The sequence below is a fragment of the Heptranchias perlo genome, chromosome 6, assembly GCF_035084215.1.
Source record: "Heptranchias perlo isolate sHepPer1 chromosome 6, sHepPer1.hap1, whole genome shotgun sequence".
Lineage (NCBI taxonomy): Eukaryota > Metazoa > Chordata > Chondrichthyes > Hexanchiformes > Hexanchidae > Heptranchias > Heptranchias perlo.
This window is the reverse complement of record NC_090330.1, coordinates 35,693,896-35,838,074: the sequence shown is the minus strand read 5'-3', so window position 1 is coordinate 35,838,074 and position 144,179 is coordinate 35,693,896. Positions and strand designations below refer to the sequence as shown.

At 42.7% G+C, this 144,179-nt stretch overlaps 1 protein-coding gene across 2 annotated transcripts; it reads right to left on the bottom strand.

Moving 5' to 3' along the window:
• Nucleotides 1-29,968: 29,968 nt before the first annotated feature.
• Nucleotides 29,969-139,287, bottom strand: arhgap20 (Rho GTPase activating protein 20). 2 transcript variants are annotated; one of them, XM_067986109.1, is made up of 15 exons: nucleotides 138,935-139,287; nucleotides 119,640-119,725; nucleotides 91,927-92,097; nucleotides 85,393-85,542; nucleotides 80,324-80,365; nucleotides 74,999-75,083; nucleotides 72,461-72,538; nucleotides 69,631-69,697; nucleotides 61,628-61,816; nucleotides 50,746-50,924; nucleotides 48,027-48,188; nucleotides 43,321-43,430; nucleotides 40,676-40,865; nucleotides 37,228-37,345; nucleotides 29,969-35,634 (listed from the first exon to the last, which is right to left on the bottom strand). In XM_067986109.1, the coding sequence occupies exons 1-15, from the start codon at nucleotides 139,028-139,030 to the stop codon at nucleotides 33,776-33,778; spliced, it is 3,582 nt and encodes a 1,193-aa protein (XP_067842210.1). In that variant the 5' UTR covers nucleotides 139,031-139,287; the 3' UTR covers nucleotides 29,969-33,775. The 2 variants fall into 2 exon arrangements, with proteins under 2 accessions (XP_067842210.1, XP_067842211.1); XM_067986110.1 differs by lacking the exon at nucleotides 138,935-139,287 and adding an exon at nucleotides 123,544-123,657.
• Nucleotides 139,288-144,179: the final 4,892 nt, after the last annotated feature.

Sequence of the window (144,179 nt, the reverse complement as noted above, 5' to 3'; positions counted from 1 at the left end):
ATCAGGATAGGGATAGGGCCACTATGGGATACACATGATAAACTCACAGGGAATAACAGCGAAATGGCAGAAATATTAAATAATTACATTACTTCAGTATTTACCAGGGAGACTAACATGGTGGGTATGACATTAGAAGAAGAGTTCAAAAAAGACAAAGACATAAAGACACTTAAGATAGAAAGAGGGAAGATAATTGATAAACTAATCAAATTTAGAGAGGATAAAATCCCTGGTCCGAATGCATTGCATCCATGCATACTAAAATAAGTTAAGGAAGAGATAGCAAAGGCACTATTACATATATATAAAAATTCATTAGAAAAGGGGATTGTGCCAGAGGACTGGCGGACAGCTAATGTGATTCCTATATTTAAAAAGTGAGCTAGGACAAGTCCAGGGAACTATAGACCAATTAGCTTAACGTTAGTGATAGGAAAGATAATGGAATCTTTACTCAAGGATGTAATGGAAAAACATTTAGAAACCAAAAATATAATAAAGAAAAGTCAGCACGGATTTCAAAAGAGAAGGTCTTGCTTGACCAACCTTATTGAATTCTTTGAAGAAGTAACAGAAAGGGAAGGCAAGGGTAATGCAGTAGATGTAATATATTTGTATTTTCAAAAGGCCTCCAATAAGGTACTGCATAGTAGACTCATGACTAAGGTCAGTGGATGTGGAGTCAGGGGACAAGTAGCAGAATGGATAGCCAGCTGGCTACAAACAGAAAAGAGAGTCGGGGTTAAAGGTAATTACTCAGACTGGCAAAAGGTGGGAAGTGGTGTTCCACAAGGATTGGTGCTGGGACCACTGTTGTTCACAATTTACATAAACGATTTGGATTCGGGAATCGGAAGTACAATTTCAAAATTTGTGGACGTCACCAAATTGGCGGGTATAGTTAATACTGAGGAGGACTGTGACAAAATACAGGAAGACATTAATAAACTTGCAGAATGGACGTGTAATTGGCAAATGAATTTCAATATAGGTAAGTGTGAGGTGGTACGTTTTGGTAGGATGAATAAGGAGGCCACATACTCCTTGGAAAATAAGAGTCTAATTGAAGTAGAGGAGCAGAGGAATCTGGAGGTATAGATACACAAATCACTAAAAGTAGCAACGCAGGTTAATAAGGCCATTTTAAAAAAGCAAGCAAAGCACTGGTTCATCTCTGGAGGGATAGAATAGAGAGGAAATAGAGGCATTGGAGAAGGTACAAAAACGTTTTACTAGGATGATACAAGAACTGAGAGGTTGTACCTATCAAGAAAGATTGAACAAGCTGAGACTCTTTTCTCTAGAAAACAGAAGACTGATAGAAGTATTTAAGATTATGAAAGGGTTTGATAGGGTAGACATGGATAAGGTGTTTCCACTTGCAGGGGAGACCAGAACTAGGGGCCATAAATATAAGATAGTCAGTAATAAATCCAATAGGAAATTCAGGAGAAACTTCTTTACACAGAGAGTGGTTAGAATGTGGAACTTGCTACCACAAGGAGTTGTTGAGCCAACTGGCATAAATGCATTTAAGGGGATACCAGATAAACACGAGGGAGAAAGGAATAGAAGGATATGTTGATGGGGTTATATGAAGAAGGGTGGGAGGAGGCGTGTGTGGAGCATAAACACTGGCTTGGACCTGTTGGGCTGAATGGTCTGTTTCTGTGCTGTACATTCTATGTAATTCTGTGATTAGTTTATCAATTATGTCCCCCCTTTCTATGTTAAATATCTTTATACCTTTTTTGAACTCTTCTTCTAATGTCATACCCACCCTGTTAGTCTCCCTGGTAAATACTGAAGCAAAGTAATAATTCAATATCTTTGCCATTTCCCTGTCATTACCTGAGAGTTTATATTGTACATCCCTTAGTGGCCCTATCCCTACCCTGATTTTTCTTTTGTTATTTATGTGTCTGTAGAATACTATTTCTTTTTATATTCCTTGCTAATCTAATTTCGTAGTTCCTCTTTGCTTTCCAATTTTTTTTGGACATCCTTCCTAACCTCTTCATATTCCCTTTTGTCCTCCTCTCCTTGATTGTGTACTTAGAGTATGCTTTTCTTCTAGTTTCAATTTTGCCCTTAACTCTTTATTCATCCATGGTGTTTCATTATTGGCTAGTTTGTTTTTGTTTTTTAGAGGAATATCTTTCTCCTGAACTCTATTGATCATCATTTTAAATATTTCCCACCGCTGTTCTATCTCTTTGTCAATTTTTTTTTTCCCGCTTACCTTCCCTAGTTCCATTCTCATCCCCTCAAAGTTATCTTTTTCCAATATATTACTATGGTCTTCGCCTTACTTATGTCCTTCTCAATCATTATTTTTAACCTTATTATGTTATGATCTCTATTGCCTCGATGTTCCCCTATGCTTACTTCTTTTATCTGTTCTGGTTCATTTCCCATTTCTGGATCCAGCAGTGATCCTCTCGTGTTGGGCTTCTCACATACTGGATAAGAAAGGAGTCATGTACACACTGTTTTAAAAAAAACTCATCCACCTTTCCCTTTCCCTACCTCTTGCCCATTTATTTGGGGTTGTTTAAATCTCCCATGATTATTATTCAAAGTTTTTTACTCATTTCATAGATTTGCCTACATGTTTCTTCCTCCACGTCCACAATTATGTGGTCTGTAGAATATATTTATTAACGTGATCGATCCAGTCTTATCCTTTGTCTCAATCCATATTGATCTTATTACTTATGTCCCTTTTTTCTATTGCCATTATGTTGTCTCTAATTAGTACAGCTACTCCAGCGCCCCCCCCCCCCCCCCCCCCCCCCGGCTTCTTCCTTCCCTATCCTCTCTAAATGCGTTATATCCTGCAATATTTAAGTGCCAGTCCTGTTCTTTACATAGCCATATTTCAGTTATCCCTACTACATCTGGTTCCCTGCTAAGAATTATTGCCTCCAGTTCAAGCATTCATAATAAGATAGACGAATTAGTTGCACAAATAGAGATAAATGGGTTTGATCTAATAGCCATTACAGAGAAATGGTTGCAAGGTGACCAAGGTTGGAAACTAAATATTCCAGGGTACTTGACATTCCGAAAAGACAGGCAGAGTGGGAAAGGAGGGGGTGTAGCCCTGATAATAAAGGATGACATAAGGACAGTGGTGAGAAAAGATCTTGACCCAGAAGATCAGGAAGTAGAATCAGTATGGGTGGAAATAAGAAATAACAAGGGGCAGAAAACACTGGTGGGAGTAGTTTATAGGCTCCCTAATAGTAGCTATACCATTGGACAGAGTATTAATAAAGAAATAATAGAAGCTTGTAACAAAGGTAATGCAACAATTGTGGGAGACTTTAATCTACATACAGACTGGACAAATCAAATTGGCAAAGGTAGTCTGGAGGACGAGTTTATGGAATGCATTCAAGACAGTTTCCTAGAACAATACATCATGGAACCAAGCAAGGAACAGGCTATTTTAGATCTTGTACTGTGTAATGAGACAGAGTTAATTAGTAATCTCACAGTAAAGTATCCTCTGAGGAAGAGTGATCATAATATGATAGAATTTTGCATTGAGTTTGAGAGTAACGTACTTAAGTCAGAAACTAGAGTCTTAAACTTAAATAAAGCCAATTACATAGGTAAGAGGGGCGAGTTGGCAAAGGTAGACTGGGAAATTAGATAAAGGGTATGACGGTAGATAAGCAATGGCAAACATTTAAAGAAATATTTCAACATTCTCAACGAATATACATTCCATTGAGAAATAAAAACTCCATGGGAAAAGTGATCCACCCTTGGCTAACTAAAGAAGTTAAGGATAGCATTAGATTGAAAAAAGAAGCCTATAATGTTGCCAAGAAGAGTAGTAAGTCTGAGGATTGGGAGAGTTTTAGAAGCCAACAAAGGATGACCAAAAAATTGATGATCAGGGAGAAAATAGAATATGAAAGTAAACTAGAAAGAAATATAACAACGGATTGTAAGAGCTTCCAGAAGTATGTAAAAAGGAAGACAGTAGCAAAAATAAACATTGGTCCCTTAGCGACTGAGACAGGAGAAATTATAATGGAGAATAAGGAAATGGCAGAGATGTTAAGCTAATATTTTGTATCCATCTTCATAGTAGAAGACACAAAAAGCATACCAGAAATAATGGGGAACGATGGGGCTAATGAGAGTGAGGAACTTAAAGTAATTAATATCAGTAGAGAAAAAGTACTGGAGAAACTAATGGGACTAAAAGCCAATAAATCCCCTGGACCTGATGGCCTACATCCTAGGGTTCTAAAAGAGGTGGCTGCAGAGATAGTGAATGCATTGGTTGTAATCTTCCAAAATTCCCTAGAGTCTAGAACAGTCCCAGTGAATTGGAAGGTAGCAAATGTAACTCCACTATTCAAAAAAGGAGGGAGAGAAAAAACAGGGAACTACAGACCAGTTCGCCTGAAATCAATCATCAGGAAAATGCTGGAATCCAATATTAAGGAAGTGGAAACAGGGCATTTAGAAAATCATAATATGATTAGGCAGGGTCAACATGGTTTTATGAAAGGGAAATTGTGTTTGACAAATTTATTAAAGTTTTTTGAAGGTGTAACTAGCAGGTTGGATAAAGGTGAACCAGTGGATGTAGTATATTTGGATTTTCAAAAGGCATTGAATAAGGTGCCACATGAAAAGTTGCTACACAAGATTAGGGTTCATGGGGTTGGGGGTAATATTTTTTTCGCATGGATAGAGGATTCGTTAACAGACAATACAGAGAGTAGGGATAAACGGGTCATTTTCAGGTTGGCAAGCTGTAATTAGTGGGGTGCTGCAAGGATCGGTGCTTGGGCCTCAGCTATTTACAATCTATATTAATGACTTAGATGAAGGGACCCAGTGCAATGTATCCAAGTTTGCTAACGATACAAAGCTAGGTGGGAAAGTAAGTTGTGAGGAGGACACAAAAAGTTTGCAAAGGGATATAGACAGGTTAAGTGAGTGGGCAAGAAGGTGGCAGATGGAGTACAATGTGGGGAAATGTGAGGTTATTCACTTTGGTAGGAAGAATTGAAAAACAGAATATTCTTAAAATGATGAGAAACTATTAAATGTTGGTGTTCAGAGAGATTTGGGTGTCCTCGCACAAGAAACACAAAAAGTTAACATGAAGGTACAGCAAGCAATTAGGAAGGCAAATGGTATGTTGGCCTTTATTGCAAGGGGGTTGGAGAACAAGAATAAGGAAGTCTTACTACAATTGGTGAGGCCTCACCTGGAGTACTGTGTACAGTTTGGGTCTCCTTATCTAAGGAAGGATTTATTTGCCTTAGAGGCAGTGCATCGAAGGTTCACTAGATTGATTCCTGGGATGAGAGGGTTGTTCTGTGAGGAGAGATTGAGTAGAATGGGTCTATACCCTCTGGAGTTTAGAAGAATGAGAGGTGATCTAATTGAAACATATAAGATTCTGAGGGGACTTAACAGGGTAGATGCTGAGAGGTTGTTTCCCTTGGCTGGCGAGTCTAGAACTAGGGGGCATAGTTGCAGCATAAGGGCTTGGCCATTTAAGACTGAGATGAGAAGGAATTTATTCACTCAGAGGGTGGTGAATCTTTGGAATTCTCTACCCAAAGGCCTGTGGATGTTGAGTCGTTGAGTATATTCAAGGCTGAGATAGATAGATTTTTGGACTCTACGGGAATCAAGGGGCATGGGGATCGGGCAGGAATGTGGAGTTGAGGTCGAAGATCAGCCATGATCTTATTGAATGGCAGAGCAGGCTCGAGGGGCCGTATGGCCTACTCCTGCTATTTCTTATGTTCTTATATTCTCCTGTTTTGTTTTGGATGGTGTGCACATTGCAATTTAATTTGTTTTTAATAATTGTTCCCCTCACTTCATTTTTATGTCGTTTTGTACTTGTATAACTGTATTTGTTCCATGACCGTTTATGTTACCCTTGTCCCTTACCTTGGTCTGATCATCACTCTTATCTCCTATTTCTTTTATCTTCAGACGTATGTTATTGACACCAGATCCCTGCCCCTGTCTTACTAGTTTGAAGTCCTATCGACAGCCCTATTTATCATTTCCACAAGGACACTGATCCCAATCCAGTTCAGGTGGAGACTGCCCTAGCGGTACAGCTCCTTCCTATCCCAGTACTTGTACCAGTGTCCTATGAAATGGAACCCCTCCTTCCCGCACCAAACTTTCAGCCATGCATTCACCTTCCTGATCTTCCTATCCCTATGCCAATTAGCATGTGGCTCGGGTAGTAATCCCAAAATTACCACCCGGGAGGTCCTGTTTTTTTAATTTAGTTCTTAACTTCTGATATTCCCTTAGGGAAGAAAAGGGAGGCGGTCCTGCTATGACATAGGTCCCAACATGGACCATGATAACTGGATCTTTCCGCCCCCCCCCCCCCACCCCACCTCTTTCCAAGTTCCTCTCCAGTGGCTCTGAGATATCCTTTACCTTTGCACCAGTTGGCAAAACACCTTTCTGGACTCTCAGCGTCCTCTGCTGTCATGACTATCTACCCCCCCTAATTATTGAATCCCCGATGACTACAATCTTTCTATTCTGCACCCCCTCCCCTTCCTTTGTCTGCCTCCTGCTCCACAGTGCCATGGTTAGCATTCTGGCTGTCCACCCTGCATCCTTAACCAAACAGATAGCAAGTACATTGTACCTGTTGGTACACGTTAGAAGCTTCTGGGTTCAAGTCCCACTACAGATTTGAGCATACAATCTAGCCTGACACTTCAGTGCTGAGGTAGTGCTACATTAACTGCTGGCTTTAATTTAGAATCATTAAAGCAAAGCTTTGTCTGCATGTTCAGGTGGAGTTAATAGATCCTATGACAAGTAGTTCTCTCAGGGACCTGGCCAACATTTCTTCTTCAACGAGCACGACGAAAGCACAGTAACTTTAATCTTGTTGCTATTTAAGGGAGCTTGCGATGTGCAAATTGGCTGCCATATTTGCCTACAAAAAAAAATAATAGTGACTGCACTCCACAATTGTACAGGACTTTGGTGAGACCTCACCTGGAGAACTGTGTACAGTTTGGTCTCCTTATCTAAGGAAGGATATACTTGCCTTAGAGGCGGTGCAGCGAAGGTTCACTAGATTGATTCCTGGGATGAGAGGGTTGTCCTATGAGGCGATGTTGAATAGAATGGGCCTATATTCTCTGGAGTTTAGAAGAATGAGAGGTGATCTAATTGAAACATATAAGATTCTGAGGGGGCTTGACAGGGTAGATGCTGAGAGGATGTTTCGCATGGCTGGAGAGTCTAGAACTAGGGGATGTAGTCGCAGGCTAAGGCGTCAGCCATTTAAGACTGAGATAAGGAGACATTTCTTCACTCAGGAGGCTGTGAATCTTTGGAATTCTCTACCCCAGAGAGCTATGGATGCTGAGTCATTGAATATATTCAAGACTGAGGTCGATAGATTTTTGGACTCTAGAGGAATCAAGGGATATGGGGATCGGGCAGGAAAGTGGAGTTGAGGTCGAAGATAAGCCATGATCTGGTTGAATGGCGGAGCAGGCTCGAGGGGCCATGTGGCCCACTCCTGCTCCTATTTCTTATGTTCTTACAAAGTAATTCATTGGCTGTGAAGCCCTTTGCGATGATCTGTGAGCATGAAAGGAACTCTATAAATGCTTTTTTTTCTTTTACCGTTGTTCCTCAACCCCGACTTCTGCCAATCCTAGAATTAACAGAGCAGCAGCCATTGCTTTATATTAAAAAAAGGTTCTTCTGGGTCTCAGTCATCCAAAATTAATCACATTAGAAACTGCTAATGGGAAGCTGGTGGTGCAGTGGGTTAGATACTGGCCTTTCATCTGCGCCCTGAGTTCAAATCTAGCCCAGACTGATGGAATGAGTATCTCTAACTGTAAGGATTCAATGTGGAATGAGCCTCCATAAAAGAAAGACTTGCATTTATAGAGTGCCTTTCATGGCCTCAGCCTGTTCCAAAGTTCTTTGCAGCCAATTGAGTACTTTTGAAGTGTAGTCACTGTTGTAATGTAGGTTACACGGCAACACAGCAAGGTCCCACAAACAGCAATGAGATAAATGACCCAATAATCTGTTTTAGTGATCCAGTTCATAGTGGGCATTGGCCCACAGCACTAAATTGATAATCTCATTAACAGAGGCCACAGAATGGCTAGTGTGGGAAGTAGTAAAATGCCACTTAATAGATTTGTTGAGGTTGGTACTGATTATTAATGCTGATTGTGATGTTGGGTGCACAAAATAGGAAGCATTCCATTCCCCAGCACCAATATCCCACATCTTGATGAGCAGAAAGTTCACAGAAAAAGTTTTAAGAATTGCAATAACATATTAAAATCATCACGGTATTTAGTGTTTTCGCTGAAATTCAATTTTATCATCACTTCTTGTAATGTTAAAAAAAATGCAAACAAAAAAAAGAACTGTTGTGCATAACTTACTTACAGTCTGTTAATTCCTTGTATGACCTGGAGGATATCATATTCGGGCAGTACTATGATCAAAACTGCAATGCTGAATCTTGGGAATTTTCCTTCTACAAAAAGGGGCTTCAGCTGAAGGGTTCTAGTCCATCACTTACAGCCAATTTTACCCCATAAAGAGTCTGCCTCATTATTTTTGTTAGTTGTATCTTGTACAAACAAGTCAGATGATAACCAGTTTTATCCAAACTGAATTTTAAAAGTATTTTTTAAATCCTTTCAACACTGAATATGGCATATAACATAAAACCATGTTCTGTCACGACTACTCCATGCAATTTAGATGCAATATTGTAGAATCAGCAGTGACATTCCCTATAGTAAAATTTATTCTGACTCCACCTACTCATGAGTGGAAAGTTGTAATTTAGGTTTAAATAAAATGTTATCTGGACATCAGATACTTTACTTCTCATGTTACAAATTTTGCTTGTATGAGGATAGTAACATTTTGTATTGATGTGATGTTCCACATGTTAAGTTGTGAAACAGCAATTCAATAAAACCTTAATAATAGAATTTTAAAAATCCGTTATGTTCAGTGGTGCTCAGCATTGGAACACTGGCGCATAGCACCATAGTGGAGGGATACAGACTCCTGTTCCCACGCCACTTAGTTCCCAATCTTAGCTGTGCTGCATTGGGTGGGGACTAGACTAGAAACCAAATGTATTAAATTTGATGGAGCTTAGGTATAATACAAGGATCATGGCAAAGAATTTTGTTTCACTCTGGAATTAATTTTAATTTCAGAATAAACCTGTCTTAGTCCTTATGCATCCTCGCACTATAACTTACTGTGATAAGTCATGACCTCTGATACAACATATATTGCTTGTGGCTCCCACTCTATTATAGACACCACATGAGACGCTGTCTATGAATGACCCTCATTATAAATCTTTTGTGTGATTCCTGAATAGTGGATTGCATTTTTCAATTTAGTTTTTCATTGCTTAGTGATTGCTTCCCAGTAACTTCTGTTGTACATGTCAACATAGTTCTCTCAGTGCAAATGGAATTTCGTTTCCTATTTTTGTTGCCTTTTGTTCCCCCCCACCACCGTCCTGTTTATTTAAAACTCTACCAGTAGAAATGGACTTTCAGCCTACAGCATTAAAGTGAATATCAATTTTGACTGTTATTTGAGTACACCCTACCCTCACTGCAAACGACTAAATGGTTTGAAGTTGAGCTTTTATGGATAGAAAATAATAGTACAATTGTAATTTTGAGATTTAAAATAAAGGAAAGATCTATAGTTTAGGTTAATTTTGTGTCCCAAGGGCTCTGTGGGTAAAGACATAGTCCAATGTGGTACTGAGTTACCTAGATCAGGAAGACCTCAGGTTCAATCCTTGATTGGTGCTGAGTTAATTGATCTCAAAGGCTGGCAGCAAGGGTGCTATAATTGGTCGCATTGCTCCTGGGCTAGGGAAGAAAAAGGCAATCATGCTTTCTGCTTCTGACACTATCCATTAACCTCACTTGAAATGCACTTGTGTAAAATTCAAGTGATAATTGGATTGTACCTGGATGTAATGCCACCCACTGAAGAATAGCCTGTTGACAATGTCTGAAATCACTTGGGTAAGGTATTAGAGGGCAGCTGTCACCAATGTACCAGTACTATATCCTCGACGAGTCACTGCCTTTTATAAAGGAAAAAGAATTCAGAGATTGGAAATCTGATGTGCTGTGCCATGGAGTCATGCCCGATGTTAGCAGGGCTGTGGATTCTCGGCGTGGGGGGCTATCGGGCGCGTGGGTAATGCGCCCGGTGAAATTAGTGGGTTTCCCGCGCGATCGTAGCAGAGAAACCACTAATTGGATCCACTTACCTGTTCCTCTGGGTTCCCCACTGCTGATCTGCGCGTCGGGCGGGCTGCGCATGCGCAGTAAGATTTGTCAGCTGGAGGCGCTCTATTTAAAGGGGCAGTCCTCCACTGACTGATGCTGCAACAAATAGCAAAAATGACAGCATGGAGCAGCCCAGGGGGAAGGCTGCTCCCAGTTTAATGATGCCTCACTCCAGGTATCAATACATGGGGTGAGGAGGAGCGGGAGGACAGAGATCTTCCACCCGGCGGGCGGGAGGAAGCGGCCCGCCTCTGCCACCAGGAAGGCCTGGCTCAAGGTGGCAGAGGAGGTCACCAGCACCACCAACATATCGCCCATCTGCATACAGTGCAGGAGGCGCTCCAATGACCTTAGTAGGTCAGCCAAAGTGAGTACACGTAGTCTTTCCCCTACACTCCGTCTGCCACAGCACTGCCCCCACCCCACATCTCCTTCGGCACTGCCAACACTACTCTGTCACATCACCCCTCACACCCACACAAACCTCATCCTCATCTTACCTGCACCTACTCACCTCGCCAGTACTCACCCCGCCTCTACCACGCAACCCAATCCTCATACAATCTCATGGCTCTATCTCATAACCACCCTCTCGTGCATCTCTTTCACGGCCAGCCTCACTCAACCTGCCACTACCTGTGCTGCAGCCACAGGGCATGCATCACATATGTGCAGTAGGCAGCGTAAGGCAAACGTGTCATGAGCATGAAGGGGATGCACAAGGGTGTTTGAGGGTTCGTCATTGGTGTTACTTATATTGAATTTCAGAACAACACACATTACACATTATATTGGCACCACTACGGCCATGTCTTCGCGAATCCTGTCTGGTTTGTGCAATAATGCCCGCTCCTGAGGATCACTATGAGGACCCACCACTGATGCCACCCATTGTGTCACTGCAGAGTGGGTGTAGGTGTATTTGCAGGGCTCTTCTGCGCAAACGACTGAGAGACATCGGCGATGTCCCCGGTTGCACCCTGGAAGGATGCGGAGAAGAAGTTGTGGAGGGCAGTGGTGACTGTGACAGCGACAGGTAAGAAGATGGTGCTCGGGCCAGCCAGGAGCAGCTCGGCCTGAAAGAGGCTGCAGATGTCCATGGCTACATGCCGAGTGACACTGAGCCTCCATGTGCACTGCTGCTCAGAGAGGTCCATGAGGCTGAGCCTCAGTCTGTGGACCCTGTGGCGAGGGTAGTGCCCTCTGCGACGCATCTCTCTTTGTGGTAGCCCTCCCTTCTGCTGTACAGGTGGATGTGTCACAGCACTCTGTTGTGGAGCTCCACGTGTCAGAGGTGGACGGCGTGGATGGCGAGGCTGGTGAGGCTGTTCGCCCTCCGAGGGGGTCATGACTGCAGCTACTGCGGCCCCCATCCGCAAGATGTACATCTGAGGGGGTCCGCAAGGTAGGTACATGTCTCCGGACCCCGGGGTAAGCGTGCAGGTTGGTGACTTTGACTGTCAGGAGGAGGGTGGTGGAGGCCAAACTTTGTCCCAAGTGACGGAGTGGCCTCCTGCAATGGGTGAGGGTCTCCCCCCCCACCCCCCTCCCCACCTGTCAAATGGACCTTTGCAGCTGCCACAGGCTGACAGCTGCAACACGTCCATTCGACCTGGGAGTGTTTCCCCCAGTGTGGGAAACAGTCCCATTTTGTTCTAAAATCCCACATAGTCCCTTAATCAGGTCAGTTAATGACCTGAAATACCTAACTAAATACTGTCAAGTGGCATCCCGCTGGCTTTAATTGCCTGCGGGATTCCCACCAGCGGGGGATGCGCGCGCACGCCGGCGCGTCAGAGGGGAACCCGGAAGTGCGCGGGTTCGGGGCGGGCTCCGGTACCGCGCCGGGATTCTCCGATTTTCGGAGCCCCCCCGCGGGAAACGCACCCGATAGCGGGTGCTTTTCTAGCTATGGCATCCTGTGCAGTGAGTTTATAGTGTTGGTGGTGTTGTGAAGGAGATGGAGGCACTCGGTGGTTAAAGTGGAATTTGTTATAAAGGGCTGATCAGACTTTATGTTCCCTGCCAAAATTATTGTAACCTTTGAATCAGGGCTTTCCCACTATCTCTGCTGTCTATTGCGAGAGTCTTGGGGAAGCGGGCTGTTGTGGTGAGAAATTCAAAGGGCAGGTCTGCAGTGCCCGGGAGATTCAAGTCCCATTTCAGAAGACTCCTGGGCAAATGGAAGGGTTGGCAACCCTAATTATGAGTAAAATCATCTCTATTAACATGGTAACCTGTAGTAGTAGGAGGGAGACATGAACATGATTGAAGCTACCAGCCTGAATTCTGTCCTGAACATTCTGGGTCACTTTGACCATTGGAGGTAGACTAACTCCCTTGGTCACAACTTCCAATGTAAGAGACCTTCGCGCTTTGCTAAAGTTACACTCACCATAAATTGTGTAAGCACATTGCCACCATCTTCCTCACTACAGCATGGACACACCATACCATACTGAATGGTGATTCCATCAATTGGACATGCATAGCTTCAGCAGAAATTGCTTGCATCACTGCAAGTCAATCATGGTAGGTACTGGATGCAAGAACCCACATTCTCATATCTCCCTCCAGCCAACACCGTCCAGTAATTTTCGTCCAAAGCATCAAATTTTCTTCCTTAGCTACATGATGGACATCTGCCTTCAATTCAGTGGAGGTACCATGCTCAACAGCTTGCCAATATAGCTCCTTAATGTTCTGATATCCAAGTCTAATGCCACATATTAGGTTTACTTACCTGTAACTGCTTCAAGTCAGGTCTTAATGTGGAGGGCTTTGGAGTTCCACCATTTAGAGGCACTGGCACCAATTCATTTATATGATGCTCCTGTTGGTGGCAGTGCTATACCATAAAGGGGGCATAAAAGTTTAATTAACTTCTCTCTTCCCCACCCCCCCCCAACAAAAAAACACGCACACTTTGAATAAATAAAGAATTGCAGCACAGGCAATATTACTGCTGTTTCTATTATTTATATGAAAGACTCTCATAACTCTCACATGATGCAAAATACAAAAGTATGGGGTTATAAATTAGGCATTGCGCAGCCTTTTAAAGACCTAAAATGGCATCCGGAATGCACATGCACACTTCTAGCATGATATGCGCTATCTTGGACGCCATCTTGGTAAAGGCGTTTGCTCATTCGCGCAGATATCGAACGCTGGCAGTATGTAAAGTAGGGAGAATATGCGGGAGATCAGTGTGTAACGCTGATTTAAAGGGACAGATGCAATTTTGGAAATCAACGCTCCAGCCAACCTCGCACAGCTGAACAGGTCATAAACAGCATGGAGGATCCCCCACCAGCGCTATTTAAAGGGATCATGCAGGAGTTACAGGTTAGTTGCTGGATTATTGCTTCTGGCTGCTGATGCCTTTGTACCTGTTTTTGGAGGTCTCCTATATTGAATACTAGGACTAGGGGACATAGCCTAAAAATTAGATCCAGGACTTGCAGGAGTGAAGTTAGGAAACACTTCTACACGCGAAGGGTGGTAGAAGTTTGGAACTCTCTTCTGCAAATGCCAGTTGATGCTAGCTCAATTGTTAATTTTAAATCTGAGATTGATAGATTTTTGTTAACCAAAGGTATTAAGGGATATGGAGCTAAGGCGGGTATATGGAGTTAGGTCACAGATCAACCATGATCTCATTGAATGGCGGAACAGGCTCGAGGGGCTGAATGGCCTACTCCTGTTCCTATAATAAAGTTTCAATACTCTACAGGGAGTGGGCTGGCTAGCTGACAGGCAACAGCAACAGCACTGGCAGATTGGCAGGAGTGGGATAGGAATGCTGTCATCCTGAAAGAGGACAGCAGATTCATGTTCCATGGAGCCACTGCCACTTGCTGCATCCTGTTATGCGCCACCTTCTGCAAGAAAGCGGGGTGTGTGTCGGTGAGTGTCCTGCAAGATTTTTGGGTGATGTGCTTGTCATGGTTGAATAGCTGCCACTGTGTGTGACCTGTGAGTTGTGGATATGCGGCTTGCAACAGTGGTAATGTGTGAGGGTGAAAGGAAACATCTGATTGGAAGAGTTGAGTACTGATTGAAAGAGTTTGTTGGTAGATGGGTGATGGGGGGTGTAGTGCGTGGAGCAGTGGATGCGGCTAGTGGTGCAGTTGGTGGGAGATGCCACTTGACAGTTGATCTCACTCACCTTGACCACTCGTGAACTGCTTCTTACACTCCATCCATGTTCGTGGTGCAATGCGCCTGGCATTGACTTTGTCCCCTACTGCCTCTCACTGCCTCGGGAGCATATGTCTGGAGGGCCTCTTGCCCCTCTGCAGATATAGAATGCCCCTCCTTCTGTCCACCTCTTGCACCAAGGCCTCTGATGATGCACCAGAGAACCTTGGTGCACGCTCTCTCGCAGGCCTGATACAAATTCAGATCAGCAGATTGAGGTCTGGCATGCAGATTGGAGGACATAGGATTTAGTAGTGCGCAACCTTTATTTAATGTTTTTACACAACTCATCAGTTTGTAAACAGGGACGGGACCTGCATCTGTGTGTGATGTCTGATCTCAGTTCAGACTCCGTGCGGACCCGGATCTTATATTTTACAAATAAGAGGTGCAGGCTGCCTTTAAGTGGTGCCAGCCATTCGCTATATTGGGGCCCCCTGCTGGTGAGCAGCCTCTCAACAGCGCAGCTCGGCCTGGCTGCTTGCAGCTATCGGGTAAATCACCAGGCAGCATGAATGTTATGTGCTGCCTGCATCTCGACGACCAGGCGCGGGTTAATCGTGCACCGTGACCCCCGCGCCCACTTTCAGGGGTTATCCAGTATAACTCCCATGGTCTTCAAGGTCAGGAAAGAATTATCATGAGGTTCTACTACTAGTGCAGGATTCCTCCTCTGTGCAATGCTTGGCACTCTGGTGACAAATGTACTTATGGTAATACAGAATGCAGAGCTGTTCTATCCTAGTTGACATAAAACAACTTCATTTGCTGTAAAATGCAAAATATATGTACGGCGGATAAAATTACAGAATGAATTTCAGTGTTGGCATTTGTTATTTATGAGGCAGCCAGCCTGGCTGACATAACCACTGAAGTGTAGCACAAGAACCTTTGATCAGTTTAAAGGTCAGTCCCTACATTTTATTCATCAATTCATTTGTAGCCTTGGCCTGGCAGCCCAGAAATCAGAGTTCAGTTTTAGGAGCCAACTTGATTCTAACTTTCAAATTGCAGATAGTGTCCCTTTTGATGGTTTACACACACATTGATTTTTTTTATCTCTTAAAGATATGTTGTATAAAGTCTAGCCTAACTAAAACTCAGTCTATTTGATAAATAGGTTAAGCACTTTTTGACATTCTCAGCTCATTTCATTATGTTCAGCAGCCATCTTGTGGTTTCAAATTGCTCAATACATTTAACATTGTCATCACAAATGCAGGGAGATTTACTTTGCAGCAAGGATTATATATGATTGGCATAACCATAATGGAAGCTTTCATTTTCATACTTTTTAATGGAGACTACAGAAGCTTAGCAAAAAAGGGATAATGTGTCATTAATTGAATTATATGAATCACGAAACTCTTTAACATTCATGAGGATTATGCTCTCATCTATATGTGCAGACTGCAGAAAGCAACTGTTCCTCTCAAATTGTTTCCCTGTTATTCTTCAAGGTGCTTACTCATGTGGGAACACAGTCCCATGGGTGTCTGACAAGCACAGAAACCTTTTACTGTGATGAATAGTCTCCAAGCCAAGATATTGAGAAATCCACACAGCCATAAAGTTTGTGCAGAGGTACGTGGAGTTTAACCAGTTAAAATTACATAGCTTAGAAAAGCAGAGCACTGATAAGCTGCCCATTGCTTGTCCAGCTAGGACCCTATCCCTTAGGGCATTGGCTTGCAGGGTTATCTGGAGCTGAGTAAGAAGAATCCCAGCTCCCCATTAATGAGCCAGTCTGACTGATCAGCCATGAACGGGGGAGTGGGACTAGCTGGATTGCTCTTGCAGAGAGCTGGCACAGACTCGATGGGCCGAATGGCCTCCTTCTCTGCTGTAGTAACCAATCTTTGAGTCCATGAACGTGCCCTGGAGTATAATGAGCCAGCCTGTTTCAGGTACTGGACTACAGAATCTGCCATTATCGGATGTCATCCTGGCGCCACTCAATCTCAAAGAGCCCCTAGTTACTTCCCTGCGTGAAAGATAGTCACTAACTGACTGGCAAGTGCAGTTTTGAACCCTCGCTATAAGGCCCAACTATACCAGGAACTTCTAAGCAGTATGGTGAACAGCACAACTCACCTTAAAATGTGTGAGTGCATTGCTACCATCCTCCTGACAATAAGTTACCATACCACACCGAACAATAGTTTCACCAGTTGTCTCATTATGTTGTTAGCCTTTTTCATTCTGAAAACAGCAGGAGCTGGTTGCTAGAGACCTCCTCCCAGGGGATCAGTGGTTGGTTTAACTGGCAGCTTTTCTGACCAAATCCTGGACAGGGAAGGAGTTGGACGTCAAGCCCTTAATTTCCTTTCCAGAGACGAAACAAAAGAACAGGGAAACAAACGTTTGAAGTCAGCTGTAAGTTCTGCTGAGGGGACAAGTAAGGGCCTAAACCAATCTACCTTACGAGAGCCAACCAGGCCCAGAGCAGTGATAGGAGCTGACCAAAAGAAAGGGTTACTTAGTCCACTAATTGGGACTGTGTGGCATAGTTTAATATTTTCCTTATTACAAGGAGGGAATCAAGTTAAAATAAGTACAACTTGCTATAACTGTTCTCTGTATGTTCACTCACTTACTGTCAAATAAAGCACCTTAACAATTTATATCTGGCTTTGCATTGGAGATTAATTGTTATGGGGAAGTATGATGTCAGAGCTTTGATGAAAACTGAGCTTCAGCCAAGGTAGGAATAGGAACTATGGGGTGAATTTCCACAGGGTTCTCCTGTACGTTTGCTGTACCTTGGATGGAAGGGCCATGAAACGCCCAAAAAAGTGGTGTAAATGCTATTTACACCTTTTTTCCAGGATTTTCACGGCTCTTCCATTAAAGTTATGGCAGACCTGTGGGAGAACCCCCGTGGACATACACCACCTAAATGTTCCTGGTTTAAAATTTTCTTTAGCGATTCAAAAAGTTCAGAAGTAGATGGCCCTCCAAGGGGGCAGGCCATATTAGATTTAATAATGAGTAATGAGCCAAATTTAATTAACAGCCTAATGGTGTGTGAATATTTATCTAATAGCGATCATATGATCGAGTTCAACATTGTATTTGAAAGGGAGAAACCCATATCAGCTACTAAGATCCTAAATTAAGGTAAGGCTGACTTCAATGGGATGAGACAGAGACCGTCCACAGTAAACTGGGCAATGGATAAAACGACAGAAGATCAGAGGGAGGTGTTCAAAAAAGAGTTTAACATGATACAGAACCTGTTTATACCCCTAAGGGGCAAGAGCTCCACTTGCCGAAACAAAACAGCCATGGATGACAAAAGAGGTAAGGGACAACATAAAACTAAAAGAAAAAGCATGCAAAAGTGCAAAAAATCGCACAGATCCTGGCGACTGGGAGAGATTCAAAGAACAACAAAGGGTGACAAATCAGCTAGTAAGAGCTACAAAAAGGGAATATGAAAAGAAACTCGCAAGGTATATCAAAATCAACACAAAAAATCTTTACAATTATTTTAGGAAAAAGAGGGAGGTCAAGAGCAATGTGGGCCCCTTAAAAACTGATAATGGTGTTTTGTAAATGAAAATAAGGAAATGGCAGACATGTTAAATAATTACTTGGCGTCAGTATTTACAGTAGAGGAAGAAGATAGCATAGAAAGGAAACTAATTTTGAATCAGGGACGGGGATTCACTACAATTAACGTAAGCAAATTAACAGTAATGAAGAAAATAATGGCACTAAAGAGTGACAAATCCCCAGGACCAGATGATTTCCATCCCTGGGTTTAAAGGAAGCAGGTGAGAACATTGCAGAAGCCCTAATTATAATCTTCCAGAGTTCTGTCAATTCAGCAACTGTTCTTTTAGATTGGAAAATTTCACATGTCACTCCGTTATTTAAGAAAGGTTAGAGAGGGAAACCAGGGAATTATAGACCAGATAGCCTGACATCTGTTGTCGGGAAATTACTAGAGTCTATGATTAAGGATAGAGTGACTGAACACCTTGAAAATTTTCTGCTGATCAGAGAGAGTTAGCATGGATTTGTAAAGGGTAGGTCATGCCTGACGAACCCGATTGAATTTTTAGAAGAGGTCACTAAAGTAGTGGACAGGGGAATGTCTATGGATGTTGTTTATATGGACTTCCAGAAGGCATTTGATAAAGTCCCTCATAAGAGACTGTTAGCCAAAGTCCAAGCTCATTCAATTGAGGGCAAATTATTTACCTGGTTAGGAAATTGGCTGAGCAGCAGGAGACAGAGAGTAGGGATAATGGGCAGGTACTCAAATTGACAGGATGTGACTAGTGGTGTCCTACAGGGATCTGTGTTGGGGCCTCAACTATTCACTGTATTTATTAACGACTTAGATGAAGGGATAGAGAGCCACATATCCAAGTTTACCAATGACACAAAGAAAGGCAACATTGTAAGCAGTGTAGATAGAAGCACAAAATTACAGAGAGATAGTAATAGATTAAGTGAATGGACAAAACTGTGGCAAATGGATTTCAATGTAGGCAAGTGTGAGGTCATCCACTTTGGACCTAAAAAGGATAGATCAGAGTAATTTCTAAATGGTGAAAAGCTCGAAACAGTGGAGGTCCAAAAAGACTTAGGGGTCTATGTTTTTTTTTATTCGTTCAAGGGATGTGGGCGTTGTTGGCAAGGCCAGCATTTATTGCCCATCCCTTATTGCCCTTGAGAAGGTGGTGGTGAGCCGCCTTCTTGAACCGCTGCAGTCCGTGTGGTGAAGGTTCTCCCACAGTACTGTTAGGAAGGGAGTTCCACGATTTTGACTCAGCGACAATGAAGGAACGGCGATATATTTCCAAGTTGGGATGGTGTGTGACTTGGAGGGGAACATGCAGGTGGTGTTGTTCCCATGTGCCTGCTGCCCTTGTCCTTCTAGGTGGTAGAGGTCGTGGGTTTGGGAGGGACTGTCGAAGAAGCCTTGGTGAGTTGCTGAAGTGTATCCTGTGGATGGTACACACTGCAGCCACAGTGCACCGGTGGTGAAGAGAGAGAATGTTTAGGGTGGTGTATGGGGTGCCAATCAAGTGGGCTGCTTTGTCCTGGATGTTGTCGAGCTTCTTGAGTGTTGTTGGAGTTGCACTCATCCACGCAAGTGGAGAGCATTCCATCACACTCCTGACTTGTGCCTTGTAGGTGGTGGAAAGGCTTTGGGGAGTCAGGAGGTGAGTCACTCACTGCAGAATACCCAGCCTCTGACCTGCTCTTGTAGCCACAGTATTTATATGGCTGGTCCAGTTAAGTCAATGGTGACCCCCAGGATGTAGATGGTGGGGGATTCGGCGATGGTAATGCCGTTGAATGTCAAGGGGAGGTGGTTAGACTCTCTCTTGTTGGAGATGGTCATTGCCTGGCACTTGTCTGGCACAAATGTTACTTGCCACTTATGAGCCCAAGCCTGGATGTTGTCCAGGTCTTGCTGCATGCGGGCACGGACTGCTTCATTATCTGAGGGGTTGCGAATGGAACTGAACACTGTGCAATCATCAGCGAACATCCCCATTTCTGACCTTATGATGGAGGGAAGGTCATTGATGCAGCTGAAGATGGTTGGGCCTAGGACACTGCCCTGAGGAATTCCTGCAGCAATGTCCTGGGGCTGAGATGATTGGCCTCCAACCAACACTACCACCTTCCTTTGTGCTCGTTATGACTCCAGCCACTGGAGAGTTTTCCCCCTGATTCCCATTGACTTCAATTTTACTAGGGCTCCTTGGTGCCACACTCGGTCAAATGCTGCCTTGATGTCAAGGGCAGTCACTCTCACCTCACCTCTGGAATTCAGCTCTTTTGTCCATGTTTGGACCAAGGCTGTAATGAGGTCTGGGGCTGAGTGGTCCTGGCGGAACCCAAACTGAGCATCGGTGAGCAGGTTATTGGTGAGTAAGTGCCGCTTGATAACACTGTCGACGACACCTTCCATCACTTTGCTGATGATTGAGAGTAGACTGATTGGGGCGGTAATCAGGCAGATTGGATTTGTCCTGCTTTATGTACATAGATCATTAAAATGTCATGGACAGGTACAGAAAATAAGCAAAAAGGCTAATGGAATGCTGGCCTTTACCACCATACAAAGCCCTGGTTGGACCACACCTGGAGTACTGTTCAGTTCTGGGCACTGCACCTTAGGAAGGATATATTGGCCTTGAAGGGAGTGCAGCATAGATTTACTAGAATGATACCTGGACTCTAAGGGTTAAATTATGAGGAGAGATTACACAAACTAGGGTTGTATTCCCTGGAATTTATAAGATTAAGGGGTGATTTGATTGAAGTTTTCATGATATTAAGGGGAACTGATAAGGTAGATGGAGAGAAACTATTTCAGCTGGTTGGGGAGTCTAGGACTAGGGGACATAGCCTAAAAATTAGAGCCAAGATGTTCAGGAGTGAAGTTAGGAAACACTTCCACATGCAAAGGGTGGTAGAAGTTTGGAACTCTCTTCCACAAACGGCAGTTGATGCGAGCTCAATTGTTAATTTTAAATCTGAGATTGATAGATTTTTGTTAACCAAAGGTGTTAAGGGATATGGGGCTAAGGCGGGTATATGGAGTTGGATCACAGATCAACCATGATCTCAATGAATGGCGGAACAGGCTCGAGGGGCTAAATGGCCTACTCCTGTTCCTATGTTCCCTGAAGAAGCCTTGACAGCACTTTTTCCTTATACCTCACCTTGGGTGTTTTACTACGTTAAAGGCAATATATAAATGCAAGATGTTGTTGTTAAGAAAGACAACGTCCATTTGTTACTGACATTGGTCAACACTCCTGGCATGGGCTTTGCTTGACTGGTGGACAGACCAGGCAAAGAGACCAATGTATCCGATTTTTTGGTCATTTGTAACTTGTAAAATTTACCCTCCATTCTCCTAACTAGCTTTCTTAAAGGTCACTCACCTGACGAAGGAGCAAAGCTCCGAAAGCTTGTGATTTCAAATAAAGCTGTTGGACTATAACCTGGTGTTGTGCGACTCCTGGTTGGGAAGATAAAGAGCAAATCAAACACATCATAGATTTTGCCCCATGGTTGTAAAAATGAATTCCGAACTGAACACTCATCTATAGTTTTGATCTAACAGTTTGTACCTTTTTTTCTTTGAACAGAAATAGTTCCTGGCTTTTGCATAATCATGGCCATTCCATTCATTTCTAAGCTACTGAGTTGCAAAAGTAAATATTAGGTGACTTGACATTAATGTTTTTAAAATTCAAGCCTGGATGTTACCAAAATACAATTGATGTGCCTGAAAATCTGAACTGTAGTGATTTCAGTTGCTTGCATCCTGTTGTGTTGCAGTCTCTACTCCCTCCACAAACCCATGTCTGCCTTAAGAACCAGTGTATGAAATAATCTACAATATAGGATTGAATATATGAAAACAAAATAAGCTGTGTTATTGGAATGAATGCATCAACCTAAGAGAAATAAGCAGTTTTGAGTCTTGCAGACAGCTTATGGTCCAGAGCCTGCAGTCTGGCTCTGGACATTGGCAAAGGGTACATGCTGCCAGGAAGAGCTCCCTAACCCACTGCCAAATGTGCATTGCTTGCCTGGCTGCACATTGATTTCAATTCAAAAAGTAGCTCCAGGATGTGCACAGTTGGAGCAGAGCTCTGGCCTGCAGTAATTTTAGATGTTATTTAGTTGTGAACGCACTCAATGTATTCAGTGATTATAACACCAAAATATATACACACACCAATCTTATTTCTGTATCCTCTTTCTACAAAGTGTATACTCAAAAAGTAAGGTACACACTTCACACTCCCTAAAAAGACTCAAACAATAGAGAGCATTCAGTTACCTGCTTATCAGTCAGACCTTTGTTATACTCTCAACTGAAACATTTGTACTTCATTCTTCTACAAGAAAATCAAATACAGTTTTAAATTGAACATCATTAGAATATCTGTTTATGAGACATTCTTTGTTTTTCCGTCTCCTTGCAGTTAGGAAAATATACCTCTAAGTTTTCTTATATTTTCCCACAGGTATGTCAAAACAAGTTCTTGTACTGCTGTGTTTCAGCTGTGTATCCAGAATGAACCTGGGTACATAGAAATTTGCACAGTCTAGTGTTTCCAGTGTTGTTCTGGTTCTCCGGATTAATAATTTGTTTGTTGAAATTTATTTTTCAATGAACTTCATTCACACACAATGCATATATCAAATTGATTATCACGTCATAGAAAAGCAGCTTTAAGGTTATCAAAACCAATTTGGTGGGTCAAATCTGCCATCTTGGTGCAAATTTACAACCTCAATAGTTTCTGTAAATTTATGAATCTGCCTCAAGCACGTAAACTGATCTGTAACAATTGCAGTTGATGTACTATAAACTAGTACAGGAAACCACTTTCTCTTCCCTTTTTTGCTTTGTGTCTGTAGGGTCGATTTTAACACATCTCCGCTCCCCCCCCACCTCCCCACCCACACCCACACCCACATCCACACCCACCCCCGTCACTGCTGATCCCAACACGTTCCCAACCCCTGTACCATTTTAACTTGCCTGAATTAAGGAACTGTGACTAATTTCAATGGCAAAGTTGCATCCTGATGATGTCAACGGAACATGCACTTTAACCTCAGGCCCATCTAAGAACCTCACAGTCTCCAACCTGACAGCAAAAGCTGATAGCAGCAAGAATCCTGGCCACAGGAGGCCCAGGTACATGATTTTTAAACTTTTTTAAAGCTTCCTTGCGGACCAGAAAAGCAGGAGTGTTCCACCTGGCCCCACAAAATACCTTGGACTTCCCCTGCCAAAAGGCTTCTCCCCCCCCCCCACCCCGATCACAGACGTACCAAACCCCACCCCAAAACCTTATTTACCATGCCGGACCATTTCTGTGGGTTCCCGCCAGGAGCCTGACCCCAACCAGCCCCCGAATCTGACTTCCGATGACGTCATTGACATAATTCCAGCCGGCTTTGGGCGAAAGTCAGTGTCGGGGCACGCAAATGAGGCCTGGGAGTTAAAATTTCCCAGGACTCACTCTCCGGTAGCATTGTATACTCCCTGTACACTGAAGGAACAGAAGTGCTTATATTTGATGAATGCCATTGGATTGACTGACGACATCTGTATCTCCATGTGCATACAATAAACCACACCAAGACTGCAGGAGAGCCAGCAAAGCATAAACCTTTTGCAACCTGGCCAACTATCATTCAGGAATTCCTGGAAAAGTTAACTAGCTTAGGCAGCCTTCCGGAACAGTGTCATCTCCTGGTTTTACCTTCCAGCCCCAGGTGCTGTAAATGGCATGGATCCGCAATGAAATCCCTGCTGAGCCTAAATCTTTATAGACTCTGCAGCTTTAATCATGCTGGTAATTGATTCAATGTTCCAGAGTAACATTGGCTTATAGGTTCTTCTCTTGCATTGAGGCATCTCCTTTTCAGGTGTCAGTCTTGGCTCAGTGGTAGCACTCTTGCTTCAGAGTTAGAAGGTGGTGGGTTCAAGCCTCACCCATGAGACTTGAGCACACAATCTAAACTGGCACTTCACTCCACCATTGAGGGAGTGATGTAGTGTTGGAGGTGCTGTCTTTCTAATGGGACATTAAACTGAGGTCCCATCTGTCCTCTCATGAAGAAAACATGCTTGGAGCAAGCTTGAATCACAACAATTTTAAGCCATGTCAGCTATTTTCCAATTGGTGTTAAGTCAGAGTAAAAATTCCAAACTTTGGGAAATAACTTTGTCACATTTTGAGATCTTTTGACCACTTTTCAATAGAAAAGTTTTTTTGGGGGGAGGGGGAGGTTGGTGGGGGAGGGGGGAAGGTTACCTTTAAAGCATAAGACCAAGACCATAAGATAAAGGAGCAGGAGTAGGCCATTCGGCCCCTCGAGCCTGCTCCACCATTTAATGAGATCATGGCTGATCTGATTTTTACCTCAACTCCACTTTCCTGCCCTTTTCCCCATATCCTTTGACTCCCTTGCTGATCAAAAATTTGTCTAACTCAGCCTTGAATGTATTCAATGACTCAGCCTCCACAGCTTTTTAGGATAAAGAATTCCAAAGATTCATGACTCTCTGGGAGAAGAAATTCCTCCTCATTTCTGTCTTAAACGGGCGACCCCTTATCCTGAGACTATGCCCCCTAGTTTTAGATTCCCCAATGAGGGGTAACCATCCTCTCAGCATCTACCCTATCGAGTCCCCTCAGAATCTTGAATGTTACAATAAGATCTCCTCTCATTCTTCTAAACTCCAATGAGTATAGACCCAACCTGTTCAATCTTTCCTCATAAGACAACCCTTCCATACCCGGAATCAACCTAGTGAACCGCCTCCAATGCAAATATGTTCTTCCTTAAATAAGTGCACCAGAACTGTACACAGTACTCCAGGTGTGGTCTCACCAGCACCCTGTACAGTTGTAGCATGACATCCCTGCTTTTACACTCCATCCCCCTAGAAATAAAGCCCAATAGTCCGTTTGCCTTCCGGATTACCTTCTGCACCTGTATGTTGACTTTTTGTGTTTCATGTATGAGGACAACCAGATCCCTCTGTACCACAGCATTTTGTAGTATTTCTCCATTCAAATAATATTTTGCTTTTTTATTTTTCCTCTCAAAGTGGGTGACTTCACATTTTCCCACATTATATTCCATCTGCCAAATTTTTGCCCATTCGCTTAACCTGTCAATATCCCTTTGCAGACACTTTGTGTCCTCATCGCAACTTGCTGAAGCAAAGTGTATTCATGCACGTTTTTTAAAAAATGCTAATGAGCTAGTTTTGATGTTATTTGCTCATAGAATCTAGGTAATAAGCAATTCGTCAACTGCCTCAGCAATTGAAAAAATATCTCACATCCATTGTGTTGAAACACCTCTTTCTGACTATGAACAGAGGGAGATAAAACACAGGGACAGAGATATAGGCAGCTAGTCAGTCGGGGTTTTAAAAAGAACATAAGCTAGGACTTAAAGGCTAGAAATACAGGAAAACAGATAGGAGTCATTTTGTTTAAGTCAATTAAAATGTGGGGAAATGTAGCGAGCTCATTATTTTGTATTATTATGCAAACACAAGTTGTACTGATCGAAATAAGTGAACTCGAGCATAACTATTATTATGTTTGTTCACGTGCTGTGAAATAAAGCAACTTAATGATTCGTATCTGGCCTCATCTCACCAAGTGTTTACTTGTCTGCCTTCAGAGAGATTGAAGAAGTACATGTATGAAAGAAATGAATATGCAGTTCAGATCACAAGGAGATATTAATGTTAAACAACTGGGTTATACTATTGTATAGTTAGATATTGGGCAGTAGGGGCACATCCCAAAATGTAAGATGCCCAGACCGCTTTTGGAAGTGGCTAGCATCGCTGTAACTGAGAATATCTAAGGCAAAACTTTAACCTTGTAACAAACAGTAATGAAAATATTTCTCATTCCTAATAGTACCTCCAATGGTAACATAGAGAGAACATGTACAAAATATATGCAATGGTATCTATCTTTCCACAGATTGCTGATAATTCACTGGTTCAGTTAGTGGAGTTCAGTTAGAGTACAGTACATCCTGTGCAAACTTTGTAATTTATTGCCTCAGAGATTCCCCCCCCCACCCCATCCCCAGGAGTGATACCCTCACATCTGTAATTTAAATAATTTCATTAAATGTTTATCAGTCTTTTCCACTCAGGACAGTAACTCTCTACAATAGTAGCAGGTATGGTCAGGTGGTGGTGATATGTTAATCTTTTAGCATTAATATAGTCACCAGGTAGTCATGGTGCCTACAATTAAAGCCTAACCTCTCTGTTTTCTTGTAACTCTTAACTGATGAGAGCACCTTGGGTCCAAATGAAACTTTTATCAGCAATAAGTCATGGAATGTAGAAAAATATCTCTTGAGATACTATAAATTTCCTTAGTATATAGAACCTATAATTATTTGCTCAGGAAAGGATAGAGAACAATTTGGCGATGAAGCTGTGCTACACAATAATAGGGTGCTTTTGATTGCCCAATGTAAGCCAATGTTTACAGGGGCAGGCACTGAGAAGAGGCTTAGGGATTCACCAACAACTGGAGGAAAAAAATGTCAGTATACGGAGAAGCTGAAGGATGGATAACGAGAGAAAGAATGGAAAAGGAACGGAGATTGAAATGAAAAGAACCCGAGAAAGTAGGAATGAGAAAACTGTATTCATTTGTGTGTTGTAGGTGCAGGGTGTCTATATTCAGCCCATGATGCAGAGTGTGTGTACACATCCCATGATGCAGAGTGTGTGTACACAGCCCATGATGCAGAGTGTGTGTACACAGCCCATGATACAGGGTGTGTGTACTCAGCCCATGATGCAAAGTGTGTGTCCATAGCCCATGATGCAGAATGTGTGTACACAGCCCATGATGCAGGGTGTGTGTACTCAGCCCATGATGCAGAGTGTGTGTACACAGCCCATGATGCAGAGTGTGTGTACACAGCCCATGGTGCAGGATGTGTGTACTCAGCCCAAGATGCAGAATGTGTGTACACAGCCCATGATGCAGGGTATGTGTACTCAGCCCAAGATGCAGAATGTATGTACTCAGCCCATCACGTAGTAACAGGGCACTTAGAAAATCATAATATGATTAGGCAGCGTCAACATGTTTTTTGAAAGGGAAATCGTGTTTGACAAACCTATTAGGATTTTTTGAGGGTGTAACTAGCTGGATATATAAGGGGGAACCAGTGGATGTAGTATATTTGGATTTTCAAAAGGCATTAAATAAAGTGCCACACAAGAAGTTGTTACACAAGATTAGGGCTCATGGGATTGGAGGTCAGATATTAGCATGGATTGAGGATTGGTTAACCGACAGAAAAGAGAGAGTAGGAATAAACAGGTCATTTTCGGGTTGGCAGGTTGTAACTAGTGAGGTGCCGCAAGGATCAGTGCTTGGACCTCAGCTGTTTACAATATATATCAATGACTTAGATGAGGGGACTGAGTGTAATGTAGCCAAATTTGCTGACGATACAAAGCTAGGTGGGAAAGTAAGCTGTGAGGACGATGCAAAGAGGCTATAAAGGGATATAGGCAGGTTAAGTGAGTGTGCGAGAAGGTGGCAGATGGAGTATAATGTGGGGAAATATGAAATTATCCACTTCGGTAGGAAGAATAGAAAAGCAGAATATTTTTTAAAAGGTGAGAGACTAAGAAATGTTGGTAGTCGAAGGGATTTAGGTGTCCTTGTACGCGAATCACAAAAAGTTAACACGCAGGGACAGCAAGCAATTAGGAAGGCAAATGGTATGTTAGCCTTTATTGCAAGGGGTTTGGAGTATAAGAGTACAGAGGGGGTGCAACGAAGGTTCACTAGATTGATTCCAGGGATGAGAGGGTTGTCCTTTGAGGAGAAATTGAGTAGAATAGACCTATATTCTCTGGAGTTTAGAAGAATGAGCGGTGATCTCATTGAAACGTATAAACTTCTTAGAGGGGTTGACAGGGTAAGATGCTGAGAGGCTGTTTCCCATGGCTGGAGAGTCTAGAACTAGGGGTCATAGTCTCAAGATAAGGGGTCGGACATTTAGGTCCGAAATGAGGAAAAATTTCTTCACTCAGAGGGTTGTGAATCTTTGGAATTCTCTATCCCAGAGAGCTGTGGATGCTCAGTCGTTGAGTATATTCAAGACTGAGATCGATAGATTTTTGGACACTAAGGGAATCAAGGGATATGGGGAAAGGACGGGAAAGTGGAGTTGAGGTAAAAGATCAGCCATGACCTTATTGAATGATGGAGCAGGTTCGAGGGGCCATATGGCCTATACCTGTTCCTATTTCTTGTGTTCTTACCATGCAGGTTGTATATATTCAACCCATAATGCAGGTTCTATATGTTCAGCCCATAATGCAGATTGTATATGTTCAGCCCATAATGCAGGTTATATATGTTCAGCCTATAGTGTGAGTTATATAGGTTCAGCCCATAATGCAGGTTCTATATGTTCAGCCCATAATGCAGATTGTATATATTCAGTCCATAATGCAGGCTGTATATGTTCAGCCTATAGTGTGGATTATATAGGTTCAGTCCATAATGCAGGTTATATATATTCAGTCCATAATGCAGGTTGTATATGTTCAGCCCATAATGCAGGTTATATATGTTCAGCCCGTAATGCAGGTTGTATAGATTCAGCCTTTAATGCAGGTTGTATATATTCAGCCCATAATGCAGATTGTATATATTCAGCCCATAATGCAGGTTATATATGTTCAGCCCATAATGCAGGTTATATATGTTCAGCCTATAGGGTGGGTTATATAGGTTCAGCCCATAATGCAGGTTCTATATCTTCAACCCATAATGCAGGTTATATATATTCAGTCCATAATGCAGGTTGTATATATTCAGCCCATAATGCAGGTTGTATATATTCAGCCCATAATGCAGGTTGTATATATTCAGCCCATAATGCAGATTGTATATATTCAACCTCTGGTGCAAAGAGTTTGCAAAAGGATAGAAATTATACAAACTGAAAAGTGAATAAAATAATTCACAAAAATTCTACTCTAAGCTCGAATGCCTCCAACATGCAATAATTATATCGAGCCATAATTTGCTATCAAAATAACGGTGAGACTAACGATGCACACAGTTCTTTATGCGCAAATGGTATAGCAACTTCACGAAAGGGGCAGATGCGTGGTTAAACGCAGATATGTAAAAGTTGTTGTCTGAGTTGCGCCGCTCCACCATTAGCTTCGCGAAAACGGCATCTCGCTGTCTGCCTCACCATTGAAATGCATTGAACGGTGTGAAGTTGCTGTAGTTGCGTGATAGATACAAACTAAACTCACGACAGAAAGTTAAGTTTTGCCATTACAAGTGGAAGTACCCTTTTAACGACATGATAATTGTTAATTACTGCCAACAACCTCTGGCACTGAAAATTAACTATTACAAGTACATGTTTAAATTATTTTTTGTTTCTTTTCCTTTTTGTCTCCCTTTTCTCTCTCTCTTAATCCAATCTTTCCCTCTCTTTATTTCTCTTTCTGTACCTGATTTGACATTGAATTCACCCACTCTAATTTACACTTCTCAGTCCTTGCGCTGATAATTTCACAATTCTTCAATATGATTAGTTAAAGAGATACACAGTTGCTTGCCCTGTTTACTCAGGTCCCAGATAGCCTGTTTCCCTCATTGCGACATTATCAGCAAACACTTCCAGCAACTTGCCACTCAAAAAATTTAAAAACCTGAACGTGCAAGGGCATGTCTAACTATAGATTGATGCCATTAGATGCCCTGCTACAGCAAATTATGGTCTATTAATACAATTTACTTGAAAAGTTGAAGAAATAAACATGAACTGTTTTCAGAAAGTTCAGACTCACTTTATTATATAAATAAAATTACATACATACACTTAAGAAAGAGTATATTTGTCACTAAACATTTCAAATAAGGGGAAAGTGCCTTTTCTATTTATTGGTTTCTATATATATTGAATACATACAGTATACTAATGGCATGAAGACACATCATTCCTAGTGTTGTTGCTTTTAATGCAATAATAAAAGCAAACAGTGTTGTGTGACATCACATTTAATCATTAGCCACAGAACCATTTCATAACAGAATAAACAGAGGTGGCTTTGTGTCACAAATCCACAAATATACATTTATCCATTTAAAACCACACCATGAAAATCTCAATGTTGTATTCTTAAAAAAATTACTTGCAGTTCTGTAAGCTGGCTGTGAATTATTTTAATGTTTACTAAAACGCAACAATATCATACAAAACACCACTGGAACACTACCAAATGCCACAACTATAGATCTGGCGGCAGTTAAAGGCATTCGTCTGGCAGATTCTTGTTTTCGAAAAGCCTTTATATCTGCTGAAAGTGATGTATAAACTAAAATGGAGTTTTGTCCAGTCAAGCTATGTATTGTTGCCACCACAACCAAATGGAACAGAGGTAGAAATCATTGCAAGTGAATGTCACACTTATGTGACTTGAGAGAACAATTCTTACAGAATATAATGGGGGATAGGGATCCCAGTGATTATAGTGCACCTGTCAAAAAAAAAATTATTTTGCTTGGGGGGGTTGGGGGTTGAGACGGATGGCAGCGCGAGGCCCAGGAGATTTTAACTCCTGTCAGCCTCCCACCTGAAAGCAGCAAAGCGACAGCTGGCCGTTTGGCAGGATTGGGACGTTGGGTAGTAGGATCCAAAAGAACGGTTCTCGGAACTCAGGTAAGTGGTTGGGAGAAGGTTCGGGAGGGCCCTGTGGTTGGGGGAGGGAGGAGGCCCAGAGCAGGGGAGGCCTAAACTTTCCTTGTGGAATGACCCTGCTGGCTTCCAACGGGTATACCTCTCACCTGCTCAGATAAGCAGGTTACGATCAGAACCCCCTAGAAGGCAACAGGATCGGTGCGGGTAAGTCCCATTGGCTATTTTGAGTGTCCGCCCACCCGTGCTGGTTCTCCTTTGAGCTTTGGAGCTGCCAGTACTTTTTCTAGCATTGATTTCAGGACAGCATCATGTGTAATCTCAATATTCAAGTACTCATCTAAAATAAGAGCTGCCAATTGCACCATCTGCTGGGTAGCACATTAATCGGGAATCAGTGGAATAAATTGGATTCATTAACTTTATCTAATCAAAGGATCTTTACTCGTTATCTAATAATCCTTGTTGAGAATTTAAAAAAATCATCTTATATACTAAATTATAAAAAATCATCTTATATACTAAATTATAAAAAATCATCTTATATACTAAATTATAAAAAATTCTTAAGAGTGGACACATACTAAGATCGACTGAGAATAATTGGATTTTGTTCATGGAATGTTCAACTAGCAAGTTACTTCCCTTTTTCAATGGCATAAATAAGTAAAAGCTCCTCTCCCCATCACCTGCCATTTCGTTCATTTTGTGAGGTGTAAGTTGTACCCTAGTTTTTCTTCTTTTCAACATTTTTCTCTTTCCCGCCTGCCTTCCTCTCCTGAAGGCACCAATTGGTGTTGGGTACAGTTACACATGTATTGGTCAACCTCTAATACCTTCCCTATTCATGTGTGCGTCTTGACAGTGATTTTTGGCAGGCTATTTGACTGTAGGGAGCATCACAGCCAGTTCTGTCCTCAAATGTGCATTTCAAGCAGAGGGTCATTGCGTAGCGATTTGGAAAAGGAACAGGCTGATTTACCCCCTTTGTACCCCAGGGACACCGAGGCCAATTGTAGCTCCCTTATCAATACTCCAACTAAGATCAGTTAACTCAGCACAGTCTGGGAATTATGGGGTACATTTTCAGGGACTCCACTCCAGGTATGGAATCTCGCTCAATGAAAGCATGAATTGGAGAATTGAGCATGGAGTTCAGGTCACTTGACTGGAAAATCGGGACTGCCATGAATTCAGCGCACTGACTGCTGTGCTCAATTCTCCGGTCAGTATTCCTCTTGAGTGAGGCTCAACGTCAGGAAACGAGCTTTTTTAACTGAGAATTATCATCTTCAATTTACAATAAAACTAGCACTAACAGACTACAGGAGCAAAAAATTAAACAACAATTTCACTATTAATGTAATGCTCAGTCCATTCTACGCAGATAACATAATCAGCAGCTCTGACTTTTATGTACTTTAGTCTATTATAGTTAGTAGGTTTTCTTAAAACGGAAATAAATATTAATTTTTATGCACCTCAAGATTGTGTACTTTTAAGCTATGATATTTAACTTTAAAAAACAAAAAAAACTCATTGTCTACTCTGAAATTCTTTTATCGTTTTTCCTAATTACTTTAAACATATTTACATTGTATTGCAGCAGTTCATTGACTAAGGACCTCTGCTTCTAAGCCAGTCCCAGGGCACAGGCTCACTGGTGCAGGGACTCTGATTGAGTAGGACTGATGAGCAGATAAATTGTACGGTACAGCTGTGTCCGTCCAACAGAATGATGGAATTCTCTGGGAAAAGAAACAGTGCAATCACACACTGGCTTCCCATTACAAAAAGTGCTTCAATAATAGAGGGAAAAGAGAAAGCAAAAAGTGCTCAAAATCTGTAATAAATAGACAGATACAAAGCAAAATTTCAGTCAAATGGGTTCAAGGAAAATACAAATGTGAATCTGACATCCAGGTAACCTCATTGTACAACATGTCTAAACCTTGGGCAGCAGGGATATGCTAAGAAGTGAAATCATTATGGTATCAGCGTGGATTCAAACTTTGATATAAATGAGGAACTAACACTGCAAACATGTAGAGTACAACACAAATCTGATCGATACTCCATTTTATTATTTTTTTCAAATGATGTTGTTTTCCTTATGACTACATGGAAATAGATGTAATTGTTGCATTTTTATGCAGAATATACGTTTGGTTAAATATAGATTGTACTTTTTTATTTTCTATTTACTATCTGTCTCTAAGCTCTCTCCTTATCAGTCACCGCTCCTTGTCCAACTGGTCAGGCAGGGGGCAACCAGCTGCCGGCCTTTCCGAATGACTCCGTAAGTTGTGTGACAGGGTACAAGGGTGAATTGTCATCCGATTTCCCCCTTCCCTGTAAGGAGAACCACCTGACCTGGTCTCACAGCACCTTCTCTAACGCAGCAGCCAAGATTGCAAGTTTACCAATTGTGTGGAACTGTAAGGTGGAAACTCATGCCCAATTAGTCCACGCCTGGCGCATGGAATATCAACGTAATTACACTGCTACGTCTCTACTTATTAATTTTACTATACCCAAGGAGATGGATGTTATTTGACTTGGTGTGGGTCTGGGAGGCAATATTGATAATTCATTTATACCCACTCTAATATCATCATATAGTTTCAGGGCAGGACAGAAGTGTCAGAACAGTTCTTTGCATATCCCCGCTTAGCAGCCTTTATTTTTAGAATATAATAGTTATTTTTAAACAACTTAATTTTTTGAAAAGTTTTTCAAAAGTAAATACTTTTTTGTTTTACAGAGGACAAGCAGATTACTTCAGACCTGCAAATATCAAAGCATATGTGAAAATTTAACATTATATCAAAAAATGTATTTACAGTTATTTAGGCTAAGTATTAAGAGCTATGCTGCAATAATGTTACACGGCAGCTTGAATTGAACCAGAGTTAACTTATCTTCAAATAGGTTTTTAAGGAAATAATATGACGCTATTTACAAACAGGTTTTTACACATAAGACTCCTCTGAGAAAAACACCTGTTCAAAGTCTTCAAATTTTGGGTCACTGCAGCGCTTCTTCTGCCATTCCTTCTTGCTCTGGATCACAGCGTCAGTCACTTCCTGTGTTTTTATCAAACAGTTCTCAGCATCTATCTGAAAAAAATAATCCTTAACTGCTTTAGCTGCACTATGAGAAAGGGCAACAGAGCGCCTACTACTCAACTTCTGCTCTGCTGTGTGTGGTCTACTCGTTGATGAAAACAGTTTCTTCTCCTGGAACGTCCCGCTCCTTTCTTCAGATAGATCTGTAGTAGCTTCACTCTCACAGTTGTCCCCATGGCTCTGAGAATCCCGGTGAGCAGGAGTTACCAATTCAGAAGAACCTCGATCAGCGGCTCTTTGGGCAAACCTTTCCCCCAGCATGAATGAGCATGACTGTTGGCGTGGTGTGGACTGAAGACATAACGACGAATTCTGCCCGTAAAAGACAGTCCGAGGAATTTGATTAAGTCCACTCTGTCTTGGAAACGTCTCAATAGCTGTACTCAACAGAGGAGATCTGCACGCAACGGAGCTGCCCATGAATTCCTCTGAATCAGAAGGGTCCTGCTGGAGTAAAAGCCTGACAGATTCGACCATCAATCCATTTTCCTTTGCAGCTGCACTATACAGCGGTGACCTGCTTACCTCCCGATAGGAAGGTGGTTTAACAGATTGGGTTCTCTCCACACTTTGAGTCTCACCTTCTGCTGCCACTGCAGAAACAGTTAACTTGCCACATGACATTTCTTTATCTTCTTCAAAGAGCGGACCACGTTTGCTTTCAAGCTTATTTCCTTTCTCCTTTTTTCTAAATGTCCAGCTTCCACTTTTCTTCAGCCAGCTGTTGGGGTGCAGTGTGACCGGGCTCTTCTCAGTGACGCTTTTACAGCTTTCCTCTGTCATGCTAGTAGTTCTCTTGTGTTTTTCTAGTGTAGTGGAGGAGGAAGCAATAGCTGTGCCAGAACCCTGTCCAGGGGGCAGGAGGCCAGAAAAATGTTTAAAGATACTGGGGCTAGATAGCATAGCTGGTTGGCCTTTCTGAGCCTGCGTGGCAGAACTGGATGGTGAGTAGGTTTCACTTGGGGTGAACACATAGTATTCTGCACTGTGCGAGAAAGCACTATCAAGTGAACTCATCGAGGAGCCTGAGGGAGAAGTGCCAGGAGAAGACAAACTGGAGCTGCTTGTTGTCGAGGAGATATTAAGTTTGAGGGGTGGAGGTGGTTGAAGTCGGTGACCGCTCTGTGACCCCTTCTGTGCAACTTTATGACTGTCATTGCTGGATTTGTCCAGATCAATGCCCATGTTTAGACTGCGGTTTATGAGTTTCTGGCCCTCAATCTGTAACATTTGCAATTGCACAAGGTAGTTCTCGTCTGACTGAGTCATGACAGCATCACAACTAGTTTTACGGATCACAGTCTCATGATCCTGGCAAATTTGAGCAAACTGTGAAGCGGGAGGAACTATATTGGGCTCTGAACACCGCCTGTGCCTTCTGGGGACTGTGAGCCTCTCGCAAGTGGAGTAACCAGAAATGTTGGAGCCCAGGAGGTTATTTTTAGGAAACTGGCAGCTCACACTTTTATTCTGGGAAGCTGAAGAAATTAGCCAGGGCTTCATTTTCAATGGAACCTTTACATGAATTCCTTCATCTTCAGGTTGGTCAAGATCACAGTCGCTCCAGGTCAGAACAGAGTCCCTGCTTCTGTTGTCTTGGCTTCTTTTTGCCATTAGGTCAGACAATGGAGAATCCACATCATCGTTGAGCTCATTTTCCAGACTATCATAAGAGGAGTCATGCATCTGAAATGAAGAGAGATCTGCAAGAGGAAGTAGAAAGCATAAATTTGTTGTCTGGCCATGTTGTAACACACGAACTATTATGAACAGGAAAAGACCATTTGGCCCAAAAAGGCCGTCTTTTTTTAATGGATCAGCCCCATCTTTCCATTTTCACATCATGGCCTAAATTTTAACCCCACGGAACGGGTGGGTTGGGGGCGGGTGGGATGGTAAATATTGTAAAAATCTAAAACCCAACCCCAACCTGCCAACTTCCGGTTTTAACAGAGGCAGGACGAGGGGCAGGTGTCAAACCCGTTCTTAGGAGGCGGATCAGTCACTGAAAGTTTTCAAGCAGGCCTCCATTTTTTGCAGCTTTTTTATTTTTAACTCCTGGGGGCCGGGATTCCTGAGCCTTCTGCTTCACACCACATGAGAGGAGGCGAGAAGGCCCAGAACAGCAGGTAAATGCCTTTATTGCACTGCGTGTGGGCCAGGAGGAGCAGGAGTGTTTCCCCAGGCCCAACAAGCCTACCTGCAGTGACTCCCCCACCCCCCACCAATTCCAACCTTCCCCCCACCCCGATGACACCCAACCCTTCCCGATGACTCCCGACCTCCCCCCCCACCCCGGATGACTCCCAGCACCCCCCATATCTCTGGACCCCCGATGACATCCAATACCCCCCCGATGACTCCCGACCCCCCCCCAGGATGACTCTCGACCCCCACCGTGACTCCCAACCCACCGATCATTCCAGAACATCCCCTGATGACTCCCGACCCCCCCCCCCCACCGATGACTCCCAACCTCCCCCTCCTGCCATTGGCTCCGGACCACCAATGACTCCGGACCCCCAATGACTCCGGACTCTCAGATCACTCCCTACACCCCCGATCATTCCTGATCCCCCCGATGACTTCGGACCCACCCCAATGACTCCGGACCCCCCCAATGACTCTGATCCCCCCCCATGACTCCGGACCCCCTTCCCCGATGACCCCTAACCCCGACCCCCCCCCCATCCATGACCGAACCCCCCCCCTCCCATCTATGGCTTACCTGCTCACATCCACTTCCTGCCTCTTCTCCCGCCCAAGTGACAGCTAGCCTGTCAATCAGGCTGGCCTGTCAGGCTGGAAACCGACAAAAAAAAAGATGTCCTTACGTCAAAATCGTAAGGACGTCCGGGAAACCCGTATTTCAAGGTTTCCTGTCAGGAATTCCACCCCCTCTTCCCGGCTCCAGGTTAAATGTTAGGCCCATATCTCTCAACCTGTTCTAACTTGAGAGATGCTTCTTGAAATAATTTACACTGTTCATTCAATGGCCTTTAATTTATTCTACAAGTCTATTACCCTTTGGGTGAACACATTCCTCCTAACTTCTCTTGCTAATCCTAGTTTCTAACTGTAACCCCTAGTATTTGAATCCTTCACTATATTGAACAGTTTGCTTGGATCAATTTTGTTATTATTCTTCATAATCTTAAAACTCTCAAGTCGCATTGAAATATATTTTTCTAGGCTCATGCTAGAGAAAAAAATTCGGTGATTAGCTAATCCCATGGTCAAAATGTAGATTCATTAAAAAAAAATCAATATAGTTGGCACGATAACAGTTTCTTTACCTGACCCGTCATCTCTACTTTCACACTTCCTTGATGATAATGCTTCAAAAAGGGAAATGAAGACATCGCCAAAGATCCTGCAGCAGTTTTCAATTAGAAACTGCACAAACAAGGCAACCTGCAGAAGGAGAAAGACCAGAAGTGTGAGTTCACTGTTGTAAAATTCTGTTCCAAGAGCTCATGTTGGCTCCACATGCTTCGCATTGTCAGCAAACAGATGATTGCAGCTCACGGAGCATATGCATGGAGTCAAATGTGCAATTGTTTGGCCTTTTCCACAAGTAGGAAGGTAGTGCAGCAGATGTGGCTCGTCCCTTCACAATATGAAGCCTGGAGCAGAGAGAAGCCAAGTGCTGTTAACCCACACATTCCCCACTAGCAGAACTGTACAAAAACAAGTAGAGAATTCTTGGAAAAAATATTTTTGTTGGCATGCTTCAAAAATATAGATATTTGAAATCCCAAAGCAATTTAGAGCTAACTGCACAAACATTAAACTTGCTTCTCACAGTTTTGAGTCTTCAGAATGTGTGAAAAGCTGAAATAAGGAAGGAATTGCATGACATGGATGTTGTTTAGCAATATTCTCCAATCAAATTCTTTTCTTCAAATTCAGCTAATGTAAAGGGGAAAGTCATTGGGGGTAAAACTGAACTTTGGCAGGGGCACAAAATAGGTGCCAGCAGATCGGCCATCTATTATACACCCTGCCCAATTGCTCCAGTAGTTCAGAGCTGCTCCAATGCACTAATAGTGCCTGACTTCAATGGAAAGGAGAATCGGGTGGGGTGTATAATGGGCGACCAATCCGCTACTGCATGTTTTGTGCCCCCACCAAAGTTGAATTTTACTCCTATTATTTCTTTCCAAATATATTTTTTAATTAAAATACTTGATTTAATTAATCTCATGATAGTGAGGTGATCAGGTGATTGTCCATTACTTTTCTTCTGGAGATGCTGAACTTTATTAATTTGCAGTTGCAGTGCTGCCAATGCCTGAATCACAAATGTACACTACAGGAAGAGTCCTGTACAATTGGAGCATTGGAGCAGCATGACATTATTGGAGCGGCTCTGCACTATTGAAGCGTCTCTGCACTATTGGAGCGGCACGACATTATTGGAGCGGCTCTGCACTATTGAAGCATCTCTGCACTATTGGAGCGGCACGACATTATTGGAGCGGCTTCCAGTGTGAGCCTGTCAAGCAGTTCAAGGGATGAAGGAGGGGAAATGCAATCTTGCCCAATCATCTCCTCACCTAGCATACACACACACACACACAAAATCTCTCTCTCCCCCAGCAAGGATCAACAGATGCCGAGAAGGACCAGGAATCCTGGCCAACTTTTCTCATCCCTGGGCTGGGAATGCTGAGGCTAATTGCAGTACCCATTCTAAAACTGCTAACAGCACAGATGGAGATGGAACCTGGGCCCTTATTTAACTACTGAGACATTGGGAAAGCTCTACAAACAAGACTTCTATTCAAAACACAGACCATTCCTTCAATATTTAGCTTGTAGCACAAATTCAATTTTACCTACTCATCTAAACAACAAAAGTAAGCTTCAAAGTGAATATTTCGCACTCTCTGAGAGTAACTATCGATTGCTCTGATGAGATCAGCAATTTGTCTCCATTCTTGATGTCATATTTCAATTACATAAAAACTTTGAAATTTTTTGGTTCTAAATTCAATTTAGTTTTGATCAGTGTACATGACAGCCTTTAACAATTTTACCAAAACTCGCTCCCGACAGAGCTTCACCTTCCAGGACCGCATAGTGGGAATTTGGTTTCACACTCACCACAATTTTCCACCCATTAAAATTAACTGGGGAAACATTCAGAAGGAAAACATAGGAAGTAGAAGACATCTACCGTGCATTTTCACTACGAGGAAGCAGTGGGGCAAAACACACTGAACATATCTGCAAGATACAGTGTAAGGGTTAATAGTTGGGGTGACTTGTACTGTGATGTAGAATTCGACCACTGTGCCTGTGCTGCTGTTAGCAATTTAACTGGAGCTCTCCACTCCAATCCCATTTCCCTACCCTTTCCTCATATCCTTTTATATTCTTCCTTTTCAAATTCTTATCCAATTCCTTTTTAATTGATGTTCTAGTCCCTGCCTCACTAGCCACTTGTGGTAAAGCATTCCAAGTTCTAATAACTCTCTCTGTGAAAAAGTTCTTCTAACCTCCCCCTATGTTCTTTTGATCTTGAGTCGATGTCCTGTTGTTACCAATTTGTCAACCAGTGGAAACAATCTTTCACTATCTACACTAATAGTTCTTTCAGTTTGAGGCAAATTAAGGTAGTTGGTGGAAAATCTGGAGTATTTATAAATTTTGATGTACTATTGTGGCCAATAGAGGTGATGCTTTATTTGGCAAGGATACTGGGCACATGTGCAGACGACTTTTGTCTTGAATGTTTCCTTCTCTTAACTAAATATGCCTTAATGCTGAGAGTTTTCTGGCTGGCGTCACCTTCTGTCACTGATAGCTGCTTGCTCCAAGGTAAGGCCACTTTACAGGGCAATATTATATAAAATGCAGGAGGCAATAATAATTTTAGACATTTTAGCCAGTCTGTAAGGCACGCCTCCTCTAATGCTGTCCGACCTCCTCCAAAACCAGTTAATAGAGAGGGGTAGTCATCAACATACCTATAGGTCCTATTTAGGCAGAGATAAATTTCAATTCCCTTGGCCAACACCTAGAGGAGCTGCAGTGCTGTAGCCTCATTAATGATGTGCTGAACTCAAATGAGCACACTGAATTAAGGCACAAGGGTTAACTGAATGGCTGGATTTCAAACCACGTGAGATGATCCAACATGACACAATTCATGCTGTGTTTTTCCACAAGGAATACTTAGTCACATCTAGTCTTTTATCAGGTTATGTTGAAATAAATAATAGATTGAGAAATATTCCTATAAATTGATGTTAAATTCAATGGAGGCTGTCCAGTGAAGTGAATGGGACTGACTCAAGTATATCTCAAGTTTACATATCAGGGAAAATGAACCAGAGATGAAATTGAATCTACTCATCCTAATCAACACCACAAGATAGAGTGAAGCCATTTATTTGCAATGGCTGTAATCCCTGCTGTAATCAGGTTTCCTCCTCTCCCCTATGTTCTTAACAGTAACATTACTCAACCTCTTATACTCTATGTGACTCAAGTTACATGCAAAAAAATGTCATCTGGCCTCAGTAAAAAATAAAACAGAGTTCCATTGTATATGTGGTAGCAAAATAACTTTGAATGTAAAGGTTGAAAATATGGTAAAATTGTTAAATGATCTTGTACACACAAATCACAGCACGATTTGGAACATTTTACACAATGTTTTCACTGTGAGGTTTGCAGACACTGGTGTCACACCACCTTGTTATCACTTGACTGTTGACAGTAACCACCTCTCACCTTTTTCGTTGACTCGCTCTCTATCTCGGGGCTGCAGGGTGTGGGAGTCCACAAGATGCTGGGCGCTATGCAGACTGCCAAGTTAAAAGCATTCATCTGGTTTTCCTCAGCCTGCTGCTCAATGTTGTGAAGAACTCCAAACACATGATGGAGGAGGAGGATATTGAGTTTTGGAAGCTGCTCCAGCAATCTGGAGAAAATAAGAAGTTAAAACAGAAAATTGAAACACTCTTTGGTTGACACTGTTACTTTGGGGAAGGCGGGAAGGGTCAACTTTGTATTTTTTTAATCAATGCTTTTTCCCCTTCTAGTAGAGACATCATCATTCTCAAGAGTTCTTAAGCCTTAAGTAAATATATGTGTCCACCACCGGGAATCAACTCGGCCTTTGGCTCCCAGTTCCACTGATTTTCATTTTGGTCTCCATCCCCCACAATGAGAAGTACTTTAGCCCAAGCCCCTCCCCCGCACTAAGAAGCTTGATGGTTTTCCCCCCTCCCACCACTCTTAAGCAGCATTTCAGTCTTTGTCCCACTACTGAGAATCATTTCTGTTGTGTGTTTGTCCCCCACTGACCAGCATTGTGCCCATAGCTACAGACTCCAATAAATAGCATTTTGACCCTTTGCCCCCTCTCCCCCTGAGCAGGGAAATCACTGACCCTCTCCTCACAGAGTGTCAAAATGGGCTCTGACAAACTGTTCCCCCACCAGCACTAATCCTCCAAATTTCCCCCATTCCTTCCTCCTCCCTCTTCCCCTATCTTCCTCCTCTTCTCCCTTCCTTCTCTCCATCTTCCCTCTCTGTTCTCTGGTCTACTTCCTCATCCTCCTCCTCATTTCCTCTTCATCCACATTCCCATCTTCATACTCCTTTTTTGCCTCCCCCTCCTCATTACCATCTGCTCTCCATTTCTCCTCTTCCTCCACCGTCTCCTATTCCCCTTTCCCCTCCCTGTCCATCATTCCTGATCAGTCCTTCCTGCTTCCACTTTCCCATCCCTCTTCTCCTCCTGCTCTCGTCTCCTTCCCTCCCCCTTATTCCACTCCCTTTCTCTTTTTCACCCCTCCCCCACTTCCTCCCCTCCCTGATCTGGGTCCAGGTATCCCCCTACTTGCTTGACCTGACACTTGGGGATAAATTTTAACCTCCAGCTAGGAAGGGAGCGGGTGGGGAAGATTTCCAGGTGCAAAACCCAGAAGGTAATGGGCAGGTCGCGATCCAATGAGGCCCATCATTGGCATTTCTGGGTTTTGCGCCCGCCAGTGAAAGGAGCTGCACATCAGAGAGGTGAGGGGGGAGGGAGGGAGAGTTTATCGGGTTGGAAAAAATTCAGAGTTGGGGGGAGTGGGGGGACGTGTATGACATTGGGGGGGTCAGCCATCATCGTGGATCGAGGGGGTCATCCACCATCGTGGATCGGGGGGGGGGTCAACCACCATTGTGGATCGAGGGGGTCAGTCACTATCATAGATTGGTGGGGGGAGGTTCCAGCATTGGTGGGGGGGGTCCAGCATCGGAGTGGGTGGATGGGGGGGTCGGCCGATCGCAGGGGTCCTGTCAGCCAAGTGAGCTTGTTGGGCCTGGATGAAGCACTCCTGCTCCTCCAGGCCCACAAGCAGTGCAATAAAGGCACTCACCTCGTGGATCCAATCCTTCCCGCCTGCTTTCACCTGACGTGATTCGGAGGCGATGGGAAACCCGAACAGGTAAGGTTACATTTTTTCTAATTGTCCAATACACAAAATATTAAGTATCTCAATGAGGTACATTGCCCTTTTAAGCATGGGCCCGCCGGCTTTAAGTGGGAGCGGGACTTGCTGCTGTTAGCTCTCCACACGTAGACAAATCTGCCTGGGTTAAACCCAGAAGTGGGCGTATTGGAGCTGGGATGCGGTCCCGCTCCTAAAACTTAGCATTTTCACTGACCACCCACCCCCAACCCACCCATTCTTGGAGGTTAAAATTTACCCTTGGTCTTGACTCCCTGTGTGCAACAGACACAAATATCAACTAGTTATATATTAAATTTGGTATGTGGGGCATGTGCTTCATCAAAAAAAAATGATGTGAAGCTTCCTCCTATGGGAAAGATCAATTATACTGCCTGTAGTACCTGTTACACCTGTAGGTGGAACTGTGACAGGAGTTTTCAATGTTAAAGATGCCACAGATTCAGCCACACCTTGTGTCATACACAGTAGGTGCAGTTTGTATAGTTATATGACCTGTCTTTTCTAAAAGTTCTTGTTTTAAAATAGTCATTAAAACAATTTTAATATTTCGGACCTTCTCTTTGACTGCTTATGAATTTATATATATAAAAAAATCAGAGTAAAGGAGAAAGTTATCCCTGAGGCTATAACACAGTAACAAGTGTTTTAGGAGTGTTTCAATGAATAAAAAAAGATTTACCGAGCTGGGCTTTAAGTAAATAATTGGCTTTTTCTCTGTGTTTCATGGGTGGGAAAAGAAAGGAGAACATTATTTTTATAGCAATACAGCTTGTGTATAAGACCCCCAGCTCCCGATATCTTGCAGCCATCTCCCCACCTTGTGTCTGCCTTATAGGTTCCAATGTCTACTGGCTTCCCATGCAGCCTTACATCACCGTGATAATGCTCCTATTAAAATGTTTTACCAACCTTTGAATTTCCTTTATCTTCTCCTCGTGATTTCTCCTTTCTATTGCTGCCATCCAACTATCATACAAGTCTGAAGAAAAGATGCTTCCAGGAATATTCCGAAGAAAGTCCTGAATTTGCAATAGATAAAAATAAACTCATGAACCAAAATATTTGAAGGTTAAATATTGCAACCCTTAAAGTTTCATGTTTTGGAACTTTTCAAAGCATCAACCAATCTTTAAAGCAAGTAATAATTTCAAATGGACAGCCCAATAGTACAGTTCTCTTCGCTAATCTAGACAGTCACATATTTGAAGCAAGCACTGCCAAGCTCACTTGCCCCTGCCACTGATACTCTCTAATCTCAGAATTGCCTGTCTCAGCACACTGGGTTACATTCAGCTAGGCTGTTAAGATGAGTGCTGTCTGAAGCAGCTTGTTCCCTCCTGGAGATGGGCAGACAGAGAGACATTGATTCCCTCACCTTACTTAAATCATATTTTCTCTGGTCAATCAGAAAACATTTTAATGTTTGTCATACAGACTTGGTCCTCCCAAAATGGAGATGTCTATACATATTGGCAGGTACTCTGCAAAAGTATACAAAGGTGCTGCAAGTACTCCTGGGCTAGGGAAGGAAACATCAGGTATGGTACCTGCTCCTGACCAGTACAAAGAGAGTCCTATTGGAGAGTGTGCATATGTGAACTTCAGGTGAAAGCAGAATCAGACTCAGCTGTGATGCCCCCACAGTCCAACAGCCTGCCAACTCTCTGTTTGGGTTCATATTTGAAGATTGGCTATTTAATTGAGGTAATGGAGGGCTGCTGTCTGCATAATTTTTTCCAGGGGGAGTTAGCACATTCAAGAGAGGTAGGGGAAAAAATTGAAAAACCAAAACAACATCTGAGGTAGTTGTTCATTTTGTGAAAAAATTAAAACCTTTTCCAGACACCAACATGAGTTATTTTTGTTTATGGACAACATTTCAGAGTTCATCTCGCGCTGTAAATGAAGTTAGCCATACTGCTTCAGAGACTGTTGTAAGAAGGCCATCAAAGTGGATAATGTAAGTGGATTCAAGAGATAATTAGATGTGTTTTGAGTGAGAGGGGGAAGAGATTTAGGGATATGGTGAGATGGATAGGTGGGCCTGATTTATTAAAAAGGGATGGGCTCAATGGTAGTACCTTGCCTCTAAGTCAGAAGGTTGTAGGTTCAAGTCCACCAAAAACTTGAGCATGTAATTTAGGCTGACACTTCAGTGCACTACTGACGGAGTGCTTCATTGTTGGAGGTGTCATCTTTCAGATGAGGTGTTTAATGAAGGCTCTGCCTGCCTGGTGGATGTAAAAATCCCCTGGCACCATTCAACAAAGAACAGAGAATTGTCCAAGCCAAGATTTAGCCCTCACACAAAGCAAATTATCTGCTCATTTCTCTTGTTGCTGTTTATGGGACCTGGCTGAGCACAAATTAGCTGCCGCATTTGCCTACAAGACAATAGCGAGCGCGCTTCAAAAGTAATTAATTGGCTGAGAAGTGCTTTGGGACATCCTGAGGACGCGAAAGGTGCTTTATAAATCCAAGTTCTTCCTGAGTGAAACAGCCTTTCCCTTTTCCTAAAAATTCCTATGTGCTTATTTAACTTTTTCCATTTCAATGGCTGAGTCACAGTTTACAGTTACAGATGTTGCAGACTTAGGGAAGCCATTTGGAAGAAAAACTAAAATTATTTTCTAAACCACTTTGATCAACACCAAACTCACCAAATTTTCTTTTTTATCTCCATTGAAATTTTCCACATCCAATAATTTATTATAATCTTTATGCAACTCAGAAATCTGAAAATTATATCAATTATATTTAAATTTTAAAAAATCTTGATGTATTTAAAATGATTTTACCTCCACCTAATGAACCACACTGGGATTATTCATTTTCTAACAGACACGTCTTTACAAGCAACCTGTGCTGATGAGAGGTGCTTACAATGGTCCTGTGCCAAGAAATGCAAACTAATTTCAATGAACAGTAGCTCTATTCCTAAATTGAAATATCTTTCTTGATATCTATACTGTTTAACTGTAACCATCATTTTAATATGGATTTGAGTTTTTTTCTATTTTCTCTGATATATTGAACGGATTGATAAATGTTTGCTAGATTAATTCCTGGGATGAGAGGGTTGTCCTATGAGGAGAGATTGGGTAGATTGGGCCTGTACTCGTTGGAGTTTAGAAGAATGAGAGGTGATCTCATTGAAACATATAAGATTCCGAGGGGGCTTGACAGGGTAGATGCTGACAGGTTGTTTCCCCTGGCTGGAGAGTCTAGAACTAGGGGCATAGTTGCAGGATAAGGGGTGAGTCATTTAAGACAAAGATGAGGAGGAATTTCTTCACACAGAGGGTTGTGAATCTTTGGAATTCTCTACCCAAGGGGGCTGTGGATGCTGAGTCGTTGAATATGTTCAAGGCCGAGATGGACAGATTTTTGGACTCTAGGGGAATCAAGGGATATGGGGATCGGGCAGGAAAGTGGAGCTGAGGTCGAAGATCAGCCATGATCTGATTGAATGGCAGAGCAGCCTCGAGGGGCCATATGGCCTACTCCTGCTCCTACTTCTTATGTTCTTATGTTCATCATTTAGTGAATAAAGTGGTAGGTCTAAAACTTATTCATATTTATGTTTTTTTAAATTGCTACTTCTTCCATTAGCTTTCCTTTCCCCATATGGCTAGTCACCTTCATGGGTACTTCCTTCAGCTGGCAATGGAAGAGGAGAGATGAATCGTTCAGGCAATGGATTTATTGGTGATTACATGCAGGATGATTTAATAAGTATATATTCAATTGGGGAGACAAGCAATGGGAGTCAGCCTCCACTCACTGATGAAATATTATATTATCATTGCAGCTTGTGGCCAGTCATTCAACCCAGCCGCTCACTGGCAACTGGACACATTCAGAATTTCTGGAGCGCTGTGACCGCTACTCCTGGCCCCACTAGAGTGTCTGAAATCAGGATAAGGTCAGGTTGAGGTCAGCTAATTTAAATATTTCCAGTAGGCACCGTGCCAGTATGGCCACAACTTGGGTGCCCATTGGTAGAGCGGAAGGAATATGTGGCACTGTCAAGTCACGCAGAGGGCAAGCCTTGCTACCGCTTCAAAAGAATTTTAATATCTGACAACCAGCCCTGTATGACGGCTGATTCACCTGTGCTGCTGGCTGTTTTCTGGGGTGTTTCAGGCTAAGACCCAGGCCTCTATCAACCAAGATATTGGCATCTTTCTGGCATCTAGATCGCTAAGCACTCAAGGGGCAGAAGCCACTGGAATTCCGGTGAGGAATCCATCCTGCTGGCCCGGCCTTCTTCTGATGTCATGCCTGCTTCTGCCAGCTACAGAAATTTCCTTTGGCGTCTCTTCTAGGGAGACACCCAGTGTTTCCAGGTGCTGCCCGATTTCTCGCCCGTGTCAGGCCTCTTACTTGGGCACTGCACCCCAGGCCCTGAGGAAATTTGGGACTCCATTACTTAGACTCAGACATGATGAGTAGTCCTTTTAGGAGAGGTACTAGATGTTGGAAACACCAATGGAACCATGCCCCAGTCTGAGTTATCAGTTCCAGCAGAGTTGGAGAGAAAGGTGGAAAAAATATATGGTTGTGAAGTTACCTTTGAATAGTAATTTCTGATATTTTTTCCATTTTTAAAATATTCTTACTGAAGTTTGATTTACAGAAGGCCTTACAACTGACATTTCATTAAAGAAAATAAAAGTTAAGATTGCAGTGTAAAGAGAATTATGGGTTAATGCTGTGTGGAGTGCAGTTTTTGCCAGGTTTGTGTTAGTGAATTAGAAATGGATGAAAATCTCCTTCATACACAAGTTACCTCCCGAGTCCTTTCGTGCTGTCTTTCACTCACTAAGCACGAAAGCTGCTCACTCACAGCGGGAAATTTTTACTGAAACACTTCAATCCAGCATTCCCAAAGAGATGAGGCAAGTGAATTGCGAAATAACCAGAAAACATCAACTAAAGCAACACAACAGGCTCCTTGTAGACACTCAAGAATAAATTTAGATAAGTAGGATCTTGGAAGTTAATTTGTTAAGGCTCATTTGCATAGTGGTAAGTAAAGGGAGGACCTTCTTATGTTCAGTAAGTTTATTAATACATCTTAAGGACAGTAGGGCTTCTATATATAATGAATGTCTATCTTCCTTTTACTCAGGATATGCACACTGGCCTAATTTTAATAGATAAACTAATTTGATCAAAAGCAAAATACTGCGGATGCTGGAAATCTGAAATAAAAACAGAAAATACTGGAAATACTCAGCAGGTCAGGCACCATCTGTGGAGAAAGAAACTAATATGATCCCTTGTCTCTGCCGAGTTAGCTGATCTCAACCAAAGTAATAGTATGGGAGCTACAATTGGCCTCAGTAACTATTCTTTTCCTTCTAGTGGGGAATCATCTGGCCTTAGGTTGCTGACTTCCATTGAAAACTCATCCAAGATTGGGAGTTCAGTATACAGAGACTCACTGGTGTGAACCCATGTCCTGCCACACCACTGATGCACCCACCCACTGTGCCTCCAGGCTACCTCATTCTTAATACATGATTAAAATCCAACTGTGTAATGAAATCTTCGGTCTGGAAATGGAAATAAAATGTAATTTGGATTCTGAGTGCACACTCTTAACGTACTTTAAACACAGCAGCGGTCACAAACACAGATTCACTGGCTAAGTGCACTTCAGCTCCAGAATTCAGCTTCTCTTTCAGTTCTTTGCAGGCTTTAGCATTAGCAGAGCGTCTGAAAATGCCCCTGGTAAATGGGCCTTCATGAAACAGAAAGGAAAGCATGTCCTAAAATATAGAGAAAAGAGGAAAAGAATCATGAGTGTGTTATGAAAGCCACTTAACTGCAGCTTTTAAACTTCCCTTCTGCTTTAACCCTCTAAGACAACACAGCTAATAACTATACTTGCCAGTGATAACACAGAAAAAGGTTTCATTTTATGTGGGAAAGATCACTGACAATAGATGTATACATTGCATGATTTAAAATTATGGGCAGCAGTGTGGAGAACCTTTATCACATGACATCCAGCTCTACCTCTCTACCTCCTCTCTCGAACTCTCAACCGTCTCTGTGCGGTCAGACTACTTTGTCTAATATCTAGTTTTGGTTGAGCTGTAACTTCTTGCAGCTAAACACTGGGAAAACCGAAGTCATTCATCCCCACCACAATCCCCACTCCCCTGTCATTCCATTCCCTGGCCACTGTCTCAGGGTTAATCAGATTGTTCACAATCTCGGAGTGTTCTTCAACCCAGAGCTTCAGACTGCACGGGGACAATTTTAACCTGACCCATCTGTGAGGAAACTGATGGGATTGGGTGCAATGCTGGTTTTACATCCCACCCGATTCTTCTCTCCATTGCAAGGTAGGTTAAAATTACCCCCCACCCCACCCCATGCCTTCTTCATTATAAAGTATTGGCTTACTTCCACCTCAGTAACAGTTCTGCCCCTAAATCAGCTCCCCTATCACTGATACCCTTATACCCTGCATTTGTCACTTCCAAACTCAACTACTCCAACGCTCCCGTAGCTGGCCTCCCACGCTTCATCTTCCACAAATTCCAGCTTGTCCAGCTGGAATTTGTAGATATCCTGACCTGCTCACCAATCACTTGTGTCCTCATTAATCTACATTGGCATCAATGCCTCAAATGTAAAATCCTTGCCCCTGGCTTTAAAGTACTGGCCTCACCCCACCATAACTCTGCAACCTCCTCCAACAGATATTAGCGATCCCCCTCCTCGTCCCACCTCACCACCCCCCCGAACATTGTTTTCCTCTGACTCCAGGCTCTTGTGCATGCCTCCCTCCGTTCACCCCATCATTGGCGCCAGAACATTCAGCTGCCTGGGTTCTACTCACTGGAACTCACTCCCTAAACCTCTCCACCACTCTTTAAAAACCTCCTCAAATTCCCTACCTTTGACCAAGCTTTTAGTCACCCATCCTATTCTCTCCTTCCCTGACTCTGTGTCTGTTTTCCACATGCCTATCTGTGGACAGCCTTGGGGATGATCTTTATGTTAAAGGTACTACATAAATGCAAATTGTTGTTGTTATTGGCCTCTGACATTCATTTCAACCCTTAATTTCCTCCATCTTGCTGTGTAAAATAAATAACCATTAAATTAGACACATCTCAGTCACTTCCTCTACCAACCATTTGCATTTTTTTTAGATAGAATAGGTTCTAAATGTTGCTTCACTTCACCAAATGCAATCGTTCATCAAACAGACTCACTGCATACACATCAATATTGAGAACTTAGTGATAGGTTGATGAATAGTGTTTCTCTTTAATTGCTATTGAGCAGAAAATACTGAGTGAGGATGCTCACAGATTTTTTTTTCCAACCTAATTGAATCATTCAGGATTCAGTGATTTTAGTGTAATGACTACAACTGTAAGAATAACATACAGATCCTGATTGAAATTACAGGAGCCTCCGATGGTAACCTATTTATTTTAAATGAATTACCACTGGTTAAAATAATACCAATTGTACAATCGAGGCTTTAGAGTCTATGATTCTGCCATCAGCACTGAGAGCAGCTAACTCAGCACAGACTGAGGATCACACCTGGGACCTTCCCAGTGTCCTGGCCAATATTTATGCCTCAAGCAGCAACTAAAAACAGATTATCTGATCATTATCTTATTGCTGTGTGTGAGACCTTGCTGTGCGCAAATCGGCTGCTGCATTTCCCTACATTACAACAGTGACTACACTTGAAAAAGTACTTCATTGGCTGTAAAGCACTTTGGGATAACCTGAGGGCGTGAAAATTGCTATATAAATGTAAGTTTTTCTTTCTCTTCTTCTTTGGGGTCTCAATGACTCAGTTCCATACTAAATATTGCATTTACCATCGGGGAAACATCAGGGGAATTTAAGGTCCCTCTGCTTGCTTATGAATGCTTTCTGAATTGAACTGCCATTACTTTCTGGATAAAATTATGACAATAAAGACAGATTGTTCCACTTCCAAGTCAGCTCCTCCCCCTCCCCTTATCCAGGCAATGAGGTTCTGGAAGCTGCTTTATTACGATAAAGTGTGCATTCTATAAATATAGTACATGATGGAATTTCTTTTCATGCATTATAAATGGAGAAAAAATTCCACCCAACTTATACACTGCCTGAATTTCATTATTACATTGCTAGTGCATTATAAATCTTTCACTTGTTCATCTCTACAGAGAAAACAGATGATCAGTAAATCTTTTAAAATAAGCCCCCTCTCAGCATGTTTACTGTCTCGGTGACATACTTCAATACCCAATGGTTATAGATAAGGTACTCCCTCCCCCCTTCTCTAGCCATTTTGTCACTTACCATAATTGGCTTTGGGAAACTGTCATCCTCACAAATGGCTGGCAGTGGAAGGCCGAAGAGTCTGCCTGGTGTTAAGGAGGTTGGAGACAGAGGCATGTTGTCTAACTGAGTACCAGAACCACGCCAGAAGGCCCAGTTCATAATTGACCTTTTCCTTTTGTATTGCTTTTGACTAGGATCTACAGAAAGAAGAAAAAACAGCAAAAGGTAACAGAGGCTTCCTGAAAAAATCATCTGCAAACCATATTCTTTTCAAGGTTGCTATGGGTACATAAAAATTGCATGAATGTTAACATCTCAATGACTAAGTGTTATGATTTGGTAAATTTCCTGTAAAGAACAGTTTTGTTTTCAATTATGATTCAAAGAATTAAATAACAAATTAACAAATTCTGCAAATATCTAAAACACAGTTTTGGCGGGAAGAGTGAAGAGAGGCAGAGCGGTGAGCGGCGGGAGAGAGCGAGACCAGAGCGGAGATATAAACAGCGCGGAGAGAGCGAGACCAGAGCTTACTCTGAGAGCGAGACTCTGAGACCAGCGGCAGTTTGGGGTGACGTCACCAGTCAGAAAGTGACGCGGCACAGGGGAGGCAGCTGATTGGTGAGTAGGTTCAGGTGAGTATTTCTACCATTTTACTGTTAGTAAAGTAATAAGAAAGGGAAGATCTGCAGGTTTTATAGCAGATAGTGTTTTTTTTTAGTGAACCTAGGTCCCTAGTATAGTTAACATTTTCTAATTTCAACGTAATTTAAAAGGGGTAACTCAGCTAAGGCAAGTCATGGCAGCAGACCTCGCACCCGTGATATGCTCCTCCTGCAAGATGTGGGAAGTCATGGACACTACCAGTGTCCCTGCCGACCATGTGTGCGGGAAGTGTGTCCACCTGCAGCTACTGACCGATCGTATCTCGGAGCTGGAGCTGCGGGTGGACTCACTGTGGAGCATCCGCGATGCAGAGAAACTCGTGGATAGCACGTTTAGCGAGTTGGTCACACCGCAGGTAAAGGGTATACAGGCAGGAAGTGAATGGGTGACCACCAGGAAGAGTAAGAGATGCAGGCAGGTAGTGCAGGGGTCCCCTGTGGCCATCCCCCTCTCAAACAGATATGCCACTTTGGATGCTGTTGGGGGGGATGACTTATCAGGGGAAGGCAGCAGCAGCCAACTTCCTGGCACCACGGGTAGCTCTGCTGCACAGGCTGGGAGGAAAAAGAGTGGCAGAGCTATAGTGATAGGGGACTCAATTGTAAGGGGAATAGACAGGCGTTTCTGCGGCCGCAACCGAGACTCCAGGATGGTGTGTTGCCTCCCTGGTGCAAGGATCAAGGATGTCTCGGAGCGGCTACAGAACATTTTGGAGGGGGAGGGCGAACAGCCAGCTGTCGTGGTGCACATAGGCACCAACGATATAGGTAAAAAAGGGGATGAGGTCCTAAAAGCAGAATATAGGGAGTTAGGAGGTAAATTAAAAAATAGGACCTCAAAGGTAGTAATCTCAGGATTGCTGCCAGTGCCACGTGCTAGTCAGAGTAGAAATAGGAGGATATTTCAAATGAATACGTGGCTAGAGGAATGGTGCAAGGGGGAGGGATTCAAATTCCTGGGACACTGGAAACGGTTCTGGGGGAGGTGGGACCAGTACAAACCGGACGGTCTGCACCTGGGCAGGGCCGGGACCGCTGTCCTAGGAGGAGTGTTTGCTAGTGCTGTTGGGGAGGGTTTAAACTAAAGTGGCAGGGGGTTGGGAACCTGAGCAGGGAGAGAGAGGAAAGCGTAACAGGAAGGGACAGAAGGTATGGAGTAATAGGTAAAGTGTTAAAAAAGGAAAAAGCAGGAACTAAGCGTCACAAAACAGATTTGAAAGTTCTTTATCTGAATGCACGTAGCATTCGTAATAAAATGGACGAGTTAACGGCACAAATAACTACGTATGGGTATGATCTTGTGGCCATTACAGAAACATGGCTGCAGGGTGACAACGACTGGGAATTAAATATGCCAGGGTATTTAACAATCAGGAAGGACAGGCAGGAAGGAAGGGGAGGTGGGGTGGCTATGTTAATAAAGGAAGGAATCACTGTAATACAGAGAAATGATATTGGGACAAAGCATCAAGATAATGAAACAGTTTGGGTGGAGATAAGGAATAATAAGGGAAAAAAAACATTAGTGGGCGTAGTATATAGGCCTCCTAATAGTTACAACTCTGCTGGAAGAAGTATTAATCAGGAGATAGTCGGGGCATGTAATAAGGGAACAGCCATAATTATGGGGGATTTTAATTATCATATTAACTGGACAAATCAAATTGGGCAGAGCAGCCTTGAGGACGAGTTCATTGAGTGCATCAGGGATGGATTTCTTGAGCAGTATGTAACTGATCCTACAAGGGGGCAGGCAACCTTGGACCTGGTCCTGTGTAATGAGTCAGGATTAATTAATAATGTCCTAGTTAAGGATCCCCTTGGAACGAGCGACCACAACATGGTTGAATTCCATATCCAATTAGAGGGTGAGAAGGTTGATTCTCAAACAAGCGTACTGAGCTTGAATAAAGGAGACTATGATGGTATGAGAGCGGAATTGATTAAAGTGGACTGGGAAAATAGATTAAAGGGTAAGACGGTACATGAGCAGTGGTGTTCATTTAGGGAGTTATTTTACAACTTTCAAAATAAATATATTCCACTGAGGAAAAAAGGGTGTAAAAGAAATGACAGCCACCCGTGGCTAAGTAAAGAAATCAAGGATAGTATCCGACTAAAAACAAGGACATATAAGGTAGCCAAACTTAGTGGGAGGATAGAAGATTGGGAATTCTTCAAAAGACAGCAAAAAGTAACTAAAGGATTGATTAAGAAAGGGAAGTTAGATTATGAAAAGAAATTAGCAAAAAATATAAAAACAGATAGCAAGAGTTTCTATAGTTATATAAAAAGAAAAAGGGTGGCTAAGGCAAACATAGGTCCCTTAGAGGATGAGACCGGGAAATTAATGGTGGGAAACATGGAGATGGCAAAAATGCTGAACAAATATTTTGTTTCAGTCTTTACAGTAGAGGACACTAAGAATATCCCAACACTGGACAAACAGGGGACTCTCGGGGGGGAGGAGCTAAATACGATTAAAATCACTCAAGAGATGGTACTCAGTAAAATAATGGGACTCAAGGCGGATAAATCCCCTGGACCTGATGGCTTCCATCCTAGGGTCTTGAGGGAAGTGGCAGTAGGGATTGTGGATGCTTTGGTGATAGTTTTCCAAAATTCCCTGGACTCAGGAGAGGTCCCGGCAGATTGGAAAACTGCTAATGTAACACCGTTATTTAAAAAGGGTAGTAGGCAGAAGGCTGGAAATTATAGGCCAGTTAGCTTAACATCTGTGGTGGGTAAAATTTTTGAGTCTATTATTAAGGAGACAGTAACGGAACATTTAGATAAGCATAATTTAATAGGACAAAGTCAGCATGGCTTTATGAAGGGGAAGTCATGTCTGACAAATTTGCTTGAGTTCTTCGAGGATATAACGTATAGGGTGGATAAAGGGGAACCAGTGGACGTAGTGTATTTAGACTTCCAGAAGGCATTCGACAAGGTGCCACATAAAAGATTATTACTTAAGATAAAAAATCACGGGATTGGGGGTAATATTCTGGCATGGGTGGAGGATTGGTTATCAAACAGGAAGCAGAGAGTTGGGATAAATGGTTCATTTTCGGACTGGCAACCAGTAACCAGTGGTGTTCCACAGGGGTCGGTGCTGGGTCCCCAACTCTTTACAATCTATATTAACGATTTGGAGGAGGGGACCGAGTGCAACATATCAAAATTTGCAGATGATACAAAGATGGGAGGGAAAGTAGAGAGTAAGGAGGACATAAAAAACCTGCAAGGGGATATAGACAGGCTGGGTGAGTGGGCAGAGATTTGGCAGATGCAATATAATATTGGAAAATGTGAGGTTATGCACTTTGGCAGGAAAAATCAGAGAGCAAGTTATTTTCTTAATGGCGAGAGACTGGAAAGTACTGCAGTACAAAGGGATCTGGGGGTCCTAGTGCAAGAAAATCAAAAAGTTGGTATGCAGGTGCAGCAGGTGATCAAGAAAGCCAACGGAATGTTGGCTTTTATTGCTAGGGGGATAGAATATAAAAACAAGGAGGTATTGCTGCAGTTATACTGCATACAGTTTTGGTCTCCATACTTAAGAAAAGACATACTTGCTCTCGAGGCAGTACAAAGAAGGTTCACTCGGTTAATCCCGGGGATGAGGGGGCGGACATATGAGGAGAGGTTGAGTAGATTGGGACTCTACTCATTGGAGTTCAGAAGAATGAGAGGCGATCTTATTGAAACATATAAGATTGTGAAGGGTCTTGATCGGGTGGATGCAGTAAGGATGTTCCCAAAGATGGGTGAAACTAGAACTAGGGGGCATAATCTTAGAATAAGGGGCTGCTCTTTCAAAACTGAGATGAGGAGAAACTTCTTCACTCAGAGGGTGGTAGGTCTGTGGAATTTGCTGCCCCAGGAAGCTGTGGAAGCTACATCATTAGATAAATTTAAAACAGAAATAGACAGTTTCCTAGAAGTAAAGGGAATTAGGGGTTATGGGGAGCGGGCAGGAAATTGGACATGAAGCTGAGTTCGGATCGGTCAATGCCCTGTGGGTGGCGGAGAGGGCCCAGGGGCTATGTGGCCGGGTCCTGCTCCGACTTCTTGTGTTCTTTAGATTTGTGGTTGGGATCAGATCAGCCATGATCTTATTGAATGGCGGAGCAGGCTCGAGGGGCCGATTGGCCTACTCCTGCTCCAATTTCTTATGTTCTTATGTTCTTATAAACTAAATGATACAATTCCAAAGTGGGTGCAGGAACAGAGAGACCTGGGGATATATGTGCACAAATCTTTGAAGGTGGCAAGACAGGTTGAGTGGTTAAAAAAGCATATGGGTTCCTGGGCTTTATAATTGGAGGCATAGAGTACAAAAGCAAGGAAGTCATGTTGAACCTTTATAAAACATTGGTTTGGCCACAGCTGGAGCGTTGTGTCCAATTCTGGGCACCACACGATAGGAAGGATGTGTAGGCCTTAGAGAGAGTGCAGAAAGGATTTACTAGAATGGTTCCGGGGATGAGGGACTTCAGTTACGTGGATAGACTGGAGAAGCTGGGGTAGTTCTCTTTAGAGTGGAGAAGGTTAAGAGGAGATTTGATAGATGTGTTCAAAATCATAAAGGCTTTAGATAAAGTAAATAGAGAGAAACTGTTCCCATTGGCAGAAGGGTAGAGAACCAGAGGACACAGATTTAAAGTGATTGGCAAAAGAACCAAAGGCAACATGAGGAAAAACATTTTTACACAGTGAGTAGTTATGATCTGGGAAGCGCTGCCTGAAAGGGTGGTGGAAGCAGATTCAATCATGGCTTTCAAAAAGGAACTGGATAAATACTTGAAGGGAAAAAAATTTCAGGGCTACAGGGAAAGAGCGGGGGAATGGGACTAACTGGATTGCTCTTACAAAAAGCCGCCAAGGGCTCGATGGGCCAAATGGCCTCCTTCTGTGCCACAACCATTCTACGATTCTGTGTGTTATGGTTGCCTTAGTGCTATTGATTGAGTTTGTTATTTGTGAAAGAGTTTTTGGATGATAAGGTCTATTGAAATAGCACAGCAATCTTTATTAATTTAAAGCAATTACACATCCTTTATCTAGAATTATGATCTTCATAGGGTAATTCATGTATCATATTACAAACCTAATATAAGCAATATGCTTTGTGTGTAATTTAGTACATGCAAGTATTACAAATCAAATATAAAAGCTTTTATTGTATTCATCTGCAACCAACAACCCTGGTCTTTAGTCTCTTCTTCAGTGTGTTTCTTTGAAATGCTGACACTAATTATTCACCAAGCTTTTTCAACATGATCCCTAACAGGCCAGTTAAACGACATATTTTGTATCAATGCTGAGCATTGTTCCAATGAAAATTATGTGGTATAACTAGGGTATGAAGTCACTAAACTGGCGGTGCTGCATGTCTTACCAAGTGGTTTGAGACTGTTTCAAGGACGTAATCTCACATTGCTTCGGCTTCACACCAGCTGCAGAATGACTGCAACTGGAATGATATTCCCAGGCAGTTGTTGGGCTGCCTGAGAACCTTTTAAAATTTCATTTTGAACCTCTTTAAAGTAGGGAGACAATGACATTTCTATCTACTAACATTCTAGTTTAATCAACATTTGGATCATGCTTGTACATATGCACAGAGCTCTCCTTTCACTGACTAAGGAGGTACTGGTATGATACCTGCAGTATAACTTCCTCCATAAAATGTGCTTTGACTGTGGATGGCATTTTCCTGCAGCTAGAATGCCACAGCTCTGCTTCACTTTCACTTAACGAGAACTGGAACTGTCAGAAGAGTTCCATTCTCACAGAGCTGTCAACATTGGGAAATGCTGAGAATGACCTTTATGAACGGCACATGTGATTGTAAACCCATTTAATCAAATGGGGTTAGTTTATTTTTGAAATAGACCTATATCAAATAGGTCACAATTTTTAACCTAAATTAGTTGTTGCTCTCTATGAGTGATACACAGCTGGTATTTTTTCATCCAGCCTGTGGTGTCTAATGTTTGCTGTGCTGGCTTCAAAAAAATCTATACAGAAACACCAAGAGCTGAATTTAAACAGATCCAAATGGATGGAAATTTTTCCAAGTTGCTGCATGCTGGTGAAAGGATGACCTCATTGAACATCGCAGGTCCATTCTGGGAGCGCGACATGAAACGAGCTTTAACAGATTTGCATAAGGTTACGTTTGGGACCCTTTCTTCTTTGACACTTTAAAAAAAATGCTTTCAAAACACTTCCATGTATTCTCCAAAGCTCAGAGGATATTCTGAGAACTGGCGAGCTCAAGAATTCTTCATTTCATATTTCCACATTTCAAAAAATATACTTGGCTGCATGTCTTTGTGGAAAATCCATCAGCTGGCAGGTTGTTTGTGGACATTTCCATGACAACCACCAACACTGCTTCATGATCAGGATATGCTAAGAGGCATATTTGTAAAGTGATGGTAGGCGTTATTAAGCTCCACTCCCTCATGGTTTAAATAAAGAAAATAGCAACATTTCAACAACAACTTGCAAGCTCTTTTATAATTCTGTTATGAATTCTTATGTCCACATGTATAATGGAAAGCACCTATATATACTTGTCACTTTGTAGTTACAACCGCCAGTCAGTGTTGACATTGTAGAGCCTTATAAATTAATGTAGAGAAACATTCCAAGGCACTTCACAAATAGACATTAGGAAAACGGACACTGAGCCAGAAAGGGAGAGATTAGGAAGAATGACTAAAAGCCTGATCGAAGATATGGAGGAGAGGTTTAGGTCGACAGTTCCAAAGAATAGGATTGAGACGGCTAAAAGCTCTGCCACCATTGGTGGGGTGACGAGAGGGGAGAATACATAGAAAGCAAGAGTTAGAGGAACAGAGTGTTCAAGAGTGTTCAGGAGGGTATATAGAACCTGAGGAGATCGGATGGGGCAAAGCCATGGAAGGATTTAAAGACAAGGACAAGGATTTTGAAATAAATGAGTTGGTGCAGGCCAGCAAAGACAGAGGTGGTGGATGAATGGAGCATGAATGACAAGATACATCCAGAAGAGTTTTGGATAAGTTGGGATTTATGAAGAGGATGTGATTGAGTCTGGAGACAACAAAGGGTTCAGAGAAGCTAAGGTAGATGGGGAGGAGGGCAATGTTGTGGAGGTGGATGTAAGTGGACTTTGTTATGGATAGGATGTGGAGATTAAAGCTTAGATCAGGGTCGATCAGAATTCCAAGATTATGAATGATCTGATTCTGCCTGAGAGAGTGGCAGGAAGGGGGATGGAATCAGTCAGAAAGAAAGAACTTGCATCTATATAGCACCTTTCACAACTCAGGACAATCCAAAGTGCTTTACAGCCAATGAAGTATTTTTGAGTTGCCAAGTAAGGAAATGTGGCAGCCAATTTGCACACAGCAAGGTTTCACAAACAACAATGAGATAAATGATCAGATAATCTGTTTTAGTGATGTTGGCTGAGGTATAAATATAGGCCAGGACACCGAGAGATTTCCCCTGCTATTCTTTAAATAGTGCTATGGGATCTTTTACATCCACCTGAAAGGCAAATAGGGCCTCAGTTTAACGTCTCATCCGAAATATGTACCATCTGACAGTGCAGCACTCCCTCAGTATTACACTGAAGTATCAGCCCAGATTATGTACTGAAGTCTCTGAAGTGTGGCTTGAACCAACAATCTTCTGACTCAGAGGCGAGGGTGCTACCACTGAGCCAAGGCAGGCACCTTCAGGAAACTGTGACTCATCCAACACTGGATGTTGGACAGCAGTTGAGGGGTTGAGAGAAGTAGTGAAGAGGTAAAGTTGGGTATCATCAGCGCACAAATGGCTGCTCATTCTTCAGATGATGCCGCTGAGAAGCAAATGTCAGATGTGGGGGGAGAATAGAACCTTAGAGTACTCCAGAAATGACAGTGCAGGGGAAAGAAGGAAAGTAATTGCTGGAGATGCATTAACTGTCTTCAGATAAATAAGAATGGAATTGTGCAAGGGAAGTCCCATAGAGCTGGATGACAGAGGAGAGGGGTTGGAGGATGATGGTATGGTCAACCACATCAAATGCTATGGGCAGGTGGGGAGGATGAGAAGGATTAGTGCACCATGTTCACTGTCACAGAAAATGTCATTCATGACTTTGACTAAGGCTGTTGTGGTGCTGTAAGAAGTGTGAAAGCCAGAATGGAGGGATTTGAACAAAGAGTTTAGGGAGAAATGGGCAAAGAGTTGGTAGGTAACAATACATTCAATGACCTTAGAGAGGAAAGGGACTTAGGAGATGGGAAGGTAGTTGGAGAGTGTGAATTTTTTGAGGAAGGGTGAAGACAGAAAGGAAGAGGGATGGTGCCTAAAGAAAGGGAACCATCAATAATGTCAGCTAACGTGGGACTAGGAAGGGGTGTTGAGTAGTCAGGAGTTGAGTGGGAGGGGTTTGAGGGAACAGGAGATAGATCACATGGATGAGATGAGCTTTGAAAAAGCAGGAGGGGAAAATAGGTGAGAAACTGCATATAGATGCAGGCGCTGGGCTAGAATGGGTGGGTAGATGTGCGGAGATAGTGGACTGGAGGAAGTGGCAGAGGCAGCTGAATGGATGGATTTGGCGTTTGAGGTGAGGGCAGAGGAGTGATGCAGCGGAGCTTAAGGAGGTGGTTGGTGATGGAAAAAAGAAGCCTGCGTTGACCTTGCCTTTTAGATTGATCCTGGAGTAATAGACAATTTTGGGAGAGGAGACAGAAGTTTCTTTTCACTTGTAAATATGAACTTAAGAAACTTCCCTTCTAAATATGGTCAATCCATGTCCACATTTTACTTTGACTTGCCATCATATCGTTTTTATATATAATATGTAGATTTAAAGTATTTTCTATTATTCTAATTGGAATCCACTCCAGTGACTTGAGCACAAAATCTGGCCAACACTCCAGTGTACTACTGAGGGAGTGCTGTCGGAGGTGCCGTCTTTCGGATCAGACATTAAACCAAGGCCCCGCCTGCCCTCTCAGGTGGACGCAAAAGATCCTATGGCACTATTTTGAAGAAGAGCAGGGGTGTTCTCCCCAATGTCAGGGCCAATATTTATCCCTCAACCAACATCACTAAAAAACAGATTATCTGGTCATTTCATTATCACATTGTTGTTTGTTGGACCTTGCTGTGCGCAAATTGGCTGCCACGTTTCCTACATTACAACAGTGACTATACTTCAAAAGTAATTCATTGGCTATAAAGCACTTTGGGACGTCCTGAGGTTGTGAAAGGCGCTATACAAATGCAAGTCTTTCTTTCTTCTTTTGGATCTCTGAGTGAATAATTAAATGGGCTCTAGTACAAGGATTTAATAAATGGTTATTTACATCTACCATTTATAGAAAGCCTTAATATTAATTCAAGCAGAAATCTCAAAGTATGTAGCATGTTTAACAGCGAACATATCCAACTCTGGATAGAGAGCACTGCAGTGATGGTGAAGAGAGACAAGGAGAGCTTCTCCTTTATTCTGAACATTCACTTGACTTCACTTCTGCAATCACGTTTTGAAGCAAAATGGCTCATTAAATTCAAGTATTGACTTTCCCCCCTGCATTAGAACTACTTCTAGTCTCCAGACATGCTGTAGTCGACACCACAGTACCACAGAGTCTGCCTTTCACTAATAAATATTTTTATGCTAGAGAAGCAGACGGAGATGCCCTGAGTTCAAAGAAATATATCACACATTTTAATAGCCGCAGTGGGAAGATATGGCCATACTGAAAATAATTTTTTTTCTCCTTAAAGCCTGATTATTTATCATCTGTTATGGTTTTAAAAATCCAAGGCAACTTCAGAAGGTATAATTTTATTTTTTTGGATGTATAAAACTGACTTTCAGTGAAGGTTATTTCCTGCTTGGCAGAAAGCTACTGCTTTTCAGCTGAATTTTCCACAAAACATAAATTGGCAGGAAAGTTCTTACTTTCACAGTTTCAGGAGTATAATATTTTTCCTGTAATCCCAGGGGGGAAATTCCAATAACTTTTTCCTCATCCTGGGGAAAAAGAAAATTCTCACAGCGTTTTCTCTATTTTTGTTAAAAATAATGTCCGTATAAAATCAACGCATTTCCTTCAACATCTATGTCACCTGCCTGGAATTTGAATCTCGTTTTTATATACCAATATAAATAATAAACAAATAACTGTGTGTTTATTCGACTAACTGCACCATCTATGAGAAATTCTTACCAGCCATCTGCTGGCATGATGCCAGGTGACTTGGCTTCAAGATGAATTGGCACTGCATTTCCACAGGCAACTGCTCTATGATGAAGGACCCCTGGAAATCCAGAGGGCAGATCGGGTCTTTGGATCCTTGTGTCTTTGCAGCTGCATCTTGAATGTGACTCATTTTAATGCTGAAAGGACATTCGTGGCCTGTTGGGAAAAAAACAAAAGCAATCTTCAATGTTTAAGCCTATGCTATATTAAATGAATTTATCCGTATGTCATCCCATAATCTGTAATTTTATGACCGATTCCAATTACATTTCAGTTATTAATAATAGGAAGCCTGTCTGTGAAACTATTTGAAGTATCTGTGCTACACATTGTGTAATTCTTAAAACTGCAATGCTTTCTTACTTTGGCCTGCACTGGATTTGTCTCTCCATAGTGTGATGACTGTAAATGGTTACGATAGGATCGGGAAGAAAGGTCCTTAAGTAAAACAACATGTTAATAGAAGAGAAATCAGCTCTCAGTGCCTGAAAGAAACCAAACCAAGGGCCAAACAGTCAGCTGGTATCACCTCTGGTTATTCAGATTCTTAACAGTCTGTAAAATAAATCTATCAGGATTGTCGTAATTTTTCAAAGTCTGTACAAATGCATACTGATTATTTCGTTTCTTGGCTGTTATCTCTGCCACATTGATATTATGATCAGTTCCTTTGGAGCAATTACAGTGCTAGACATTTCTTAGCTCAATATATCATTGCACTGACCAGCTGCTTGCTTGCAGCATCAGGTGTGACCTCACAAAGGAGGCCAAGTTGATGAAAAACCAAGTATGTTGAGAGCTTGACATGAGAAATTCGATCAATTTTAAGCAAAACAAAAATGGTTTTAATACTTTCCATGCCCAAACAATATCTAATTGCATGCCTGTTCGAGTACTGTGCTTTAAATGCAGGGGCATGCAGTAATTCAATTAACTTTGTGATCAATTGCCAATACTATTTACAAGCTGCAATAACATTATAGCCCCGATATTTATAGGGAGGTGGGGAAGGCCGAAAACAGCTGAAGAACGCAGCATGGCCCGGGACGCAGAGGTCCTGCAAATTTAATGGCAGGATCTCATTATCATTTCTTTCTTCCGTTTCCTGCCTGGCAACCGACTAAAGGAACAGGCTGGCCGGCTGCCGGGTGGGAAAACCAGCGGCAGGAGACCGCAGCCAGGGACCCTTGGGGTGGTCCCAGGCAATCGGAAGGGGGGAAGGTCGGTGCTTGGGGCTTGGTGGAGGGGAGGTTGGCTGCTATCGTGGCATGGATAGGTGGGCGATGAGAGCTTGTCGGGGTGGGAAGAGAGGCCATCGGTGGAGGGGGTGGGGAAGGTCGGTGATCGTGGTAGGGGGCGAGAGAGGCTGCGATTGGCAGAGGAGAGGCTGAAGGCTTCCTTGAGGGGTCGCAGGTAGCACTCCTGCTCCTCCTGGCCCACATGGAATGCTGGAAAAAGCACTTACCTTGTGGAGCAGACAGCTCCTGAACTCCCTTTCAGTGAATTTTAAATCGGGCACCCAATTGCAGTGTAGGAGCCCGATTTAAATATGTTAATGGAGTGTCCTACCTTTCCACAGCAGGACACTCAGACAGGACGAAATCCATCGCGGTTACTTTGAGTTACATCAAAACTACAGCATAGAAACGGGCCATTCGGCCCAACTGGTCTAAGCCAGCATTTATGCTCCACACGAGCCTCCTCCCTCCCTACTTCATCTAACCCTATCAGGATATCCTTCTATTCCTTTCTCCCTCATGTGTTTATCTAGCTTCCCCTTAAATGCATCTATGCCATTTGCCTCAATTACTCCTTGTGGTAACGCGTTCTACATTCTTACCACTCTTTGGATAATAAAGTTTCTCCTGAATTCCCTATTGGATTTATTAGCAACTAATTTATATTTATGACCTCTAGGTTTGGAATCTCCCACAATTGGAAACATTTTCTCTACAGTTGAGGTCGCGTTCCTCGTTTTTTCATTTTTAACCCCGACCCTCTCCCACACGTCGTGGGGGCTGTTAATATCAGTGTCTAGGTATCCTGTATCTAGTTGCTTAAAGTTAAAAAAGTAAAATCTCTTTTTCCTGAGAATAATATTTCTTAAAAATGTCACAATACCTCCTGGGGCTTTTGTCAGAAATCAAAGTGTTACTCTTAGTTCTTGGAGTAGACTGGCTACCTCATCCTTGACTACTCTTTGCTTCTCCTTCAACCTTTTCCTACAAGGCAAAATCTTGCTGGTTGTTTTTGCTCCGTAAGCAGGATGTGCACCAGGCATTGCTTCTGCAGAACACAGTTATTCTTCAGCTGAGCCCTGCTCCTCCTTCCTTATTGGAAATGTTGACTTTCCTAATAACCCTTTGCTGATGTTGTTTGTCAAAATGTTGCAGAGATTTTCCCCTCACCTTTTCTAACATGCAGCCTTTGCTACAGGCATTAGCAAAACATCTAGCGGATGCATCATAGTAGTGACTGGCATCAGTTTATTTCAGCATATTATGCAAGGATTGTGGCATTCAAATGCATTAAACGGGCAACAAAACCAAAAAGTCAAATTCCTTTTCTAGTCAATTTGGCACAGTTTAAGAATCTGTTCTGTACTTAAAATCTAGCTTTTCAGCAAATTGCTGTTGCCTCAAGGGATTCAGTGCTTTTCAGGTAACCTCTACCATTATCTTGCTAGCTTGGCTAATTACAATGTATAATACAACGGTTGTCACATTTACACATGTCACCTTCTTAGGTTACATCATAATCACTGATTTAGTTTAAAGATCAAGAAGCTTTCCTCCTCTACAAATAGGCATGCACGCCCTAAACATATCGCCGACAGTTGGCTATATAGAATAAACTCATAATTTATTTAATGAAAACCAGCAGACTTTCAAAGTTTCTATTCCAGCTCTCACCTGATCCAGGGCATTAGATGGTCCTATTGGATGTTTCTTAGGTAGTTCAGAATTCTTTTAAGTAATTTGACTGATATCCAGCTTATGGTTACATAGCTTGATATAATATACTTTCTGTCACTCAAGGACATCAGATCCAACTGTGAGGAGCTTTCCTTCTCTGTGTTTTATTCTGCTTCACTGCACTGTACAAAATCCTTTCCTTGTTATCCGTTTGATCTTCTGGAATATGAATTTTGTCTTATTGCCTTTAGTTTTGGCACTGATTATTAAGTTAACCTTTCTAACATTCAATCATTTTCTGCTGTATCTTACGTATCATCTCATTGCGATTTGGCTTCAGTTTTGAATGGGCATTTTGCTGTTTTTTTATGAGATGTAATTTTCATTAAGATCCAAAACATCCTCCAAAGCTCATGGATCTTTTTTTTTAATCCTCTTGATTCCAAGAGCTTCTTCAGCAGAATTGTTTGAGATTTGATCATTAACTGCAGCAGCTTCAATCTTGCCATGTGCTAACTTCAGAAAATCAGTTTCCTATTGCTAGCTTGTATTCTTCCTGTAATGTTCAGATTTAGAACTTTTCCAAGTACAGTCACTTCATCTTGCCCAACTTCACAAATGAAAAGTGCAGAAGGAGTTTACTTAGTAGAATTTATGGTCAGAGCCAACGTATCATCCAATGCAGAGATCCTTTGGCACTCATTGGTAATTGTTTAGTCTATTATTTTGCCTATTGCACATTTATCTAGACCTTTAAACCATAAATCTATGTGCTGAAGGAGTTAGCTACAAATAATAACGTCTAGAACCACCAAATTCTTGTACTGCAGTCATTCATGTTGCTATGACAAATGTTCCCAAAGGCTAGTTTCCAACCTATTTTAATGTTTTAATGTCTACGTATCCAGTTCTCATTCCAAAAGATTTCAAGGTGACCTAATTGGAGTTTTCAGAATTATATAGGGGGATGGACCAAGTTGATCCAGACAAAATGTTCACATTAATAAAAGGTTCAAAAACTAGAGGACATTACTTTAAACACCAGAAAATTAGCAGCAATAGTGAATTCAAGCATAACTCTTTCACACAAAAGAGGCAACTTTAACTTGGATTGTCTGGGGCTAAAGGAGTGGTAACGGTCTCAAAATGCAATGGATAACCTTACTGCTCTGTTAACTCCGACAATGCGGCCGACGTCAATTTGAAAAGGGTCTACTGCTGAGAAGCCGAAGCCTGTCTCAGGCTGTAGGCCCATTTCAATATGCAAACTCTGGTCCTAGGACCCCAATTGTCATTTTAGCTTGGAAATGCTCAGGGCATGTGCCGTGCACGCTCCGATCATTTCCACAAGCAATAGAGAAGAGGCCCAGCCAAGGTAAGTTTGATATTATTTATGTAGGGGCCGGAGGAGCAGGAGTTACCCGATATTGGTAGGCCAAGGATGCCCGAAATTGGTAGGCCTCAATCTGGTGACTTGCATCGAGTCGTCTGTTTGGCACCTCGCAGTTCGCTGGCCTGATGTTAGTGAAGTCGGGGTTCAAAATCACTGCTGTTTCTTCACTTTGGTCGCCCAAAACTCAAAATGGACCGAAAAGGGTATTAGACATGTGAAGACCATTATGCAAATAGTATAAATGGTTTTAAGAGATAACTGGTTATATTTTTAAAGAGGTAATAGAGGGATATGCTGAAAAGGTGAGTTTGAGATCAATCAAAAAGCAGAAGGCTTGTTTAATCAAGTAGCCATTTCCTGTTCCTAAAATTTCCAGCTTTCCTGTATTGGATGCCGTAAATGTGTAAACGTGTAGAGCTACTGATACCATGGCCCCTTAAATTTAACACTAGAGATTTATGGACTGACTGGTACTCACAAAGATAGTGAAAGTCATCTTTGACAGTAACATTCTCACTCCACCTTGATGTTATTCTGATGCTGGCACTTCCCTGGCTTTTTCCATCTATTCTTGGCTAACCTTCCCATCTGTAATATTGTAGCCAATGAATGAGCAATTCTGGATTTTCTGTCTTCTAAGGGAGGATGAATATTCATACTACAGCTCAAATGGAGTTCTAATAGTGAGGCCAGGTGGTGGCCTTTCATCTATTGTAAAAATATATCTGTTGAGTACCTTCCCAAAATTTTCATTAATTGAATCATTTCATGTATAAATAGTGTGCTGGAGACATTGATGATTGTTGGAACCTCAGGTTCTGGCTGACTGTTCATTTTCCAGGCATCTATCCAAATAGGTTTCAAAATTCACTATTTTCATTTTTTTATTAACAGGGTTGTTACAAGTTTAGGGCCTGCCATAGATACTTCTCAAGTTCAATGGCGTAATTCTCTCCTGTAAGCAGAGCCTACGTCCAGAGTTGACTTACACTGCCCAATATCTACTTATTCAATAGCGTAACCTCAGGGATACAATAATACGTGCCCCTTGTCATACAAAATGGATACCGAGCCTTTCACTTGTGTGTCCAGCTGAAATTCTCCAGAACTCATCAACACTCTGGAAACACGAGGTTGATGGTAAATCAAGAAACTGGTTTATTTTGCAGAATACATATGATTAAACAAAAATAGCAATTCCATATTTTATAACTTCTCCTACAACATTTCCCATAACAACATAAAACAACAAAAACACACTGCTATCCTGAATATTCACTTTTTGTTTAATTTCCATTTGGGTTAGTTTCTAGCTGGGAAAACTGACCTGCCAGATCTTAATTCCCAGCTCAGGCCAAGTCCTGCCTTCTCTCTTCTTTGTTAGACTTGACTGACCTTGAATATGGGTTTTTCTTTTTTGTTAATTCTGACCCCCCAGGAGGTGGAATCTCACCAGACGACCTTGGTAACTACTCCTGCTAAGCTCAAATGAATTGCGTTGTCTCAACAAGAGTAGGTGTGAGCAATCACCGCATTGTCCAAACTAAGTTTCTTTGTCTGAAGCATGCTAGTTCAGATACCCCCTCTGAATCTTAATCTACATCTACCAGTCTGCTGTTCTGGGAATTTAACACATGAGAGCTAAATTTTAACATATATCACACCAAAGCCTGCTCACCCACCGTATAGTCAGAAATCCTGAAAGGTGACAAGGAGATAACAATGCAGGTAATTTCCAATTTTCTGGAGCCTTTGAAAAAGTCTTCTTTCACTGTAATTACTTATCTGCCTAGACCTATTGGCATGGCGTAACATTACAAAGTTAGTTATGGACCAAAAATACCCAATATTAAATATAAGGACGCCTGTGCACTACAATATTTCACTGCGCCCACTACTGCTGTAAATCTGCTGTCTGGAGTTTTCGAACTCTAGCAAGTACACTCATAGTGTGCTGTGAGAAATTTAGGCAGTAAGAATGGCTTTTCTTTTTAAATCCCTTTCATTGCGACTATGGTGTTAATATTTATTTCTTAATATGCACAGTAAACAAAAATACTGCAGTGCGGGGCTAAACTACAGAGTGCACTGATGTCTTGGGACTCAAGGCTGCAACTGTTATAACCACTGGCTTTAACCTTAACCTTTTGTTTTTTCAAGACTTTGCAAAATAGGACGTTTATCATTATAAGTCTTGTGCTCTCATCCACTTTAAAGAATGTTTAACTAAATGTTGTCCTGCAATCGTAAACCTTGATGACACAACAAAGAGAAAGATTTTCTAAAACTACAGTGAAAGAAATTGGAAGAAATAAAACACAGTCAAAAGTAATTTCTTGCTGCCCAATAGCTCCCAAAGGGAGGTGTACTGCCCAGTGAGGAACTGAGCCATACAAACCAGAGACACTTTTACACTACAGGAGAAAATGGAGGTCCAAGAAACTGCCATTAGGATAAGGCCACCTGTGGGAGTAAGCCTGGGGAACTGGTCTCATGGGTATTCTCTCTGGGCCACCATACTATCAGTAGACCACAGATCACCTATGGAGACTGGCTCCCAGCTCCCTAGTACAAAGCAGAAGAGCGACATCACCCAGGAAGCACGTCAGGTCACTTTCAGGCATGATGTTTAAGTGCAAAGTAAAAGTGCCTCAGGAAGGCCAAGGAAGGGTTATTCCCCAACCTATGCTGAGTTAGCTAATTCACGCTAGAACAATAGAGGGATGCTGAAGTACTCCTGAGCTACAAAGGTGAAAAAAGCAGTCAGAATTTCCTCTTCCAATTCTTATTCAGTTATCCCTGCTGGAAAGTACATGTGTGTAAATGTTGGGTGAGATCAGGATTAGGTTCAACTTTAATGCCTCTCAGAGTCAAATAGCCTGCTGACACGTACTCAGGTTCACATGATGATTGGCCACTTGGGCAATATACCAGAGGGTGCCTTGTGCCCATGGCACCATATACTTGCATAATCAGCACTTCTGGAGAGGTGGGGAGGAAACTGAAAACAAAATGTAATTTCTAGTGTCTTTCACTGTTATATTCCTGAATATCACAACCCTTTTCGTCCAACAGCCAAAACTTTCATTAGGACTAACAGCAAATCTAAAAAAGTATATCTTTCACTACTGTGAACAGAAGAGGATTAAAGATTAATAAGGGATTACTCAATATGGTGGTTCATTGTTAATCACTTGATAATTTAATACTTTCTTAGAAGCATACATCCATAATGGAAATTGTCCCACTGTTCCCAGGCTAATTTTATTTTTAAAATTTCATAATTTATATCACTTCATCATAATATTATTGTACCATGAATTTGAAATTCTGTTTGCTTATATAACAAGTATCTGGACTGTTTCATTAGAGTGCATGAAATCACACTACATGCATTACATTCCTAAAATACACAAATAAAGTTATGTATGACTGTAAAAAGATATGCTGGGAATAACAAGCGTATGTTATTAGTCATATAGAGATAAACAAAATGTCACCGAGACCCACAAAATTAGGGAGAATTTATTATCTAATGTCCGCTTTTTATGAGTTGTTATGGAATACTATTTACAACATAAATGACTAAAACAATACATTAAATGTTCAATATGTTATATGACTGAAATAAATTACAATTACTTAAATATTCTGAAACTTACCAATAAGAGGGTAGGGGGAATCTTCTTTGCCAGAGATGACCCAAAGTTGATAATCTTTAGGATTACCCTATAAGGTAAGAACAGAGTGAAAGCTATCATGTGATCACTCCAGGAAAGGTGTTAAGGATGAAGGTAAGTAGCAGATGGAGGAAATGAAGCAACATTTCCATTCACCACCATGAGTCTACAATGCAGCACATAACTGTAAAAACTGGAACTAACTGAAACAAGTCCTCCTCACAGCTTGCTTTCCCACCTAGCTTTGTATCGTCAGCAAATTTGGCTACATTACACTCAGTCACCTCATCTAAGTCATTGATATACATTGTAAACAGCTTAGGACCAAGCACTGATCCTTGCGGCACCTCACTAGCTCCAGAACTAGCTGCGCCTCTAGCCAAGCTGTTCCAGTACAGCTACAACACTGGCATCCACCCGACAATGTGGAAAATTGCCCAGGTATGTCCTGTCCACAAAAAGCAGGACAAATCCAATCCGGCCAATTACCGCCCCATCAGTCTACTCTCAATCATCAGCAAAGTGATGGAAGGTGTCGTCGACAGTGCTATCAAGCGGCACTTACTCACCAATAACCTGCTCACCAATGCTCAGTTTGGGTTCCGCCAGGACCACTCGGCTCCAGACCTCATTACAGCCTTGGTCCAAACATGGACAAAAGAGCTGAATTCCAGAGGTGAGGTGAGAGTGACTGCCCTTGACATCAAGGCAGCATTTGACAGAGTGTGGCACCAAGGAGCCCTAGTAAAATTGAAGTCAATGGGAATCAGGGGGAAAACTCTCCAGTGGCTGGAGTCATACCTAGCACAAAGGAAGATGGTAGTGGTTGTTGGAGGCCAAGCATCTCAGCCCCAGGGCATTGCTGCAGGAGTTCCTCAGGGCAGTGACCTAGGCCCAACCATCTTCAGCTGCTTCATCAATGACCTTCCCTCCATCATAAGGTCAGAAAATGGGGATGTTCGCTGATGACTGCACAGTGTTCAGTTCCATTCGCAACCCCTCAGATAATGAAGCAGTCCGAGCCCGCATGCAGCAAGACCTGGACAACATCCAGGCTTGGGCTGATAAGTGGCAAGTAACATTCGCGCCAGATAAGTGCCAGGCAATGACCATCTCCAACAAGAGAGAGTCTAACCACCTCCCCTTGACATTCAACGGCATTACCATCACCGAATCCCCCACCATCAACATCCTGGGGGTCACCATTGACCAGAAACTTAACTGGACCAGCCATATAAATACTGTGGCTACGAGAGCAGGTCAGAGGCTGGGTATTCTGCACCTCCTGACTCCCCAAAGCCTTTCCACCATCTACAAGGCACAAGTCAGGAGTGTGATGGAATACTCTCCACTTGCCTGGATGAGTGCAGCTCCAACAACACTCAAGAAGCTCGACACCATCCAAGATAAAGCAGCCCGCTTGATTGGCACCCCATCCACCACCCTAAACATTCACTCCCTTCACCACCGGCGCACTGTGGCTGCAGTGTGCACCATCCACAGGATGCACTGCAGCAACTCACCAAGGCTTCTTCGACAGCACCTCCAAAACCCGCGACCTCTACCACCTAGAAGGACAAGGGCAGCAGGCGCATGGGAACAACACCACCTGCACGTTCCCCTCCAAGTCACACACCATCCCGACTTGGAAATATATCACCGTTCCTTCATTGTCGCTGGGTCAAAATCCTGGAACTCCCTTCCTAACAGCACTGTGGGAGAACCGTCACCACACGGACTGCAGCGGTTCAAGAAGGCGGCTCACCACCACCTTCTCAAGGGCAATTAGGGATGGGCAATAAATGCCGGCCTTGCCAGCGACGCCCACATCCCGTGAACGAATAAAAAAAAACCTGCCAACCCGAAAATGACCCATTTATTCCTACTCTCTGTTTTCTCTCCGTTAACCAATCTTCAATCCATGCTAATATATTACCCTCAATCCCATGAGCCCTGATCTTGTGTAACAACCTCTTGTGTGGCACCTTATTGAATGCCTTTTATAAATCCAAATATACTACATCCAGTTCCCCCTTAACCATCCCTGCTAGTTACACCCTCAAAAAACTGTAACAGATTTGTCAAACACGATTTTCCTTTCATAAAACTGTGTTGACTCTGCCTAATCATATTATGATTTTCTATGTGCCCTGTTACTGCGTCCTTAATAATAGATTCTAGCATTTTCCCTACTACTGATGTCAGGCTAACTGGCCTATAGTTCTCTGTTTTCCATGGAGTGTCTGAAGTGGTTCTATTCCATTTTGGGTCATTTTTGCACCCATAGTGCTCAACTATTGAAATGTGATGGTCCACATGGAAGGAGTAACAGCCGTGAGGTCATCACTGTGGTTTTATCAAGTTAAAATTAACAGTTGGCTAACAGAACCATCATATGATGTTAACCTGTGCTTAAAGCTCTTATGGCTTTAATAAGATTATATCCAGCTCTGAATCTTGGATGACACTTTTCTATAAATTTATAACATGAGAAGTCTTTCTTCATGTAAAACTATTTGACCGTCTGAAATCCCGTAAAATAAAATTAGGATGTAGTTTGATTTACTATTCTTAGTTAATGAAGGTTTTGGAACTTAGAAGCATCAGTTATATAATTGTCATATTTAGTCATATGAATCATTTAAAATAATGGAATCCTGGTGTGATTTTGGAAAACTTCTAACAGATTTGGAAGGTTCGAAAGAGCTAGGTAACTATAAATAGCTCGAAGAATTAATTAGGCAATAAAGTTGAAAAATATTAAATTTAGTAAACCTAGTCTAAAAATAGATGTTATTTGTTATCAACTTACAGTGATGCCAAACTGCTGAAGTGTCATGGCAACAACATCATTTGCTGTGTCTGTGTTGTTCACTGTCAAGACCTTCGACTGAAAGAGATAGACGAGAAAAACGTATTAAAAATATAATTTAAATCTACAAAGGTGCCTCCATAAAAGGGCAGTGAACTCTTTAGTCTCACCAAGCTATTTTTGTACATAACACAGATTGTGTTTTATGTCCCCAGTCAGACTTCTGAGGGCATTTGGTTCTGAATATGAATTTGGCAAAGCTGTTACAGAATGGCTCCTGTGACCTTGCTGTTATAATCTGTGCTTCACATCAGAGATATGTTTTGCTGACTTCTTTAGATTGCGAGGGGGGATTTTCCTCCCGAGCAGACTTCGGGAGGCTGACCAACAGAATGCATCGGCCGGCTGGCAATAGTCTCAGCGTGAGATGCGGTCCATTTTGAGGGCCGGGCCTCATCAGCAGCTGGCTGGCGGGCTGTGGCCAAAGATCGAGTACCCTGGGGCAGCTAACTAAGGAGGCGGGGAGGGATTCCGATCTCTGGAGGGGGAAGGAGCCAGAGCAGCAGCGACACAGGCTGATTTTGTAAACCCACAAAAATGAAAAGGAACTTACCTTTGCGATCCTCTTAGGCTGGACCGCCATCTGATACTGGTCAGAGCGTGCACTGACCCAACATAACTTCCAATAAAAGAGGCATTTTTAAGGCCTTTTTTTACTATTAGAAAACTATTATAAAGCCTGTACTTGACAAGCAGATATCTTACATGATATGTGGAGCTGTATTCCTGTGCTTCGGGCCATGTACAATGCTCTGGAAAACAGCTGAGTCGGTGAGATTAATTATTCTCTGGAATAATTAAAAATTCTGCATCTCTGGGCTCCCTATCTAGGTTCCTGTACACTTTAAGCTGGTAGCAGAAACTCTATTTCCAACTGGTGGGCTCTGATCTCTCTCTGGTGACAATCTTCATATGTTTCCTGATGATGTAACATCTTGCTTTGCTGTGATACTCGAGTAAATCTGAATGTAATGGACCTTTTTTTGTTCTATACTTGTTATATTGTGTGTATGGACTCTGCTGAGTTGGTAAGTAAGCAGGAAGGAAAAACATCCCATTGTAACTTTCTTTTCTGTGCTTCCCTATGCAGAAAATTTGTAGTACTGTGAGTTGCAGCTGAAAATAAAGAGTCGACCAAAAAGATAAAGTAAATCAAAGGATTTGTCCCTCAGGATTGATTTTGCTCATCTTCCCAAACCAGCGCACAGTTTGAAAATGTCAACCAGCAGTGAAATGTTTGCCAAAATACATCAAAGAACATTTCACTAATGCAATGCACTTATATAGAAGCTTGGGGTTTAACAGGACAGTGCAATATTGCACAGATCAGGCATGCTCAATTCAGTACACATATAAAATCGGTCTTTAAGAATGGCAGAAAATAAAAGATAATCATTTGACAATGTGATATTTTCCTCCACAGATCTTAGAGTAGTTGCACATTTTTAATTCTTAGAAGAGTTACACTGACTTTTGGACATCGTGTCAATTAATTTAATAAGATTAAAACTGAGGTATTAATAGAGAATTGCCATTAAAACATCTGTTCCCATCTCATCCCTCTTTAAAGGATCTCTCTTGCTTACATAGGGTTATAAAATAAATTGGCCAACTGTAAAATGCTGAATGCCAATTTGGAACTTTAGACGGTTCACATCAATTAGTTCCAAAAGCTCGCACATGTATGCATGCAGATCAGGTCAGTGCTCCTCTTGCTTTCCTCTCCTTTTTATGCTTTTGGCAAGAGGAACTGTTCACAAACCTTCTGCTCAGTGAAAAGGACATTTTTAAAGGACTAAATGCAATATGCTAACTCCAGCTGTTAAATCGGAGGACAGATTGACAAACTCATTAGGTAACAAGTGAACTGCAATGTTTTCATCTGGTGAATCTGGACAAGGCTGTCAGGAGCAGGCACAGTGCTTCGGTGAAAGTCTGTTACTCTCCCTCCCTGAATTTGGCTGATGTGATTAGGCTGAACAACGCACGAGCTTTTCCCAGGTGAGGCCTGCAGGAATTCCAATTGTTGGCTTTTCAACAAGAAAAGACATTGGAAAAGAGCCTAAAAGGTGTGCTTCTCCTGCTAGCTTTGATTTTAAAAAGTTCACCTAATTGTTATGTCAATAACTCAAGGCTTCAACACTGTGAATTAATGTTTGAAAACAGCACAAGTGAATTTAAGATAATCAAATGGTACAATGAAAGGAGAAGAATTCCAAGCTGTACACGCCTTAATTAGGTTTATTTCGCCAACACATGACTGAATAACTTGTTTAATTCAGGAAGCATGGAAGATGACATGAGAAGTTGGTGGAGCCAAGCATGTTAGACTGCAGATGGATTCTATAGCGGGATCACATTACTTACATATATGCAAACATTTGCCTGAGGAAGGAGAAAATCTCCGAAAGCTTGTGAATTTAAAATAAAATTGCTGGACTATAACTTGGTGTTGTAAAATTGTTTACAACTACTTACATATACACAGCTTCCAATATTCCTGGTAATGACCTTCAAAGGAATACTTTTAGGATGTTCTTTTTCTTTTTCTTCTTTGATGCAGCTGTAAATACCAGGGGTGGGGGTGGGGGGAGATTGGGAGAGGAGGCACAAGTAATGTTCAAAAATGTAGTGTCGAGATAATGCAGTAATCCTAATTATCATTTGAATGGTTTTACACAGGTAATTAAGTTAAAACAGCAACAACATATTTTACAAAATTAATTAAAACTCATTTGCAAGGCTATTGGAGTTTGCAGTTGTGCGGCACAGTTAAAGCTGTAGGATCTCATGATATATTTTTTATTTCAGGAACGTTTATTAAAATAACGAAAAAAAATTACAAAATTAATCTTAGCAGCTCATAAGTAGCTCATCTCATTTGCTGCCATATCCCACTTCCTCTACGCGTGTCCAATATTTTCATCATAAATCAGCCTCTATAATAATGTTTTATTATTTTTAAACAATCTTACAACACCAAGTTATAGTCCAACAATTTTATTTGAAAATCACAAGCTTTCGGAGGCTTCCTCCTTCGTCAGGTGACCTGACGAAGGAGGAAGCCTCCGAAAGCTTGTGATTTTCAAATAAAATTGTTGGACTATAACTTGGTGTTGTAAGATTGTTTACATTTGTCAACCCCAGTCCATCACCGGCATCTCCACATCATTACTATTTTTAAAGAAACAGTTTCACAATTATTAGGGGGCAATTTTAACCCAACCTGCTGGGCAGGAAACCAACAGGATCAGGTGGTACGCTGACTTTTCTCAATGGAGAGTAAAATTGGGCGGGTGTAAAACCAACATTGCACGCAATCTCTTCAATGTCTCAACAGGCGGCTTAGGTTAAAATTGTCCCAACACCAAACAGAAAAGCAAATTGAGAAAAAAACACAGGAACGCTATATATATTTCAATTTATTTACAAACTTCCTCTTCCACCAAGTTCGTAGAGAGGTACAGGATCGGAACGGGGTTGGTATGATCGATTATGTACAGAGTAAGGGGAACCCAGGTGAGATAGAGAATGAGTATCTGCAGAAACTGATCCTATCCAACAGAAATAATGTACTTGCTACCTGTGAGCATAAGGATAATGACTGTCGGAAGGACAGCCAGGATGCTGACAATGGCACCCTGGAGCAGGAGGATGTCCAAAGGAGCAAGGAGGAGGAGAAGCCTGATGTGGTAGTTGTAGGGTGTTCAATAATTAGGGGGATCCTTTGTAAGCAGGATCAAGAGTCCCACATAGTATGTTGCCTATCTGATGCCAGGGTGAGGGACATCTCGAACCGGCTTGAAAGGATATTGGAGAGGGAGGGGCAGGATCCAGCTGTTATGGTCCATGTTGGGACCAAAAACATAGGAAAGAGTAGGCAAGTGATCCTGTTCAGAGGGTACCAAGAGCTAGGAGCTAAATTAAAATACAGGACCTCGAGGGTTATAATCTCGGATTATTACCTGAGCCACGTGCAAATTGGTGTAGGGATAAACAGATTAGGGAGGTGAACATGTGGCTGAAGGAGTGGTGTGGGAAAGAGGAGTTCCATTTCATGGGACACTAGCACCAGTACTGGGACAGGAAGGAACTGGGACAGGCTCCACCTGAACCGGGCTGGGACCAGGGTCCTAGCAGAAAGGATAAATAGGGCAGTCACAAGGACATTAAACTAGTAAATGGGGGGCTCAGGTGGAAAAGGTAGTAAAAATAATAATTCTAAGCAAATGAAAAGGAAGAGAGTAGAGCGATAGTCAGAAATTATGCTTTAGGCGCTACAGGTAAAGGGAAAACGAAAAGATGTAAAGTAATTAAATTAGGAGAGAGAGATGAGAAATGTGTGACAAAAACAACATTAGAGCAGAAGGACAGGTTAGGGTGTTTGGCCCAAATTAACGTTCCTTATACAAATGCACAGAGTATAAGGAACAAATTGAATGAATTGCAGATGCAAATTCAACATGGTAGCCATTACTGAGACATGGCTGCAAGACACTCAAGACTGGGAACTGAATATACCAGGTTATAGGCTATAGGAAGGATAGGGAAACTGGTAGAGGGGAAGGAGTAGCCTTAGTGAGTAAGGATGAAATTATTTCAATGATAAGAGAGGGTATAATGAGAGGTAAGCAGGCAGTGGAGACTTTATGGGTAGAATTAAGACTGTAGTGGGAGTTGTGTATAGACTACCTGGTAGCAGCTGTGAAGTGGCAGAATATATAAATGCACAGATTAGACAAGCATGTAGCAAAGACATAATGGTTTTAATGGGGGATTTTAACTTTCCTATAGATTGGGATAAGCAGACGAGCTCATGTCAGAAAGGTAGCGAATTTCTTGAGTGTGTTCAGGACAGTTTTCTGCAACAATATGTCCTAGAACCAACAGGGGGCAGGCAATATTAGATTTAATAATGAGTAATGAGCCAGATTTAGTTAATAGCCTAACGGTACGTGAACATTTATCTAATAGCGATCATAATATGATTGAGTTCAATGTTGTGTTTGAAAGGGAGAAACCTGTAACAGCTACTAAGGTTCTACATTTAGGTATTCTAAATCCTGACTTCAACAGGATGAATGTAAGGAATCTTACAACATCAGTTCATAGTCCAACAATTTTATTTTAAAATCACAAGCTTTCGGAGATTATCTCTTTCGTCAGGTGAGTAGTAAAATTACATTCACTACTCACCTGACGAAGGAGATAATCTCCGAAAGCTTGTGATTTTAAAATAAAATTGTTGGACTATAACCTGGTGTTGTAAGATTCCTTACATTTGTCCACCCCAGTCCATCACCGGCATCTCCACATCATCAACAGGATGAGTCAGAGACTGTCCACAATAAACTGGGCAAATGTGTTAATGGGTAAAATGACAGAAGATCAGTGGGAGGTGTTCAAAAAAGGATTTAACATGATACAGTTTATACCCCTCAGAGGCAAGAGCTCTATTTGCCAAAAAAAATGCCATGGACGACAAAAGTGGTAAGGGACAATACAAAACTAGAAGAAAAAGCATTCAAAAATGCAAAAAATAGCACAGATCCTGACGACTGGGAGAGATTCAAAGAACAACAAAGGGTGACAAAACAAATAGTAAAAGATACAAAAAGGGAGTATGAAAAGAAACTTGCAAGCGATATCAAAATCAACACAAAAATTTTTTACAGTTTTATTAGGAAAAAGAGGGAGGTCAAGAGCAATGTGGGCCTCTTATAAACTGATAATGGTGATATTATAAATGAAAATAAGGAAATGGCGGATGTGTTAAATAATTACTTTGCATCAGTATTTACAGAAGAGGAAGAGGATAGCATGCTGTATACCACAAGGAAACTAATTTTGAATCAGGGACGGGGACTCATCATAATTAACCTAAGCAAATTAACAGTAATGAAGAAAATAATGGCATTAAAGAGTGACAAATTCCCAGGACCAGATGGTTTCCAGCCCAGGATTTTAAAGGAAGTAGATGAGAACATTGTAGATGCCCTAACTATAAACTTTCAAATTTTGCTCGATTCAGGAACTGTTCCTTTAGATTGGAAAAATTGCATATGTCACTCCTCTATTTAAGAAAGATGAGAGAGGGAAACAATGGAATTATAGACCAGTTAGCTTGACTTCTGTTGTCGGGAAATTACTAGAGTCTATAATTAAGAATAGAGTGAATAAGCACCTTGAAAATTTTCAGCTGATCAGAGAGGAGATCGTGGATTTGTAAAGGGTAGGTCATGCCTGACGAACCTAATTGAATTTTTTGAAGAGGTGACTAAAGTAGGAGACAGGGGAATGTCTATGGATGTTGTTTATATGGACTTCCAGAAAGCATTTGATAAAGTCCCTCATAAGAGACTATTAGCTAAAGTTGAAGCTCATGGAATTGAGGGCAAATTATTGACCTGGTTAGGAAATTAGCTGAGCGACAGGATGCAGAGAGTAGGGATAATGGGCAGGTACTCAAATTGGCAGGCTGTGACGAGTGATGTCCCACAGAGATCTGTGTTGGGGCCTCAACTATTCACTTTAATTAATAACGACTTAGATGATAGGATAAGTAGCCACACATCCATGTTTGCTGATGACACAAAGATAGGCAGCATTGTGTGCAGTGGAAGATGGAAGCATAAAATTATAGAGAGATGTTAATAGATTCAGTGAATGGGCAAAACTGGCAAATGGATTTCAATGTAGGCAAGTGTGAGGTCATCAACTTTGGACCTAAAAAGGATAGATCAGAGTAATTTCTAAATGGTGAAAAGCTCGAAACAGTGGAGGTCCAAAGAGACTTAGGGGTCCATGTACATAGATCATTAAAATGTCATGAACAGGTACAGAAAATAATCAAAAAGGCTAATGAAATGCTGGCCTTTATATCTAGAGGACTCGAATAACAAGGGGGTAGAAGTTATGCTACAGCTATACAAAGCCCTGGTTAGACCACATCTGGAATACTGTGTTCAGTTCTGGGCACCGCACCTTAGGAAGGATATATTGGCTTTGGAGAATGATACCTGGATGCTAAAGGCTAAATTATGAGGAGAGATTACGCAAACTGGAGTTGAATTCCCTGGAATTTAGAAGATTAAGGGGTTATTTGATGAAAGTTTTCAAGATACTAAGGGTAGGGAAACTGGTAGGGTAGATAGATAGAAACTATTTCCGCTGGTTGGGGAGTCTAGGACTAGGGGACATAGACTAAAAATTACAGCCAGGACTTTCAGGAGTGAAGTTAGGAAACACTTGTACACGCAAAGGGTGATAGAGGTTTGGAACTCTCTTCCGCAAACGGCAGTTGATGCTAGCTCAATTGTTAATTTTAAATCTGAGATTGCTAGATTTTTGTTAACCAAAGGTATTAAGGGATATGGGGCTAAGGCGGCTATATGGTGTTAGATCATAGATCAGCCATGATTTCATTGAATAGCGGAACAGGCTCGAGGCTAAATGGCCTACTCCAGTTCCTATGCTTCTTTGAACCATACGGCGAATAGCTGACTCATGCACTCTGAGCAAGTTGTTTCTTAGAGCAATGTGAGTTGATAGCCTTTTGATTTTATCTTCCTCCCTCAGGAAAGGAGCCCTGCCTCCCTGTGCCACATTCCAGGTAAGCACCACTCAAAGTACCAATCCAACTATGCAGGGGATACAGCATTAAATGAATTCACTAGCTTTCCTGTAAATAGTTTCATCAAAAACATTTTTTTTTGTAGTTTTATCTTTTATGCTTTCATGCATTACAATTATGTTACATTGCTGAAATCACACAAGTAATAAAAATTCTGCGGGGCTTTGTACCTTTGGAGACATGAGAGCCATTTCTCCTTCTGTTCTGTAGAGCTGAAACAAAAAATAGTCAGTTAAATTCCAAAAAGAGCAACAAGACTTTAAAATGGCAAGATGGGGGGAGGGATCTGGTAGCAATAACAAGACCCTAAAGATAAAAGGACCAGGAGATGAACATAAAGGTCAGACCAGGGTAAGGAATAAAGATAACATAGACGGTCAAGGAACAAATGCATTTATAAAACAGAAGTACAAAAGGACTGTTAAAAATAAAGTAAAAGGACAACTGTTAAAGACGAATTAAACTTCCTGTACAGCAATGTACACAGATTCTAAAATAAAACGGGGGAACTGAAGGCAATAATCTGTAGCAAGGAACCAGATGTAGCAAGAATAACTGAAACATGGTACATAAAGAACAGGACTGGCAACTAAATTTTTTTTTAAATTCGTTCATGGAATGTGGGCGTCGCTGGCAAGGCCAGCATTTATTGCCCATCCCTAATTGCCTTTGAGAAGGTGGTGGTGAGCCGTCTTCTTGAACCGCTGCAGTCCATATGGTGACGGTTCTCCCAAGGTGCTGTTAGGAAGGGAGTTCCAGGATTTTGACCCAGCGGCGATGAAGGAACCGCAATATATTTCCAAGTTGGGATGGTGTGTGACATAGAGGGGAATGTGCAGGTGGTGTTGTTCCCATGTACCTCCTGCCCTTGTCCTTCTAGGTGGTAGAAGTCGCGGATTTGGGAGGTGCTGTTGAAGAAGCCTTGGCGAGTTGCTGCAGTGCATCCTGTGGATGGTACACACTGCAGCCACTGTGCGCTGGTGGTGAAGGGAGTGAATGTTTAGGATGGTGGATGGGGTGCCAATTAAGCAGGCTGCTTTGTCCTGGATGGTGTCGAGCTTCTTGAGTGTTGTTGGAGCTGCAGAATACCCAGCCTCTGACCTGCTCTTGTAGCCACAGTATTTATGTAGCTGGTCCAGTTAAGTTTCTGGTCAATGGGGACCCCCAGGATGTGGATGGTGGGGGATTCGGCGATGGTAATGCCGTTGAATGTCAAGGGGAGGTGGTTAGACTCTCTCTTGTTGGAGATGGTCATTGCCTGGCACTTATCTGGCGCGAATGTTACTTGCCACTTATGAGCCCAAGCCTGGATGTTGTCCAGGTCTTGCTGCATGCAGGCTCGGACTGCTTCATTATCTGAGGGGTTTCGAATGGAACTGAACACTGTGCAATCATCAGCGAACATCCCCATTTCTGACCTTATGATGGAGGGAAGGTCATTGATGGAGCAGCTGAAAATGGTTGGGCCGAGGACACTGCCCTGAGGAACTCCTGCAGCAATGCCCTGGGGCTGAGATGATTGGCCTCCAACAATCACTACCATCTTCCTTTGTGCTAGGTATGACTCCAGCCACTGGAGAGTTTTCCCCCTGATTCCCATTGACTTCAATTTTACTAGGGCTTCTTGGTGCCACACTCGGTCAAATGCTGCCTTGATGTCAAGGGCAGTCACCCTCACCTCACCTCTGGAATTCAGCTCTTTTGTCCATGTTTGGACCAAGGCTGTAATGAGGTCTGGAGCCAAGTGGTCTTTGCAGGTTATAACATAATCAGAAAGGATAAGGTAGGAAGAAGAGGGGTGGAGTAGCTGTACTAATTAGAGATAACATAATGGCAGTAGAAAAAAGAGACATAACTAACAGGAGGAGAGAAGCAGAATCCATATGGATTGAAATAAAAGCTAAGAAGGGATCGATCACACTAATAGGGGTAGACTACAGACCACCTAATAGTGGAAAGGAGGTGGAGGAAGAAATATGTAAGTAAATTTGTGAAACGAGTAAAGGATATAGAATAATAATCATGGGAGATTTTAACTACCCCCAAATAAACTGGCAAGAAGAGGTAGGTAAAGGGGTACAGAATTTTCACAATGTGTACAGGACTCCTTTCTTACCCAGTATGTAAAAAGCCCAACAAGAGAGAAATCACTGCTGGATCTAGTAACGGGAAATGAACCAGAACAAATAAGAGAAGTACACATAGGGGAACATCTAGGCAATAGCGATCACAACATAATAAGGTTTAAGATAAAGATTGAGAAGGACATAAGTAAGACAAAGACCAAAGTAATAAATTGGAAAAAAAATTGATTTTAAGGGGATGAGAATGGAACTAGGGAAAATAAACTAGAAAAATTTAATGACAAACAAAGAAATAGAACAACAGTGGGAAACATTTAAAATGGTGATCAATAGAGTCCAGGAGAAATATATCTCACTAAAAAGCAATAAAAAACTAGCCAGTAATGAGGCACCATAGGTGAATAAAAAAAGGGCAAAATTGAAACTAATGAAAAAGACATACACTAAATACATAGACAACAAAGAGGATGACAAAAGGGAATACGAAAGGGTTAGGAAAGAAGTCATAAAAACAATTAGGAAGGTAAAGAGAAACTACAAAATTAAATTATTAAGGAATATAAAAAGAAATAGTGAAGTATTCCACAGACACATAAATAACAAAAGAAAAATCAGGATTGGGATAGGGCCACTATGGGATACACATGATAAACTCACAGGGAATAACAGCGAAATGGCAGAAATATTAAATAATTACATTACCTCAGTATTTACCAGGGAAACTAACATGGTGGGCATAACATTAGAAGAAGAGTTCAAAAAAGGCATAAAGACATTTAAGATAGAAAGAGGGGAGATAATTGATAAACTAATCAAACCTAGAGGGGATAAAATCCCTGGTCCAGATATATTAAAATAAGTTAGGGAAGAGGGAGCAGAGGCACTATTACATATATATAAAAATTCATTAGAAAAGGGAATTGTGCCAGAGGACTGGGGAACAGCTAATATTATTCCTATATTTAAAAAGGAGATAGAACGAGTCCAGGGAACTGTAGACCCATTAGCTTAACCTTGGTGGTCGGAAAGATAATGGAATCTTTACTCAAAAATGTAATGGAAAACATCTGGAAACCAAAAAAAATAAAGAATAGTGAGCACAGATTTCAAAAGGGAAGTTCATGCTTGACTAACCTTATTGAATTCTTTGAAGGAGTAACAGAAAGGGTAGACAAAGGTAATGTAGTAGATGTAATATATTTGTATTTTCAAAAGGCCTTCGATAAGGTACCGTATAATAGCCTCATGACTAAGGTCAGAAGACAAGTGGCAAAATGAATAGCAAGCTGGCTACAAAACAGGAAACAGTGATAGGGGTTAACGGTAGTTACTCAGACTGGCAAAAGGTGGGAAGTGGTGTTCCACAAGGATTGGTGTTGGGACTACTGTTGTCCACAATTTACATAAACGATTTGGACTCGGGAATCGGAAGTACAATTGCAAAATTTGTGGACGACACCAAATTGCAGGATATAGTTAATACTGAGGAGGACTGTGACAAAATTGAGGAATACATTAATAATGGCCTACTCTTGCTCCTATTTTCTATGTTTCTAATAAACTTGCAGAATGGGTGTGTAATGTGCAAATGAATGTCATTATAGATAATTGTGAGGTGGTACGTTTTGGTAGGAGGAATAAGGAGGCCACATACTGCTTGGAAAATAAGAATCAAAATGGGGTAGAGGAGCAGCATGATCTGGGGGTGCAGATAAACAAATCACTAACAGTAGCGATGCAGGTTAATAAAGCCATAAAGAAGCACACCAAGTACTGGAATTCACCTCTAAAGGGATAAAGTTGAAAAAAGGGAAGTTATGTTAAACTTGTATCGAACCTTGATTAGACCACACTTGGGGTACTGTGAACAGTTCTGGTCTCCATATTATAAAAAGGATATAGAGGCACTGGAGAAGGAGCAAAAAAGATTTACTAGCATGATACCCAGAACTGCAAGATTATACGTATCATGAACGATTGAACAGGCTGGGGCTCTTTTCTTTAGAAAAGAGAAGACTGAGGGGGTGACCTGATGGAGGTCTTTAAAATTGTGGAAGGGTTTGATGGTTAGACGTAGAGAAGATGTTTTCACTTGTCAGGAGACCAGAACTAGGGGCCATTAATATAAGATGGTCACTAATAAATCCAAAAGGGAATTCAGGAGAAATTTCTTTACTCAGAGAGTGGTTAGAATGTGGAACTCACTACCACAAGGAGTAATTGAGGTGACTAGCATAGATGCATTTAAGGGAAAGCTAGATAATCACATGACGGAGAAAGGAATAGAAGGATATGTTGATAGGATTAGATGAAGAAGGGTGGGATGAGGCTCGTGTGGAGTATAAACACCGGCATGGACCTGTTGGGCCGAATGGCCTGTTTCTGTGCTGTACATTCTATGTAATTCTATGTCAGACTTGCTAGTGTAGAAAACTATTCACAAAGAAAGACTCCTCCAGAATGAAGAAGAGGTTAAACGACATGGACTAGATGTCAAGGCAGTGTCTACATGACAAGCAAGGGTTTCTTGGAATCCGGTCTATTTGGTTGAATTAAATATAGACAACAAAGGATTTTATGCATTTTTGCTCCCTTTAGGACTTATTAGATTAATTACTGACAATTCTACAATTAGCTAAACAGACAAACTGGCAGTATGATGTAAAGCAATCTTCCAAAGATTGGTTTCCATTGATTGCTGGCTCTGTCCAATGTGAATAAGCATGGTGTAAATCTCAAAGTCTGATGCATGATATTGAACACATATAGGTCCCGTTTTGCTTTCTATTGTTGAAATATGGCATCCTCAACTGACCTGTACACCTGTCCCTTTTAGAACTTTATCAGCTTGTTATGTCTAATTATAAATATGAAGCTGGTTGATTGATATGTTGATTAATTCCACATACAGATGATACTTATGATAGTTTCAGTTAAAACACCACCAGGTGGTGGCCTGGTTTGCATCACTGGTTCTCTTACCGTGACCACGAGTATGAGGGGCTAGCTCTTGGCATCTGCGGAGCTAGAAACCCAATAAATTTAAGTACTGAGTTACACAAGATAAAACTGCTAATTATGTTTATAGACTGTCCATTGAGCCAATTACAATTGTTCTCATCCTATCAGCTTGGATCCTAGAGCTGTAACCCTACCTGAAAGTAGCCACACAATTTGTTGTGGGCCAGCCCATCACAAAGGACCGTTCTGGGCTCGTGCTTCCTTCACACACTTCATCCATGCAGGACGCCATCCACACCTCACAAATTTTCACACGTTTTTTCAGTTTGAAATGAGATGCAGATCTGTAAATGAAAACAATACATGGAAGGAGTTATTTTAAACCCTCCTGTCAATCACTCATCCTTTTTTGTATCTGGCAGGTGGCCACTGCCCATCAGCAAAGTAGGGCTAGAAATTGGGCCATGTAGCGCCCATTGTTTCGGCGCTACACGGCCTCCCAAAGTTCCAAAATGGCGTCCGGAATGGGCGCACACACTTCTAGCATTACGTGCACTGGACGCCATCTTTGTAAAGGATTTCACGCACGCGCAGATAACAAATGCCGGCAGCATGTAAAGTAGGGAGAATATGCGTTAGATTAGTGTGCAATGCTGATTTGAAGTGATAGACATCATTTTGGCACAACACTCCACTCAACGCATTGTCTTAACCACATCTTAGAGTGCCTGAAGGACCCCCCACCAGCTCTATTTAAAGGGATCATGCAGGTGTTGCAGGTTAGTTGCTGGATTATTGCTTCTGGCTGCTGGTAGAATAGGACATGTTTGTTGAAGCTTCCTATACTTACAGAGATTTGCTATAGTCTATTTGAGAGTGGTTTGGCTGGTACTGCCTTACGTTTGGTGTAATTTACAATAGTTTTTGAACAAGATTCCTGGCAACCATGGGTGGTCTGCTAGGGCTTCTGCTGGGCGCAGAACATGACTGGGAGCATGCAGAGAGGCCACTCACAGCAGGTCAAACTGTGAGGTGAGGGAAGAGGAGGAGGCACAGGGAACTGAGCATGAAGCCATATCCCATGCGGGCCTTCAGGGAACATCGCTCTTACCTCCAGATGAGCGAGAATCAGTGCATCCAACGGCTGAAGTTCACCAAATCTGTCACCTGCTGCAGCCACAACTACAGCCTCAAAGCAGGGCAAGGGCGGCATTGCCTGTGGCTGTCAAGGTAACCGTGGCGCTGAACTTCTACGGCTCTGAATCCTTTCAGACCTCTGCTGGCGAGCTGTGCAACATCTCACAGTGTGTTGTGCACTGCTGCATAAGGGAGGTCTCGCAGTTACTATATGAGATGCGCAACAGGTTCATCATGTTCTCTCTTGAGAGAAGCAGAATGAGTGAGCACAAGGGTTTGTTCGCATTGCAGGCTTCCCCATTGTGCAGGGTGCCTTGACTGCACGCGTGCGTTAACACATGCCTGCTCCACATATCGGCCATCTTCATGAATCGAAAGGGGTTCCACTCCCTGAACGTGCAGCTGGTGTACGACCATACACAGCACATCATGGGGGTCAGTGTCCACCACCCTGGGAGCAGTCGCGACACCTTCACTATGCGGCAGTCCAACGTGCCAGCTATTTTTGAACCGGTTCAGCAAGTAAAAGTCTTGGCTACTGGGTGACAAGGGCTATCCCTTCATGAGGTGGCTCATGACCCCAGTCAGGAACGCAACGTACACGTGCAGAGCGGGCCTACAACAAGAGCCATGCTGCCACACGCAATGTCATCGAGCATACCATAACGCTTCAGCTGCCTTGACCGTTCTGTTAGAGTCCTGCAGCACTCAGCGGAGCAGGTGCCAAGATTCGTCGTGGTACGCTGCATGCTGCACAATCTCGCCATTATGAGGGAACAGCCCTTGCCACCGATTATCTGGCAAGACCCTGAGCCAGAGGAAGAGGAGGGAGAAGCTGAGGAAGAGGCTGAGGATAAGGGAGAGGAGACGGAGGGGGAAGGGGAGGAAGACGCAAGGGAGCAACGAGCTACACTGGCCGTCAGTCGGGGCTCTGTGTGCTCACCTGATCCTTGAGTGAAATCAATAATGTGAATGACATCTCCCAAGTCCTACACTCCCCACCTGTCCTCTTCCACATGATCAACAAATCGCCCTCCATGTGATTACACATTGCTTCCTCCCTCAGCTCATCGCAGAAAAAACCACCACTAAATGCAAGTTCAAATTCACATTTATAAATTAATACATGAAATGATGCAAACAAAATGAGACCATTCACCTTTGTGCATTCTCTTAGTGCCTGTTGTTCATGTGCCTTTACCTATCCTAATGCTCCTACAAGGTGCATCCTCATGCCTAGGGCAGGGGTGGTGGAAGGCTGCTGGCCTTCAATGGAGAAGCGTGCAGATGGCCTTGGAGGACGACCTTGAGCAGCTGTGGGCTGGGAGGGCCTGGCTTCAGACTGCACCATCTCGGCATGGGCTGCAGCAGTCTGGCCTGGCTGGCTGATAGGCAACAGCAAGAGCACTGGCGGAGTGGCAGGGGTGGGAGCAGGAATGCTGTCGTCTGGACCTGCGGTATCCTTTCCCACCACCCTGGCTCCTGCGCAATTGTGCCTGGTGTCTCACCACATTCAGATCCCTCCTCTAACCTAACCTCTAAAGGATGTGCGGTGTTAGTCTCTGAGCTGGTGGATGCGAGTGTCAGATCGAGTGGTGGTGTGGCTTCAGTGTCCCCCTCCTCCTCCTCGGACAGTGCCGCCACCCTGTGGTTCTAAGCCACACAGTGCAGGAAGGCTCCCCGTTTTAGGCTAAGCTAGCTGATCTTTGCCAGGACAATGGTGGGGGCAGTGCCAGTGGCCTTAGGGGTTCTCGGGTAAGGAGAGAGACAAAAAAGAGTCATCAGGATTTCCGCTTCGGATTGCGAGTCAATGCCCCTGCTGGAAAGTATACGTGCGTGGATGTCAGGTGACGTCAGGACAGGCCTCATGCCCCTGTGATTGAAAAACCTACTGGCACCCACTGCCTGGGCACACCCATGAAGAATGGCCACTTGAATAAAGTACCAAAGAGCTGCTGGCACACACGGAACGGTAGCTCGGCAAGGATAACTGGCCAGTTGTAATGTTTTCTGGAGTTCTATTGAAAGGTCATCCACCTAAAATGTTAACTCTGTTTCTCTCTCCACAGATACTGCCTGACCTGCTGAGTGTATCCAGCATTTTCTGTTTATGTTTCAGTTTTCGCTTTTGTTTTACAGTTAACTAGTTTCATGAGTTGAGGAAAGGAACTGGGATGGAAAAAAAAACAATACTATTGTGAATGTGTCACTGCGCTTTATTTGGTTAGTTTACATGAGTAATTAATTTTCCTTTAACATTCCATCGCAAAGAATCTGTTGACTAAATCACCGTAACTTTGAAATGATGTAAAATAACTTTAATAATTTACTGATTCAACCATGAAAATATTTTCCTGTCAGCTAAGTTTACATTTGGAACATTGTCTGGCATGATTTGCTGCAACATTGCTTCAGTGTGTCTGTAGGAGTTGTTGACACATTGTGCACAATGCCAGGTGTCTGCTTTTCAAAAGGTTCCATTGACTGTGAAAGTTAACATAGGTCAGAGGTTCAGTTGAGTATTAGGGATTGAAACAAACCAAAAAAAGGGAAGGGGGTAGCTAGAACTGTGGTCTCACATTTTAAACTTTCTACTCGGAATAACAAAAAACCCTTATTTCATCTGTTCCCGTTCTGATGAAGGGTTGCACCTGAAACATTAACATGTCTTTTCGCTTCACAGATGCTGATTGAGCTGCTGAGTGTTTTCAGCATTTTCTGGATGTAAATGCTCCCATGGCACTATTCGAAGAACAGGAGGGAATTCTCCCGTTCTTCTGGCCAACATTCCTCTCGTAACCAACGCCACTAAAACAGATTATCTGATTATTCATTCATTTGTGGGTTTTTTGGAACATTGATGTGTACAATTTGGCTGCTTCATTTACATACAAATCAACAGTGACTACACTTCAAAAGTTGTAAAGTGCTTTGGGGGATCCTGAGGATGTGAGAACACACTGTGTAAATGCCAGTTCATTCTTTGGTAATTGGCAGCTGGAGTAGCGAGGCTCCATTGGGTGTGCAGGAAATTCACCTTGTGCTTAGAATCATTTCTGTCTTGCCATTATTCTTCCTTTACAGGCCTCCTACACCAAGCAACATCCTCAAAACTGAAGGCTGGGACCGTGCAGAACATAATTTCCAAAACTCTCACCAATGCAGAAATTCATGTGGGTGGGACGAGGAGCGCAAATAACATTAAGATAATATGATGTTACTAACTTGCATCAGTTACTGCCTCAAAAAATTGTAGTTTGTAATTGGAGCTGTGGGAAAATCATTTCTATCTCAAGACTGCTCCGACTTGATAAGTAACATGGACTTTTTTTTTTGCTCATGAGCTAGGATAAATGCCAAGGTGGGATATATGTCATACTTTATGGATTTTCATAGTACGGGAATTTCCTCGGTCCACCGCACTTCTGGCAAAGTCACGGCAGCGAAGTGGGAGCAACTTCAAGGATATTCCTAATCTATTTTGTTTATACCACACGTTCAAAATGAATTAGGTAAAGAGACAAAATTGGTGAACTGAATTGTGCTGTGAATCCCTTTGTAGTTTGGTCTCAGTGTACCTGGAGGCAATGTGACAGCTAACTTATCTAACTAATATAGGTTTAGAATATTTATATTCTGAACAATTCCTTCAAATGAATGTTCAGTGGAAAATTATTTCCAGTAAATAGAACGTGATGATATCTCCAGGAAGTACAAAAATATTTCACAGAAATTATATCACGCACAGTATATGATAAACAAATATTTCAGCACTAGGGCCCAGAAATTTGGATCTGTCCATTATCGGGAGGGGGGGAGGGGGTGCTCAAGGAATGATCCCTGTGTCTGAATGGTGAGGCCCCTGACATTGAGCCTTGGGCCTCATTTCCATCAAGCCAGTGAGCTGCGGAGAGTTGCAGGCAGTTTACCAGTGAAGCGAGATTGAAGATTGGGCCACTACTGGTGTCCCAGCGGCTCTCAGGTAAGTGAGGAAGGGTAGCGACAAGGTCGGGAAGGGGGGCGACCGGGTCGGGAAGGGGGGCGACCGGGTCGGGATGTAGGTCTGCTTTTCCTAAGTGAAAGCCAATCTTGCTGCGGGGTCTTCAACAGGAGTTAGGCCCCTTATTTGCATATGCAAAGAACGCCTGTTTCAGGCCTAGGTGCTGCAGGCCGATTATTTGGCTTTTACCAATATGGCAGGCGGCGTACTTCCTGCTCATAATGAGCCTGGGCTTCCTGCCCGCCATATTGGAGGCTTAGGAGGCCATTTAGCGTCCGATAAATGGAAGCTATAGGGCCAAATTTCTAGGCCATGTTATCCACAGCTGTGAGATAAACTATTGTCACATATTCAGCCATCTTATTATTTATTCAACAATACACTCAAGCATGCATTAATCGACAGGATTAAATCCAGTTTCTTACCAAGTATTTTTATCACTTTCGGATAAAGTAATGAAAAATACAAATGTACACAGCAGCATTTGATACATACAAGCTATATGTTTGCACAGGCCTCTCTGGTCTGCACCAATTTATTTAAATGTATTTCTGTTTATCTTTCTGTTTATCTAATGCTCTGTAGCAAATATTGTTTTTATCCTGCAGTAATTTGTACCGATTTCTTTCACTGACTTTTCAGAAGGTTTATGGTAACATTTATGGGTTTCCAAATCAGATCTCTATTCCTTTTTATTGTTGCAACCATCACAACATTGTAGTGGATTTTTTTTTACTTTGGCAACCGCTTTAATTAGTTTATTAGTTCTTCACACAGTCTTCTATTTGGAGTTGTTTTTCCCAAGACCATAAAACTATGGAACCACTTCACTGCCTCTTAAAATCCATAGTCTTTCAAAATCCAAGCTTGGCTTAACCCACCCCCCACCCCGCATTCCCCTCCCTCCCCCCATTTCCCCCTCCTCCTCCCCCATTCCCCTCCTCCTCCTCCCCCTCACTCCCCATCCTCATCCCCTCCCCTCTCTTCCCTCCCCCCTCCTCCCCCACCCTTCCCCTCCTCTCCTCTCCCCTTCCCTCCTTCTCCTCTCTCCCCCACAGCTTTGAAGGCAGCAGCTCATTGGCACAGTTCCATGGGAAGCATCTCATGATTGGCACAGTTCCATGGGCAGCAGCCCCATGGTATATCACCCAAGTAGCTATTTTTGATGCATGAGCCTAGATGGTGAGTGATGGCAGTCTGTCCAACCAATTAGGGAATCACTGCCAACCCCCACTCTTGTGCTTACCCAATGTACACACACACATACATTTTCCAGTAGGGTTCAAAGGATAGCAATCTGGAGCAAGAATCTTGGTTTATTTTTCCTCTCCCTAGAAGGCCATGAGGCCAATTGTGGTCCCCAACTGTTGCCTCAGTTAAGATCAGCTAATTTTTGAAGCTGGGACCTTCCTCATCTGAATGGCCTCGTGCTATACCAAATACCTTTACTCATTATGGAATAAGAATTACTAGTGCTTTGTTAAACTGCTCTGCTCTCAAACTCTTTGCAAGCCTGATGGTGCCTGCACTGTTGGTCTCAATAAAACCAAGTTCAAAAGAAAGGTGAAATGGAGATCTGCTGTTTACTTACTTTGATTTCGCTATGGCTAAAACATCATTGAAGAGGAAGAGATGTCGGTCTTGGGTTTGGAGACCAGTTTTGAGCTGGGCCTGTCCTTCCATAAGAAATGTTCTGTTTGGTCCAACGATTGACTGAACGAGGCGGCAGAACTCTGGACTGACAGGAGATACACAGCTTTCTCTGCAAAACAAAGCAAAATGAAAATGAAGTGAAGGTAAAATCATTGCACAATCTAATTTCAATAAACTGAACACATTTTTGTCAACTAGGAAAGTGTTTAATTCTACCCACGTTGAAATGCTAAGATAATTTTTTAAAAGTTGCTGAACTTCAGCACAGCAACTGCAGCAGAGATTAAAATGAATTGTTCCCATTTCTCCCAGGCATCATGCTTGCCCAAATACTCCCCATTACAGTGATACCTTGCCCTTTAATCAGCAGTACCATTGCAACCTATGCCCGAGTTATACTGCAAGTCTTAGTCAGAGCAGAGTGGTCTTTCACAATGTCCTGCTGCAAACCAAAGATCTTACTGGACCTGGGGAATGGTAGCCTCATAACAGGCTCAATATCCACCCTTGCATCACTGGCGCACTATGGCTGCTGTATGTACCACCTACTGGATGTACTGCACCAACTCACCGAACTTACTTCAACAGCATCTCACTCCCCCGTGACCTCTACCTCCAAGAAGGACAAGAGCAGCAATGTTGTGCGAATACCATCACCTCCAAGTTCCTTTCCAGGTCACACACCATCTTAATTTGGGCATAAACCATTCCTTCACCATCGCTGGATCAATATCCTGGAATTTCGTACCTAACACCATTACGGAAGTACCATCACCACAAAGACGACAGCAGTTCAAGAAGGCAGCCGAGCACTACCTAGCCAGTCAACAATAATTCAAATGCTTAGTGTAGCTATGCAGCTTGTTTGCTGTTAAATATGTCCCTGGTGTGGTATAACTGGGGTATAAGGGCTCTCCATGGTTCAGTGAGTAAATGTACGATGATACTGAGTTATTAAAACCAGGAGGATCCCAGCTTCAATGATTAGTCAATGCTCCATTTTCTCAGCAGGGATGGTACTGGAGGACCCTGACAGGAAGAAATTAACCAAGATTGTTGCTCCATATTGTATCTAGTGACCCCTGCAAAATATCAGGGCCAAGGAATGGTGAACAGAATTAGGTTCAGCTATGATGCCACCAATAGTTGGATAGCCCATCAACATTTACTGTACAGACTCCTAAATAAAGAAAGGGCACTTGGACAAGATATTAGAGACCCGCCAATGCCTATAGAACTGTACTCTAGCATGAAAATCAGGGTTTGGGGGTGAAAAGAGATTGAGGCATAAGTAATATTTTGAAAGATCAACTATATGCTTTGTAGCAAAGATAAAGATTCATACATTAAAAGTGTACAAAAATTGACTTACCGATATAATACCTCTCTCACTTTTTTACACGCATGTTATTTTTTTCGCCTGATGCTGTTACCTGAACAGGATTACACACTAATTGATGTCCCGCAACATTCCACACGATAAGTCGGAAAATATGGTCACTCTATTGCCTGTCTCTGATGTCTTAGTGTTCCTGTTTCTTTTTGTTTCTTCTGCTTCCCTCCCTTTAACTCTTCTTTTTGCTTTCTCTCTCTCTATCCTCTTCTGCTTTATCCCCTGTCTTTTTCCTTACTCTTTTTTATTATTATTCATTCTCAGGATGTGGGAATTTATTGCCCATCCAAAGTGGCTTGATACAACTGAGTAGCTTGCTAGGCCACTTCAGAGGGTAATTAAGAGACCGTTGGTGCGGGACTGGAGTCACATATAGGCCAGGCCGGGTAAAGACAGCTTGTTTCCTTCCCAGAAGTACATTAGGGAACCAGTCCAGTTTTAATAACAATCTGACCGCTTCATGGTCACTTTTACTGCTACCAGCTATTTAATTATGGATTTTTAAAAAACTCTCAAATTGCTATGGTGGGATTTGAACTCTAGTCCTGTGGATTATTAGTCCAGGCTTCCGGATAACTAGTTCAGTAACATAACCGCTACATTACCATACCCTATTTGGGTAGGAAGCGAAGGGTGGCAGGAAAATGAGTCACCAATGACTGCAGTTTGCATTTGGGGAGGAGATGCAGGAAAAAATGTGGGCCTCAATGGCTTCCTTCCCACCCCTCCGCTCAATCACTCATGCTTCCTCCTATCCAATCACTCCATTGGATCCCCAACTCCTTCCCACTACCACTTCCCCTTCCTACCAACCTTTCATTCCTTGATTTCTTCCACCTTGAACTACCCACTCAACTCCTGTATCTTCCCCTCCCTCTTCTCCACTGTCACTCAACTCATCCTTAACCCTCCATCCAGATCCTCCCCCCCCCACCAACAGGCCAAAAGTCCCCCTTACCCTCAAACTGTTTCCCTTTGTTTGCTTTCAAAATTCAACATACTTGTTTCTTTTAAAAGAAAATTAATCAAATTGGAATGAGGAAAGGTTCTGTCTGGCTGCCTTTCATCCGATCTATTTTTCTGTCTCATTCTCACCTTCTGTCTCATAGGTGCAAGGAATTAGCAATTACCTTTTCTAATTGTCACCAAAACACAGGTGGAGAATTAGTAGGCTTCAAAATTCAACTGGTGTTTAATTTTGGAAATCAGACGAACATTAACATGAAAAGCAGCTTAATTCACTTTCTGAAGTTTACAGAACTTAAAACAAAAGCTACAGAGTACGGTAGCATAGTGGTTATGTTACTAGACTAGTAATCCAGAAGCCTGGATTAATAATCCAGAGTCATAAGTTCAAATCCTGCTACAGCAGCTGGGGAATTTAAATTAAATAAAATCTGGAATTAAAATATTAGTATCAGTAATGGTGGCTATGAAGCTACTGGATTGTTGTTAAAAACCCATCTGGTTCACTAATTCCCTTTAGGGAAGGAAACCTGCTGTCCTCACCCAGTCTGGCCTACATGTGCACTCCAGACCCACAGCAATGTGGTTGATTCTTAATTGCCCTCTGAAATGTAAGGAATCTTACAACACCAGGTTATAGTCCAACAAATTTATTTTAAAATCACAAGCTTTCGGAGATTATCTCCTTCGTCAGATGAATGAATGAAAAGGTTCTCAAATCGCATATCTTATACTATGTTGGGACAGCATCACACCAATCAAAAGGTGTCGTTGTTATTCAAACAGGCCAGTCACGGAGAACAGCACGTCCCAGTACACTAGATATACATTGTGTCTATTACACAGGCAGGCAGAAAGAAACTCAAAATGGCAGAGAGAGAGAGAGAGAGAATTTTAAAAAACATATAATTTTTTTTTCCCCCCTTTTTGCTGGTGGGGTTACGTGTAGCGTGACATGAACCCAAGATCCCAGTTGAGGCTGTCCTCATGGGTGCGGAACTTGGCTATCAACTTCTGCTCGACGATTTTGCGTTGTCGTGTGTCTCGAAGGCCGCCTTGGAGAACGCTTACCCGAAGATCGGTGGCTGAATGTCCTTGACTGCTAAAGTGTTCCCCGACTGGGAGGGAACCCTCCTGTTTGGCGATTGTTGCGCGGTGTCCGTTCATCCGTTGTCGCAGTGTCTGCATGGTCTCGCCAATGTACCATGCTCCGGGGCATCCTTTCCTGCAACGTATGAGGTAAACAACGTTGGCCGAGTCACAGGAGTATGAACCATGTACCTGGTGGGTGGTGTCCTCTCGTGTGATGGTGGTATCCGTGTCGATGATCTGGCATGTCTTGCAGAGGTTGCCGTGGCAGGGTTGTGTGGTGTCGTGGACGCTGTTCTCCTGAAAACTGGGTAACTTGCTGCGAACAATGGTCTGTTTGAGGTTGGGTGGCTGTTTAAAGGCGAGCAGTGGAGGCGTGGGGATGGCCTTAGCGAGGTGTTCGTCGTCATCGATGACATGTTGAAGGCTGCGGAGAACTTGGTGTAGTTTCTCCGCTCCAGGGAAGTACCGGACGACGAAGGGTACTCTGTTGGTTGCGTCCCGTGTTTGTCTTCTGAGGAGGTCTATGCGATTCTTCGCTGTGGCCCGTCGGAACTGTCGATCGACAAGTCGAGCGTCATATCCCGTTCTTACGAGGGCGTCTTTCAGCGTCTGTAGGTGTCCATCGCGTTCCTCCTCGTCTGAGCAGATCCTGTGTATTCGTAGGGCCTGTCCATAGGGGATGGCCTCTTTGACGTGGTTGGGGTGGAAGCTGGAAAAGTGGAGCATCGTGATGTTGTCCGTGGGCTTGCGGTAGAGTGAGGTGCTGAGGTGCCCGTCTTTGATGGAGATTTGTGTGTCCAAGAAAGAAACCGATTCTGAGGAGTAGTCCATGGTGAGTTTGATGGTGGGATGGAACTTGTTGATGTTATCGTGTAGTCTCTTCAGTGATTCTTCACCGTGGGTCCATAGGAAGAAAATGTCGTCGATGTATCTGGTGTATAGTGTTGGTTGGAGGTCCTGTGCAGTGAAGAAGTCGTGCCCTCTGAAATGGCCTAGCAAGCCACTCAGTTCCACAAATCTCGCTAAAAAAAGTCATAATAAGAATGAAACTGGACGGATCACTAGGCACCGGACAAAACAAAGGCAAACCAAGCCCAGTCGACCCTGCAAAGTCCTCCTCACTAACATCAGGGGACTTGTGCCAAAATTGAGAGAGCTGTCCCACAGACTAGTCAAGCAACAGCCTGACATAGCCATACTCACAGAATCATACTTTTCAGCCAACGTCCCAGAATCTTCCATCACCATCCCTGGGTATGTCCTGTCCCACCGGCAGGACAGACCCACCAGAATTGGCGGTACAGTGATATACAGTGAGGAGGGAGTGGCCCTGGGAGTCCTCAACATTGACTCCGGACCCCATGAAATCTCATGGCATCAAGTCAAACATGGGCAAGGAAACCTCCTGCTGATTACCACCTACTGTCCTCCCTCAGCTGATGAATCAGTCCTTCTCCATGTTCAACATCACTTGGTGGAAGCACTGAGGGTAGCAAGGGCACAGAATGTACTCTGGGTGGGGGACTTCAATGTCCATCACCAAGAGTGGCTCGGTAGCACCACGACTGACCGAGCTGGCCAAGTCCTGAAGGACATAGCTGCCAGACTGGGCCTGCGGCAGGTGGTGAGCGAACCAACACGTGGGAAAAACTTACTTGACCTCGTCCTCACCAATCTACCAATCTGTCCATGACAGTATTGGTAGGAGTGACCACCGCACAGTCCTCGTGGAAACAAAGTCCCGTCTTCGCACTGAGGACACCATCCAACGTGCTGTGTGGCACTACCACCGTGCTAAATGGGATACATTCAGAACAGATCTAGCAGTTCAAAACTGGGCATCCATGAGGCGCTGTGGGCCATCAGCAGCAGCAGAATTGTATTACAGCACAATCTGTAACCTCATGGCCAGGCAAAATCCTCACTCTACCATTACCAACAATCCAGGGGATCAACCCTGGTTCATTGAGGAGTGTAGAAGAGCATGCCAGGAGCAGCACCAGGCATACCTAAAAATGAGCTGCCAACCTGGTGAAGCTATAACTCAGGACTACATGCATGCTAAACAGCGGAAGCAACATGCTATAGACAGAGCTAAGCGATTCCACAACCAACGGATCAGATCAAAGCTCTGCAGTCCTGCCACATCCAGTCCTGAATGGTGGTGGACAATTAAACAACTAACGGGAGGAGGAGGCTCTGTAAACATCCTCATCCTCAATGATGGCGGAGTCCAGCACGTGAGTGCAAAAGACAAGGCTGAAGTGTTTGCAACCATCTTCAGCCAGAAGTGCCGAGTGGATGATCCATCTTGGCCTCCTCCCAATATCCCCACCATCACAGAAGCCAGTCTTCAACCAATTCGATTCACTCCACGTGATATCAAGAAACGGCTGAGTGCACTGGATACAGCAAAGGCTATGGGCCCCAACAACATCCCGGCTATAATGCTGAAGACTTGTGCTCCAGAAATGGCTGCGCCTCTAGCCAAGCTGTTCCAGTACAGCTACAACACTGGCATCTCCCAACAATGTGGAAAATTACCCAGGTATGTCCTGTCCACAAAAAGCAGGACAAATCCAATCTGGCCAATTACCGCCCCATCAGTCTACTCTCAATCATCAGCAAAGTGATGGAAGGTGTCATTGACAGTGCTATCAAACGGCACTTACTCACCAATAACCTGCTCACCGATGCTCATTTTGGGTTCTGCCAGGACCACTCGGCTCCAGACCTCATTACAGCCTTGGTCCAAACATGGACAAAAGAGCTGAATTCCAGAGGTGAGGTGAGAGTAACTGCCCTTGACATCAAGGCAGCATTTGACCGAGTGTGGCACCAAGGAGCCCTAGTAAAATTGAAGTCAATGGGAATCAGGGGAAAACTCTCCAGTGGCTGGAGTCATACCTCCCACAAAGGAAGATGGTAGTGGTTGTTGGAGGCCAATCGTCTCAGCCCCAGGACATTGCTGCAGGAGTTCCTCAGGGCAGTGTCCTAGGCCCAACCATCTTCAGCTGCTTCATCAATGACCTTCCCTCCATCATAAGGACAGAAATGGGGATGTTCGCTGATGATTCCACAGCGTTCAGTTCCATTCGCAACCCCTCAGATAATGAAGCAGTCCATGCCCGCATGCAGCAAGAAAAGGTCAACATCCAGGCTTGGGCTCATAAGTGGCAAGTAACATTTGCGCCAGACAAGTGCCAGGCAATGATCATCTCCAACAAGAGAGAGTCTAACCACCTCCCCTTGACATTCAACGGCATTACCATCGCCAAATCCCCCACCATCAACATCCTGGGGGTCACCATTGACCAGAAACTTAACTGGACCAGCCATATAAATACTGTGGCTACAAGAGCAGGTCAGAGGCTGGGTATTCTGGGGCAAGTGACTCACCTCCTGACTCCCCAAAGCCTTTCCACCACCTACAAGGCACAAGTCAGGAGTGTGATGGAATACTCTCCACTTGCCTGGATGAGTGCAGCTCCAACACTCAAGAAACTCGACACCATCCAGGACAAAGCAGCCTGCTTAATTGGCACCCCATCCACCATCCTAAACATTCACTCCCTTCACCACCGATGCACTGTGGCTGCAGTGTGTACCATCCACAGGATGCACTGCAGCAACTCGCCAAGGCTTCTTCGACAGCACCTCCCAAACCCACGACCTCTACCACCTAGAAGAACAAGAGCAGCAGGCACATGGGAACAACACCACCTGCCCATTCCCCTCCAAGTCACATACCATCCCGACTTGGAGATATATCGCCGTTCCTTCATCGTCGCTGGGTCAAAATCCTGGAACTCCCTTCCTAACAGCACTGTGGGAGAACCTTCACCACACGGACTGCAGTGGTTCAAGAAGGCGGCTCAAAAAAATAGATGTTAATTTTATCTCACCACACGCACACACAGCATCAATATGAATGTTACCTCAATAAAGCTTTTGAAGTTTGTTATGTTGTTTTTCAAAATTATTTGAAGAAAAGCTACTGAGTTGAAAGTACTAGCGCTAACGAAAATGTTTCCATTAGTATAACTGACTGAATGGTACTGATGCCTCCTGGGAAAATAGACACACAGCACATGCTCAGACTGCACAATCCAAATTCAGCTCGCAGAGTCACAGCTCTGAGCAAAAATACCAAGTTGAAGAATAGGCTTTTGGGGGAGGCAAGTAAAAACTTTAATATGTCATTAAAAGTCACAAAACACAATTTAGTGAATAAATTTAATCAAGTTATTTTGAAATATATAATTTTTAAAATTTTGTTTAAATTCTAATACTGGATATTGGAAATTCAGATACAGAAACAATATGGCGACTGAAAAAAATTTTCAAAAGCATTTTGAACAATTTGTGGGAACCTGGTTGCCAGACTGCGTGATCTCAGTGTGATGTACTCTCACTATAAAACTACAGTTATTGTGTATCACACAGCCTGATACCTTTAACATTGAAAAGGCTTATCACAGGACTAACAAGTATTGATAATGAGTTTACAATGAAATGTGTGCCTCATGCACTGATTTTAATGTATAGAGTAGATTTTGACCTAACCCACCAGGCGGGAAATGGGAGGGATCAGGTTTCCGCCTGTTTTACACCTCGTCTGATTTTATTCTCAGTCAATGGAGAATAAAATCGAGTGAGGTGTGAAATGGGCAGCTGGCCAGTGGGTTAGGTTAAAGTTACCCCCAAAGATATATAAAAATATCACTTGCTGTTTCTACCAGGTGCTATGCGCTTCACGTGCTGTCTAATTAGATGAACAGCTGACATTAGAGGCACCAAGTGTCTGTGAACTTTTTTCTACTGTGTGCTGATGCACTCTCATTTCTAGTGATCGTTTCTAAGCGACAGAAGCTGATGGGTTTGCCAGATTCAATGTTTAAAAATAACCACTCCTTAAAATAACCTTGTGCAGCTAAACCCAAATCGATGGTCCTCATCCAGCCTGGGGACTCTTCTTACATGATGATTCCACTTCAGCTGAGGAGAGCAAACAATTACCAGAATTACTGGCAAGATTTTCTGCTTGCGCGGAAATCAAAGCAGTAAAATGGTGGAACGGGATTCCTGCCCACCGAATGGGAAGACAGCTGACCACGCAGAATTTTCTGGGGTCGGCTTAATTTAAATATTGCAGGTGAGCTCTTGGTGGCAGTGCTGCCGCTGATTGGGAGTTGCCAGGAATTAAAGAACTGCAGCAACTTAAAGGGGCTACAGCATCAAAAATTGCATCGGCAAAACGACTCCCAATTACTTATCTCAGGAGTGTCTTAAGGTCTACAGGATGGCTGACAGTCCCTCGATTCAGCAAGAAGACAATCATCAAGCAAGATGCAGGCCCCAAAGAAGAACAGCACAGTAGCTGTGGCAGGAGATGGACACACGTGCCACCTCAGTGCCACATAAAGTTTAATAACCTTACCAGGAAAGGCAAGATAAGAAGAAGCAGCTGCAGCTTCCAACAGTGTACTGGACAAAACATGTCAGCCACCTACAGTGGCCTCCCCTCAATCTGTGGTAAACTGAGTGAATTGATGCTCAAGATGCAGCACAATGCCCTTTACAACCCAGCCCTCACCTCTGAATGTTCCTTCCCTCACAGCCTTACGTGCGATCACCACAGTAAAAGCCTCACATCAACTCTAAATGCATTGTGCATTACCCCATTATCAGCTAATACCAGAGTTTTGCAGATTCTCACAGCACCCAAAGGTAATTATAACGATTTTCATTCTTTTTTCAAGGAAAAAACATCCCATAATAACAGGTCGAGAAACACCACAACTGGTGCCCTCCCCAACCTCTCACTCATAACGAGGAGGAAGCCCTGGCAAACCGGGAGAATTGAGAGCACAAAAGGAGTAGAGACGGCAAAGGAGGAAAGCTGCCATGAAAGCGAGCAGTCACTTACAACCAGCAGCACCACATCATGTACATGAACTTGACACTGAGAGAGTGGAATGTCTCCCTGTTGACGTAGGTAGCAGTATTGATGAATGGAGCATATATGGCCACAGAAGTGCAATTTGCGACTCCTTCAACATTGGAGAATGCTGCCACTCTGTGAAATTGCAGTTCCTTGTCTCGCAGCTGCCAGTTGTCTACAGAAAAGCTGATGACTGGCTAACTCTAGTAAATATTGCACCCGTGATTTGTTTCATGCATCTGTGCACAGCTGCTTGGCTAATGTTACTTATGTCTCCAGTGGCAGCCTGGAATGACCCGGCAGCACGTAAATTCACAGCCACTGGCAGTGCAAAGCATACAGTGGAGGTGGACAGCAAGTCAGGCTGCAGCATGTGGCATAACTTATTGATGGCTTCCCTTGTGAAGCAAAGCTTCAACAAGTGCTGCTCATCACTTCATTACCACTTCATTTAACTATGTCCGAAGAAATGGAAACCAAACTCAAAGCAGATGTTGACACTTCATCACTGTAACAAACACACGTATCTGTCTTTATACAACAAGAAAAAAGAATGTTTTTGTACTAGATTTTTACAAATTCAAACATACAATAAATAGATTATAATTTGGACCACTGAATCCAGTTCCTAGTGGATATGGGCCCACAGCACAAAACTGTTCCATTTCAGCACTAAACCGGTAAAATGACTCAGATTAGTGCGGGAAATGGGAGAAATGTCAGGCTGGTGCAGTAGCAAATGCTCTTCTAAGAAAGAGTTGAAGCACATTACTGGGGTAAAGGGAGCCTTGCTTTGTGTTTAACCATGCTATACTTGACCTGGCAGTGTTTGATGCTGACAATAGGTCAATTTTAACCTGGAGTGGGTTTCGGGCAGGCGGTGGATGGAACGAGTGTGAAACTGGGGGTTAAAATAGATCGGGTCTGAAATGAATCCAGCGAGTGTGTTTCACACTATTGTGTTTCACACTCACTGGATTCATTTCAGACCCGATGTAAATTAACCCCCAGGCCTCCCAGAATATACGTGGAAAGGGCACAGAGCAGGTGCCAGCAGGCAAAGATCGGGCCTTCTTGGCCGTCCACTGAGGTGGGGATTTTGGGAGGGTCTCGTGGGAAAGAAGGGGGAGAGGGCGTCTGGGGTGGGGGAGGCCGCGACTTTCCTTGTGAGGTCAGAGGAGCACTTCTGTTTCTCCTGGCCCAATAAAGGAAAGTTTTAGATTTACCTGACAGGGATCTTCTGTCTTCCCCGCTCAGGACCTGGTTAAAATTGTATTTGCACAAATTTATGAAGCCTGCTTTAGACGGATGCACCATCGGTCTGCAAAACTTTGCAGGTTAAAATTGGAAATGATCGGATCTGAGCGGGTAACTGACCTGCTCGTTTTTAACTGCCCATCAGCCCAGTTTCTGGTGGGCTGGGAAGGTTAAAATTGACCCCTGGGAGTTCAAGATGGGAAGTGTTCCAATTCTCAGCATGGACATTCCTCACCTTGACAAGTATAAAATTCCCGTCCAAAATGTTTTTTTTTTAGCCTAGTGGTGGGCCTTTTACCACATAATTCCTAGTAATGTGTTGCTGTTTGTGCCCCTGTGTGATAACCTCTGTATAATACTTTGAACTGATACATATCACAGCAATTGGCATATGTACCACTGCTATGTTATTGATGAAAATCCTATAAACAATGTAACATTATCCATATAAGTAGGTTAGGAAGCTTACGAGAAGTACAGTCTTTTATTATATATATATACATTTAATATATTGTATTTGTGACTGAACATTATTAGTTCTGTAATGATTATCATGCAAGCAGAAAAAAAACTCTGGTGGGCAGTGAAGCAGTTTTTTAACTTATCTGTCAGCATGAGGTAGATTTGTTTTACGTGCATTAGGTCAACTCAAGAATTCATATTCGAAGCAGCCAAGTGAAACTAAACTGAAGTTGCAGGAATGAGCGTTCTGCAAAACTTCTTGACCCTCTTGACCCTCAACAGTTATTAACTCTGTACAAGGGATCTTCAAAGATCCTAGACCTTGCATGTTAGACAAAATGCAAGTGTATTAGTCAATATGATTGCAAATTTAAGCAGTAATTATTTAAGATGAATTACCTTATCTTTCCATAGCTGTTAAAAAGTCAAACTTTACAAAGCCCTTCTTTAAAAGCAGGTAAAATCTAATGGAATTTAGCTGCCATTGGATATAGGAATATTTCAGCAGTAAGGTAAACATTCAGGATCCTACTGGACAAGAGCCAGCAACCCTCCTCGCACTCAGTGAATCACATTACTAAACATTGCACTGAATTATTAGCACAAAATGTTGATTCTTGTAACTTAAACCTAAATGTTTATAAAATTTAAGCATTATCTTTATAGAACACCTATTAGTCTAGGTTATCACAGAGTTAATTGTCATTTATCTGACTAAGTTGTAAACGCAGACGAATTGTGAAAGAATAGTTTGTTGCTCAGTTGTGGGATTCATATAATGATTAACGTAAAGTTATGTAGTGAGGTTATTTATTTTATGGCACTGTATATTAAAAGGTTAAGGGGTAACGTGCATTCCTATTGCATCACTAATAAATAGGACTATTGCCAATCTGTAAGGGTCACTTGATGCTATTTAATAACAGGTGGCCACAGCAATTTATTTTAATCCAACCATTTGCAGTACTATGGGATCATTACACTGCTATGGAGGGGTTCAAGAGAAGAAAACCACCTTTAATATAATGCAACAAGTCTTTTTTTTATTTTTCCATGTTTCCGTTTTAGAGTGCCTGGTCAGAAAAAAAACTGTACATATTTGCCTGGTGCTTCCTGCACAGCATATTATACCAATAAGATAACTTTAAAATACAATCCTTAAATATAACTCTATTTTCTGTGGCCTTTCTGTGGAAAAATTTTCCAAAAAAATTCACAAAACATGAATGCAACGCGCCCCAGTATTAATGTGTAGTATTGTCACAGAGTGATTGAGAGAAAAAAATTATGCCAGAAATTTCTTCGGGACTTCTCTTGCTCCACTGCCAAAACATGAGAGAAGTGAAAGGTGAGTGGCAAGAGAGAGATTATCACACCTGTGTTTTGTTGACAGTTTGAAATGTTAAATGCTAATTGCTTGCTCCTATAAGACACAGATTCCATTTTCTAACACTATAAGACAGAGGGGAAAAAGAGATATAGAGAATAACACACATAGAAAGATGGACCGATTCTTTCCTCATTCTAATTTGACTTCTTTAACAAACACAAGTTGAATTTATGAAAGCAAATAAAGCCTCTAAGGTAAACAGATGGGAAAGAAGGGTAAGAGAGGCATGGAAGAGATAAACAGGTTGAGGGTAAGGGAACCTCTGATCACCCACCCTGGCGAGAGAGCGGCGGGAATGGATGGAGGATTGAGACTTAGTGACAGCAGAGCAAGGAGGAAAGAAGGATACAGGGGGTTGATTGGGTAGTTCAAAGCCAAAGAGTTAGGTGTAGTGATGGCAGTGAGGGGTGGAAGGAAAGGAAAGGGATATTGGGAAGGTGAAAGAGTAGGGGTGGTGATGGGAGCGAGAGGATGGCGAGAATACTTGATTGAGGAAGGGATGGGAAGAGAGCCAGTGAGGGCCACATTTTTTCCAGAACCCCCCACCTAATGCAGCCTTCAGCTATTGTTGGCTTCTTTCCCTGCCACATCACAGCATACCACCCATCATCTCCCTCCCAAAAAGGAAACAAAATAACAGAGAGGGGGCAGAAGATGACAGAGAGGGAAACAAGAAGAAGATTTAAGGGAAGAGAAGAGAAGAGAGAGACAGAAGCAGACGAGGAGAGACAGAGACAAAGAAACACAGCTACATGAAGACAGCAGAGCTAGGTAAGAGAGTGACCACATCTCTGACTTACCATGTGCAATGCCACAGAAGATCAACTAGTACTGGGTTAAAAGTCAGGCAGTGTGCCTATTTTTAGTTCTTACTCTCTGTGTTTTCCAAATTCAATTAAGGACACAGCAGTCTAAGGAGCTTTGTGTAATTTATAATCAATTTGTAATAAATTATGATTTTGCTCAATTTAGTGTCTTAAATTCTGTCATAAACATAATGGGCCGGATTTTGCTCTAAAAATAACGGCGAGCTTAACAGTGCTAACCGTTATTTCAGTGCAAATCAGACAGCAACTTCCAGCAACCGCACATGCGCAGTTAAATGTGGAAATCCGAAAGTTGCTGTACCAGATGCCCTGCTCCTCCAGAAGCTTCGCAGGAAGATCTTGCCGGCCGACTCACTGTTGAAATGAATGCAACAGAGCGAAGTTCCTCTACTGCCCTGATGGAAACAAAGTAATCTCGCCAGAAAAAGGTATGTCAAGTTTTTTTAAGTCTAAGCAAACTTTTAACATTTTTTTATATTTCAAAATATACTTTATTCCATAAAATGTAAAGATACACACAGTTCATTGTAAAAGGACACAATTCCAAGCAATACAGTTCAAACCAATACAATGCAGATCGTACACACTATGATCCCATTATTACAATTCAAAACACAGTACATACCTTCTAATACATTCTGTATAATACAAAGTGGGGTGGCCTTACAGGGTGGCTTTTCCCCATAGAGCCTTTGCGTAGGCCTCACCTCACTTCAGTGCGTCCCGCAGCACATACTCCTGGACCTTGAAGTGTGCCAGTTGGCAACACTCAATCGTGGACAGCTCCTTCAGGTGGAAGACCAACAGGTTTTGGGCGGACCAAAGGGCCTCCTTCACCGAGTTAATGGTCTTCCAGCAGCAGTTCACTTTATTTTTTTCTTCATTTGATGAAGTCAACAGGAAGCTTATTTTCCAAAAGGATAAGACAACTTTAATGTCACGTTTGTCATGTATTGCTCAGTTTCTAATTCTATCCTAGAGATTATTCCTGGTGAAAAAATCAGTGAAAGAAAAACAAACCCCCAATGATTTCCTTTACCTTTTCCTTTTAGTAGTATCTAAACTATTTCATTTTCTGGTTCACTCAGCAATTTAACCAGTACAGCTTCACTAATGCTGAAAAAATAATTCCAGGACAATGACTTGACACAGCGATGCGGACTCACTGTGAAAAGGGCTAGTGCGCTAATAAATAACACACACATACAGATAAAAAGAATACTACAAACACTGGAAATCTGAAATAAAACATAATTGCTGGAAGCGCACATCAGCATCTATATGAGAATGGTAAGTTAATATTAACGGTAAAACCCTTCATCGGAGCTGACAGACCCTTCTGTTGAAGGACGCCACTGGAACATTATCCTGTCTTTCTATTACAGATGCTGATGGACCAGTTGTGCATTTCCTACATGTCCTGTTTCTCTAACATACGCAATTCACCTCTTAATCACTGTGCCTGGACTGTAGTTCTCCATTCAGCAATGCCATTTGTTTCTAACATATTCCACAGCCACTATGAAAAGCTGAAATGTTAAGTGCAAAGCTTTAAACAAAATTGTTTTTTTTCAAAGAAGTAAAACCTTCCAAATGTGGCTGTCCATAAGTGCTTCATTCAGACTCTGCTGTCAAGTTTCAAATTCACTCCATGCCAAAATTGCCAGATGTCAAAAGATCTGCAAATGCCCGTAGTCCAAGTACTCCCCAAAAAGAACGTTAAAAGCCAGTAAAACACTTGTTATAGCATTAGATTTAACGTATGCTGTCAGGGGATCTTTAAGCAGTAATCTGAGTTTTAAAATATTAACTGGCTGTGCTGTCAAGTTTCATGGACCCCCTCAGTTGACACTCAGCAGTTAAATTAATAATAATAAAGTAAAACATCTGTTTGACTGTATGGATCCAGTTAAATCTCCTGCTGCTGTTTGCCAAACAAAGTCAAGAATTTCCCCTGAGCAAAGAAAGCTTTGAAAGCTTTCAACAGTCAGCCAGCCTGAGGAGCAGCAATGGACAAACCCAGTTAAATCACAAGCTTCCTGACAATTGCTAGGGGGAGAAAAGGAAAAATAAAACTACCCAAATGAAACTTGTAACCCAGTCCCTGCCAAAACAGCTGGAAAAGGCTGCTCAATTCCCATTGAAAATAATGGACATTCCTGGAAAATTTGGGTGGGAAGCCATTGATTCTGGAATTCAGGAGGAGCAATTTCTTGTTTTGATAACTTCAGCAAAAAAATTCTGATTAAAGTTATTGCCAAAAGAGTGTTTCATAAATTCACAGTTTGATTTTCTGAGAGATACTTTCTGTGTACAATAACTTCATATAAAGTTACATTTTCTGCTTGTTTGCTGCCAGGACAGAGCCTCGTCTGCTAGAAGAGATTCTTGGGAAGCAAAACCTGCACAGCCTATGAATTTCCATCCATTAATGGAAAACCATGGTGAATGCTGTGCGTGAATGATTTCCCGAGGAGCACTCTCACTGGGCAGAGCTTGCAGTGGAAGTGAGCGCAAGTGGAAAATTTATCCTCCAATGCACATTTGCGTATAACATACACTTTTTGCTATCTTTATAAAGCTTTTTAATAGAATATGTATCATGACATAAAGTGCACCTCAGTTTCATGCCCATTTTTCACTGTAAAATAATGGCGCTGATGATGTGGTCCCAGTGCAGAGGCTGTGGGACCATTGCACCACGGCAATGTGTGTGTCTCAGTGAAGTAAGCTGTCTTTGTGCAAGGTCAGTCTATTTAAATTTTAGTGCAGCAATCAGTACACGACACACTAAGGGGCAGGGGATGGGAATTCAGATGCAGCAGCTCTTAAAGGCCTGCTGCTTTCTCTTAAAGCTATCATGCAAATGTAGAGGGGGAGAAATGGGAACACTCTTCAAATATTGTGACAAAGGGGAAGCATCATGGGGAAACACCGCTTTAAATACACTTGCACAACACACGGTTACTAATTTGGGATCTCAGATATTGCGCTGCGTGATGACAGTTCTTTAGCTATGATACAGATTAACGTAGTTAGTGAGAAACATTGTTGTATTCGGTAGTCCTGATGTAAGCCTGTATGGAGTGGACGTGATGCTTAATTTTACTATGGTACTGCATGCATGTACAGATGACTATTGTGCTTTGGCTGTGTCATGCTCTTGGAAAGTATCTTCTACTACAGTTTGCCTTAACATTCTTGCTAATTGCCCAGTTCAAGAAAGAAAGAACTTGCCTTTATATAGTGCTTTTCACGACCTCAGGACGTCCCAAAGTGCTTTACAGCCAATTAAGTACTTTTTGGTTGTGCAGACACGTTTTCTTATTCTGCGTGATGGTCAACTTTTGTCATTGGTTCATGCTACCGATTTTCTCCAGCCTGCTCCATGGCAGGTACCATTTGCGGGTGAAGTTGCATGAGATGCAACTGACAACGATAATTATGGACACTTTTGCAGTCCTGGACTGTGACATTCCCCTTCATTGGCCCAGGCATCAGAAATTATGTGTAAGAATGCTGATGGGTTGTTCCACCTAAAGCTCAGTAGCTGTATGTACTTCATTATATTGCTCTACGGGTCTAGTCCTTGGGTTTCTCAATGTGCTAAGTAACCACGGTTGCAGTGGATAGCCCCGGTCCCTCAGCAGCCATACATGCAGGCACCATGGATTGGCATAAAATAAATCATAGCAACCCCACGGTAGCGGGCACTGATATGCACAATTCTGTACCTTTAGTCACAGATTAGCTGCACATTCATGTTTCCTTATACCACTCTTTTTCATGGGTAAGTGGATGGTGGTGATCTATAAGATGGCCATGGGCTGCTTTGAATCCTTTGACTAAGATTGCTTTGTGGATTCTTAAGTCTGTATATCAACAATCAGCCTCTGGCAAACACTCAAAATGGAGCTCTGCATGACATGAACAATGTCTCTACCTTATCATCTAAATACCACAATGATACCATATCAAGGCGCATTTCAGGCATTGGAAGTGCTGCCTAATTGTCAGAGAAAGGCATGCCAAAAATCTGCTCTCAAATGAATTTCTTGGAAATGTAGGTACATCTGAGCTTGCCAACCATCATCAGATTCATAGAACCTCACCCTGAAGTTTAACAGCAAAACAAGCTCCTGCTTTGCAAGCGCAAGTCCAAGAAATCCAATTAAAACAAACTCACGGATTGAAATGAATTAATGAAAAGCATGTGTGCTATCAGAAGCAATTACATGGAAATCAATCATGTACAGAAATGCCAGTCTTTCCTTGCAGAATTGTCTCCTAACCACTGACAATGTAGTACATAATAACGGCTCTAATTTAAAGCGTCCCACCCTCCTTGCTAAATGAGACAGCAAAATAATAATGAAAATGGGGGGATAGAATGGAATGTGTTGCTGAAGTACTTGATTTGTCCAAATTCCATCAAAAATATATTCTGCTCACCCTTAAACTGGATACTGACAATAGTAGGTGTGTTTTAACGTAAAAATCAGTTTTAATCCTTATAACATTAGGATTGTTAGACTGCAAAATAACACTGAAGATTAACAAGCAGAGTGTTTTCTGCCTTTGGGGAAAGCCATATACCCAAATCTAATGCAGGGTTCAAAACCCCTTTAACAAAAGACATTTGAAGGAAAGGGTTAATTGTGTCCCTTTTAATCAAAGACAGTTGAAAACCTGCAATCACTGTAATATATTCAACTGTGTTCTCGCAAATCTTGTTTTTCCTTCAATGATGCCGATAGCAGTGAAGATAATGAGTTTCGAGATCATTGTACTGCGGATAGATATCTAGATTATTAAATAAATAAGCTAGATGGATAATATTGGGCTTAAAGGGTTGTCAGGCTTTTAAAACACATAGGGCTGGAAATCCGGCTGTGTAACCTCCTGAGGTTCCAAAATGGCATACGGAATGCGCGCGCATGCTTCTAGCGTGACGTGCACCAGACGCCATCTTGGTAAAGGTGTTTGCGCACACGCAGGTATCGAATCCCGGTACCATGTAAAGTAAGGAGAATATGCGTTAGACCAGGGTGCAACGCTGATTTAAAGGGACAGATACCATTTTAGCACTCAAAGCTCCAGCCAACAAGTTGTCTTAACCACGAACAACTGAACATGTCTTCGACGGCCTGGAGGACCCTCACCAGCGCTATTCATAGAATCATAGAATCATAGAATCATAGAATCATAGAAGTTACAACATGGAAACAGGCCCTTCGGCCCAACATGTCCATGTCGCCCAGTTTATACCACTAAGCTAGTCCCAATTGCCTGCACTTGGCCCATATCCCTCCATACCCATCTTACCCATGTAACTGTCCAAATGCTTTTTAAAAGACAAAATTGTACCCGCCTCTACTACTGCCTCTGGCAGCTCGTTCCAGACACTCACCACCCTTTGAGTGAAAAAATTGCCCCTCTGGACCCTTTTGTATCTCTCCCCTCTCACCTTAAATCTATGCCCCCTCGTTATAGACTCCCCTACCTTTGGGAAAAGATTTTGACTATCTACCTTATCTATGCCCCTCATTATTTTATAGACTTCGATAAGATCACCCCTTAACCTCCTGCTCTCCAGGGAAAAAAGTCCCAGTCTGTCTAACCTCACCCTGTAAGTCAAACCATCAAGTCCCAGTAGCATCCTAGTAAATCTTTTCTGCACTCTTTCTAGTTTAATAATATCCTTTCTGTAATAGGGTGACCAGAACTGTACACAGTACTCCAAGTGTGGCCTCACCAATGCCCTGTACAACTTCAACAAGACATCCCAACTCCTGCATTCAATGTTCTGACCAATGAAACCAAGCATGCTGAATGCCTTCTTCACTACCCTATCCACCTGTGACTCCACTTTCAAGGAGCTATGAATCTGTACTCCCAGATCTCTTTGTTCTATAACTCTCCCCAACGCCCTACCATTAACGGAGTATGTCCTGGCCCGATTCGATCTACCAAAATGCATCACCTCACATTTATCTAAATTAAACTCCATCTGCCATTCATCGGCCCACTGGCCCAATTTATCAAGATCCCGTTGCAATCCTAGATAACCTTCTTCACTGTCCACAATGCCACCAATCTTGGTGTCATCTGCAAACTTACTATTTATAGGGACCATGCAAGATTTACATGTTTGTTTCTGGATTATTGCTTCTGGCTGCTGATGCATTTGTACCTGTTTTTGGAGGTCTCCTATACTTGAATACCAGGACTAGCCTAAAATTTGGAGCCAAGACTTGCAGGAATGAAGTTAGGCAATGCTTCTACATGCAAAGGGTGGTAGAAGTTTGAAACACCCGTCTGCAAACGGCAGTTGGTGCGAGCTCAATTGTGAATTTTAAATCTGAGATTGTTAGATTTTTGTTAATCAAAGGTATTAAGGGATATGGGGCTAAGGCAGGTAGATGGAATTAGGTCACAGATAAACCAGGATCTCATTGAATGGCAGAACAGGCTCGAGGGGCTAAACACCACTGCCATTTGCTGCCTCCTGTTATATGCCCCCTTCTCCTGCAAGAATGCGGGACGTGTGTCGGTGGGTGTTCTGCAGGATGTTTGGGTGATATGCCTGTCATGGTTGAATAGCTGCTAGTGTGTGTGACCTGTGACTTGTGGGTGTGCGGCTTGCAACAGTGGTAATGTGTGAGGCTGAGAAGAAGCATCTGATTGGAAGAGTTAAGTACTGATTGAAAGAGTTTGTTGGTATGTGGGTGATGGGGGGTGTAGTGCGTGGAGCAGTCGATCATGCTAGTGGTGCAGTTAGTGGGAGATGCCACTTGACAGTTGACCTCACTCACCTTGACCACTCGTGCCAAAGTATTAAACTTCTTCCTGCACTGCATCCATATTCGTGGTGCTATGCGCCTGGCATTTACTTCGTCCCCTACTGCCTCCCACTGCCTCTTGAGCATGTGTTTGGAGGGCCTCTTGCCCCCTCCCCCCCCCCCGCGGATATAGGATGCCCCTCCTTCTGTCCACCTCTTGCACCAAGGCCTCTAATGCATCAGCAAAAAACCTTGGTGCACGCTCTCGCGCAGGCCCGGTACAAACTCAAATCAGCAGATTGGTGGGATCTGGCGTGCAGATTGGAGGATGTGGGATTTAATAGTGCGCAACCTTTAAACAATGTTTTAACATAACCCAACAGTTCGTAAACATAGGGACAGGACCTGCATCTGTGTTTTACATGTGCGATGTCTGATCTCCGTTCAGACTCCGTGCGGACCCGTATCTTATTTATTGCAAATAAGAGGTGCAGACTGCCTTTAAGAGGTGCAGGCTACCTTTAAGAAGTGCGAGCAACTTATGCAATATCTGGGCCCCCCTGCTGGTGAGAACACTGAACAATGCAGCTAGGCCTGGCTGCTGTGCTACAATCAGGTAAATGAGAAGGCAGCACCAATCTCTCATGCAGCCTGCATCAGAATGACCGGGTGCGGGTTAATCGCACACCACAACCCTCGTGCCCAGTTTCAGGCCTTGTCAAATTTAACCCCCATAGGCTTTTGGAAACACAAGCTTATCAACACAGCAGAGGACAATGTAAGAGAAGGCTACAAGAGCATACATCAAAGGCTTCAGATTGGGATAGCAATGATCAGTGTGAAAAGGCATGGACCTCTCATTCCTATCTGGTAATCTGTTCAAAGAACTGGGATTTGTGAAACATGAAATAGTATTGCATCCAGCATACAGTCAAATGGTATAAGGAATGGATTTGAAACCACCGAAGCAATCAAAATTGGAGACGTCAGGACCATTAAGAATATTTGCATATAGGAATGGAAAGGTAATAAACAGAAATAATAAAAGGGCCTTTTACATTCCATCGTTTGAGCACATGGGGGTAAATTTTAACTCTGAAGAATGGGCGGGCTAGGGGCGCAAGGACAGTGAAAATTGTCGGTTTTGAGAGCGGGACCGCATCACGGCTCCAACCAGCCAATTTCAGGGTTTGACCCAGACGCATCTGGGTGCCCACTCTTCTGAAACTCGGAAGTCCCACCGGCACTTAAAGCACTTAAAGCCAGCGGGACGATATTTAAAGGGCCAATTGAGCTTTTTAAACTATTTAAGGATGTTAAATTTTTGTGTATTGAGTTACACCAGCGATTTTAACAGTTTCTGAACATGTCTCCCGTGGCCTCTGAAACACACCATGGAAACACAGACAAGTTGCAGCTGGCACCCATTTTTTTTTTACTATTCGTTCATGGGATGTGGGCGTCGCTGGCAAGGCCAGCATTTATTGCCCATCCCTAATTGCCCTTGAGAAGGTGGTGGTGAGCCGCCTCTTGAACCGCTGCAGTCCGTGGTGAAGGTTCTCCCACAGTGCTGTTAGGAAGGGAGTTCCAGGATTTTGACCCAGCGACGATGAAGGAACGGCAATATATTTCCAAGTCGGGATGGTGTGTGACTTGGAGGGGAACGTGCAGGTGGTGGTGTTCCCATGTGCCTGCTGCCCTTGTCCTTCTAGGTGGTAGAGGTCGTGGGTTTGGGAGGTGCTGTCGAAGAAGCCTTGGCAAGTTGCTGCAGTGCATCCTGTGGATGGTACACACTGCAGCCACAGTGCGCAGGTGGTGAAGGGAGTGAATGTTTAGGGTGGTGGATGGACCTTTAAACCAGTGATTGGCACATGTGAAGAAAAGATGCAGGACAGTCAATTCTCTCAGACAAACCTTTGGTCTTCTTCATGGAAGAGGACACAAATAACTTCCCAGAAATGCTAGGGAACCATGGGACTAGTGAGAAGGAACTAAAGGAAATTAGTATCAGTAAAAAAAATAGTGCTGGAGAAATTAATGGGACTGAAAGCCAATAAATCCCCCAGGGCCTGATAATCTGCATCCCAGATCTCGACAGACTGGATGCAGTGAGGATATTTCCCTTGGCTGGTGGGTCCAGAACGAGAGGTCACAGTCTCAGGATACAGGGTTGGACATGAGATGAGAAATTTCTTCACTCAGAGGGTGGTGAGCCTGTGGAATTCTCTACCACAGAAGGCTGTGGAGGCCAAATCACTGAATATATTTAAGAAGGAGCTAGATAGATTTCTAGACACAAAAGGCATCAAGGGGTATGGGGAGAGAGCGGGAATATGGTATTGAGATAGAGGATCAGCCATGATCATATTGAATGGTGAGCAGGCTTGAAGGGCCGAATGGTCTACTCCTGCTCCTATTTTCTATGTTTTTATGTTTCTTGTGTCCAGATGTATTTACTTTCTTTTTGGGCCCCCTCAAACTGACACCAACAGGATTGGGCAGGGGGCGGGGTGCGCAATGGATTTATTCAGCATTACATCTGAGAAGGAGGCACATCACCATCCATGGCAGGCACAGCTCCACAAACATGGGAGTTGCAGCTCCACAAACAGAGTTGCACCGCAATGACCTGCAGAAGAGCAGAGAGGGGACCAGCGGAGAGGCCGAGGTCGCAGGAGGCACTACCCTTGTGAGAGGGTCTACAGACAGAGGCTGAGCTTCCTGGACCTCTGAGCATCAGTGCCTATGAAGGCTCAGATTGATTCGCCAGGTGGCCGCAGACATCTGCACGCTTCTTCATGCAGAGCTGCTCCCGGCTGGGCCTGGTGGCCACGTATTGCCCGTCACAATTAAAGTCACCACTGCCCTCAATTTCTTCGCCTCCGGATCCTTCCAGGCGCCACCAGTGACATCACCAGGACCTCTCAGTTGTCTGCACCTAAGTGTATACGATGGCTCTTTTTCCAGGGCATCTGACTACGTTAATTTCCCCATCGACGACATCAGCCAGGCTGAGAGGGCAGAGGGTTTCCACTCTCTGGCTGGCTTCCCATGGTACAGGGTGCAAACCAAGGACATGAAAGTGGGGTCTCTGCTCAAAGCACGTGAGCCAGGACTGTTCATCAACTGAAAGGGATATCACTCCATCAATGCGCAGCTGGATTGCGACCATCAGAAGAGGTTTCTGCAGGTGTGTGCCAAATTCCCTGGCAGCTATCATGAGTCCTTTATTTTGCACGAATCCAACATCCCGGCCCTCTTCCATGCACAAAACAGACTTAAGGGCTGGCTCCTTGGAGGCAAGGGTAACCCCCTGCAGACGTGGCTCATGATACCTCTGAGAAACCCTACCAGTGAGGCACAGCAGCGGTACGACGACAGTCGCATCACCACCAGGCCTGTCATTGAACAAGCCGTAGGAATGCTCAAGATGCGCTTCAGTTGCCTGGATCAATATGGGGGATCCCTTCAGTACTCAGTGACGAGGGTGTGTAGAATAATAGTCGTGTGTTGCGTCCTGCACAACATCGCTCAACAGAGAGGGTTACAGGTGGAGGAGGTCCCGTGCGCTCAGGAAGCATCTGCACCTGCCATCAACATTGAAGAAGATGAGGAGGAGGATGAGGATGAAGATGGTGAAGCGGAGGAGGAGGGCGATGAGCAACCCATCGACGGGGCAGCGGCACACCTGGCTGCTCGTGATGCCAGGGAGTCACTCATATTTGATAGCTTTTCATAAGGAGATCTGTAAAGTGAAGATAGTCAAATACTCAGACCACCTAGAACGGCCACCACCAACACCAACACCAGCCTCCCCACCATTTGCACAAAACAGTCCTACAACCACACATACACCCATTGTAAATACGCCCAATGGGTGGCATCAAGTCTCGCCGTTCATGATGAGGGACATGCAAGGGCGCTTTCACAAAAGGGGCTCATGAATGAACAAGACGTTGCAGTGATGGTGACAAAAACAAAGAGAAATGAAAAACATGACATTTAGTCAGACACCATTGTGCATACCTTTGGCGATCACAAAACCTTTGCCTTCCTCTTCCTACTACTTTTACATGGTGCATCTCTTGTGGCTTCAGCAGAGGTAGTGGCAGGTTGCTGAAGTCCCTGCCCTGACTGCTGAGTTGCTCTTGGCCTACGCCCTCTGGGTTTTGGAGCCCGTGAGGGTCCCGCCAAAGACTGCTCCACCTGGACCTGTGCAGGGGCAGATTCGGCCATCTGGAGAGGAGGCAGCATTGCGGGTATCGGTTGGGGGGGGCAACAGATGAGACGTGGGAGTGCTTTGAGTGGAGTCCCCACTTCCATGTCTCCTTTTCCAATCATCCAGGGCCAGGGCCACATCACTCCTACCACACTGCTTGGAGGAGATGTGTGATGCCTTGTAAGGCCACTGTTAATGTATCTGTCTGCCTGTTTAAGATGGCAGAATGTTGGTCACCGAGTCCACATGGCCGTTGTTATGGCCTGAATGGACTCATTTGTGAGCCGTGCTTGAAGCGCAATGGAGCCTACCATTCTCTCCATCGCAGACATTCCCGCACTTAACTGTGCCACCAGTCCACTAGTGTTGGAGTTGGATTCCTCCATCCTCTCTGCTATTGTGGAGAGTATGCGTGGCACGTCTTCCAGTACGACGCTAAGGTGCATCTGTACCTCAATCATTCTCCTTTTAAAGGATGGCCCCCGGGGTTCAGCATCTGTGTCCAGCTGAACAGAGCATGGAGAGGAGTGTGCCCAACGATGCAGACTCTCCACAGCTGCCCCTGCCACCAGTGTTGCTTGTGCTCACTTGTGTGTGGTGACTCACAAGGCGACAAACAACTAACTGTGTAATAGGACCCACCGAGGTATGAGCTGGTGCATGGCTCGCTATAATGTGACGATGCACCCTCAGAGGCATGGAGCTCCTCTGAGGAATCACCCTCGTCTACGTCGTGTGCCACTTCAGCACTCCTTAAAGGGTCTGGAAGAGAACACACAGCAATATTAAGACTCATCACAGAAGTGATGTTGCGACGAGCATCCTGAGGTGTGCAACAGGTCAATCTTTGATAACATCAATTCATGATGTTAAAGTTCTGTCACCAGCCGATTGCAGGTTGCCAGTCTCGCCATCTCCAACGGCCAGGCATTCAACCACGTGGCTCAGATCCATTGCCTCCTCCTCTACGTCTGTCAGGGGCACTATTTGTGGTGGCCCCCCCCAGTCCTATTCCTCTCGAGTGCATTTTGCGCTCTCTTCTCCTACAAGGGGAGAAAGAACAAACGTGCGAGTGACTGAAGGTGACGTGGTCACCCGATGGATGCATTGCTTTGTGTGAGGCTGACAATGAAAGAGATTCATCAGAGGGTAACTATCAGACAGATTCATTGTATGAGGATTGGGGTGAGTGGCAGTGGTGGGTTCACAAATGGGGAGGTGAGGAAGTGCATAGAAAGTGAAGGTAAGTTGATGATGAAACTTAAGTGGGTGTGAGGAGTGATGTGATGGAATAGGCTTACCAACGCAGAGTGAGAGAGGGGGGAGGGGTTCTTTTCACAGGATGTGGGTGAATCAGCAAATGTCCCCACTTTTCCTGACCTGGTTAAGTCATTAAATCGCTTCCTGCATTGAACCCAAGGCCTGGGCACTGTGCTCCTGCTGCTGAGCTCCTCTGCCGCCTCCAGCCACTCCTCCTTAGTGGCAGAAGCAGGTTGCTTCCACCTGTCAGCCGGGTAGAGAACTTCCCTCCTGCTTCTCACACCAGTCAGTAGAATCTCCAGGGAAATGTCACTGAACCGGGTGCTGCCTTGGCTCTGTGCTGCTCCATTTTCATTGCTCCTCCTTTCTCCTTCAAAATCCATTTTTGCACTGAGCCCTTAAATACTGCAGTTCACAGTACATCATGTGGGTGCGCAGTACGCCTGCTGTGCAGCTTGGAAACGTAAAACCCGGAAGTAAAATTAACTACCTTCAATTCAGTTGCTAAAATCATGGCCATGGCCTTTTCTACATCAAAGGGTCTACCCATTCCAGTCACATGATCAAAGCCTAAACTGTCAATCATTGAGGTATGTTATGAGGGAGCGATTGGACAAAAAGAATGACACTCCCCCAATCCTATGTCCAATTAGTAAAAACAATATAAAAAGATGATTTTGAGAGAAGAGCAGTCTCTTCACCACACAGCAGTCAAAAGGAACCACCATGCATGTTGCAGTCGAACAAGAAGATGAGGACCTCATGGACTGAAGAGCTGATCACCTTCAGGCCTAGATGAGCAAAATCCTTGGTTTAAAGGTTGTATATGTATTAATGATTTGCCTGATGTGTGTATGAATTGTTAAGTCATTACATAATAATGTTGTGAATTATTAAGTGTACAATGGGATTTTATAGAGAAAAGTCATATGTATAGTTTCATTTTGCTTCATGAATGCTTGTATGAATTATAACATCATTAATTAATTATGTTTGATTGATGAAACTACCATGAGTGAGGGTGACCTTCTTTGCTTGACTATTCGTCCAGTTCCAAGAATCACACGAAATAAGGATTACCCTACACTAATGATATACCAGTAACAACCACATTTCCACTTTTAGAAATACCAAAATATCTTTGGTTATTTCCGTAGGAACAAAATTTTTCTTTACATTTGTTTCCCATATAATTACACAAAATTTTTGTTATTCTCTATAATTTGAAGTATACCCTCTCAGTGCAGGCTTTGAATATTCTACTGAGGCAATAAGCTGTTCTTTTGAGCAAATGTTGATTAGGTAATTGCAGTTTACATATTTACACACAAGTATATTCAGTACCATTTTATTTAAATGTATAGTGCTTACTATCATGTCACTCCCAAACAGATATTGTATATAGAGACCTCCAGAGCTGTAGGCAACTTGTACTTGGGTATGATTGTTTTTCATTGAAAGCTCAACACAATGTTTAAAAGGGTGACTTTACAGGCAGGGCATAGCCACAAGATACTTCACTGTTCCATATTTTCTTGTACGTGACATCCTTATAAACTCCACGTTCATATGTCAAGAAGTGCAGCTTGTTTCTCTACTCATTTTTCACCTTTAACGCAAGACTCCTGTTGTACCTGTGATCCCCTGTTAGGTTTAGTTTCAGTCTGTATATATGTTTGTGGCTACCAGTGACCTCAGCTCCATGTATGCATGTATTATATTTCAAAGTGAAAATATATGCTTAGTATCTAATGGTCTATCATTTTAATGCATACTTATGCAGACTGTCCACTAACATGGTGCATTAATGTAGTGTTATACTTCAAGGTATATGTTCTGCCGTGAGATTCTCCACATGAAAAATACCCAATCTTCACGAAAGGGAGGAAAAGTTGCATAATGCAGTGCGTTCATATGCTTTTCAGCAACCCGTTAAGGATACCATTTTAAATCTGCCTGGGAACAAGTGTTCCACCCACCCCCTCAGTCAAGGAACGATGCACAACTCAGGGAGACAATGAAGAAATCACAAATTGGGAGGGGGATTCATTTGATTTACCTGGAAAGTGTTCTGGACTTGTTAAGTGCTTTGCTAATCACCAAAGAGGGTGCTGACTGTCGTCTCTGGGCCAGACTCTTCATTTTCTGCATAAAGAAGAGAAAGATAACAATGATTCATGCAGATTAACTGTATCTATTTGTCCTCAACTACATTCTTTACTAAGAAAACCACCAAAGTTCATAAACTAATCAGCATTAACAATTCTAACAATACCAGGCCTAGCAGCCCCATGGACTTAGTTATAGCAATAGTATCTCAGTCAGATCAAAGAGTTTTGTTAGTTTTTATACAAGCTGCTGGGTGGAGCGTGTTAAGCAGGAGGGGTTGTTCAATGGTCCTGAAGGAGTCAGCCTGTTACCCAATGAACAATGTTGCAAAGGACCTTATGAAGAATAAGTGTAAAAAATTGAAACACAAAGGGAAAAAGTGCTGTTCTTGAAATCTTTAAAGTGTTTAAAATAAATTGTGATAACTTCATGCTGTGGGCTGAAGGCATGGCCACTGTGGTTAATTACACTCCACAAGTCCTGATTAAGCCCAGTCATTCAACTACCATATCATGGCAAACAGAAAATATTATTCTTTAAGAGTACAAGTGCCAAAACATCTTAACAAGTGCTGAGGATGCCCCTCCACTGTAGTTGACAGGGCCCTTGACCATGTCCGTCCCATTTCTCACACTTCTGCCCTTACCCCTTCCCCTTCCTCCCAGAACCATGATAGGGTCCCCATTGTCCTCACCTTCCACCCCACCTGCCTACACATTCAACGTATCATCCTCTGCCATTTCCGCCACCTCCAGCACGATGCTACCACCAAACACATCTTCCCCTCCCCTTTCAGCATTCTGAAGGGACCACTCCCTCCACGACACCCTGGTCCCCTCTTCCATCACCCCCAGCACCTGCTCTCCTCCCCATGGCACCTTTCCGAGCGAGCGCAGGAGATGCAACACCTGCCCTTTCACCTCCTCAGTTCCCACCGTCCAGGGCCCCCAGGTGCAACAGCAATATACCTGTACTTCTTTCAATTTAGTATACTGTATTTGCTGCTCACAATGCGGTCTCCTCTACATTGGGAAGACCAACCTCAGATTGGGTGATCGGTGTGCTGAACACCTCCGCTCTGTCCACATGCGTGACCCTGAGCTGCTGGTTGCTTGCCATTTTAATTCCCCGTCCCACTCTGACCTCCCTGTCCTCTGCCTCTTGCACTGTTCTAATGAAGCTCAACGGAAGCTTGAGGAACAGCATCTCATCTTTCGATTAGGTACTTTACAACCGTCTGGACTCAACATTGATTTCAATAACTTCAGATCATAACCATTGGTCCCATTTTTTTCAGACAGCAGGTGCTGGTAATGGTTCTGCTATTGCCATTTACAGCTCCTCTAGACCCATCTTTTGTTTCTTTACTTGTCCCATTACCACCCTCCTTGCCTTGCACCATCATCCCTTTTGTCATTTAATTACTCCTGCCTCCACCCTATCACAGATCTTTTGTCCTTTCCTCCCCCTGCCCTTTCCCTGACCCTGTACTTGCTTAAAAACTGTTTAATCTTCAACTTCTTCCTGTTCTGATGAAAGGTCATCGACCTGAAGAGTTAACTCTGTTTCTTTTTCTACAGATGCTGCCTCACTTGCTGAGTATTTCCAGCTTTTTCTGTTTATTAGCAAGTGCTATTATTTACGGAGGGTTAATAGGTATCTAAGATAAAATAATATTTTCTTTTATAATGAATTACAAAGTATGTCAGAATTACAATTTAAAATAGCTTCCTAACCAGATGGATGCCGTATTGAAATCTACATGCCCACGGTCAATATAATATTGACCTCAGTTAGGTCATTAGGTAATAGGTCTGCCTCTCAAATGTGAAAACACATGATAGAAACCTAGCTAGAACCAGCTACCATATTAAGGGAAAGATTTATACTGGATATATACTTGAAAAAGAAAAAATGGCAGGGGTACGGGGAAGAGCAGGGGAGTGGACTAATTGGATAGCTTTTTCAAAGAGGCACGATGGGCCAAATGGCCTCCTTCTGATTCTATGATTTATACATTTCAGAAGAAGAAAGTGACAACATTTGTTTGTCTTCTAGTAAGCTTCTGTCAATTAAGTATGCGGTGGGAACAAGAGTTGTGAGGAAAGGGACTTCTACCTGGAACATCTGTCTTCCTAGCTAATTTAAAAAATCTGGTGCATGGTAGTTTGCCTGGGCTTCTGGCTAAAAGCTTCATAATAGCAACTGCCTGTCCCTCTAGTTCAAAAACACCACAAATTCCCAGCTAAATAACCCCATAACATGAATCACCAGTTCTTCCGGGTAAGTGATTCCATGACTGACAGCATCTGGTGATCTGGCTCAGAACTGTGACAGGCACGATTTTCCTTTTGGGGAAAGAAAATGATGGCAAGGTGCCTTGGTTATGCAGTGCATTAGTGTAGCAATCTTTTATAGTACATAGTGGGAGCTTATGAATAATCACACCTTCTAACTTCTCACATATTGAATTCCCATTCTCAAAGGGGTCATCAGGAAGCAACCTAATGGAGAATAGAAAGCCAGAGGTGCAGTTACACTCGAGCCATCTGGCATATTCGAACAGCTGTTTACTGATCAGCATTGGAGAAGGTCAGGGACGAGGTTTCTTGGCACTCTTTCAGATGGGAATGTTGAATAGTGCAGAAAGGACCAAAGGAGGAGAAAAATAGCTTTAAAAATGAAAGAAATCTGCAGTATAAACCACCTTCCCCTAGATAAATGCTTCAAGAGCTCATATAGTAAGGGTGGGTGAGTGGGTGAGGGAAAGAATTCAATGAAGGGTATTAATCTTTCCTTTAATATGGTAACTGGATCTAGCTGGGTTTCTATCATGTTGCTCCCATTACCTGATTCAGTTGAAATGTTAGAATGAATCTTGTTGTGAGGCTGCTGACTAAAGTGTGTTGTAGAGAATTTTACAAGTCATTTAAAACAGTTTACATTGACAGATGGTAGGGATATTCTCTGCCTAAGCTTGGAGAGGGCCTGTAATAGCATTTCATCACAACTCCAGCTTTATGTGGAAAGATGCTTAATGAATTAATTATCAAAGACTTTTTTATGTGCTAGCTACTACAAAGTTCAATTTGCAAATTACAGGATAGAGCAGAAGAATATAGATATACAGATTGTCAAAAAGAAATAGACAGACTTAACATGGTTTTTTCACAGTCTTTTAAAAACATAACTTTATACTATTTAACATTCAAAAAGTTTGGAATTAAAAGAAATGACTAATATCTAGTGATTAGGCAAATAACAAGCAGCAAATGCTCATCTATAACTAAAATACCTTTATACAATGAAAGTGGCCCATGACCAGTACAAGCATCTTGTGGGGCTATTGAGAATCATAACAGTAGGCAAAGCGCCACATTGCTGAATTGTGTTGATTACTGCCTTACATCCACAGAACTGAGAATCCACATTGAGAATTTTATTCAACAATAATATTAAGAAAAATATTTTCTACAACAAATATGTTGACATTCCCACCAATTTTGCTGATAAGTCCAATATTTATATAGCTTATGGACTGGCCATCATGTAACTGAGGCTTATGTGTAATATGGTCTAGTTTTGTTATATAATATTGCAATGTGACTCTAAGAATCAGCACAGCCATGATGGGCTGAATGTTCTTCTTCTATGCTGTAAATTTCTATGCTTCTATGATGTAGTAGCCTCTACTTCCACAGTTAGGTACTTGTGTATAGGATTGTTGTTTCTGGGATTATCAGTGGAGCTCCAATCACAACGTTCAGTCAGTGCATACAACTCTCTCCATATTATTGTCTGATATTTTCATGTTATGTCTGATTTTTGCTGATGCAAGTTGCTGTCATACATACTTGAGCCGGCACTAGTTATGACTGTCTTTGTGTAAGGTGTTCCTCGGTGACTCAACAACTTATCCGGTAAATAGCTGATCCATTTGGCTGATGGAGTTCAATGTAGGAAAGTGTGGGGTCATCCACTTTGGACCTAAGAAAGATAGATCAGAGTATTTTCTAAATGGCGAGAAGCTAGGAACTGTGGATGAGCAGAGAGATTTAGGGGTCCAAGTACAGAAATCACTAAAAGCTAGTGGACAGGTACAAAAAATAATTTAAAAGGCTGCTGGAATGTTGGCCTTTATCTCAAGAGGGCTGGAATACAAGGGGGTGGAAGTTATGTTACAGCTGTACAGAGCTCTGTTTAGATCCCATTTGGAGACCTGCATTCAGCTCTGGGCACCACACCTCAAAGGATATATTGGCTTTGGAGGGGATGCAGTGAAAATTCACCAGAATGATACTGGGGCTAAAAGGGTTAAATTATAAGGACAGGTTACATAGACTAGGCTTGTATTCCCTTGAATATAAAAGTTTGAGGTGATCTAATTGAAGTGTTTAAGATGATTAAAGGATTTGATAGGGTAGATAGAGAGAAACTATTTCCTCTGGTGGTAGAATCCAGAACCAGGGGACATAACCTTAAAATTAGAGCTAGACCATTCAGGGGTGATGTCAGAAAGCACTTCTTCACACAAAGGGTAGTGGAAATCTGTAACTCTCTCCCCCAAAAAGCTGTTTAGGCTAGGTCAATTGAAAATTTCAAAACTGAGATTGGTGGATTTTTGCCAGGCAAGAGTATTAAGGGTTATGGAACCAAGGTGGGTGGATGGAGATGAGATTCAGATCAGCCATGATCTAATGCAGGCTCAAGTGGCTGAATGGCCTACTCCTGTTCCTACATTCAGACAGACTGGAAGGATTCCAGGTTTGATCCCTGATCTGTGCTGATTTCAGCTGGAGCAGTGTTCGAAGGAAGAATTTGCATTTTTATTAACACCATTCACAACCTCCGTCAAAGCATTTTACAGTCAATGAATTACTTCTGAAGTGTAATCACTGTTTATAGAATCATGGAATGTTACAGCACTGAAGGAGGCCATTTGGCCCATTGTGTCTGTGCCAGCTCTTTGAAAGAGTTATCCAATTAGTCCCATTCCTGTACCCATTCCCCATAGCCCAGCAAATTTTTCCCCTTCCAGTATTTATCCAATTCCCTTTTGAAAGTTATCAATGAAACAATTTCCACCATCCTTTCAGGCAGTGCATTCCAGATCATAACTCCTCTCTGCACAAAAAAAAATCCTCATCTCACCTCTGGTTCTTTTGTCAATCACCTTAAATCAGTGTCCTCTGGTTACCAACCCTTCTGCCATTGGATACAGTTTCTATTTATTTACTCTATCAAAATCCTTCATGATTTTGAACACCTCCATGAAACCTTCTCTGTTCTAAGGAGAACAACCCAAGCTTTTCTAGTCTCTCCACGTTACTGAAGTCCTGCATCCCTGATACCATTCTAGTAAATCTCCTCTGCACTCTCTCTGTCCTTGACATCCTTCCTAAAGTGTGGTACCTAGAATTGGACACAATACTCCAGCTGGGGTCTAACCAGTGATTTATAAATGTTTAGCATAACTTCTTTGTTTTTGTACTCTGTGCTGCTGTTTGTAAAGCCAAGGATATAGTATGTTTTTTTAACAGCCTTCTCAACTTGTCCTGCCACCTTCAAAGATTTGTGTACGTACGCCCACAGCTCTCTCTGTTCCTGCACCCCCTTTAAATTTGTACCATTTAGTTTATATTGCCTCTCCTCATTCTTCCTACCAAAATGCATCAGTTCACACTTCTTTGCATTAAATTTCATCTGCCATGTGTCTGCCCATTTCACCAGTCTGTCTACGTTCTCCTGAAGTTTGTTATTATCCCCCTCACTGTTTACAACATTTCCACGGTTCGTGTCATTTGTAAACTTTGAAATTATGCCCTGTATACCCAAGTCCAAGTCATTTATATATATATCAAAAAGAGCAGTGGTCCTAATACCGACTCCTGGGGGACATCACTGTATATTTCCCACCAGTCTGAAGAAAAAATGTTTACCACTACTCTCTGCTTTTTGTCCCTTTGCCAATTTCATATCCACACTGCCACTACCACTTTATCCCATGGCTTCAATTTTGCTAACAAGTCTATTATGTGGTACTTAGGGGTGCCACAGTTGTCCTCTGTACCTCTGGGTTAGGTGAGGGAAAACATGGCCAGAGTTCTTGCTGATGATAGATATGCCATGACTTCTGCTGGAAGCATCCATATGTAGATGTCAAGTGAGGAAAGGATCAGATTTGGCTGCAATGCTCCCCAACAGTTGAATTGACCGCTGACACTCATGTCAAGGTCCATACGTAAATAATTGTCATTTGGGCGAGCTAAATGTAGAGCGGCCTGCATATTGCAGGAATCATCAACAAGGAATCATCAACAACTGCTTACATTCATATACTGCCTTTAACATAGAAAAACATCCCAAGGCGCTTCAGAGGCTGAAAAATGGACCCCGAGCCAAAAGGAGATATTAAGAGGGCTGACCAAAAACTTGGACAAAGACATGGATTTTAAGGAGGGTCTTGAATAGAGTAGAGAAGCAGAGAGAATTCCAGGACCATAGGACCTAGATGGCCAAAGGCACAGCTGTCAATGGTGGTGCAACGGCATTGGGGGGGAGGGGGGGTTGCACAAGAGGCCAGAGATGGTGGAATGCAAAGTTCTAGGGGGTTGTTGAGCTGGCAAAGGTTTCAGAGATAGGGAGGAGCAAGGCCATTAAGGGATTCAGACTCAAGGATGAGAATTTTAAATTGGAGGCACTGGGGGACCAGGAGACAATGTAGGTCAGCAATGACAGGGGTGATAGATGAGCAGGGCCTGGCACGAGTTAGGTTATGGACAGAATAGTTTTGGACAAACTAAAGTTTATAGAAAGTGGAGGATGGGAGGCCAGGCAAGAAAGCATTGGAACAGTCAAGCCTGGAGGTGATAAAGGCATTGGTGAAGGTTTCAGCAGCACCTGTGCTGAGGCAGGGGCAGAGGCAGGCGATGTTAGAGGTGGGAGTAGGCAATCTTTGTGATGGAGTTGATATGGGGTCGGAAGCTCAACTCAGGTTTGAATAGGATGCTAAGGTTGTGAACAGTCTGGTTCAACTTGACATAGTAGGTGGGGAGGGAAATGGAATCCATGGCAAGGATACATGATTTGTGGCAGGGGTCGAACTCTTCCCAGTACATTTAACTGGAGAAAATAGTGGCTGATTCAAGACTGAATGTCAGACTAGCAGTCCAACAATACAGAGGCAGTGGGCGGGTCGAGAGAGGTGGTGGAAGGGTAGAGCTGATTGTCATCGGTGTACATGTCTTTTAATGATGTCGCCATTGGGCAGCATGTAGATGAAGAAGAGGAGAGGGCCAAGGATAGATCCTTGGGTGACTCCAGAGGTAACAGTGAAGATATGCTCTGGCTACGAATGGATAGGGAAGAGTGGAACTGAAGAACTGTCCAAACAAATACATTCTTAAGCACATTGCCAGAAATCATCTCTTTGATAGTGTTACTGCATTTAAATACCTACATTAATCTTTCATGACCACTTTGCTCCGTAGCAACCATTTTCACAATTTGCGTGTCAATTAAGTTAGCTAATTTTACCTTAATTTAGATAAAGCTTCCATTGGTCTTTCCCTTCTTTGTAATGTTAGAAAAATTCTAGGTTTATAAAATGGTTGCAATCAATTAACAGATTAATATGAAGACAGGTAAAAATAGAAGCTCCAATTATAACTTGGCATGCAAATCGAGCAGGCGAAGGGGTTAGGCGGGTGTGAAGCCCCCATGACGGCGTCGGCGTAAGGCCCAGACAATTTTAACTTCCGGTCTTCATTTCCATGTGGGAAGTCAGACTCTTGCCTGAACTCGGCGGGAATTGCTACCTGGCCAACGAGCGGGAATGAGACTTCTGGCGACAGGAGGCTGCTGCGAAAGACCCAAGAGAACAGTCACTGACATTAAGTGAGGGAGGTGGACGGGTGTCCGGAGTCGATCGTGGTTGGGGTTGGAAAAGGGAAGCCCGGGGCAGGGGAGGCCCAAAGTTACCTTGTGGGGCCCAAAGGACCACTCCTGCTCCTCCTAATCCATAAGGAGACCATAAAAAAAAATTAAATACAGACCTCTTCTGACCCAGATCCTGCTTGCTGCTAGTTTTCATTGGTAGGTCTGGCACTGTGCACAACTTGCATGATCTAGAATAAATTCACGTTGGGGTCCTAATTGTGTTATATTTAAATATTAATGAGGCCCTGCCTGCTCATGGCGGGCGCTCCCACGCTGCTGAAAAATCAACAGTTAAAATGGTGGCAAGCTGGAGCATGTCAGCAATACAGTGAGAAGCGCCCGACCGTCATTTTAACCACCCACCCGCCTCATTCCCGCCGGGCAGGCAGGGTTAAAATAGATCATAGATTTTTTTGAGGAGGAAGGGAAGAAGATATTTGGAGTACAATGTTTAGCTTCAGATGTAGAGTTAGAAGATTCTGTGATGGAATACATAATCCACCAACTTTTTAAAATTAATTCGCAGCATCGGGATGTTGCGGACAAGGCCGGCATTTATTGCCCATCCCTAGTTTCCGAGAAGATGGCGGTCATCTTCTTTATTGATACAATTGAGTGACTTGCTAGGCCACTTCAGATGGCAGTTACGAGTCAACCACGTTGGTGTGGGACTAGTCACATATAGGCCAGTGGCAGGTTTCCTTGCCTAAAGGATATTAGTGAACCTGTTGGGTTTTTACGATAATCTGACAGCTTCATGGTCACAAATATATCTGTAATAATATCAAAAAGAGCAATGGTCCTAATACTGACCCCTGGGGAACTCCACTGTATACTTCCCTCCAGTCTGAAAATCAACCATTCACCACTACTCTCTGCTTTCTGTCCCTTGGCCAATTTTGTATCCACACTGCCCTTTAATTCCATGGGCTTTAATTTTGCTAACAAGTCTATTATTTGGTACTTTATCAAATGCCTTTTGAAAGTCCATATACACATCAACCGCACTACCCTCATCAACCCTCTCCATTACTTCAACAAAGAACTCAATCAAATTAGTCAAACATGATTTTCCTTTAACAAATCCGTGCTGACTTTCATTTATTAGCTCATACTTTTCCAAGTGCCAACTAATTTTGCCCGGGTTATTGTCTCTAAAAGTTTCCCCACCGCAGCTGACTGGCCTGTAGTTGTCGGGTTTATCCATCACCCCTTTTTTGAACAGGGGTGTAACATTTGCAATCTTCCTGTCCCCTGGCACTGCCTCCATATCGAAGGAGGATTGGAAGATTGTGGCCAGAACCTCTACGATTTCCACTTGTACTTCCCTCAGTAACTGAGGATGCATCCCATCTGGACCGGGTGACATTTCTACTTTGAGTACTGCCAATCTTTTAGGTATCTCCTCTTTATCTAGTTTTATCCTATCCAATATCACTACTACCTCCTCCTTTACTGTTACACTGGCAGCATCCTGTTCTCTAGTGAAGACAGATGCAAAGTATTCATTTAGTACCTCAGCCATGCCCTCTACCTCCACAAGAAGATCTCCTTTTTTGTCCCTAATCAGCCCCACCCTCCCTGTGACTACCCTTTTACTATTTCGATGTTTAAGACTTTTGGGTTCCCTTTTATGTTAGTCGCTAATCTGTTCTCATACTCTCTCTTTGTCCCTCTTATTCCCTTTTTTAGATCGCCTCTGTACTTTCTGTATTCAGCCTCGTTCTCTATTGTATTATTAACTTTACATTTGTCATAAGCATCTTTTTTCTGTTTCATTTTAATCTCTATATCTTTAGTCATCCAGGGAGCTCCAGCTTTGGATGCCCTTCCTTCCCCCCTCGTGGGAATGTATCTACTCCGTACCTGAACCATCTCCTCCTTCTAGGCCTCCCATTGTTCAACTACTGTTTTACCCACCAATTTATGATTCCAATCCACCTGGGCAAGATCCCTTTTAGCTCATTGAAATTATCCCTGAATGAAATATGAGGAAATCCAAAGGTAGAATACAATGGGTAAACTTGCCTGATTTTACTGATGGATGAGTAGCCATTTTATTTTATTGCTGGAGATTTCACATCAGAAAGCCTAAAAGGATCACAGGAAGTAATCTTCTACTTCACCTATCAGGTCAGTTAAAATATCATTTTACTTTTGAGTTATTATTTTGTACTTTACTGGATAAAGTGTTCAATTTTGTAAATTTAAGATTTTACAAGCATTTCAGAATTGTCCATATAGTACTGAAACACCAGGCTAATGTGAACTGGTGTTTTTATGTCTTCAGATATAAGGTTTGTTATATTGAAGTTATTTTGATTTTCTAGTGAGAATTGATTTAAGAAAGTATTCAGTTTGTATGCTTAATGCATGCATGCTGACTTCTGCCCTTAGCATCTGGTTCCTGCCAGTCACCAAGGCAAGGCAAGGACAAAGAACAGATGAGTTCCATATGTACACAAAGCATGTTTCCCAATATGGATCCCTGCTAGAAAACAATAAAATTACTTCCAAAGAGGTGATGTTCGAAGCAGGAGGGTTACACAGACACATTTCTACAATGAAGTCAGAGGACACATTAATATAGGGCACTACAATCTTACGTTGTTTATTGCCTTATACAAAATACCATACAATATGCATATATACTACACATACACTTTCATCACACAAAGGGTAGTGGAAATCTGTAACACTTCCCCACCCCCCCCCCCCAAACAGCTGTTGAGGCTAGGTTAATTGAAAATTTCAAAACTGAGATTGATAGATTTTTGTTAGGCAAGAGTATTAAGGGTTACGGAACCGGGTGGCTAAGAAACCGGTCAGCCATGATCTAATTGAATGGCGGAACAGGCTAGCGGGGATGAATGACCTACTCCTGTTCATATGTTCCAATGTTCCTATAGACTGTGCAACAGTCAGTTTTTCAACTTGTCAGAGCTTCGAAAGAAAAATCAACTTTTTTCACTGGGATGGAGGTTAAGATATACTAATCAGATCAGTTGGAAGGTAAAACTCAAAGCTGTTGGAGCCAATTTTTTTTCTCCTATGGTTGGTTGTGCATAAACATGGAACAGAAAAATTTTAAGCTGAGCTGATGGCTTCTAAGAGTCTCAGTTACAGATGTTTTTGATTTAGTGTTTGTCTCTAAACAAGTTGTATATAACAAATAAGCTGATAAAATGGAGCTTTTAAAACTTTGAATTATTCTCAAAAGAATGTTCTACAGCATGCTCAGCTGTTGCTTGATATGATGGTTCATTTCCTTCAAAACTGATTGAAGCTGATTTTTTTTTAGATAAAGGTGGCTGTTTCCTGGTATGAAAGTGTTCTTGGCATTCCTGTCACTGCACTGGTGGAACTGCCAGCATTTAGAAATAATAATTAATTTAAACAAAATACACTGAGATTCCCATATTTAAGTTTTCACTACAGTATACTGCCGTGGTGTGTGGTGTGGATTACTGGTTTGTTTGTGTGTCAAGTTCAAAAAGCAATCATAAAATGTTAAAGGAATGTTGGCCTTTATCTCAAGGGGGTTGGAATTCAAAAGTGAGGAAGTGATGCTTCAGTTGTTCAGAGCCTTGGTCAGACTCCATCTGGAGTAGTGTGTTCAATTTTGGGCACCAAACCTCAGGAAAGATATATTGCCCTTGGAAGAGGTACAGCTCAGATTCACCAGAATTATACCAGGGCTTAAAGGCTTAAATGATGAGGACAGGCTGCATAAACTTGGCTTGTATTCCCTTGAGATTAGAAGGTTGAGGGGTGATCTAATCGAGGTGTTGAAAATGATAAAAGGATTCGCCAGGGTAGATACAGAGAAACTATTTCTCTAGTGTGAAAATCCAGAACAAGAGAGCACAATCTCAAAATTAGAGCTAGGCCATTTAGGAGTGAAATCAGAAATCATTTGTTTTCACAAAGTGGAAATTGAAAATTTGCTCCCCCAAAAGGCTGTGGATGTTGGGCCAATTGAAATTCTCAAGACAAGGATCAATAGATTTTTGTTGGGTAAGGGTGTCAAGGGAAATGGAGCAAAGGCTGGTAAATTGAGTTGAGGTACAGATCAGCCATGATCCAATTGAATGTTGGAACAGGCTTGAGGGGCTGAATGGTCTACTCCTGTTCTGATGTGAGTCACAGTGCCCGGTTATGTTCTGTAACTTAACTGTTTTCTATTTATTTATGTACACATAGTTGATTCCTTTTTGTTACTGTAAAGTAACTGAAGAAAGAGCTCACACCACCTATATCAAAACAGTCAACATTCACAAGCAAATATGAAGAGTGACATTAATAATCAGTAAGATTCCCACTTTCCTATGACTGTTCCTGGAAACCATTGCCTCAAATTTCCTGGGCCGGAGAGGATGGAAAGCCTCATCTCCGCCATGGACAGTCTGGAATTTGGAACAGAACCCAGTTATACCAGGAATCTGCCCCATTTGCCCTGACCTTCTAAATTGCAGTAGAGGTGCCGTGGGCAGATCTTCTGCCATTCCACCACCACCCCCCACCCCAACATCAAAAGGGCATGTTGGGGGGAATTTACAGGCTATCTCAGGAATTCTAATGCCCTTGAAAAGCCTCAGTGGAACTTGCACCAGGCCATTCACCTCTATCAGATTAAAGTAATCAATCTTGGAGGTGATTGATTACCTTTTCTGGAGGCAAATGACTCCTTTTGGAGCTGATTACTGAAAAAAAATCAATTATTTCTCCTGCCCCTTTGGGTCTAGTGGGGCCTCAGGCAGAACGCTGTGGGCCACTGCATCTTACAAGGGTGGATCGGGACGGATGCCGTCGACATGCCTTTGCAGATGGCCCCTGGGTTGGGACAAGATCTCCCGCCTGGAGCAAAGATGGGTTGGGTTCTAGTCCGCCATACTTGTCCTGGTGAAGCAGAGCCACATGAATTTCGGGGCTTACATTTTCGTGCACTTTACTTTTTTTTAATGATAACAGTACATAATGAGTTTTTTTCCAGGAGAAGAAAATAAATCTTTTTAACAGGTTCTAAGGAGCAGCACAGGCTAGAACGTATTCTTGGTGAAAATAATGAATGATCACTTAATATTATTTTAATGGTAAAGCATTAACTCATTTATTTTACCTTTAACCTGTAAGGTTGCATTTAAGTCCATAGACCTACTTCTTGTTTCATATTTAAAGTGTATTTAAGTGGACACACATGCTTAATTGAGGTATGGTTAGAGCTAGTGATTCCCTCTTCATGATGCAACAGTGTTTACATTCCTGAAGTACTGATGAGCTCCATGAAGAGAAACTCCAGTCTCTAAGCAACCTAAATGCAATACACAGAACACTCCTGCACTAACTACTTCCCAAATCCATTTACTTTCTACACAGTAAAAACACATTTCAAAAACATGCATTTTTCATTTAGTGTTGGCAGCCATTAATTGTAATGGAGACTTTTGGCAGTCTTGCATCGCCTTATCCTGATCTCGACTTGCTGCTGGCTGATCATAGAAAACCTCCAAGTATTGAAAGTATTGTATCCTTTGAGTTATTTTTTTTACTTTTACTGATGTGTTGGATATCCTTTAGCACACTGAAATTTATTCTCTTTTCTATTAGGAAAACCTGAAATAGCCACCTTGAAATGGCCCAATTAGAAAGTATACTGCTATTTGCAGTTTCCCTCTATTGTGACCAACTATATAAAGCAGCTTCCCAAAGCAGGTACTGCTATGTAATGCAAAACATCTGCTTTGAAACTTGTTGGGAGTCTGTCCACTAAGTACAAGTTGTTTGGAACCTGGAGTGTTCCTTTAGTTGTAATGATTTGATGAAAGGTTCTATTTATTGTGCAACCCAACTCTACCTTCACACAGATAATTGTAAACAATTTTACAACACCAAGTTATAGTCCAGCAATTTTATTTTAAATTCACAAGCTTTCGGAGATTTTCTCCTTCCTCAGGTAAATGTTCAGGATCTCCTTGAAGCCTACGCATTTATACATATTGAATAATACATGGTGTTTACAGACTGCCCCTGCAACTGCCCGTTGCCAAGGCAATCACCGTGTTCAGACAGAGAGGTGTCATCTGCAGAACCCCCGAATACACATTCAACAAAAAAACAAACAGGGAAAAAAAACAGAGAAAAAAAAACACAGAGAGAGGCAGAAACATCCGGAAGGCAGAGAGAGCCAGCAAATGACCCATTATATTAAAAACAGATAACATTTGTTCGCTGGTGGGGTAACGTGTAGCGTGACATGAACCCAAGATCCCGGTTGAGGCCGTCCTCATGGGTGCGGAACTTGGCTATCAATTTCTGCTCGACGATTTTGCGTTGTCGTGTGTCTCGAAGGCCGCCTTGGAGTACGCTTACCCGAAGGTCGGTGGATGAATGTCCATGACTGCTGAAGTGTTCCCCGACTGGGAGGGAACCCTCCTGTTTGGCGATTGTTGCGCGGTGTCCGTTCATCCGTTGCCGCAGCGTCTGCATGGTCTCGCCAATGTACCATGCTCTGGGGCATCCTTTCCTGCAACGTATGAGGTAGACAACGTTGGCCGAGTCACAGGAGTATGAACCATGCACCTGGTGGGTGGTGTCATCTCGTGTGATGGTGGTATCTGTGTCGATGATCTGGCATGTCTTGCAGAGGTTACCGTGGCAGGGTTGTGTGGCGTCGTGGACGCTGTTCTCTTGAAAGCTGGGTAGTTTGCTGCGAACGATGGTCTGTTTGAGGTTGGGTGGCTGTTTAAAGGCGAGTAGTGGAGGTGTGGGGATGGCCATAGCGAGGTGTTTGTCCTCATTGATGACATGTTGAAGGCTGCGGAGAACATGGCGTAGTTTCTCCGCTCCGGGGAAGTACTGGACGACAAAGGGTACTCTGTTGGTTGCGTCCCGTGTTAGTCTCCTGAGGAGGTCTATGCGATTTTTTGCTGTGGCCCGTCGGAACTGTCGATCGATGAGTCGAGCGTCATATCCCGTTCTTACTAGGGCGTCTTTCAGCGTCTGTAGGTGTCCATCGCGTTCCTCCTCGTCTGAGCAGACCCTGTGTATTCGCAGGGCCTGTCCATAGGGGATGGCCTCTTTGACGTGGTTAGGGTGGAAGCTGGAAAAGTGGAGCATCGTGAGGTTGTCCGTGGGCTTGCGGTAGAGTGAGGTGCTGAGGTGCCCGTCTTTGATGGAGATTCGTGTGTCCAAGAAAGAAACTGATTCTGAGGAGTAGTCCATGGTGAGCTTGATGGTGGGATGGAACTTGTTGATGTTATCGTGTAGTCTCTTGAGTGATTCCTTGCCGTGGGTCCATAGAAAGAAAATGTCGTCGATGTATCTGGTGTATAGTGTTGGTTGGAGGTCTTGTGCAGTGAAGAAGTCCTGCTCGAACTTGTGCATGAAAATGTTGGCGTATTGGGGTGCGAATTTGGTCCCCATGGCTGTTCCGTGTGTTTGGGTAAAGAACTGGTTATCGAAGGTGAAGACATTGTGATCCAGGATGAAGCGGATGAGTTGTAGGATGGCTTCCGGAGATTGGCTGTTGTTGGTGTTGAGTATTGATGCTGTCGCAGCGATGCCGTCATCGTGGGGGATACTGGTGTATAGTGCCGAGACGTCCATCGTGGTGAGAAGTGTTCCTGGTTCAACTGGTCCGTGGGTACTGAGTTTTTGTAGGAAGTCTGTAGTGTCGCGACAGAAGCTGGGGGTTCCCTGTACGATGGGTTTCAGGATGCCCTCGATGTATCCAGAGAGGTTCTCACACAGGGTTCCGTTGCCTGATACGATGGGACGTCCGGGTGTGTTGGCTTTGTGTATCTTTGGGAGGCAGTAGAAGTCTCCCACGCGGGGATTACGTGGGATGAGAATGCGTAGGATGCTTTGAAGGTCATTCACACAGATACAACTTGTTTCCCACTATATGAACCATAGGAATAGGAATAGGCCATTCAGCCCTTCGAGCCTGCTCAGCCATTCAATTAGATCATCTACCTCAACTCCATTTACCTGCCTTTGCTCCATATCCCTTGATACCCTTACCTAACACTATCCAATGGTGCTTTGGAGCACCAACACACAGATGCCAAGGAATGGAAGGATCTCTCACTTTGCTGAGATCCTGATTTCAGATGCCATCACCTAATGTGTGATACTGTTGAGCAGAGACCAAAAGAAAGCATTAGGTAGAAATCATCCCAGAGTCATCTGATGACATGAACAATATTGGTGAAGTTGGTCACTTGTCCATTGTAACAGCCAGAAGTGTGTGTGGCCCTAGTAGTAATGGAGGGTTGAGGGGGTGATAAAGAATAGATCAATAATATAAAAAGAAACTGGTGTGCAACAATTTTCTTTTAAAATTTGGTAGAAAGTGTTCCAAGGAGCGTAGAAAATTGAATAATCATCCAGCCAGAGGGTCATTTCAGTTACCTCCCAGGAGAATTTGTTCTCCTAATCTACGGTACCGCTATTGGAGAAGATTAAGGGATATAAAATTAGTGGGAGGGTATCAAATTGGATTAAAAACTGGTTTGAAGGAAGGAAGCAGAGAATAGGATTAAGGTCAGTTTCTCAGAATGGATGACAGTGGGCAGCAGTGTCCCACAGGGATCTGTTCTGGGAGTGCTTCTGTTCAGTGTACATCAATGATTTGGATTCTGAGCTAGAGGGAGTGGTGTTCAAATTTGCAGATGATACTAAAATTGGAGGCATAAATAATTCTGAGGACCAAAGGAAGCTTCAAGGGGATATTAATAAGGTGATGAAATGAGCAAAAGAGTCAGATAGAATTCAATGTCAGTAATTGTGAGGTGTTAAATTTTGGTAAAAAAACTAAAGTAATAATTATACCCTTTGAATGGGGAAGAGCAGAGAGATTTGGAAGTTCAGGTTCAGACATTAAAAGCAGCAGTGGATAGGTCATAATAAAAAAAATAATGGAATACTGGGATTTATGGCAAGAGGTATAGAATATAACAGTCAAGATATAATGGTGAATCTATAGAAAACCTTAGGACTACAGTTGGAATACAATGTGTAGTTCTGGGTTCCACACAGACTTAGGTTTATCAAAGATGTTGAGGCAATAGAGTGCAGCACAGATTCAATAGGATATTGCCTGGTATGAGGAAATGCAAATATGAAGAACGACTTGTAAAACTGGAGTTGTTTTCATTAGAACAGAGGAGATTAAGGGATGATTTGATAGTGGTATTTAAAATGATGTAAGGATGGGACATAGTAGATAGAAACTGACTCTTTCCAATCACTGAGTGATCTAGAAGAAAGGGTCATAGAGATAAGATTACATTCAAGAGATTTAGGACAGATAATAGAAGAAACTTTTTTTTATAGAGGGTTCTAAATGGAATGGTTGGGCTGCACGGCTTGTTTCCCATGTTGTAATTTTTGTAATTCTATAAAGGGGCACATTTATGCTGATGTGAAGAACGTTAAAATTTCTTGAAAAAGTTGTCATTCATATCAAAAAAAGATTCTATTTGTTTCAGGATAATTATTTTAGAAACTTTTTATGGAGCAACTATTGACAAACTAGTCCAACAGGAGGTGAAGCAATGGTAAGCATCCAGCAGTGCGTTGCCTCATACTGTCCAGTCTCTGCCAGGCTTATGTTTACAATCCACCTCTAATGAGATAGTTTACAATTCTCAATCATTGAGCCCAGTCAAGTGTTTCTATCAGCTCGCAGTTTTCATCGGTGACTTTATTGCTCAGATGACCATGTGTTTCACACAAATCAAATAATGCAATTAAAAGGTGAAACATGAAATTACTTTGTGATTATATTCTCATAGTATTTATAATAAAACCCTACATTTATTACGTCAATAGCCTCTCTCCAGCAAGCACAGGCATGCAAACACGCACAAGCTTACAGACCCACACATCATTTTACCAGCAGTAAAACACTGACTGGTAGATTTTTTGGTTTTTACATTATTTTTTAGGTTCAGCATCACAGACCACTTCCATATGCAACATAATGCTCCCTATTGTACTTGCTCAATATCTAGATAAATGTAGTGAGTCCAGGGGTCAAACAGAAACCCTTATCACTATATTTTGGCCAGCTGGATAGTTCATGTACTGCTGCGTAGCAAGGGAAAAGAAACAATGAGTTATATAATTAACTATAACTCATCAGGAGATGGAAAGAAACACAGCCTTTCTCCTGCCCCAACACCCAATATAAAAATGAACCTCAAAACAATGTCCTTGATTAGTCTTACATGGCAGTTTGTTACCATGGAGTCTCAGGCTTGCTCTATCTTTTGACAGCCTCAGACTAACTGCTGACAGACAGAAAGTCAGCCTCAGATATACCATTCAAAATCCTTTGAAGATGGATCAGAACAAACGTTCTTATTAAAAAGTGTATCTCTCAGAACCACATTAGGTGGCCAGACAAAGAATTTGAGAGTGTTTTTCCACACAATTACAGCTGCCAATCAAACAGATAGTTCAAAAAGATCCACGGGATACTAGTCTTCGAACTGAATGGCTTAGCCCACCCTACCTGAGGCCAAATTACCCTGTTGCATCCGATTAGTGCTGGAACAATCCAATTGTCACCTGTTTGCAACTGCTTTTTGGAACACAATGGCCCAGACCATCAGTTACAGAATCACCGGTTCAGATGCAGGTCTCACTGATGCCCATAAGGACAGCCAGCCTAGGTGCTGGGCTGTTTTTTTATCCAATGGGTTGGCTTTTTTCTGTACGGTACCGTGACCCGCAAGACAGAAGCAGATAACAGCCAAAAATGCTGCATTTTTATTGCATAACATACACACTGTGTACTTTACCAGCTGTCAGCCCTGACACACACACACACTGTGCTCACTGGCCATACAGCCCTCAGACACATGGACAGACATACCAGAGGAGTTTAAAATTCTAAATATTTGGTTTTGCGTCAAAGTTTTAATTGGCATCAATATAACTGCTGCTTACACCAAGGGCTGGCAAAAACAGCAGTCTTGTTTTAAGGTCAGAGGACTAGGGCCCGCATTCTGCTGTGACCTTTCCCTAATCCCAGCCTCAACCAGGTGAACGGAACACATTTATCTCGTAAACACCAATACAAACCAAAACAGTAAGACGGAGACAACTCACTTTGGGCAATATTCGGTTAAGTGAACCACAACAGAACAATCATATACAAATAACAATTACTTTCACATTGCCCAGAACACATTCCCCGATCTTCTCTAAAGAAAACTGGATGCTGGCTCCTATTCTGTGAGCAACAGCGTTTCCACAAAGCTGCACATTTTGTACACAACTGTTTAAAATCGCGGCTACCTTTTTCTCTTCTATCCCTCCGCAGCCCGAAATTCGAGTTTCCCCCGTCAGGGAAGAAGATCGGCTCTGACCAATGTTATCCTGTTGAGGCGACATAGTTTGAAGATGTGTAATTCCTTAATCGGTCTCTGAATTCATTACACGGACAAGACAGCTATTCACCAAACCAGGAGCTGAGATTGTCGGTGCTGCAGCTAACGGGAGCTTCATTCGGATGAGACGGAGTCACACACATACAGCGAGCTGCCTGTTAATAGTCTCGGCAGAAGTTCCGAGATGCCTGGCTATCTGAAGATCTTGTTATTAAATAAGCTTAGTTAAAGACAGCGTCATTGCTTTACCATGGATACTACTCCTCCCTGGTCCAAGTATCCAAGCTCTGGGTCTTAAAGACCCACGGGTTACCTGTACTGCTACGTGCAAATATCAGATGAGCGTCTCTGCTTATTCTACATTTTCTATCATTTCCACACCGCCTGAGGAAGGGGAAAGCCCCCGAAAGCTTGTGGGATTAAAAATAAAATTGTTGGACTATAACTTGGTGTTGTAAAATTGTTTACAATTATTCGACATTTGGATAGTCGCTGTCTACAGGTCCTGTCAATCACAGCTCATTCCTTACCGGGTCACTCCTGTTCTGGTTACAAAAGTAAAACGACAATCGCTGCACCGAACACGCTACTCCCTCTCTATTTTCTTACAACACCAGGTTATAGTCCAACAATTTTATTTTACAATCACAAGCTTTCGGAGATTATCTCCTTCGTCAGGTGAGTGAGTGAAAGGTTCTCAAATCGCATATCTTATATTAGGCTGGGACACCATCACACCAATCAAAGGTGTCGTTGGTGTTCAGATAAGTTCCGCACCCATGAGGACGGCCTCAACCGGGATCTTGGGTTCATGTCACGCTACACGTAACCCCACCAACAAGGGGAAAAAAAAGTTATCTGTTTTTAATATTCTCTCTCTCTCTCTCTCTGCCTTTTGGGTCTCTTTCTCTCTGTCTGTGTAATTTGACACAATGTGTATTCAACATACTGGGACCTGCTGTTTTCCGTGGCTAACCTGCCTGAACACCAACGACACCTTTGATTGGTGTGATCGTGTCCCAGCCTAATATAAGATATGCGATTTGAGAACCTTTCACTCACTCACCTGATGAAGGAGATAATCTCTGAAAACTTGTGATTTTAAAATAAAATTGTTGGACTATAACCTGGTGTTGTAAGATTCCTTACATTTGTCCACCCCAGTCCATCACCGGCATCTCCACATCATCTTTATTTTCTCATTGTGTCTTTTCGATCGGCAGAATAAACTTCTGTGATGTGTGTTTGATTAAATACTGCACATAGTTTTACACAGAATGATCCATCGTTCCCTTTCGATCCTTGTCTGGATTCCAGTGTTTAGAAGTGGAGTCGCTAATATTTAGATTCTAATCTGTTGAAATAAAATTCTGGGAATGAAATGTTTGCAGAAATTCGAAAAGGGAATAGAATTCATAAATGTTATAATATGACTAGGATCTGGAATTCATAGACAGAAGAAAGAGTCTGCTCAGGCTCTGTCCCCCACCCTTCAAGACTGCTATCACCAACCAATCCTCTCCAACTACCACCCTATCTCCAGGCTTCCCTTCCTTTCTAAAGTCTTTGAATGTCTCAATACCACCCTGTTTCATGTCCACTTGTCCCATAACTCCCTCTTAAATCCATTCAATCCTATTTCCATCCTGCCCACAACATCAGGATTGCCCCATGTCAAAGTTGCCAATATATCCTTTATGATTATGACGACAGCATGCTATCCCTTCTCATTTTCTTTGGCCCCTTCATGGCATTCAACACAGTTAACCACTTTGTCCTTCTGCATTGCCTCCCCTTTGTAACCTACTTCCATGGCACTGCTCTAGCTTGGTTCTATGCCTATCTGTCTTAATGAAATCAGCACATCTCCTGCAATACCTTGTGCTCCCACCTTCATGGTCTCCTCGGGTGTGTCCCAAGCTGCCATCCCTAGCCTCATTTTCCTCACCTACATGCTGCCCCTTGCTAACGTCATTCATAGCCGTGGATCAAAAGCAAAATACTGCAGATACTGGAAATCTGAAATAAAAACAGAAAATGCTGGAAAAGCTCAGCAGAACTGACGAAAAGTCTTCGGCCTGAAACGTTAACTCTGTTTCTTTCTCCACAGATGCTGCCTCACTTGCTGGGATCTCACCAGCATCTGTGGAGAAAGAAACAGAGTTAACGTTTCAGGCCATTTGATGCGCACCTCAGTTTTACCTTTGACCCTGAGCTGAGCATCAAACACCATATTCTAGCCACCACCAAGATCACCTATTTCCACCTCCACAATGTCACCTGTCTCCATCCCCACCTCACCACCATTGCTGCATATCTGCAACTTCATCACCTCCAAACTCAACTCATCCAATACTTTCCTCTCCAGTCTCCTGAGTTTCACCTTTTGCAATTTTTCCAACACACTGCCCCCATTCTTTCCCCCATTAAGTTCCGTTCCCCAATCATATCTGTCCTCATCAACCTTCATGTCCTTTCACATCCCCCAACACATTATCCTCATCTTCAAGTACCTCTATCACTTCACCACTCATTACCTCTGAACCCTCCTTCAGCCCCAGCATTTGCCCTGAGTACATCGAACACTGGCCTCCTTTGCAGCCCTCCCTCTGCTCCACCCTCTGCAGCAGACCCTTCCTCCACACAATTTCATTTATTTGTCAGGAAAACAGTGTATTTACTTTTATTTATATATAAACTATGATATAAACCATTATTGTTAGAAAATACACCTCCATATTTGTGCACTTGATGGATAATTTGAGTTAGGTTCCACTGATGGAGGGCATTAGGACCCAGTAAGAGATAGATTAGTAGTGGACTAGAAATAAAGACTTATTATGCAGACTGTCAGCACAAAACTAATCATCGAATTACATCGAAACTACAGCACAGAAACAGGCTATTCGGCCCAACTGGTCTATGCTGGCATTTATGCTCCACATGAGCCTCCTCCTTCCCCACTTCATCTAACCCTCCTATTCCTTTCTCCCTCATGTGCTTATCCAGCTTCCCCTTAAATGCATCTATGTTATTTGTCTCAATTACTCCTTGTGGTAGCCCGTTCCACATTCTTACCACTCTTTGGGAAAAGAAGTTTCTCCTGAATTCCCTATTGGATTTATTAGTGATGATTTTATATTTATGACCTCTAGTTTTGGACCTCCCCACAAGTGGAAACATTTTCTCCTATCAAAATCCACGCTATCAAAATCTATCATTATCTGAAAAACCTCTATCAGGTCGCCCCTCAGTCTTCTCTTTTCTAGAGAAAAGAGTCTAAGCCTGTTCAGCCCTTCCTGATAAGGATATCCTCTCAGTTCTGGTATCAGCCTTGTGAATCTTTTTTGCACCCTCTCCAATGCCTCTATATCCTTTTTATAGTCTGTCTTCCGCTGGGAGGAAGGGTGCCTATGTATATAATAAAAACTTAGAGACCAGCCAGTATAACTACCCTGGTTTACACAGTTATATGCTTATTTCATGGTACTAACCACTTTCTTGACTATATCGATTGAAATGTGATGGAGAAGACTCCAGCTAATACCGATTGTAAACTGCTACAACATGAACGACCGTACTGTAGAAAGAAACATGATACAGGCACCACTCTACAAGGCATGTTTTTAAAGTTTTAGTAGCACTAAATTTGCCCTTTAACAGGCTAAGATGTTTTCATATGAAGCCCGTATTTGAAATTATATTTCTTTAATTTTTTTGCTTAAAAAAAACTAATAATTATAATAACTAATAATTATAATAACTTCTGACTGATGGTCACTTTTCTCTATCAGGCCCATATATGTTGAGGTCATCAATTAACATCAAAGTGATATGAACTTGATATGAGTTACTGTCGGCAAAGAAGTATTAAAGATTGAGACGTTTGATATGACCCTTACACCTCCAATCAGTAGTATCTGGCTTATGCCATTTTACATAACAGTAGGTTTGATTCCCTGTTTATCTCATTTGCCATTTAGAAAGCATTTCAGATGCAACAAAGTTCTATGTACGTGAATTAAAACAGAAAATGCTTGAAAAATACAGCTGGTCGGTCAGCATCGGTGCAAAGAAAACATGGGTTCTGAAATTTCAGGGGAGGACTCTTCACCAGACATTGGATCATAGGAGCTGGAGTAGCCCATATAGCTCCTCAAGCCTGTTCTGCCATTCAATGAGATTGTGGCTGATCTATGACCTAACTCCATATACCCACCTTAGCCCCATATCCCTGAATACCATTGGTTAACAAAAATCTATCAATCTCAGATTTAAAATTAACAATTGAGCTCGCATCAACTGCTGTTTGCAGAAGAGAGTTCCAAACTTCTACCATCCTTTGCGAGTAGAAGTGTTTTCTAACTTCACTCCTGAAAGTCCTGGCTTTAATTTTTAGGCTATGTCATCTAGTCCTAGGCTCCCCAACCAGCGGAAATAGTTTCTCTCTATCTACCCTATCAGGTCCCCTTAATATCTTGAAAACTTCGATCAAATCGCCCCTTAATCTTTTAAATTCCAGGGAATGCAACCCTAGTTTGTGTAATCTTGCTTTGTAAGTTAACCCTTGGAGTCCAGGTATCATTCTAGTAAATCTACGCTGCACTCCCTCCAAGGCCAATATATCCTTCCTAAAGTGCGATGCCCGGAACTGAACACAGTAAACCAAGTGTAGTCTAATCAGGGCTTTGTATAGCTGTAGCATAACTTCTACCCCCTTGTATTCTAGTCCTCTAGATGTAAAGGCCAGCATTTCATTAGCCTTTTTGATTATTTTCTGTACCTGTTCATGACATTTTAATGATTTATGTACTTGGAACCCTAAGTCTCTTTGGACCTCCACTGTTTCGAGCTTTTCACCATTTAGAAATTACTCTGATCTGTCCTTTTTAGGTCCAAAGTGGATGACCTCACACTTGTCTACATTGAAATTCATTTGTCACAGTTTTGCCCATTCACTTAATCTGTTAATATCTCTCTCTAATTTTATGCTTCCATCTACACTGCTTACAATGCTGCCTATCTTTGTGTCATCGGCAAACTTGGATATGTGGCTCTCTATCCCGTGATCTAAGTTATTAATAAATACAGTGAATAGTTGAGGTCCCAACACAGATCTCTTTGGGACTCCACTGGTCACGTCCTGCCAATTT

Bases quoted from the DNA above. Each gene is read 5' to 3' on its own strand.
- arhgap20 (XM_067986109.1), bottom strand. From the start codon at position 139,030: ATGTCGCCTCAACAGGATAACATTGGTCAGAGCCGATCTTCTTCCCTG. The intron at 72,539-74,998 runs GTAAGTAGTTGT...TATCTCTTTCAG, and splicing joins ATATTGGAAGCTGTGTATAT to TCGAAGGTCTTGACAGTGAA. The intron at 37,346-40,675 runs GTGAGAGGTGGT...CTCCTTCTGCAG, and splicing joins AGAGCGAGTCAACGAAAAAG to GTTGCCTTGTTTGTGCAGTT.